This window comes from Staurois parvus, unplaced genomic scaffold, assembly GCF_062004578.1.
Source record: "Staurois parvus isolate SC_StPar_1 unplaced genomic scaffold, SC_StPar_1.0 ptg000299l, whole genome shotgun sequence".
NCBI lineage: Eukaryota > Metazoa > Chordata > Amphibia > Anura > Ranidae > Staurois > Staurois parvus.
In genome coordinates, this window is record NW_028318095.1 from 18,918,907 (window position 1) to 19,029,107 (window position 110,201).

General features: G+C 42.1%; 1 long non-coding RNA gene across 1 annotated transcript; it reads right to left on the reverse strand.

Annotated features, from left to right (window-relative positions):
• Positions 1–20,307: 20,307 nt before the first annotated feature.
• LOC149457945 (uncharacterized) lies at positions 20,308–102,276 on the reverse strand. Its single transcript, XR_016313545.1, has 2 exons — positions 102,205–102,276; positions 20,308–20,662 (listed from the first exon to the last, which is right to left on the reverse strand). It is a non-coding gene; the product is annotated as an uncharacterized LOC149457945 (long non-coding RNA).
• Between the last annotated feature and the right edge of the window lie 7,925 nt (positions 102,277–110,201).

Sequence of the window (110,201 nt, forward strand, 5' to 3'; positions counted from 1 at the left end):
AAAAAAACATGAAAAAGACTTTTGCAAATTAGTTATAGGTTGTAAATATAAACAAACAAAAAGGAGGTATATCTTTGAATGATTAATCAGCCTGTGGTCAGCTGGTTATATTTGCCAGAAAATTGGAATAAGAACCAGGCGGTCCATGTTTTATGGAATTTTTCAGACGTTTCATGAGCAATTGCTAGAGTTTCCTCGAGGTCATGAGTATTATCAACCATGCGTATCCATTCCCTAATTGTGGGTATGGCAGAAGATTTCCAATATCTGGGAATTAACGACTTGGCTGCATTCAGTAAATGCTTGGTTAATGTATGCGTATACTTGCCAATTGGATATTCTGAGATATGTAACAAACAACATTCAGGAGTCAATTTCAGCTGCGTTTCACAATGATCATCTTTTATTTATTTATGCAAAACATTTATCCCATAGGAAAAAAAAAAAAAAACAAACCTGTGTGCTGTAACTACTTACGTATCCGCTGGAGTTTGGCTTTAAATTTGTTAGTATATCTAAAACTGCTAGAACATCTAACTCTACCCTCCCACCAGACCAATAATGCTGATGTCCAAATGTGCCCCCTGTGCTCATTCATCCAGAGTGGTGGGCACTCTAATACAGGAGGTGTGTTACTGGCCTTATCACCAGGTGAAAACAGGGAAAAAGTGCCAAAAAGAAAACTAATGTACCCACCACATCTAAAGATTAGTAAACTGCAATATATTACACTTTTGCTTTTGGGTTTAATACCTCTTTAAAGAAAACCTTGCTGTCAAAAACTGCGAGCAGACAGGATCTATAGTGCAGAAGAGACATGTAATGCCTCCTTTGCAATAAAAAAAAAAAAACCTACCTTCTTGATTGCAGTCTTCTCTGGAATGTACACTGAGCTGTGCAAGCGCAGCTCAGTTTCCATCCAGAAAAGCGCCTGTATATAAATGTCCTTGTACTGCCTACACCCATCAAAGATTAATCCCTTTACCTCCCAGTTAACCAGTAGACTTTCCATAGCCCTTTCCATAACATACCGTATTTTTTCACACTCCAATAAAAATCCACTCACATAGAAAAAATCCCAACAGTAAAATCACTGATTAAATCAAACATCACTTTGCCGACCAAGCCCCTGAAGAAGTTGTGCCAATACATTGTGTAGGGAGGAACTTCAAGTGACATCACAACGCCATCAGTAGCATCTCCATGAAGAGATTATATAGACAGAAACACAGGAGAGCAGTATTTGATTTATTCCGTGATCTGGACCTGACATCCCCCCACCACCACCACCAGCTCCCTCCTCAGTGGCTGTGATTGACAGCAGTGGAAGCCACTGGCTCCTGCTGCTATGTTCCAGCCAATGAGGAGGGAGAGTCCCGGGACAGCCACTTCTCGTGTGCACGGTGGTGGATCAAGATCAAGCTCAGTTAAGTATAGGGGGGGTGGAGGTGGTGACTGCACACTAACAATTTTTTCCCCTAAGGCATAGAATGCATAAAGAACCACTTAAAGGAAATAACAGAAGCTCACTGAGGATAATGAGGACATCACTGCGCTCTCTCCAGCAACCAGCACATTTAGATTGTAAGATTTGCAGCACTGTGCAATGCACTAAGGCCTTGTTAGCTCACAATGATGCCCCTTTTTTTCTTTTTTAGTGTACTACTTTTTATACTTATTTTTTACAAATAAAAAATCAATGCAGAATGCACACGACACGTGATTCACAGAGCATTGTGGGTTTACTAATGAGAAAAAAAAAAAGCTGAAATGCCTTCAGATGCTGTCTGTTTTTCTCTGACCAAAACTTCACACAGCATATTTGAACAGGCAGACATATAGGAAAATAGAGGGGGATGAACAATTTTTATTTCTGAGTCGCTGAAGTATGCACTGGGATTTGAGACTGAGCTATTGAGCTCTGCAGACAACACACTTTTTTTTCAATAGAGAGCTAGCATAAAGGAAAATTTAAGTATAAATTATTACTTAGTCCTGAACATAATGTACTACAAAGTCATATCTGACTGCATTTGTCCAGGTCACCCAAGGTATTGTATCAGTAATACATTTTTCCTTAATAAGCTTGCAGTTAACTTATAAGATTGTACAAGTCGGTGAGATAAAATGTGTTCTGGTACTGGAAAACTTCCAATAAAGAAAGTAGAACATTTCCCCCAAGATTATCGATTCCCTTCCTTATACAGACATATTTTACTCTGCAGCCTCTACATTGTTCCAGGCATTCACCATTACTGTTCTACCTCTCTGGGTAGAGAATCAATGCTCACTGTGTTTATAATGCCAAAAAACGGGAATGCTGGCATTTTGCAGAATACAAATGAGGCAATTTCTAACCTTTTGCTGCCTTTAAAAAGTATGTCAGGGAGAGGCAAGAGACCTGCATAGAGATGGTGCTTCTGCTGTAGTATGGCTAAATCCACACAGCACATAAAACAGGTTTGTAGCTGCAAATGTGAATATAAATTCAGAAGAAATTTAAAATGATTAAAAACACGTTTAGAATAAATCATCCACAACAGTTAAAAAAAAATACTAATATTTTACAAGCCTGGTCAATTTAAACAGAGCAGAGGTCACGCACAGTAAAATATGCATGTCATACTAATCAATAGGCAGCTGAAATTATATGCAAATCTAAGCTTTCCATGTATTTAGCCTCATCACGTTGGCTTCCAAACCACCACATTTAAGGACCAAGACAGATGTTCAAAAGGTAGGAGAAGACAGTTGTACTTTCATACAAAAAAAAAAAAATCTAAATTTGCATACAACTTCAGCTGTCTGTATCTCTGGAGCTAATAATAGCTTTAACATTTTTTTACTGATGGTAAATCTCTTATATAATTTTTCATGTTTAGTCAGAATTGACCAATTTTAGTAGTTGGTTTATTTTATTTAAATACATCCTTAGCTCAATTACTGTCATTTAAGGCAACGCAAACCTTCCTAAATGCATCTTGTGTTTTTCACCGGCATAGGATGTGCATTGATCAGGTCATTTCATGGTGCCATTTGTTTGCCTGTGCGCACAGCCTAAAGCAGAGTAAATTTATTTATTATAGGTACTTATATAGTGCCGTCAATTTACGCAGTGCTTTACATATATATTGTCCATTCATATCAGTCCCTAACCCTCAAGGGGCGTACAATCTACGGGTAAATCAAATTCCTTTGTCAGCAATTTCTGTTTGTGTAAAAATATTAATATAGATTAATGTATGACTTATGTGTGTAGTGTGAGAACAGACACGTCCTGTGAAGAAACTATATATGGAACAATCCCTGGGACTCATGAAGCACTGGTCCAGATTGGACAATGGCACCTGGGACCCTTAAAAACCTGAAACGTTATTTATAAAGTACCAGACAGCGTTCAAAAAACTACCAGCGTGGTGTTTTACTTCCAGAAAGTGGTTAAAATAAAAATAAAAAAATGAATTAACCACTTTCCCTCCAGAGGATTCCCCCCCCCCCCAACCAGGCCTTTTTTTTGCGATACCGTGCTGCGTTACCGAGCTTTCTTTTGGTGGTATTTGATCACCTCTGCAGATTTTACTTTTTGTGCTATACACAAAAAAAACCTGACAATTTAAAAAAAAAAAAAAAAACCAATATTTTTGACCTTTTGCTATAAAACCTATCCAAAATAAATAAATAAATAAAATTTCATCATAAAATTTGGCCAAAATGTATTCTGCTACATGTCTTTGCTAAAAAAAAAAAAAAAAAAAATCCCAATATATGTAAAATTGGTTTACGCGAAAGTTATAGCGTCTACAAATGGCGGTATATATACTGGAATTTTTATTTTTTTTATACTAGTAATGGCGGCGATCAGCAGTTTATAACAGGACTGCGGCAGGCATTCTGACACTGGGTGGGAACTGAATAACTGCCACTGACATCTCCAGTGACACTAATACAGTGATCAATGCTAATAAAAAACACTGACACTGTACTAATGACATTGGGTAGGAAGGGGGTTAACTTTTGGGTGATCAAAGGGTTAACTGTGTGCTGTGTGTTTTACTGTGTGTGCTGTTTTACTAGGAAGGCATGCTGCTTTGTATTTCTCTGCTGTGAAGAGAAATACACAGCAGCATGTCCTTGCTGGCAGAAGAGGTACCTGTGTTGTTTACACACAAGTCTCTTCCCTGTCAACTTTGCATGGCGATCACTGGGTGCCAGCAGGGAATCTCTGGCCGGGACCCAGTGACTGACATGCCTGGCCACCAATGGCGGCGAGGGTAAGAGCGGTGTGCGCCCCCTACCCAGAAATTCACATCACGTATACATACACGTGATTTTGCGTAGCCCTGTAGCAGTACTATAGGGCAGCAGGCAATTAATTGGCCTTAGAGCAGCTTTTCTCTAATAAAGGCTGCCAGAGGTTCCTTGAGCAATTTCAACCTCTAATGTGTAACCAATGACAAATGATCTTTTTTAGCAATCCATATGGGGACATTCTCAATGAACAATGTCGAAGAGTTCTCTACAGAGCATACCACTCTAAGAAGTGAGTTACTGGCCAGATCAGCAGGTAAATGATACAGTAAAGAACCATAAGAGAAAAGAAAACTAATAATGCAAGGGTAGGAAAGGAAGATTTATACTAAAATGAGAAGAATCAACACGTCAAGTCATGTCCCTTGTGCTGATATTTAGGTTTTAATTTTTCGCTTAGGCATTAAGCAGCTCTAAAGTCTGCCTAAAGCAGACTTTGTCAACCAGGCTTCTGAGGATTCCTCCAGAGGGTGGTTGGGGTTCTTGAGCAATGAGCAGTTTGTTTCTCAGATAAGAGGTGGTATCAAAAAGTTTTGAGACTAGTTTTTTTACATGCCAACAGATGGCATCACAAGGCTGCACATACAGTCACAGGGAGCACCGACTTTCATAAGTCAGTGTGCCAAAAGAAAGGACATTGTCCTGTGTACGTTAGCAGCTGTGCAACTGGTGCTATTCTGACCACGTGTGTTACCACGTCTGCTATTTCATTATGGACAGTAAGTCAGAACAAAGAGCAAACATGACTTTCTACATGAAACTGGGCAAATCATTGGATCTCTGCAATGTTGTCAAAACGCCGACCCTTGAGCTGGATCTTCCTCTTCGGGAAGAAAGCATTTTTGGGGGTTGAGCTCGTTGAAGGTTTTCCTGATGTCTTGTCATCTACCAGTGATGTTCTTCCGCTCTTGCAGTGCGCCTCTCCAAACACATCGAACGACTCGTTGAGGCATCGCCATAAACTTTCCGAATCATGTCAAAAGGCTCTGTGGCAAATTTGTCCAGTTTCATACAGAACTGCATGTATGCAATGTATTCATTTGCTGTCTATCATGAAATAGACGTGGTAACGCACCTGGTAAGAATAGCACCAGTTGTACAGCTCTTGATATACACAGGACGATGTCTTTTGCCACACTGACTTATAAAGGTCAGTGCTTCCCGTGACTGTGCGTGCAGCCTTGTGATGCCATCTGCTGGCATGTTACAAAACCAGTCTCAAAATGTTTTGATACCACCCCGTACATAACCTTTGACAGCAATGATCTTGGCAGGTATGTGCAAGAAGAGCATTCTTCCCACTGACCACAAATTAAGGGCTCATTCACACACTGTGGTCTGTACAGCTTGAATGAGCAGTTTGTTTATGTAGCTGGAGTCCCCTGGAGGGGAATACATGCAGCCTATGTTACTCTATGAGAATGCAGCATTTATATGGACACAGCTACATGTCCTAATCTGAAAGTTGCACAGGGATGGGTATGCGGTCAGGGCCACTCACCCACCCCTGCATACCTGTTAGATTAAGATATGGAGCCGAGTCTGTACAATGGATACAGTAATATAAGCGGCCTGCATGCAGCTCCAGCTACATAAATCTCATCCACACTGTATGGGCAACAGTATTTATTATTTATTTCAGGTACTTATATAGTGCTGTCAATTTACGCAGCGCTTTACAAATATATATTGTACATTCACATCAGTCCCTAACCCTCAAGGGGCATACAATCTAGAGCCCCTAACTCACATTCATACATACACATACTAGGGCCAATTTAGACAGGAGCCAATTAACCTACCAGCATGTATTTGGAGTGTGGGAGAAAACCGGAGAACATGGAGGAAACCCACGCAGGCACAGGGAGAACATGCAAGCTCCAGGCAGGTGGTGCCGTGGTTGGGATTTGAACCGACGACCCTAGTACTGCCAGGCGGAAGTGCTAACCATTTAGCCACTGTGCTGCCGAAGTAGAAGACCATACGGTATGTGGAGGGGCTGTATTTATGTTCCTGGGAGGCTCAGGTGTTCCGTACAGCCATGGCCAGCAGCCTTACCCGTGCGACTAAGCCCCTAAGAAGCATCCTTCCCACTCACCACCAGACTAATTTATTTATTTCAGGTACTTATATAGCGCCATCCATTTACGCAGCGCTTTACATATATATTGTACATTCACATCAGTCCCTAACCTTCAAGGGGTGTACAATCTAAGGTCCCTAACTCACATTCATACATACACATACTAGGGGCAATTTAGACTGGATCCAATTAACCATCCAGCATGTCTTTTGGAGTATGGGAGGAAACCGGAGTACTCGGAGGAAACCCACACAGGCACAGGGAGAACATGCAAACTCCAGGCAGGTGGTGCCGTGGTTGGAATTTGAACCAGCAACTGTAGTTTGGCCCTGTTCCACAGGCATATGTAATTTTAAAGCGTGGCATGTTTGGCATCTATTTAGAAAGCTCAACATCATCTTTTATTGTTTACCAAACAATTGGGTTTTATATCGTGTTTTTTGTGCATTAAAATTCATTAAAGTGCGATTGAAAACTGATGCGCAAACAGCACGTGACATAAAAATGTGCAACACCCACCATTTTATTCTCTAGGGCCTCTGCGTAACAAATATATATATATAATGTTTGTGGGTGCTAAGTAGTTTTCAAGCCCAAAAAATTGCTAACTTTTACATGTAGGAGAGAAGTGTAATAGATGTCCCGGACTGGAAGTGACTGAACACAAATTTTTGGATTCTGTGTTACAGATCCGAATGCAACCCATGCTTACGCACCAGTGTGAAAAGAATGCAAGCAGCGTGTGATATAAAAATGTGCAACACCCACCATTTTATTCTCTAGGGCCTCTGCATAAAAAAAATAATAATAAAAAAAATATATATATAATGTTTAGGGGTTCTAAGTAGCTTTCTAGCATAAAAAAATCATAATTCTTACATGTAGGAGTGAAGCATAATAGTTGTCCCGGACTTGAAGTGATTAAATGCAAATTTTTGGATTCAGTTTCACAGATCTGAATGCAGTTAATGGTTACACACCAGTGTGAAAAGAATGTACTGTTAGTTGGAGATCTCATAATTCTGGACAGGAGACCTGAAAAGTAATTTCAAGGGTTCCTCCATCTTAAAAAGGTTGATATACACAATCCATGTATATCCAATTAGAAAGATCCTTGTACTATGTAGCGGTGTGATAACTGAAAGGAGATTGTAGAATCAAATTGTAAGGTGTGTGGCTAGCGCAATTCTACGTATATAATAAGACAAGCTAGAGCATGGCTGGGGAGGCCCAATGTCCAGGGTAATTAGAGGGCCCTCGAGCATTGCTAAACCTTTATTAAAGCTACCAGCCACTTCACATTTGAATTCCTGCCATGTCGAGATCTTTTTCTAATCTTTGCGGTTGAGGAGGCACCAAAGCATACGCTCATAAACCTGCACACGAGTAAATTAACTTACAGTATTCGGTCTGGGAACAATCACAAGACAATTTATTCTCTGCAGTACTTTAATCATTCTTATGTGCTAGGGCTGTAAAATCCTACTTTAATCTTAATAAAACAGCATTAAGCAGCAGAAGATATTGCCATGGATTTCCTGCATTTTGAAGAATATGAAGCTTAGATCAATAGTTCAAGCAGGAAAAGATAATGGCTGTTAAGGTTTATTATGTGCTAAAGAGTTGAGTACAGCACTGATACATCATGTCCTGATTGTTTTAGAAATGAGATACTGTTTGTTAATCTATTTGGCTGTTCATCCTTTGTTTATGTCACAGATTTGAGGAATGATAAAAGCAGCAATGTGCAGGTAAGGTGGGCATACAGGGTCTCAAGTATCAAAGGCGTTTTAAAAAAAAAAAAAAAAAAAAAAAAGCGCCTGTTATCTACAGCATCCAATCAGACTAGTTGTTTTCCCAAAACTTATTAGAAAATTAAAGGCAGGATATGAAGGGCTTGTATGGGCACCACAGTTCCATTTCCATTCTAAGCCCAGAGTATCTCACAGCTGATTGTACACAAGTGATATCTGAATTAAAGAAGAATTTCAGGTATTTTATTTATTTCAGGTACTTGTATAGCGCCGTCAATTTACACAGCTCTTTACATATACACTGTACATTCACATCACTCCCTGCCCTCAAGGGGCATACAATCCAAGGTCCTGAACTCACATTCATACATACACATACTAGGGCTAATATAGACAGGAGCCAATTAACCTACCAGCATGTCTTTGGAGTGGGAGGAAACCGGAGTACCCAGAGGAAACCCACACAGGCACAGGGAGAACATGCAAACTTCAGGCAGGTGGAGCCATTGTTGGGATTCGAACCAACGGCCCTAGTACTGCCAGGCAGAAGTGCGAACCATTTACCCACTGTGCTGGTATGGATATTTTTAAACGGTTACATTGGTCCAGCATGGACCAGTGCAGCTATTCATATACCATATCTGTGGAATCACTTTAGAAACTGGAAATCACTGTAGTAGGCACCTCCCTACTCCAGTGATCTCCATTAGCTCCCATGCAGATTGGCAACCCTGCTGCACTGTTTACATAGGAGGTTACCCACTCAACAGGGACACTTTCCAAAGAATGCTGTGCATTTTCTCAATGTGAAGCACTCTCTGATTGGATGGTGTAGAGCACATGATGTCACTGCCTCGCCTCTCCACCTCATCCAATCAGAATGCTTTGCATTCATTACGAAAATGCAAAGAGATCTCTTAAAGTCAAGTGGCTGACTTCCCATGTTCAGAATACAGCAGAGCAGCCACTTGGACTGGGAGCCAGAAGACCATGATAGTCACTGTGGTAATGGTGCCTACTACAGTGACTTCCAGCTTCTGGAAGGATCTCACAGATATGGTATATGCATAGCTACATTGGTCCAAGCTGGGCCAAAGTAATTATGGAAAAAAATATATATACATTCTTTAAATTACTTGCCTACCAGCCACTTTTACCCCCTAAAATTTGTATCATTTTTTTGTAGACAAATAGAGCTTTCTTTGGTGGTATTTAATTACCACTGGGGTTTTTTTTTTTGCTAAACAAACTAAAAGACCAAAAATTTTGGAAAAAAAAAAAAAAAGGTTTTTCTTAGTTCCTATTATAAAGTTCTGTAAATAAGTAATTTTACTCCTTCACTGATGGGCACTGATAGGCGGCACTGATTCAACTGATGGGCACTAAATGCCAGCACAGATGGGCACTATTGCCCGCATTGATGGGGCTACACTGATCACCAGGGCACTGATGATCAGTGTAGATGTCACCCTGCGAAATGCTGCTTACCGGCTCTCCTGACAGTGCATGAGGAGAAGACTGAAATAATAGAATATCCGGAATTTCCAATTTACCCAGTGATCAGCTGTGATTGGACACAGAGTTCTGTGAATGAGTGCCTACAAGTCCTGGCAGCCTTAGTGGCTGTGGGCTTGTAGTTTTCAATGAACTACCATGGCGTTGTGGAGAGGCCGTGGTAATTCATTGAAGCTTCCTGTCAGAATATCTGCTTGCTCCTATATCCCGTATGGACAAGCAGATATTCTGACTGGTCTGCAGGAGACCTGCATGGCATCAGCAATCTACTGATCGTTGATGCAATGCTTTAGAGGCTCCTTTAAACAAAAATAATAAATGCACATTTTTTTACCAGCAAAAAAATGTGCATTTATTATTTTTGTCCAAAAGGTGAACTTATACTTTAAGTTTATGTCCTCCCAAGCAGTGGGGCTGCCCCTATACTGCAGGGGTTAAATATTCACTGACCAAGAAAATCTGTCACGTGATTATCTGCTCTCACAAGTTACTCCACGCCAAAGGACCAGTCCCTGCAGCCTCCTCTTTCCTATGCTCTTGCGGTTGGATTCCCTCTGAAGTCATCAAGACCAATGCAGGGCCCATAGCCCTGCCCTGGATGTGAGGATGCCAAGGAACAGTCCACTGCCAGACAACTGTCAGGGGAATGGAGGACCAGGTAAATAAATGGCTTTTTCCCACTCCCTAGACCGAAAGAGGGATTTACCCCTTGCAGTGCAGGAGCAGTCCCACAGCAAGAAAAGATTTTTTTATTTTCCCTGGAGTTGGTCTTTAGGGACAGCACTGAAGCAAAGGGGTTCTATTGTATTGTATTCATTGTATGCATGAAGGTAAAAAACTTTCTGTCTATAGCAGCCCCCCCCCCCCAACACTTACCTGAGCCCTATCCAGATCCAGTGATGTCTGCGAGAGCCTCGGTTCTCTGGGGACTCTCACTCCTAATTGGCTAAGGCAGCAGCAGTAGCCAATGGCAACCACAGCCAATGAGCCAATCAGGAGAGGGAGGGGCGGGGCCGAGCCACAGCTGTGTGTGTTAATGGACATGCAGAGCCATGGCTCGGGAGCGTGCCTGCTTGGATGCCCCCATGGCAAGCTGTTTGCTATGGGAGGGGGGCCCAACAGGAGGGAGGGGCCAGGAGGGAGACCCAAGAAGAGGAGCATCCAGGCTGCTCTGTGCATAATCACTGCACAGAGCAAATAAGTATAACATGTTAGTTATTTAAAAAAAAAAACTTTAGTATCACTTTAAACAAGATTTTTCAACATAAAAGAGACTCAGGATTTGGTTATGTTTCTGCTAAGAAATAGTGCCAAGATCTGCAATTACAGATTTCAAATAGACCACCATCTGCTGGTGAAATATGGTATTGCAATACACATTCATGGCCTCTAGTAAGAATTCTGGCTAACAAGTGAACATTTGCAATGCATTTACCTTATGTTAGAAGTTTAACCTGCAGTTGTACCTGCTAGGCAAGTGTCACATAGCTACTGGTTCAGAAATTCAGCATCTTGTGCTATCTTTCCACCTCCAGTCTCTTCACTGGACAGAGAATCGGCATCATCATCTCTGCTCAGTGAGCAATGAACTAACCCATGGAGCAATGAACCTGATCTAAAACAACGAGCCAAACCTGTGTTCATCTTGACTAAGAGAGAAGTGTGCTTCAAAGGCCAAAATGACAGTAGAATGTATTTCAATCATGTAAAGTTTATTTTTATATGTATTTTTATTTTTATATGTACAGTATATTAACAACTGTTGGCCAGAGAAACCAGGAGAATTTCAATGTGGATTCAGAATATCTGCACAGGGCTTTTTTCACATTGTAGAACATTTCTAAATGTTGGCTCAACGTAATATAGGCACAAATGGTTTGGGTATAACTTCAGAATTCCTTTCCTGGTTATTCAGAACACTTTGGCATCAAAATATTTCAACTTTTGTCCTCCACAAGCCCACCCGAGTGCTTGAAAGAGGCTTTGATGGACAAGGTCCACTCTGTTACCACTACACAGAAAGGTAGATGTGATATTGCATTTCACCTATAAAGTCCCAACAGTGAATGGGATCAGTGCAGGGACCCACAGTGACCCTGCCATTGGCTTAAAGCCTCATGCACACTGGGCACTTGCCCAGTTCTTCTGGATGCCTTTCACCTGGCAGGAGAACATGCATCAAGTGCTTGGACATTCAATTAATTGGCCAGAATAATAATTTCTTCTGACCACTGAAGTGAATGAATACTCAAGCGTTAAAAATGCCACATGTTTAAGAGTGTCTGGCAGGTTTTCTACCCAAACACTCCTCTCCTGAATGTGGACTTTGGGTGTTCAGATTTCTGTCCCTAAACACCTATGCATGCATGCATGGACACATAAGCTAACACAGAGGGCCATTTAGAGGCACAAATAAATAAGTCAAAAGCCTGCAAAATGGGCACTGTTCATGAGGCCTAAAACAGATGCAAACCAGGATCTGCATAGGACAAGTTCTTATACCCAACTGTCCTGATATCCTTTTCTCTTAATTTCACACTTTTACAGAGTTAAGGTCTTATCACATCCAATACACTTCCAGGTTTTTTGAATGTATGGTCCCCTGATGCAAGCTGTGGTTGTTTTGAATGTCTGGTCCCCTAATGAAAGTTGTGGCCCTATGTCATTATAGGACACAATAGTAAATTAGAAGTGGAAGGAGCCACAGGGCATTGCAGGGGGTGCAGGTATTTAACACTTCCAAAAGTGTCCAATGTAACAGCCAAGATTGAACAGAGCCAAGATCGAAGAGAGCAAAGATCGAAGAGAGCAAAGATCGAAGAGAGCAAAGATCGAAGAGAGCAAAGATCGAAGAGAGCAAAGATCGAAGAGAGCAAAGATCGAAGAGAGCAAAGATCGAAGAGAGCAAAGATCGAAGAGAGCAAAGATCGAAGAGAGCAAAGATATTGTGGTACTGCTCATAACTGTGGGTCATTTAGACTTTTCACTGTTACCATGAAAAGGTTTTTGCTACATTCATGGCAAGCATCATAGAACTAGGTAACACTGGTTCCCAGCTCTTTATCACTGTTGGTCATAAAATGTCTAAACACATTTCAAGGTAACCTTACAGTGTAACCTTAGTCAGCACAGGCAGCGTAATATCATTATCTACAAAATTCCTAATAGAATATCTTATTAGTGTTGGCTAAAAATACCCCAAAATACCCTCTTCTTATATAAAAGATACATTGGCTTTCTGTCTTCAGACATGGCTTTTTCAAACATAAGCCATTTTAGTCAGAATTGCCATTACCTCAGCCCTGCTCTCTAGTGATTTTTAACCGTTAAGTACATAATCAGCAGAAACAGCCCAGCTACACAAGTTATACTGATGGTAGTTAAGGCCACTAAGGCAGAAAATGACTCTCATTATATGAAAAATGATAAACAGCATGTGTAATGCTCCCTCTCGACTGCAGCTTCAGCCTCTTCATACAAAGCCGCCAAGCATAAATGCTGTATCAATTTGCATATATTGTTTAGTAGTTTTGTGGCCTGTTGGACTGACTGGAAGTTTAAAGACACACTGTTTCAATGATAAACCCTTCAAATAATTGGATGTCTTTAATGATACTAGAAAAAGCATACTGTACCTGAACAGGATAGGAAAAATGGGGTATGGATCCCTGAACAGCCTGATGTAATAACATGTCCCATTAGGGTGTATCGTCCAGGGTGGAGGCTGAAACAAGGCTGCTGTCTTGTAAACAGGGGCCATGGTTGAGCTTTTTTTCACGTGATCAAAGATATAAGGAGTGTGACAAGTTGTTTGTGTCAGATATACTTTATTTTATTGCCTTCCATAAAAAGCCAACATAATCATGTGGTTTAAAGCAGCCCACTTCATCATGGTTTAAAATGCAGGTAGACCACCATCTGGATAATGAGACATGACCTCATTTCTTACCATTCAGACCATGTTCCATCCAGCATCATGGATACCACATTAACTTTTTGAGGGTTCCAATAAAATAAAAATAAGATACATCTGAGCATACTTTGTTAGGTCATAGTTCTTGCTTCATTTTACAAAATTACATTTGTAACGCTCTTAAAGAATTCAATAAAAAAGCAAAAGTTATTTACACGAGAAAAGATGTTTAAGACTAGCAAAAGTTTAAAGTACCCCCTTTATGAAGGTCAAGTTGTCTGAAATAAATATCCTGCAAAAGAAGAATGTAAATACTTACCCTTCCCATTACCCACACAGCTGAACACCACTCTCCAAAGACAAATAACTTCTGAATGTCTTCAAAAATGGACACTTCTGGGACTAGCGAACTGCTGGTCCCCTGAAAATCCTAGGTCATTACTGTGTCACAGGGGTTGTTAGAGATACGCAGCACCTCTCCCACCTATCATTGCCTGACTTAGTGATAAGCAGCACCTCTCCACCTATCAGTGCTTAATTTAGTGATAAGCAGCACCTCTGCCCACCTATCATTGCCTGATTTAGTGATAAGCAGCACCTCTGCCCACCTATCAGTGCCTGATTCAGTGATGAGCAGCATCTCTCCCCACCTATCAGTGCCTGATTCAGTGATAAGCAGTGGCTCTCCACACCTATCACTGCCTGATTTTGTGATGAGCTACATCTCTCCCCACCTATCATTGCCTGATTTAGTGATAGGCAGCGGCTCTCCCCACCTATCATTGCCTGATTTAGTGATAAGCAATGGCTCTCCCCACCTATCATTGCCTGATTTAGTGAAAAGCTGCATCTTCCCCGACCGATCATTGCCTGATTTAGTGATAAGCTGCATCTTCCCCCACCTATCATTGCCCGATTAAGTGATAAGCAGTGGCTCTCCCCACCTATCATTGTCCGATTTAACCATAAGCAGCATCTCCCCCACCTATCATTGCCTAGTTTAGTGATAACAACAGCATCTCCCCCACCTATCATTGACTGGTTTAGTGATAACAACAGCATCTCTTTCCACCTATCATTGACTGGTTTATTAGTAAACAGCACCTCTCCCCACCAGGGGCAGACTGACAACTCATGGGGCCCCCGGGCAATAGGGAATCATGGGGCCCCTGTGTCCTTGCCCAAACTCAAAAAAGCCTATGAACGCTACATATCCTGATATGCAAAATTAATGGAATCCTGTACACCCTGGTCAACATCTATGGTCCAAACACCAATCAACTCCAATTCTACAACAAAATCAATTCCACTATTTCTGCTCAGAAACGAGGCAGACTAATTATAGGAGGAGACTTCAACATTATCGGCAACCCACTCCTGGACTCTTCCTCTAGCAAACGCTCCTCCACACAATCTTTTAACGTCTTTCTACACAAAAATGACCTCTACGACATCTGGCGATGCCATCACAGTACGGAAAAAGACTACACCTACTACTCCCCCTCTCAACTCTCCTACTCCAGAATTTACTCTTTCATCACGGACAAGTGGACTATACAACACGCCACATCCTCCGAAATTGGTACCATAACCTGGTCAGATCACGCTCCAATCTCCATCTCCTTAGATCACAACCAACACTCTTCAACACCCCGAATCTGGAGACTTAACACATTCTTATTGAAGAACCCGGACCACAAAAAACTCATATTGGACGCTCACAATATGTTTTTTTACATAAATGACTCACCTGAAACATCGATATACACATTATGGTCCACATATAAGGAATACATGAGAGGTATCCTTATACAATTAAATTCCCGAATCTCCAAAGAGAGAAACCAACAAATCGACGAAATCCTCCTCTCCATTAAAACAAAAGAAGAATTAAACAAATAATCCCCAAACTTCGCAACATCTGCCCAACTCACCGCTGACAGAGACAAACTTAGAACCCTCCTGCTCTACAAATATGACCTCAGCCTTCAGAAAACAAAAACTACATCCTACTCCCTTAGCAACAGAGCCAACTCCTTACTAATCAAAATGATTAAACGACGACTAAGAAATAAAATATCTTCAGTTTATCATCCATCCTCACGAGCCCTAACCACAAACCAGCAGGATATAGCTAATGCCTTCGCAACCTATTAACAACAACTATACAACCTTAAAGAGGACCCTAACGCCATTCAACCAACACCTACGTCCATACAACAATTCCTCCACACAATTAAACTCCCTCAGCTTTCCTCAACCCAACTTGACGACATATCAACTCCGATCACTCCCACTGAAAAAGAATCCACCATTTAAACACTTCCTCTTAACAAATCTCCAGGAAACAACGGTTATACAAATGAGTACTACAAACAATTTGCCCCTAACCTATCGCCATATCTGACCAGACTCTTTAACCACGCGGCCACCACTGGCACATTCCCCAAGGACATGCTACAATCGACAACAACCACAATACCAAAGCCTGGCAAAGATCCACAGTTTATCCAAAATTATAGACCAATTTCCCTACTTAACACAGACGTCAAACTCTATGCAAAAATTATAGCACGCAGATTCCTCCCCTATCTCCCCACTTTGATACACCCAGACCAAGTAGGATTCATACCAGGCCGCCAAGCACCTGACACTACTAGAAGACTCATATTCCATATCCATCACTTAGAACACACCAAACAACCCTCATTGCTTTTATCACTGGATGCTGAAAAAGCATTCGACCGCATACACTGGCTATTCTTGCAAATGACCTTACAGAAATTTGGCATCACAGGTTGGATGTTAACAGGCATTTTAGCACTGTACTCCCTCCCATCAGCCAGAGTATTAACGGACGGAACACTATCAGACCCCTTTGATATTACCAATGGCACCAGACAGGGCTGCCCTCTCTCTCCTGTCATATTTGCATTACTTATTGAACCCCTAGCCTCTAAACTTTGAGACAACCCACTGTTCACTGGCATACGACGCCTTAACACTGAGCACAAAATTAGCCTATTCGCAGACGACATCATACTGATGATTACCAACCCAGCCAAATCCCTCCAAACAATACGTACCCATCTTAAACAATATACAACGGTATCCTACTATAAACTAAACGAGCCTAAATCCTCAATTTTAAACCTCCACACACCATATCTCACTCAACTATCCCTTGCTAAACACTTGGGAAAAAAATAACATCCCATATTTAGGAATCAAACTCTCTGCCACAACAGACCAACTATTTACCTCAAACCACAAAAAATTACTTGAAACTATACCCCAAGAAATTGCCAACCTTCGTACCTCAAAACTATCTAAATTAGGCAGGGTGACGACATTAAAAATGCTCATCCTACCAAAAATTCTCTATATTTTCCGCACACTCCCCATACCGGTCCCCAATACTTTCTTCTCCAAACTCCAATCTATATTTACCAGATTCCTATGGAATTCCAAAAAACCTAGATGTACCACCAATCTCTTAATCAGACCACCCTCCAAAGGAGGCGCTGGACTTCCACACCTTAAATCCTACTATAATGCCACTCTCTTGGACCAAATATATTTTTGGTGGCACCCAACCAGAGAAAAGTCCTGGTCCACAATGGAAACCTTACCTTTTCTTCCACTTAAATCAAACCATCTACTCTTAACTACAATATTCTCACAAACGACCTATTACTTAAAGCATCCATGTATCCAAGCCACCTTTCAAGCTTGGAAAGATCTTTTATCCACATATTACACAGACTCCAAACAACTCCAGACCCCACTCAACATATTACATTCTATTACACCCTCCCTAGATTTAACACAGTGGGAAATACGAAACATACATCATATAGCAGACCTTTACAAAAATCACATCCTACACCCATTTCATTATCTCCAAGCCACATTTAATCCCTCTGCCGCTGAATACTTCACCTACCTACGAATCACGCACTGCATCCAAACAAACAACATACCCTATACCATAACATTCCCGGCTACGGCCTACACCTATTTCACCAGACCGCATTACCCAAGTAAAGGCATCTCTATCTTCTACAAATATTTATTGGATCTCCAATTTACTTTAAAATCTACCTCTTTATCTAATTGGGAAAAAACCCTAGCAGAAAACTTTCCAACTCACTCATGGACTACCGCATTTAAATCCACCTACAAATCCTCTCACTGCAACTCACATTGGGAATCCTACCTGAAAATACATCAGTGGTACCTAACCCCTACCAAACTAGCCATTTTCTATCCAAATCATTCCCCTTCTTGCTGGCGCCAATGCGGGGACATAGGCTCCACTCTTCACATACTATGGTCCTGCAAATCTATTAAATCCTTTTGGAATAGTATATTCCGACTAATAACCGAAGTTTCCAAAATAACGATAACCCCAAATCCGGCACTTGCACTCTTACACATTGGGATTAACAATTTCCCATGCACCTCCCGTACCATCATTGTTCACATACTTTTTGCAGCTAAACTATGTATAATCCGATTATGGAATACAACCACAGCTCCTTCCCTTCAATCTGTAATTTCAGATCTTAACTTCCAATGCGAAATGGAAAAAAGACTGGCCATCAATAACTCCACCCATCATAAGTTTAATTCCTTATGGTCTAACTGGTTACAAAACCCTAACTGCTTCGTAAAACCCTGATACCTTACAATCAATCGCTCTACTTATCCACGTCAGACTGGTACTCCTTCCCTATTCTACCACAATTTCTCCCCCCCTCCCCACTACCCTCCCCCTATTATTCTCCCCCTGTTTATTATCCCCTTACTACTCACTACTCCTCCTCCTCCTCACGGTTCAGTCCACCCCTAGCATACCTCTGATGTCTATGCCGTAACTCTATTTTCAACCCCAGCCAAGAGGTGGGGTAACATCCTAATACAGCTGTATTATATGCATACATTTATACTGAACCAAATGTTTTCTCCCTGATAAATTTTTGAAAAACTATCAATAAAAATTATTGAAAAAAAAAAAAGCCTATGAAAAAGGTACCAGCGGTATCTCATGGGGACCCCTACTGACCCCAGGCCCTCGGGCAGTGTCTGAGTTTCCAAATGGTCAGTCCGCCCCTGCTCCCCACCTATCATTGCCTGATTTAGTAGTAAACAGCACCTCTCCCCACCTATCATTGCCTAATTTAGTGATATGCAGCACCTCTCCCTAACTTTCATTGCCTGATTTAGTAGCGCCTCTATCCCACCTATCATTGCCTGGTTAAACAGCACCTCTCCCCACCTATCATTGCCTGGTTTAGTAGCACCTCTATCCCACCTATCATTGCCTGGTTTAGTAGCGCCTCTATCCCACCTATCATTGCCTGATTTAGTAGTAAACAGCACCTCTCCCCACATATCATTGCCTGGTTTAGTAGCACCTCTATCCCACCTATCATTGCCTGGTTTAGTAGAGCATCTATCCCACCTATCATTGCCTGGTTTAGTAGTAAACAGCACCTCTCCCCACCTATCATTGCCTGGTTTAGTAGCACCTCTATCCCACCTATCATTGCCTGGTTTAGTAGTAAACAGCACCTCTCCCCACCTATCATTGCCTGGTTTAGTAGCACCTCTATCCCACCTATCATTGCCTGGTTTAGTAGCACCTCTATCCCACCTATCATTGCCTGGTTTAGTAGCACCTCTATCCCACCTATCATTGCCTGGTTTAGTAGTAAACAGCACCTCTCCCCACCTGTAATTGCCCCACTTAGTGATAAGCAGCAACTCTCCCTGCCCGTTCATACACTATGTGACATAAAGCATGCTGCAAAATCCTCCTCCAGGCCGCCAGAACAAATGGAGCCAATGAATGATGTCACGGGCTATGAAAACAGTATTAAAAAAGCGGCGGAGACAGGTAGCATAAATATTTTTTTATTGATTAAAATGTGGAAAGACATCCAGAACATGGGAAGGGGAAAACTGGAGATTATTATTATTATTACATCGAATTTATATAGCGCCAAAGGGTTTGCTCAGCGCTGAACAATAGAGGGGGGGGACAATACATGAAACAGGAGATGAGCTTTAAACATTTACTGAATTCTTGAGTTAACACTATTTATTTCCAGATAATTTATTTGGGGGGGTTTTCCAACATAAAAATTGAATTTAACTGTAAGGCCTCATGCACACTTAAGCTGAAAAAGACTGCTTGTACAGGAGTTTGAGCTTTTCTTTCCTCTGCCTCTAAACTCCCCTCCATGTTAGCCTAGGTGTCCATGCACACTATAGACTTTTAGCACATGAGTGTTTTTTCATTTCAATGGCCAGGATAAATGGATATTCTTGCCAATGAAATGAATAAAAGCCCAAGCACTTCATGCACCTAAACACATTTAAGAAAAAGCGGCTTAGGAGCATTTTTGCAGCTGTTTTTCTCCTGCCTGGAGAAAAGTTTACAAGAGCCACACTGTGCATGAAGACTAAAGCCTTATATCCAACCCAAAATGTTTATCACCACCAAAAAAAATAACTCCTTTTTGTAAAAGTCTCAAATGAAAACTCCAAGTGTTTGCTGCCCTGAAGCCAGAGGCATTTTAAAGAGCGATGACGTGCAATCATTTTTGTGAAATACACAAATTGATAAAATAATATGTGAGTGGTAAAGTCATCTGATCCATTCGGTAATACCTTTTGTGATTTGAAAAGTCCATTTTCAGATATTAAGAAAAGCAAACAACACATGGTAATGAAAAGTCAGCATGCTTTATTCTTTTGTGAATTAAGCTTGTTATTTGAATGAAAAGTACCTCTTCATGTATATTACACGTCATTCTTTAATCAAGCTTTACGTACGTCGGAAAAAAAAAAAATCCTCTTTTTGCCATAAGTAGAAAGACCATTGTTCCACAGCAACAAGCCTTGGCAGCCTAGATCACGTGGTCTTTGGCTACCAATCATTTCAGCTAACAGCTTATTATGTTTATTCCACAGTGAGATAAGAGGATCAACAATGCTGCCCCGCGTATAGCTGATTACATACTATACAGAGAATAACATATAGGATTACTTACATTAAGTTGATCTCTTTCACATGTAAATCTGATGAAAAAAAAAATAAAAGGATATTAGTTTCTTGTATTTGATCATTACATCTCATTCATTTACAATATTATTATTCACACTGTCCTTTCTCTGAAAATGTAGAACCCATCACTCACAGCCATGTTGACGCTCTCATTGTTCTCCTTCTTTCCTGCTATCTATATTAAGAATAGATTTTCTACTATGACACGTTCTGAGACTTCATCCCCTCCTGCGTGTTGTCTGGGTGTCATTAGGGTGATCTGCTCCTCTGCATTATTTGCACTATGCTAATCTACACACATTCCTGTACATCTCACATATACTTGACAAACATTTTTTATAAGATCACTTGTTGACCACTTATTGTACTGCATGTATAGCAGACTTTTTGTTAAGTAGAATCCCCCATAGATGGACATTTAGAACCCTTTTTTGCTGGTTCCTTGTTCAAGGATAAATTCCTATTGACTAAACCCTGATTTGGCAGTGCAGACTGAACTGCACTCCATGACCCATTTTCAACTGACAGCGGGTTATAGTCCGCTGACTTCACTCAGCCGGTCCAGGCTAGGGAAAAACCCCGACTTTCATGTCGGGATCCACCCAGATGCCTGGACTCAGTTTTTCAGCAATGGGACGAGGACCCGAGCCAGCTGCTCCAGCCCCCTCCACAGCCCAGCAGTCCTCAGTCTTAGAGCAGGCGGGGGAGGAAAAACAAAACCTCAACTTCTCTTTTAAAAGATAAGTTCACCTTTGGAACATGTTGCATGTTCCACCTGTTTTTAGGGTGGAACATGTAACATATTCCAGCACCTGCAACTTATCCCCCCAGTGCCCCTTTCCTGTGGCAGCAGGCGGGGCATCTTCTCCCCGCACCCACTGTCACAATTCGAAAACAGTACGGACGCATGGGGCTCCGCCCTCACACCGACACATCAGTTAACTGTGAATGGAAAGACTACAAGAACCCTCAGTCACTGTAGCCGACGGCTTGTAGTTCTGCATAAACAGTAAGGATGCCAATAAGGGCTCTCGTAGTCCATTGACCTTCCGGCTCTCAAGTAATTGCCTGCTCGTACAAGGTACAGGCAGACAGCTATCTTGAGAGTGTGCTGGAGCCTGAGATTGCACCCGCGATCTACTTATTGCAGGTGCAATGCTCTGCAGTTTTCTTAGAAAAAAAATAGTAAACGCACATTTTGTTTACCTGCAAAAAAATATTAATTTATTTTTTTTTTTCAAAAGGTGAGCTTAGCCTTTAATTTTCAAGCGGAATTTCAGGTATGGATACTTTACACAGTTGAATTGGTACAGCTTGGACCAATGTAACTACATATATACCATACAAAGCATTCACCAATTGGACAAGGTGGAGAGGCAGGGCAGTATGTGACCTGGTCCAATCAGAGAACACTTTGCATTCAGTCAAAAAAAAAAAAAAAGCAAAGCATTTGCAGAGACTGAGCCAGCTGTCAATCAGGCAGCTAGGTGGATGCCAACATTATTGTCAGGATCCTTGCAAAGTCTGGAGCAGCTCTGTGAAGTCAGCTAACAACAGGCTTTAGCCTTCTGATGGCTAATTCGGAGCTACAAGAGTGCAGAAATAAGTGCACTTCTGTGACCTAGAAGACAAGTATGGCCAAAAAAGCTTTGGCCATACTTCTTTTTTAACCCACAAAACTAAAGCACCACGTGAACTATGAGCTGACACTTACCTTAAAGGAGAATTATGACAGTTTGACTACATGTGACTATATGTTAGTCCATCTCCCTGTGGAAATGTTATCCTGACAAAACTGCAGGAGCTCACAGAGGACAATGTTGGAACCAGCGAACACACTTAGCCTACAACATTGCAGGCTCAGAGTCTTTCCAAAGACTATAGAGGATAATGACATAGGCACGGACAGCACCACATTGAATTCTAACACACTGGATTCTACAACACGATCACATAAGCATTTTGGTGAACTTGTCATTAACAGATGTCTTAAGCAGTGCTTTACCACAATGTCTTTACTGTGGCAAACATTGTAGGAAACCCACCTTTCCTTTACAGCTTGGTCAGGCAATGGCCTGGAACAAGCATGTCTCCAATGAAGTGTTGTGACACCTGATTTGCACATGATGATTGTGGGCCAATGGTTCACTAATTAGTAAAGCCAGGATTAAGATTACAGCTCTGGAATATATAGCATCAAACACAAGTCAGCAATTGCAGCCCAACTTTTTTTGAAGTTAGTAGTGTGAAGAAACTGGTGACTTTAAATCCAATATACAGTTCTGGAAAAGATTTTCAAAAATGTGATCCTTCCTCTGGTCCATGAACAGAAAAATCTGTTTGACAGCTGGAATTTTTGTTGTTTTCCCACAGAAAAATGCAAACGTTGTGAGTACATACTATATTATAATGGTAGCTTTTTTCAGCGGTTACCATTTATGAAATTTATTATTGCCCAAAAGATTTCATAACCACTGATTTACTGTACATCTACGAGTAACCTAAGGTCTATGTCACATTAGTGATCAGAATTGTTACGACTCAATTTATGCAAGCCATAGACGGGTCGTTTATTGGCCGAATTTTCGTCCGAACAAAAAAAAAAAATCAGCCGATATTTACACCGTTAGTGGGGCAATGTCGTCGGCAGAATTTTCGCGGTTCTTCTCGTTTCTTTTTATCGGTCATGCTGGAAAATCTACAAGAAACGGCCGTTTTTCATAAGCATCGGTGGCAGTAACGACCGATTTTTCGTTTATCGGCCGACAATAATGCCTGCATTACTGTCTGCTTTGGCATCCCTCCATCTACTGCTGCCTAAATCAGGTGGGATAAGTGAAAGTGGGCGCTAGCCAAATGTACCACAATAGTGCCCTCTTTCACCTATCTCACGTATATTGAAAGTATATTTTACACTTAAAGGGGCAGCTGCCTTTACTCAGATTTATTTGATTTCACAAAAATATTTTTTGAGTATTTTTAGAATTTTTTTTATTTTATTTTTATTAGAGAATTTCCACTTTTCATTAAATCACTAAGGCGTCACCTGTTGCTACTCCCTCATCAGCTTCTGCAGCATCAGCCATCAAAGTAGTGGCTTTCATTAGGAATAGTTGCAGATGTACTTCTGAAATTTGGCAACACCTCACTAGTAACATGTGGCTCTATGAGATAGGGGGAACACTAAATACAACCATGCATAGGCTGGAGCTGATAGGAGATGGTTATGTCTTCAGAATGATTAAAGCAGGGTGGAACCTGGAGAGGCAATTTACAGTTGAACTACACAAGTACAAGTTAACCTTTTTCTAAACCAGCACTGAACCAATCCTCCCAACCTTCCTAAACAAATTCTATATTTTTCATTGCTCTCTGACAAAATAATTATTTTCAGCAATGCCAGCTCCAGCACACCTAGTCCACATGAAACTCAACAAGGTCATACGCTAAAACAGGAAATCTTTGGTGTATGGCCCCCATTTAAGACTTAAAGCACTAAAGCCGGCATAGATAGTGCAATTTTCTTTCCTGCAACGGCGCACGGGAGGGAATCCATCCCTGCTGGGAGAGTACAGTGATTACTGCTAGTGGCTATAGCTGCTGGTAATAATCACATGAAAAATCCGACAGGCTGCTTCTACCCAAGTCGTACAATAATCAAATCGGGTACAATTAGCCTGCCCATAGATGGCTTGAATCTCAGCGGTCTCTGCTGAAACAGCCAAGATTCAAACTATCTACGGCCAGCTTAACTGTGCAGACACAGAAAAAGCTAAGAATAAATTCATTGCAAAGAAGGTAAACACTGGAACCAGACAGCCTCTGTGGCATGGCGGTAAGCTATTAGCTAGGGCTGAGGGGGTTTGCATAGTATAGACGAAGGAGGTCTGGGAAGGGTGGGTTAGCGTTAGTTTAGATAAAGGTCAACCTACAGTATTCCTTAAAAGGATCCTAAAGCTGGCCATAGATTACTTTTTTTTTTGTGATCAGCCAGCGGGTTGACAGACCAATTACATTTAAGCAGGAGCAGCTACACATCTACCAAAATTTGGTCAATCACTGTTGAACCAGCTGAACTTTGATCCATGTACGGCCAGCTTAAAATGTTAACCTCCCTAGCAGTCTGATTATGTCCATATTTCTGTGCTCAAAGCTGTACATTTTTTTGCATGGAAATAGGTAGTTTTTTTATTGTAGGCCTGTAATTTTTAGGAATAACTCACTGAAATCTGTTCAAACAAGAGTCTAGTAAACATCCCGGGTAGGATAAAATTTGAAACATGAAATCAGAAATTATATTATAATAATCATAAAAATATTAATATAATAATAATACATGTAATTCAATAATATAATAAAACCAAAAACATTGAAGTTTGAAATATAGCGCCAAGTTCGCCCATCACTGAGCTTAGTCGCAAAATCGTTTTCAGTGTCTGATGACGAATTTCCCCACAAATCATTATCACTCAATTCTGCAAGTGGTTCTGATTTACTATCGCTGTTCTCTAGCTGGTCTAAAACCGATTTTGACCTAAAGGGCCGCTTTTTCGACACCATGGACATATCTCAGTTTCAAGGCGGAAAGAACAGTAAACATACAGGCAGTTATAGTGAAAAGATCAAAACCCAAAGAGATTACCCAAAAAATTAAAAATATCAAATGTATATAAAAGAACAAAAATAAATAAAGTCCCAATATGCAAAGTGTCCAAATAATGTGTCCAAACAAAGATCAATTTCTTGATAGGAAGACGCTTCCTACTCCACTGAAGAAGATGCAAATCAATCACAGGTGCTTTTCAAATACCTCAAAAAACAAAATCTCAACATAGTATATTACCTTTTAAATCAGAGAACTAAAGTGCCACACGTGTATCATGCAAAAAAAACACTCCAGTGTCATAGCACTCACGTGAGAGAGAAAAAAAAAAATATATATTTCGTTTTAAATCAGAGAACTTTAGTTCTCTGATTTAAAAGGTAATATACTATGTTGAGATTTTGTTTTAAGTCAATGAATGAATGGGTTTAAGTCAATGAATATATATTTTATTAGTACTTCAGGGGAAGGATATTGATATGACTTTAAGGGATTTTTGAGGATTTTATATATATATATATGTGTGCTGATTTATACTTATTCTAAACATACAGGCAGGGCACAGGACAAAGCACTCGGGACAAAATGTATGTGAAATGGTTTGATACAGTTTGATACTATGTGATTTTAGTGTATTTAGTGAATGTAATTTTTTAAAATTTTTAAATTTCCCACCGGTTCCATCCCTCGTACGTCCCGATGCTCGCAGGGACCGGAAGATGGATGCCAGCATCAGCCGGAGATGGCCGAGGACGCTGCAGGGGGGACATCGCAGGACCGCAGGACAAGATAAGTGCAAGAGGGAATCCCAGAGCAACGCTGCAGGGTAATCCCGAGTGCTAAAATCATTTGTATTATTTTCTTACCATGCATTAAAGGGTTAGCGCATCTTTTCAGAAAAAAATGAAAAGCTGAAATTACACCATACATAATTACCTTCCTCCAGTCCACTCTATACTTTCCATACCGTGGGCGATGCGTTGTCAGTGCCCCCCACCCCCCAGAGAAAGTGCAGTGGTCCAAGGACTTGAAATCCCCACTCTTCTTCTTCTGTCAGCAGTGCTCCCAGGACAAATCAGAGCAAATCTGACTGGTCAGCATCAGCATAGAGCATCACTCTGATCTGTCCTGGAGACGTTGCAGAGAGAAGAAAGAAGTGGGGATTTTAAATCCCTGTACTGATGCATCGGCTTTGTAGGCCCTGGCAGCTCATCACCTACGGAGCGAAGTACAGCAGGGACTGAGGGGGTGGGGAGAGTGCAGGCTTTTAGTACACCTTTTAATCTTTTCTGAAAATATGAACTTACACTTTAAGTCACTGACCCAGAACAAGAATGCAGTTAGTGAATCATTGGTATACCTGATATGCACATACTTGTTTTATGTCAGTGACTTATCAGGTAGCAAACAACAAATCAGGATAGAAATCCTTGCACACCTACCTTCAAACACAAGTCAGCAATGGCAGCTTCCATGCTTACCATCCAACAGGTTAAATATTTTATAAGTGGAGTCACATCTACAATCACCCTTTTTATTTTAATTAGCCCCCTTTCTCTTATTAGGAGATATACTATATTACCAAAAGTGCTGTTACTGTTGTCAGTTGCCTAAATTGTACACTATTCACATGCGATGGTATGTGTTTGTTAACATTATGTGGACTTGCACTATATTGCCAAAAGTATTGGGACACCCCTCCATATCATTGGATTCAGGTGTTCCAATCACCTCCATGGCCACAGGTGTATAAAATCAAGCACCTAGGCATGCAGACTAAACTACTTCTACAAACATTTGTGAAAAAATCGGTCGCTCACAGGCGCTCAGTGAATTCAGGCGTGGTACCGTGATAGGTTGCCACCTGTGCAATAATTCCATCCGTGAAATTTCCTTGCTCCTAAATATTCCATGGTCAACGGTTAGTGGTATTATAACAAAGTGGAAGCAATTGGGAACTTCAGCAGCTCAGCCACCAAGTGGTAGGTCATGCAAAATGACAGAGCGGGGTCAGTGCATGTTGAAGCGCACAATGCACAGAAGTTGCCAATTGTCAAGAGTCAATAGCTAAAGACCTCCAAACTTCTTGTGGCCTTCAGATTAGCACAACAGCGCAATGCAGAGAGCCGGATGCAGTGGTGTAAAGCATGCTAACCAGTGGACTCTAGAGCATGGGAAAAGTGTTCTCTGGAGTGACAAATCACTCTTCTCTGTCTGGCAATTTGATGGACAAGTCTGGGTTTGGTGGTTGCCAGGAGAACGGTACTTGCCTGACTGAATTGTGCCAAGTGTACAGTTTGGTGGAGGGGGGATTATGATGTGGGGTTGTCTTTCAGGGGTTGGGCTTGGCCCCTTAGTTCCAGTGAAGGGAACTCTTAAGGCATCAGTATACCAAGACATTTTGGACAATTTCATGCTCTCAACTTTGTGGGAACAGTTTGGGGATGGCCCCTTCCTGTTCCAACATGACTGCACACCAGTGCACAAAGCATGGTCCATAAAGACATGGATGAGCGAGTTTGGGGTGGAGGAACTTGACTGGCCTGCACAAAGTCTGGACCATAACACGATAGAACACCTTTGGGATGAATTAGAGCTGAGACTGCAAGCCAGGTCTTCTCATCTGACATCAGTGCCTCGCCTCACAAATGTGCTTCTGGAAGAATGGTTGAACCTTCCCATAGACACACTCCTAAACTGTGTGGACAGCCTTCCCAGAAGAGTTGAAGCTGTTATAGCTGCAAAGGGTAGGCCAACTCAATATTGAATCCTATGGACTAAGACTGGGATGCCATTAAAGTTCATGTGCGTGTAAAGGCAGGCATCCCAATACTTTGGTAATATAGTGTATCTTGTGGATCTAAATATAGGGAGGTAATGCTTTAGAACAGTGGTCTCCAAACTGCATCCCTTTGCTTGCCTTTACCCATCCCTTGGTACAGTGTTTCTTCTATTGACATAAGGCACTCTTCCTCCCATTGATATGAGGCGCTATTCCTCCCACTGATAACCAACACTGAGGCACTATTTCTTCCACTGACACCAATGGTGCACTATTTATTTCACAGACACCAACACTAGGGCATAATTTCTCCCATGGATATAAACAATTAGGCACTATCCCCCCACTGACACACCAATGATGAGGCACTATTCTTCCAACTGATATTAATGACGGGGCACTATGCCTCCCAAGAATACCAATGATGGAGCACTAGTTTTCCACTTACTAACCACAGGTGACATGCAATTTTTTTTACCCCTACTAACCACCAAATCTGAGACATTGGCCACTCTCAGACACTGGGGCATTTTCTACTCCCACCTGCCAAAGTTCAGTCTCCCTAAAGTCTGAAGGACAGTAAACTGGCCCTTTGTCTAGAGAATTTGGAGACCCCTGCTTTCAAAGGACATTAATAGGTAATAGGCATCTGCTGAACACCCACTGACCTGCTTTGTTGAAGAAAGCGGAAAAGCTTTAATGAGAAATATATGCATTATATGCCGAACATCAAATCCAGGAAATATACTGTAACATGCCTAATGCATAATGTTATAGAGATTGTTAACAGGCCGCTGTGTAAGCTAACCATCTATTAGCTGATATTTATTCCAAGTTGACCTGCTGTCAATTTTTTGACTGCTGCTTTAGCTCTCAAAGAGCAGACCTGTACATGACATCCAGAGGATTAAACTGATTGAAATGCAATTTGCCTAGCAACTCTTCATTAGGCAGGGTTTAAAAACAGGCCAGCAATCCAGTCCACTTCCTTATCTGTTTGCTGAAAATATAACAGACTCCACCGTGTCCTTTACCCAAGGCTAACCATAGAAATTAGCAAGCGCTCTGAAGAAATAGGCCAATTTAAATGCTCATTTGTCCAATAAAACAACCATTTGGATTAAAGAATCACAACTTTCAGACAACTGTCGATTAACGAACAGTTCAACAAATAAATAACTGTTTTCATCTAAAAGGAATTAATTTGTCAAATTCGATCAAATTGATGTTCTGTTGTGTCCAATGACTCTTTTTAAACAAACACGTTGTCTAAGTCCCAGTTCACAAATATGTGGTGTGGGAAACGCAGCAATCCCTGCGCACCTCCTGCATTGCAGATGCACTGTTTGCGATCCGCTGCGGGTGTCAATACAAAGTTAATGACACCCCAAATACATCACAATTGCTGTGAGGTTTGCCCATACCGGATCGCATGGTAGAAAACGACCATGCAGTGCGGTTTCAGTTTGGCTCTAAAAAAGGCGTCTGCACTTCTCTGGAGCAATGCGATTTGAGTTCATTCAAAATTGATGGGATAAAATCGCACAGTACAGAATCGCATGTGAATTGCACATGAATGCAGTGTGGTTTCTGTGCAATTCACAAGCAAGCTACAGTGTGAACCCAGACTAAAACAATCAAATCTGATCAGTTATTTATTGTTTATATATGCCCACCCCTGGAAAAAAACTCATGAACCTCAGATCTGGATGTTTTCCATTGGACAAATGACTGGGAACTAAACCCATCAATTTAACTGTGTCCCAAAACAGTTACAGTACATTCAAGGCATGTTGTGAATGATAACTATCACAGCTTCTTGTCTTCTCAACAAAACTGTGACGCTATCAAATGGCTGGTACCGTAACTGATCTTATGTGCAGCACCATTGCAACCGCAGACTGAAAAAAAAAAGCTAAGATGGCACCTTCCTTGGCTGTAAAAGGATAGTTGGGTTTAGTTCCATTTTATGATAATCAAATTTCCAAACATGAAGAATTGCTTCTATATTTTATGACACCATTGCATATAGATCTTGCAAAAAATGCTTTCTTGTTGATAGGCTCATTGTTCACAAGTCTGTTGACCACGGTTTTATATCTATGGTCAGTCTTACAAATGCTTACAAATACAAAAGAATATTTGGGCAATTCAGCTATTGAATAATTGTAGGCCTTTCCTATCTGAGTCTGGCTGGATAAATCTATTTTTACAGCCAATCACGTTTGTTTGCTCCTTAAATAATCTGGTGTCTTTCCATCTTCTTCCCTACTTCATAGGGTAGAACATAAAGGTTTGTCTGAAGTCAATGTGCATGTTTGTACAACGATCCTTTACTAAAGACACAGTTCAGCAGTCAGCTCATCCTTATACAACTGGCCATCACGAAAGTGCACCTCAGACTTTTGAGCATTTTTTGAAAAGCTCATTCCATAAACACTAATAATTTTCCCTGCTGTACAAATCATAGGTTCATTGATATGCAAGTGACAATGACAGATGATATCAAACAATTCTTCCAAGTACAGGAAATTCATATTGCATACTGTGGATCAAATATTCCAAGATGGAAGAACATGTGAAAAGACCAGTCATTCTATTACAAATAAGGGGTAAATCAACTAATATAGAAGGGTTTCCCCCGCCCCTTACACAAACCTGCATAGGAGGATGACTTATGGAATATTTGGCCAGATGGGAATTCCTTATTAGTGCTGTCTTGTGACAGAACACTACTTTACGCTTGTATGCAGGGCTGTAGTTGGACATCAGATGCCTATACCTTTCAGTATTTTAATTTTTTTATAATTTTCACACACACAAAGTGTGCTAAAAAGCAGCCAATTTTATCTTTTAAATATAGATTATCTATACAATTGCAGAGATGTTCTTGCTAAACAAAGTAATTATAGTGCAAAGATTAGTAAAATACCAAAGAAACTATTGAACATTAAAGTGTCACTAAACCCACATCAAAAAAACTATCTATAAATGCTGTATTTTATGCTGTGCATACTCCGTCACCGTGGGATTCATTTTCTGTATTTTGTAAAAAAAAAAAAAAAAAAAACAAACAAACCTGGTTGATCCTGCTGTTGTCCATCTCTTATTTCCGTCCATGTCCCCAATTCAGCTAGGGATTCTGCAGAGCAGTGTTGGCAGCTCTGCACATGCTTAGTTTTCAGTGAGTTTCTATGCTGAGCATTTCCTCCCTATCACAATTGAGCAGTCCATGTGACTAGAGTCACACCTGTGGGCGTATATACTGTGGTAAAGGATAGCCTACTCCCTCCCTCCTCCTTCATGCCCACTAACCAGCTAAACACAATAGGGATGGGATATTACATCTTGGTTCATGGAGGCTTCACCTCTCTCTTATTTTAAGACACAGGCTGGAGGAGCATAACACAGCCTGTGACTGGCAGCAATCCGCTCACACCATGGTATTGTCAAAAAATAATAAAGATTTGATTTCAAATATATATTTGTATGACAATTTAAAACAATGTATTGCTATTAATTATTTTTATTCTGCATTCCAAAGGCTGTTTTGTTTTTCATTTTGAACATGTGATCAGCAGCAGAGGACTAGAAGCTCCTCCTGCCACTTCTTCCCTGCAGACAGGCTGAGAAAGAGCTGTGTCATGTGACAGCTGTATATCAATTAGGAAAGAGGCACTTAGATTTATTTTATTTTAATTAAAATATTCACAGTGCCATCATCCATATACAGAAATAGAAGGGACAATGTAAATTAAAGTGTGTTTAGTATCACCTTAAAAAAACATAAAATTGAAAAAATGTCTACTTGTAACTCAAAGTCCACATGAGGATCCCATTCTTCACTGAGAAATCAAATAAATCAGTGCATTCTCCACCAGTGTAATAAACCATCACCAAAATGAATTTATAGAGGCTTATCAGAGTTCCATGACCTCATAAATGAAAATGAAGGTCATAACTCGTATGGATAGAAGCTCCCTAGCACAGTGTAGGGCACACAACTTGATATTAGATCAGATGCAAACCACCCAAAGATGTCAGATTGTTCTCACATTAAGGGTAAAGAGGACCCCCCAGTTACTAGGACTTCTTCTGATGCCAAAACTCCCTCACACGCACCACTCAAAAAAAAGGGCATAAAAAGAGACCATGCATCACATAGTGTGAACCAGATAGCACAATTTTAACAAAAAATAGAAACTGCGCTTACAAAGAAAAAAGGCAGATACAGTGCTGTGTAATTACATCAACATGAAGGACACATCCAGATCTCAATGACGTCATGTGCGTGGCCCTGTCATGACCGATTACCTAACTAAACAGTTTCATGCTGCTTGTGCTACGGAAAATATTATGACTCCTTTTAGCTGCATAGTTCTATCTGTAGCTGCTTCTGAATTTACTTATAAATATGCAGAGGTGACCAGATAAAGAGAAAAATAGGGTTAAGATACACTTTTACTACTTCTAAAGGGATGCCAACACTGCAACTTTACTCATCAAAACACAGTGATTATAATGAACCATACCCCCCCAACTATGAATCGGTCTAGAAAGGACCAGAAACAAACAGCTATTTCTGAAGAACAGAAAACTGTACAAATTTGCAACAAGCCTTGCATGGATCACTCAGAGGGGATTTATATTTTCCCAACAAATGTGGAGTTACACGTAAAATTAGGAAGCCTGTTGGTGAATTGAAGAGCCAGGAAAAAAATACTTTTGTTGACAATTGAAAAAGCTTCTGAAGATTAGGCACCTGTGCTATGGCCCCTGGAATTTGTCTAGCCCAAATCTAGTAATCGGATGATGTAATGACATTCATTATCCTAACTTTTATTATTGGGAGTGGATTGATGATTATGTATTTCTCAATAGCATTCATTAGCATTATCTGACTCAATGGAGCATCAAGAGCTAAATTTTTGTAGACACTTGTCTTGCTCTTCTGCATTTTTCCTTGTAAATGATTACTATAAAACCAGTGCTGAACTACAACTGTCTTTGCCAGGTGATTGGAAGATGCTACAGTAGGGAAAATAATTATTTGATCTCCTTCAGATTTTGTAAGTTTGCCCACTTACAAATAAATGAAGGGTCTACAATTTTTATCATAGGTGTATTTGAAATGATAGAGATAGAATATCAACCAAAAATCCAGAAAAGAGCACATGATACAAATGTCATAAATGGAGTTGCAGTTCAGTGAGTAAAAAAAGTATTTGATCCCCAAGTAAAACATGACTTAGTACTTGGTGGAGAGACCCTTGTTGGTAAGCACAGAGGTAAGATGTTTCTTGTAGTGGGTTACCAGGTTTGCAGACATCTCAGGAGGGATTTTGGTCCACTCTTCTTTACAGATCTTCCTTAAATTCTTAAGGTTTGTTGGCTGTTGCTTGGCAACTCAAAGTTTCAGCTCCCACCATAAATATTCTACAGGATTAAGGTGTGGAGACTGGCTAGGCCACTCCATGACCTTAATGTGCTTCTTCTTAAGCCACTCCTTTGTTGCTTTGGCGGTATGTTTTAGGTCATTGTCATGCTGGAAGACCCATCCACGACCCATCTTCAGTGTTCTGGCTGAGGGAAGAAGGTTCTCATTCAAGATTTTACAATACATGACCCCGTCTATTGGCCCCTCAATGTGGCAAAGTCAGCCTGTACCTTTAGCAGAGAAACAGCCCCAAAGCATAATGTTTGCACCTCCGTGCTTGACTGTAGGGATGGTATTCTTAGGGTCATAGTCAGAATTTTTCTTCCTCCAAACATGGAGAGTCGAGTTAATGCCACAGAGCTCAATTTTTGTCTCATCTGACCACAGGACTTTCTCCCAATCCTTCTCTGAATCATTTAGATGTTCATTGGCAAACATCAGAGGGGCCTGTACATGTGCCTTCTTGAGGGGGACCTTGTAGGTGCTGCAGGATTTCAATCCATGGTGGCGTAACTGTGTTACCAATGGTTTGTTTGGTGACTGTGGTACCAACTGCCTTGAGATCATTCACAAGCTCCTCCTGTGTAGCTCTGGGCTGATCCCTCACTTTTCTCATGATTGTCCTTACCCCATGAGGAGAAATCTTGCATGGAGCTCCAGACCGAGGGCGATTGAAGGTTAATATGTATTTCTTCCATCTGCAAATAATCACTCCAACAGTTGTCTCCTTCTCACCAAGCTCCTTGCTGATGGTCTTGTAGCCCATTCCAGCCTTGTGCAGGTCTACAATCTTGTCCCTAATGTCCTTTGACAGCTCTATTGGTCTTGCCCATGGTGGTGAGGTTTGAATGGAAGAAAGATTCTGTGAACAGGTCTCTTTTATACACATAACGAGTTATTGTTAGGAGCACCTTCTTAAATTGACAGGACTAATCTGTGTACCACATAAGCACATTGCCAGTCTGTGTTGGTAGGGAATCAAATACTTATTTTACCTACTGAACTAAAACTCTGTTTATAACATTTGTATCGTGTTTTTTCTTGATTTTTGGTTGATATTCGGTCTCTATCATTTAAAATACACCTATGATAACAATTACAGACCTTTCATGTCTTTGTAAGTGGGCAAATTTACTAAATCTTTTAACTTAACAAGTTGCTTACATTTTTTTCAATTATCTAAATGGAGTTAAAGTTTAAAATTGCTCTGTTGCATTTAAAAAAATGCCCTACAAAGAAGACTGCTTACACTTACCTGTCCCACGAAACACTTCTGGAATTGGTCTGATGGCTGTGCCCCATACCACTCACAGAGATTCCATCCCCTGACCCCCTGTATCACTGCAGCACACAATTGTGTCACACATCTAGTTAAAGAGATCTAGTTGCACCATGCAGTGGGAAAAGCAGGCATCAGTCACAGTGGGGTTTATTTACTAAAGCTGGAGAGTGCAAAATCAGACTCACTTCTGCATAAAAACCAATCGGCTTCTAACCTCAGCTTATTCAATGAAGCTTTGACCATAAAACCTGGAAGCGGATTGGTTTCTATACAGAGGGGAGACTTATTTTGCACTCTCCAGCTTTAGTAAATAAACCCCAGTGTGTCAAATATAAAAATTCTGCTGTCCGTTTTCCTCTGCAAGAGAGTCAAGATTCTAGGAACAGCAAGGCGTCAAGCAGGTGTCAACTGTCTTGGAAGATGCATCAGTTCACCAAAGTAATGCTTTGGTATTAGGCAAACACTAACAAACTACATTTATTAGTGGCTTTTTGTCTTGGGAATTCTAGTGACGAGACCTTTCCTCATGCTCATCACTGGATTTTTCTTTTATTTCATAACACTGAACACGTTAGGGGCTATGAACAAAAACAAAATTCAAATTTCAGTGAAGATTTACAGTGCCTGTGTGAATGATTGACATATTAGCAGAGGTGCCATGAATCTTCACCATAATTCACCTAATACTTTTATCTCCTAGGATCATCGGCACCATCGAGTAGCAATAATGCAGCTGCTGTTGGCCAAATCTCAATCTCGGTCACAGGAGAAGAGAAATAAGAGTGCTAAGTGGCCCTACTAATTCACTAACTAGCCATACCCAGAATTTTGCTCAAAATGTTTGCTAAATTGTCCCCATTAACCATCAGAAAATTGACCATAGGTATTGAAAGAATGTCTTACATCTTAACATTGATGTAAAGATTTTTTTCATTTTTTATCTGAACAAACAAGATTCTAACTTAGCCCTGGTTCACACAGATGCGATGCAAAATTTGCGTTTTCTGTGCGAATTCCGCACCGCATCAGAATCACACCCGTTCATGCGTACCACTGCCGGTGTGTAAGTTAACACCCCGAAAGCAGTCCGCAAAACGTGGTGCGATGTACAGAATCGGATCACATAGGTGTGACTAGTGAATACTCATGCGATCTGATTCTAGTGCGGACCCAAAAAAGGGTATTGCACCTTTTTGGTGCGGGTGCAGTGCGATTAGAGCCATACAAAATGTATGGCTCCAATCGCACCGCACACAAATCGCATGCGTTTTGCACAGGAATGCAGTGCGGTTCCTATGCGAATCACATGCGATATACCACACCGCATATATGTGAACCCAGGCCAACTGTGAATGTGGTTTCATTCAGGAATAAATGTACTTCATTGTGCACGTGCTAAGTAAAGATTGATCCAGAAGTAGGACTTTCATTGTCATGCATGAATGTTCATTCCTTTCTTGTATGCGTATATGGTATGTAGTAAGGTCACAGGCATAAACATAGCATCATTTTCATTCATCCCAAAATAAAAAGTTAAAATTCAAACTACTGGTAGTCAAATACAATTTTTAGGCAAATAACTATTTCTTCAGAATTTCCATATGAATGTTTTAATGAAATTCTACCTGTGTATGGCTACTGTAAACTGAAAAAATGCAGTACAAGGAACAAATCGGACGATTATCTGAGCGTTAGTATAGTGCTTTTGACAACCAATTCTGACTGTTTGAAGAAAAAAAAAAAAGTGCAACGTGTACAGAGATCATATAAAAATATAATTGAATACAGAAAAAATGTGCATGATCAGAAGCAAGAACGACCCAGAAGAAGGTGGAAACGAACATAGAAATAGTAGACAAGAAAGAACGTTTGCCTTTGTCGTTCGAGAATTTTCATTCAAGTGAATACCATTGTCAGGAACATCTTGATACGCACCTTCATGGAAAATCGGATGATCGTTCATCCGATTGTCTCATAGCATTTACCCCACTTTAGAATCTTTTGTTTTGATATTAATGGTCATAAGAACATTTTCCAGATCCCACAAGAGAAAGAAGGTGGCAGTGACATTCAACCAATGCAGACATATCAGTTTAGGCTGAACTGACCATTAAAGTGGTTGTAAAGCCTCGCATATACCCAGTAAAAAGACTGGCCTCAGTGATATACAGAGATGAAAAAAATTATCCTATCCTGTCTGAAACCGTTTTCCCCTAAATCTAAAGTGCAGAATTTACACAGGATCTCAGCTCTAAAAAGCAGGGGGCGGGGAACTGAAGTTAAATTGGTGAGGAGAGCTCTAAGAGCTGATTGGACGGGAGGGGAGGGGAGGGAAGGGGAGGGAAGGGACACCCCCCCCCCTTCACACAGCACATAGGAACAAAGCTGAGGCTGTCAATCACAGACTGTGCCCTCCCATCACCATTTTTCTCTTGGTGTCAGGAAAACTTGTCAGAAGTGACTCGTACTGATAGCAGAGGAACGAGGCAGCGGACAGAAATGACACTTAGTACTCTGGAATAAGTCAAGCGCACAAAATAGAGGGATATTATTTGTTCATATTTCATGTCTGAGGTTTACAACCACTTCAAATCCTTTTTCCAACCATGCTATATAACACGGTAAAAACAAAAAGCTACCAGCATTATGAATTTTCTATTGTAAAGTAACAAGCAGCATATATTCATCTTATAAGAACTCAAGGCAGGTAACTCTAGAAAAGAGTGGAGTGCAGCACCAGCATATTGATTAAACTGTCATAATTAGCCCCCAGTTCCACTGACCTCCGAGACATACAGTACATTGACTTACCATGCAGCCTTAAGATTCATTTTAATGTTTTCCAAAAGGTCTCCAAATAATTGACATTCAGCCTGTCTGCATGAGGCGCTAAGCATTAGTCATGCTGTTTGCTAATCACCAGAAGATAAACTTGTTCCGCACATCTAGTTAGAGATGCCCAGTTGCAGCAACTTTTAGAAATTATAGCAATCCAATTAGCATGCATGCACCAGCTGGCTGGGAGATGCCAATTTTAGATCTTTATGTTTAAAGGCTAATTAGATTTTTTTGCCTCTTTTATAAAACTGTGGTGCTGACCCTGTTTCGAAAGCTGGAAATTCTGAATATAGAATACATTTTATGTACATTAAGGCTTCATTCACATGGCCGTAAAAATACGTATATGCAAGAGGTTTTTTAAATTATGGATCAATATAGGAGCGTAAACATGAGTTGCTTTCATATTCGTAACAAAGAATCCAAAAATCTGCAAGAACATGAGCTTTACATAGTTATACATATAAAACGCATGTATATGAGTTTATAAGCATGTCTTTACACGTTTTTACGCATTTAAACGCATCTGTGTACAAGTATTTTACTGATCATTACACGGGAACTTTCCTCCTAGAAACACATGCAAAAACATCAGTAACATTTTTGCAGTTGTGTGAATGAAGCCTAAAAGCAGTAATGAAGACCAAAAATCTACCATGCTAATCTGATGACTTGTTCATAGTATTTAAACCAGTGGTGACAAATGTTTCCATAGTATCAAGTAGCAGAATTGTCAGGTCTTCAATATAAACTGCATAAGAACTTCTTTCATCTTCACCCAGAAACCCAGAATATTTTTTGCCTTGGCCCACCAGACCATAAGCAGGGATCAGGCTATAGCTGGCCATGCACAGAGCAAATTTCATCTGATTCCAGATAAATCGGCCAAAACATGAGCCATGGGAGGCCCTGTATGGCATTACTGCAAACTGAAGGAGCCAAGAGGAAAACTGTTGGTCAAACAGTGACTGCATCCAATCAACAGCAGCTATTATTTGGGTATTGACAACTGCAGGTAAGGCCGTTGTAACACAGTCAGCAAGGGACATTCTTCCATCCAGGCCATTTGGAATGGATGGAGAGATCAAAGAATCTAAGAAAAATTGAAGGAGCCAAAAAGCAGCCTAATCCAATAGATGTAGTCACTACGGTTTGAGTATTTTGACAGCCGACCTGAGTCCCATAAACCTTTTTGCCCCCTCCCTCACCCCCCAAGAAAGAGTTGGCTTTCTCCAAATGTACTGGAGTTATGTTCTTCAATAGCGCTTACCAAATTTTTTTTTTTTATTTTGCTTTAGACAGAGTGAGAAAGGCCTAAAGCACAGTGCCAGGCAAACCGCTAAATACACAGTTTAAACCCAATTACAGGGGCATTCCTAGCACACTCTGGCTGGAATGACGGATTCCCATTCGCATGCTTGGGGAGATGACATCCTTCACCGGAAGAAAATGGCAACGGTTGGCGAGGGATGTCAAGATGCACCTTGCACTGCAAAACATCTGACTGGCTCCTTCTGCTCCAAGTCTGAGCTTTGATTTGCAGAAACTGCAAGAGTACTTGTCCTAAGTACGTGAAAAAATTCAAGTAGTTAGGACAAGTTCACAGTGCTGAGCTGTGGTTTGGCTGCAGTGTGATTGCATCCGCATTTTATAGGCAGCTCCTATTGACGCCTATTAGACTGCATTTTTTGAAAGTTCATCAAGGATGCAGCATGCAGGACTTTGATGAGTTTTCATGAACACGCACAGATTAATCAACCTGTGGCCCAATCACAGTGCAATGATGTGCAACTGCTTGCATTTAAAAATACATTTAGGTTGCAATGAAAAATACATTTACAAAAATACAACCTTTCGTACATCCAGTGAAGTGACTGGCCTCAGATAATCCACAGTTAAAAAAAAAAGTACTCCTACGTAAGTTGTACCTGGTTTACCTACAGTCTGAATTTACACTCTACAGAGCTCAGTGAGGAGATCTCTGAGAGCTGATTGGAGGGAAGAGACACACCCCTCTTCAAACAGCACACAGAAACAGAGCTGAGGCTCTCAATCCCAGACTGTGTGCTAGAAACCGCTCCTCTGTAACCTTTTTCCTCTTGGTGTCAGAAATGATTAATGCTGTTAGCAGTGGAACAAAGCAGCAAACAGAAATTTAGACAAGTACAAGTGACAGTGTAAAAAAAAGAATAAATAATTTTAAAAATGTAAAGCGCTCCAATCCCTCCATGCTTAAGCACAGAAGTGAATGCATACATAGGTCATGCACGTATATGTAAATGGTGTTCGCACCACACAAGTGAGGTATCGCTGCGAACGTTATAGCGAGAGCAATAGTTCTAGCACTGCACTAGACCTCCACTCTAACTCTAACCTGTAAAAATGTTTAAATCTTTACCTATGGAGATTTTTAAGCATCACAGTTCAGTTTCTCTCCATTCCACAAGAGTGCACAATTTTAAAGGGTGACATGTTGGGTATCTATTTACTTGGCATAGCATCATCTTTCATATTTTACAAAGCAATTGGGTTATATATTGTACTTTGTTTTTTTAATTCATTAAAGTAGATTTGTTAAAAAAAAATTGCATTTGAAAAACCGCTGTGCAATATAAAATATAGAGAGAGAGAGAGAGGGAGGAAGAAGAGGAGAGAGAGAATGTTTGGGAGTTCTAAGTAATTTTCTAGCAAAAAATACGGATTTAAAATGTAAACAAAAAGTGTGAGAAAAGGTCTGGTCTAACAAGATTCAGATAAGGTAAAGCATGGTTGGCACCAAATATCTGTTGCATTTATTGTTGTTTTTTGAATAATAGGATCATTAATAAACCAAAAAGCAGACTAAGCTGGGGTCTGAACCATGCTTACTTTACAAACGCCTTTTGCATAAGCCATTTCAATGCTACTGATACAAAAATGTTCTAATTATCTCCAGGAATAATCTTAAACAGGTTTTCATGTGAATTAAAAAAAAGTGAAAATTCAATCACATCAGAGCTTGCTGTACTAACAGTGAGGGCGACTACAGATGGCAGTCCTAACAGGCCTGTTCATTTTAAATTGTGACTCAAACCACCAATAAGATCACTAAAAAAGTAATTTGCCAAATGCGGAAGGATTTGCAGAGGGACTGGGAGTGAGCAATACATTTAGAGAAAGCATCCTTTGCTGTGTCAAGCTGAACTTCGCTCTACCCATCAACAGAAAAACCGAATTTACAAAAACATCATGCGGACTAGATGTTCATCTCTGCATATTCAGTACTAATTCTAATTCCATCCATCTCTTGACTCTCTCTTAGTTCTCAACCCTTTCATCACTGGGAGTATTTCTGCTTTCATGGCTGGAGTCATTTAAAGGAAACCCGTCATGGCAAATACAGAGGTGAGCAGCTAATTATGCTATCTGCGTGGCTGTCACTAGCTTCCATTCACCCTAAGCCACTAAAGGCTGGACATACATTACACAATTTCCTTTCACTCAACCATGGGTTGAAGAAAAGAAAAAAAAATTGCTCAACTCCCCCATCAACACAGTTAGTGTTGATGGCAAAATCCCTCCCATTACGGGCACTGTATTCTGATAGTGGGAGGTTTCCCGCTGTCAGAATATAATTATCACTACGGCTGGCTATAGCCAGTGGCAATGATCTTACAGAAAAAAAAAAAAAACAAACAGGCTGTTTGCACTGAAGTGGATCAATATATCAACTTCAGTAACACCAGCCTGCCCATAGATGGACAGAAATTCATCTGGTTCCAGCTGAACCAACCAAATTTCCACCCATCTATGGCCAGCTTCAGCCTAGCCATTCACATTTCTCCTGCTTGGCCCATGGCTCCTTCAACAAAATGCAAATGAAAAATCGATGTTTGTTGACCCTGGTGGTCCTGATAGGGCCACCCATGGCTCAAATTACAGACAACTCAGCAGGAGTTATCCAAAATTCAAGCCGTGTATGACAGGCTTAAAGGATTAGCTCACATTAAAAGAAAAAAAAAATACTCCATGCGGTCCACACACACCATTCCATGATTCTAAACTAACGCAATTTAAAAACATGCATTTATGCTCCTCCCATAGCTGTAGGCCATTTGCAAACAGAATGAAGCCTGCCCCAAACACTCGTTTTCCTAGCTCTGCCCTATCCTGTTCTCTAAGACAGACCAGCTGTTAAGCAGGGCATGCTCAAGTTTTTTCTCTTTTGTTCAACCAAAAATAAAAAAAAAAAAAGTCAGATGCCCACATCAACACAAACTATGTGTGATGCAGGGCTCTCCCCTGCAATGCTACTGTATTCCAATAGGAGCCCCCGCCAGAATACACTGATCAGCGCTTGCAGTCAATTATCAAATCGATAAGATCGAATGTTGGTTTTCCAACAGAACCATTGTTGAACAGACAGCAGTACACATGAACTGAAGGTTGTGGCTGGGTCTTCCAACATGACAACGACCCGAAGCACACAGCCAGGATAACCAAGGAGTGGCTCCGTAAGAAGCATATCAAGGTTCTGGAGTGGCCTAGCCAGTCTCCAGACCTAAATCCAATAGAACATCTTTGGAGGGAGCTGAAACTCCGTGTTGCTCAGCGACAGCCCCGAAACCTGACAGATCTAAAGATCTGTGTGGAGGAGTGGGCCAAAATCCCTGTTGCAGTGTGTGCAAACCTGGTCAAGAACTACAGGAAACGTTTGACCTCTGTAATTGCAAACAAAGGCTTCTGTACCAAATATTAACACTGATTTTCTCAGGTGTTCAAATACTTATGTTCAGCAGTGCAAGACTAATAAATTCTTTAAAAATCATACAATGTGATGTCCTGAATTTTTTTTTAAATTCTGTCTCTCAGAGTGGGAATGCACCTACAATGTGAATTTCAGACCCCTCTATGATTTCTAAGTGGGAGAACTTGCAAAATCGCAGGGTGTTCAAATACTTCTGTTCCTCACTGTATCTGAGAGGCAGAAATTGTTTATTGCCCTTGGAACCCCTAGCTGCCTCTGGAGAAACCCTAGGATTCTATGGAACCCTAGTTGAGAAACCCTGATCTAGACAGTTTACATTCGTTCCCTTTTCCAACTCTGAAGGCTGATGGGTTACATCAAAAAATAGCTAAGCTATTTTACTTAATTTTTAATGCAGGCCTCATTTGTTAGGTTTCTTTCCTAATACATGTTCTAAATCAGCAGTATTCTTTGCCATTATAATAGTTGCTGTATTGTCGGTGTAGGGCACAGAGCTTTGTAAATGGCTGCGGGGAGTAAAGCAATTTAAAGGCAATGTCTGCTATTTAATGCAGTGTGAACTACAGCCTTAAGTGTATTCTTTGGTGGTTTAGTTACACAAGCCAAAAATCAATAATGTACGAAGGGCCTGGTGTCCTTCAATCCTTTGTCAAACATGGCGGCCCCTGTGTATGCTTGTCTGAGGGTTTCATTCCGAGATCTCGGCTAAGACTTTGTTTGCTCCATTGTAGCACTGACAGTGATTGTTCCAATATCAATCTGACCTTTTAACTGTACAGTTGACAGTCCTTTGAAATCCATTGTGCCCTTTAAGAAAATAGCATGGTGCCTTAAAGTGAAAGTAGAACGTATTTTAGCAAATATACAATACATGCTCAGTTATTATTGCAAAGTTTGCCTTAAAATAACTTTTGAAAGGCCCTTTCACTATATTGTAATCCATAGACAAAATTACAGATTCTCCATCCAGAAGCTGTGCGTATGGTGCATGGCGCAATCAGAATGCCATGGAATTACAGAAGCTTATCTGCACAGTGTCAATGTTTTCTGCCCTCTATTGCAGCCTCTCTCAACCTTTTTAACACGGAGGACCTCTTGAAATTACTTTCAGGTCTCAGGGAACCACTGACAAAAATTACTATAGCTACAGTTCACGGTACATTAGTGTGGTGGTCAAAGGGAAGAATGCTCCTGACGTTTTCAGTCTTTTGGAAGAATGCTCCTTACGTTGGTAGTCTTTGGGAAGCATGCTCCTTTCGTTGGTAGTTTTGTGAAGAATGCTCCTTACGTTGGTAGTCTTTGGGAAGAATGCTCCTTACGTTGGTAGTCTTTGGGAAGAATGCTCCTAACGTTAGTAGTCTTTGGGAAGCATGCTCCTTTCGTTGGTAGTTTTGTGAAGAATGCTCCTTACGTTGGTAGTCTTTGGGAAGAATGCTCCTTACGTTGGTAGTCTTTGGGAAGAATGCTCCTTACGTTGCTAGTCTTTGGGAAGAATGCTCCTTACGTTGCTAGTCTTTGGGAAGAATCTTCCCCTTACACATAGCTAAAAAGATCTCAGGTGGCATTGGTGATAAACCTGGGAGGCAGAAATTGCACAATGTTCAAGGAACCCCTAATGACCTCTGGTGGAACCCTGGTTGATAAAGGCTGCTCTAGTGCATACTATAAGAATTAACTTTTGCAGATGCCCTAGGGATCTAGGCCCTCAGCTAGGTAGTAATCATGCCCATGCTGGAAAGAAGATCACCGCCCTAGGCTTGCAAGCATCAGTAAAGAACCAGGGGAACAATCAATCATAACCCTCTCCCCAAAAACTGAAAAAACAGCATTAAATGCTGTTGACAAATACTTCTTCCATCAACGCAAACTGCAAAGTATAGCCCAAAGCAACTAGCAAGCAATGATACTTTACTGATCTACCTTTGGAAAAAGGGGATCTGGATGGAGACGGCCTTTCTGACCATTACTTATCAAAGTGGGAGAACTTGGTACCCAGACAAAAAAATTGCCACATGACTGGTTCATGGTGACACTTTATTCATACCATCTGGGGCCATTACGGCATACAACAACGTGGCCCCCACCAGGCTATAAGTCTTCATGCACACTGGGCATTTTTACAGCTGCTATTTTGGACATCAAGTGTTCTACAGCCAATAAACTCCAGAGCATGTTATCCTATGTGTCCATGCACACATGGGCTTTTATCAGCATTTTGTGGCAGGGGTGTTTTCAGGCTGTTAAAAAAAAAAAAACAAGAACTAGTGCGTTTGAAGAGGACTTTTTCAGCTATAAAAATGCTCTAACGCTGTAGGCATTTATGAGCATTTTTGAGCTTTTGTGGCAGTATAGTTTTGCTAAAAACCACTAAAATGCATATTCTGCAAAACGCTAATGCAAAAATGCTAAAAAAGCGTGAAAAAACTTGTGTTTTTAAACACAGTATGCTACAGCTAACGCTACTGGCATGTTTCTACTGTCCAGTGTGCATGAGGCATAAAAAAAGAGCAAAAGAGGGAAATTAAGGAAGGATAGAAACACTCACTCTGTTACAATGTAAATGCCCTGTTGCTGGCAACATTTAAAAAATAGTTTCTACAAAGAACTTCCTGTAATTGAATGGATTTAATAACTTCCCTTAGATTTGGTACCCCCCTCACTTCCCAATAATGCTGATGGACGGATTGGCAAAATAACAAATGGAGAATATGAAATATGAATGATGTAAAAGGCAACGTGGACCTGCAAATATGTACACATGCACAATTTTTAACTTGCAATTTAAAGCAGTATTAAATGCTACAAGTTTTGTACATTTCTGAACTCTAATCATACATGGAAACATCCCCCAGTAAATTATTTATATATTAAAACAAAACCTCATTTCTTAACCTCCCTAGCGGTATGATTATTTCAGATTTTTGGTGCTGAAAGCTTTACCATTTTTTTTTAATGGAAATATGTAGTTTTTTTATTGTAGGCCTGTAATTTAGGAATAACTCACTGAAATCTGTCCGAACAATAGTCTAGTAAACATTCCGGATTAGATAAAACTTGAAACACGAAATCATACATTATAATTTAATAAATAATCAAAAAAATAACACTAATAAATTTAATTCAATAATATAATCAAACCAAAAACACTGAAATTTGAAATATAGCGCCAAGTTCACACATCACTGAGCAAAGTCGCAAAATCGTTTTCAGTGTCTGATGATGAATTTCCCCACGAATCATTATCACTCAATTCTGCAAGTGGTTCTGATTTACTATCGCTGTTCTCTAGCTGGTCTAAAACCGATTTTGAAGTTTCAAAATCGAAGTTTCCAGGCAGAAAGAACAGTCAAAATGCAGGCAGGGCACAGGACAAAGCACTAGGGACAGAATGTATGTGAAATGCTTTGAAACAGCAATGTTTTACTATGTAATAATAGCTTTAAAAAAAAAAGTAATTTTTTTTAATTTTCAAATTTGCCACCTGTTCCGGCGCCCGTACGTCCCGACGTCACAGGGACTGGAACACGGAAGCCGGCATCGGCCGGAGGAGATGGCCGGGGATGCTGCAGAGGACACATCGCGGGAGCGAAGGACAAAGTAAGCGCTGCAGGGAATCCCTGAGCAACGCTGCATGGTAAGCCCGAGTGTAGCTCGGGGTTACTGCTTTTGGTACTGAAACTTTACTCCGAGCTACACTCAGGAATACTGCCAGGGAGGTTAAAGGATAAATTCACCTTTTTGACAAAAATAATAAATGCACATTTTTTTGCAGGTAAAAAAATGTGCATTTATTATCTTTGTGTGCAGGAGCCTGGAAAGCATTGCACCAGTGATCAGTAGATCGCTGATGCCAATGCAGGTCTCCTGCAGACCTGTCAGAATATCTGCTTTCCATAAGAGATGTATGAGCAAGCAAGTATTCTGACAGGAATCTTCAATGGACTACCACGGCGCTCCACAGCACCATGGTAGTTCATTGAAAACTACAAGCCGGCAGCCACTAAGGCTGCTGGGAATTGTAGGCACTCATTCACAAAATTCTGTGAATGAATGACGAGGCCGTGTGTATGGAGCCCCGCACGACCACGCCGCTTTCAAATCTGACAGATAGTACATGGAAACTTCTCCCCGTACTATCCGTCAGAGAGAGGGGGGCAGCGGGTGTGGCTGCAGCTAAGGGAACACGTTACACGTTCCACCCGAAAAATGGGTGGAACATCTAACATGTTCCCAAAGAGGAACTTATCCTTTAAAGTGTAACTGAAGTAAAAAAAATTACAGATATGCATCTAGTTTCAATTCTGAATTGTTTTATAGGGTTTTTCAAAATTTTGTGTATATTGAGCACCCATATCCACCTTAACGTTGTTGCAGAGAACCCCATCTACATCAATTTCCCGTGTCTCCACTTCATTCTGCTCTAACTGCTGTCCATCAACTGGCTAGGAGGAGCGACTTCAAGGGTGGATATCATCATTGTTCACTACTTCTAAAGGGATACAGACATTGCAGTTTTCCTCGTCAGAACACTGGGACTTCACCAGGTAGGTAAAATGAACCAGACCTTTCTATTCAGGAACAGTCTAGAAAGGACACGTTGAAACAAATTCATTCAGAACTGGGAGGAATCTGCATTAACATGTGTTATATCCTTGCAACGCACATTGATAAAATGGAGGGGATTTTTTTTCTCAACAAAAGTGAAGTTACACTTTAAAGGGATTCTAACCTTAAAGTGTTACTAAACCCAGGACCCTGCATTCACTATATCTGGTCTCCCACAGTACACAGACAATAGAAATGCAATTATTTTAGTAAATATAAACTGCTAAATCCCTTTTCTCATCAGCAGTTAGAGCAGTCTTGTGACTTCCATCAGTGTACAGCAGAGCACTGGTTAAAGCTTGTAGGAGGAGTTTTTATTCTGCTCTAGGAGGATGCAGGACTCCTGACCTCTGTCTGGACACTGTTAATTGGCCCTGTGCTGATCACATGCACTCTCCAAAGGAAAAAAAAAACTTTCTAGCAATACACACCAAACTGAGAATGAGTGCCGCCACACAATATGTCTTATTAGGAGATAAGAGGGAGACACTGGAAGAAGAAGAGGATCACAAAAGTCAGGATCAAACAGCATTTTTACACAATGCAGAGGATTAACCCCTTAGGTTCCATAGTGAGTATAACAAGCATGCTTTGCTGCATATACAGAATGGTTTTAATATTGTGGTTTTAATAACACTTTAACCACCAATTACACAAAGAGGTTGGGAATGGGCTCCACCCACGTCAGTCATTCACAGAGTTCTGTGAATGAACTACATCTACCATCTCCCTGTCTGATGGTCTGTAATTCTTAATGAACTGCGCTGGCACTGGTGAGCATCCTTGTAGAGCATAAATTCTTCGTAGACTGCAGTAACAGCCTGCCCATACGAGCAGACAGCTACACTGACAGTCTGCAGGAGCCTGAGATTACACCAGCGATCTGCTTATCACAGGTGCAATGCTTTACAGGGTCCTGAGAAAAAAAAAAAATAGTAAAACGCATATTTTTTTTACTTGGAAAAAATATGCCTTTATTTACCGTATTTTCCGGCGTATAAGACGACCCCCTCCTTTTCCTGTTAAAATATAGGGTTTGAGCTATACTCGCCGTATAAGACTATCCCTCTTCCAACGCACACCAAATAAAAATGAAAAAACATCAGATTTCATTTCAATATGGTATGCTATTTCAGTATGGTATTCCAATGATGGGGTGCTATTCCTCCCACTGACACCAATGATGAGGCACTACTCCTCTCACTGACACCAATGATGGGGCACTATTTCATCCACTGACACCAATGATGGGGCACTATTCCATCCACTGATACCAATGATGGGACCCTATTCCTCCCACTGACACCAATGATGGTGCCCCATCATTAGTGTCAGTGTGTGAGGAATAGTGCCCCATCATTAGTCAGTGTGAGGAATAGTGCCCCATCATTAGTCAGTGTGAGGAATAGTGCCCCATCATTAGTCAGTGGGAGGAATAGTGCCCCATCATTAGTCAGTGGGAAGAATCGTGCCCCATCATTAGTGTCAGTGGGAGGAATAGTGTCCCATCATTGGTGTCAGTGGGAGGAATAGTGCTCCATCATTGGTGTCAGTGGGAGGAATAGTGGCCCATCATTGGTATCAGTGGGAGGAATAGCACCCCATCATTGGTATCAGTGGGAGGAATAGCACCCCATCATTGGTGTCAGTGGGAGGAATAGCACCCCATCATTGGTGTCAGTGGGAGGAATAGCACCCCATCATTGGTATCAGTGGCAGGAATTGCGCCCCATCATTGGTGTCAGTGGGAGGAATTGCGCCCCATCATTGGTGTCAGTGGGGAGAATAGTGCCCCATCATTGGTGTCAGTGGGGAGAATAGTGCCCCATCATTGGTGTCAGTGGGGAGGAGGAACAGTGCCTCATCGTTGGTATCAGTGGGGAGGAGGAACAGTGCCTCATCGTTGGTGTCAGTGTGGAGGAAGAATAGTGCCCCATCGTTAGTGTCAGTGGGGGAGAGGAGCGGCTGCTCCTTCTTCCAGTGCGGCCGCTCGATTTTCGCGGGGCCGCTCGGCTCCGCCTCCTCGCCGGTGATTGGTCGCCTGTGTGCCTTTCCAGTGCTGGCGCCCAATCACCGGTGAGGAGGCGGAGCCGAGCGGCCGTGTGACCATCGAGCGGCCGAACTGAAAGAAGGAACAGCCGCGCTTCCTAGACCGGATCGTCGTGGGACCGGAGCCAGGTAAGGTACAGCAGCCCCTCTGCCCACCCCTGTACTTGGTGTCCGTTGGAGGAGGAGGGGGGGCGGCGCCACGCCGCCCCTCGAAAAAGTGCCGCCCTGACCCGGCTCGCACCGGCGTATAAGACGACCCCCAACTTTTCAGAAGATTTTCAGGGGTTGAAAAGTCGTCTTATACGCCGGAAAATACAGTATTTTTTATTTATTTTTAAAGGTGAACTTATCCTTAAACCACATGGTAACTGTGCTATAGCCGAATGACGACTATAGCGTGGTTATCCAGTTCTGGGAGGGAATCATATGACATCCTCCCAGAACATGCCTCCTGCACGCCCCCAGCGATCTCCGTGATCGCTGTGTCCTAAGGACATAGCTGATCATGTGATGAGGTAAAAGTCCAATCACAGTGGCCTTTTACCACATGATCAGCTGTGTCCAATGACACAGCAGATCACGGAGTAAATACAGTTGTCGGTTATTGGCAGTACTTTTCTCACACTGCCACAGTGCGATGAAAGTACTGCTGCTAACCGGAAGCTGTCACAGAGCAGATCGGCACTGATGATCAGTGCCCAGCAGTGCCACCCAGCAGTTGCGCCCATCAGTGCCGCCAGTCAGTGCCATCAGTGTCACCCGTCAGTGCTACCCATTAGTGCCGCCTATCAGTGACCATCATTGCTGCATATCAGTGCAGCATCAGTGCCTCCTCGTCAATGCCCACCACTGCCACCTCATCAGTGCAGCCTATCCATGACACCTTGTCAGTGCCCATCAGAGCTGTCTATCAGTGCAGCCTCATCAGTTTCTAATAGAAACAAAGAAAAACCTTTTTTTTTTTTTGCATTTTTGTTTATAGTGCAAAAAATAAAAAACCAAGTGGTGTTTAAATACCACCAAAAGAAAGCTCTATGCGTGTGAAAAAAATGATAAAAATTTCATGTGTACAATGCTGCATGACTGCACAATTTTCATTCAAAGTGCAACAGCGCTGAAAGTTGAACATTGGCCTGGGTAGGAAGGGGGTATGAGTGCCCAGTAGGCAAGTGGTTAAGGCATCATCCTCAGTAAAAAGGGTTCCCTGGTGCCACTCTTTTATGCTTTTTTCATCAGAACAGACCATATCTGGCTACAATAGCCTGTATATGTCATGTTTTTAAAGCCTTCTGTGGCCATACAATACACAGGAAGCATCAACTGCAGGGGGCCTGTAAAATAACAAATAAAATAGCTCACACTTAACTAAACAGAAACTGTGAATACCAGGTCAGACATCACAGCCTGCCATAACACGGGAAATGTCAGCTGCTTTTCACAAGGTTTTAGCACCCCCACCAGAACCCACACACACCTACACTGATGTCCTGCACCCATGTGCTTACACGTCACTATTTTTACACATTTAAACGCATGCACGTCCACGTGGTCCATGTATTTTAGTATAGGTTGACATTTTTAGCTAGATGCCAGGTGAGTAAATGAACTGGAAACAAGATCTAAAGTCTACCACCTGCCATCGCCAGCACAAGAGGGGCTCTTTCTCCTCTTGGTGGATATCTCACCTGTGTTAACAATGGAACAACAGACCAACATCATACAGGGGTGGTGCTCAGTACACAGTCTAATGGCTCTGCGTGCAGCCTAGCATGTCCTGGACTGGGCCACCTGCTGGGTCCCTGTGGAGTTTGTAGATTGGTCACATTGTGCCAAGCAGCCAGAAGTAAAGTGGACAGTACTGTCAGATGCAGTACAGGTAAAGTCCTGCCTTCGTTGGGAACAGGAGTGTGATGCAGGAGCAAGTGATCAGTTAAATGACACCAATGACTCCTGCAACCTTCACTTCAGTGTGCATTACCATACATTGCAAAAAATGCAGCAAAACCAAAAAATGGTTATGCATGGAGATGCTATACAACCAATTCATTGTGAACGGGCTCCCAGACTTGATGAAATGCACCTCAACACACAAAAACGCATTGCTATTGTGTTGCCCTCTGGAAGTGTCAGTGGGAGCACTTAAAAGTGGAGTTCCACCCAAAAAGGGAAGTTCCGCTTTAAAGATTGGTCCCCCGCTCCCCATTAAGGATTGGCACCTTTAGGGGGCAGGGGGGGGATGGGTACCCGAATTTGACAGGTACCCACTCCTACTTCCACTGCGATCGCCTAGGCCTCCTACCCTCCCTCCACGAAGTCTTGTGGGACACATGAAAGGTCCCAGAAGACGACGGGGCTATTCAGAAAGTGCAGAGCTACTTGCGCATGCACAGTTTGGGCACCCGGCTGTGAAGCCGCAAGCTGTCACACCCGGGTACCCACACTGAAGATGCTGGCCTACTGGAATACAGGACGGTCGGTGAAACTGGCTGCGGCGGGGGCAACGCAGGATCGTGGGACAGGTGAGTGGCCATTTTTTAAAAGTCAGCAGCTACAGTTTTTGTAGCTGCTGACATTCATTTTTTTACAGAGTGAGTGGAACACCGTTTTAAGGCCCTCCATTTTCAAGATGACCACCGCTGGCGTGCACAGTTCAAATATATACAGGATAACTATACAGAAAGTCAGCATCACCGTGTAATTGCTCTTAAGATCATCTTTTTTTTTTTTACAATCCAATAAAGGCTACATAGTCCCAAAACAGTTTTGACGTGTTTCAGAATTCTGAGCTGCCAATCTCATGGTCCAGGGTCTTGTGCATGATAACTCCCTACAGACTATACTGCAGTTGAGCCATACTGTCTTGTTTAACACCCATCCCAACATGTGACTGGACAAGTAAGAAATTAAATTTTGGGGGGAATTCCATACATCAATATGTGCTAACAGCCTTAAAAAGGCACCATTTGAAATTGCTGGCTATTAAAAAAACAAAAAAGATCTGATAGCTGCAGACTGAAATAGAAAACTAATTTTAAGCACGAGGCCTTACACCTCAGAAATGTTTATTTAGCACATAACCTGCACTGACAAGCTAAATAATTGGAAGTGTCAGAAGTGTTTAAAACCGTCGAATGTGATATACAAGTGTTTATTTTAATGTCAATGCAGATGCTCTCTAAAAACCACCCATGTATACAGTTTTATAGCAATACATATGGGGGGGGGGTTATTTACTAAAACTGCATGATGTAAAATCTGATGCAGCTCTGCATAGAAACCAATCAGCTTCCAGGTCCTATTGTCAAAGCTTAATTGAACAAGCTGAAGTTAGAAGCTGATTGGCTCCCATGGATAGCTGCACCAGTCTGAGTGCTCCAGTTTTAGTAAATCTCTCCTATGGTGTTTTTTGGATTTCAATGTGTTTTTGCTCAGGCAGTCTGAACATACATCAGAGCCTGTACTCTCTGTACAGGAAAATGTGTTCACATTCCATCAAATATTCCAAAAATATGAGGATTATTACTTTTTTCAGGGTAGTGGGTGAAGCTATGCAAATCATTCCTTGCGCCCCACCATCCAGATGCACATCCAGGGCATTAAAGGATAAGTTCACCTTTTGTAACATGTTATGTGAGATGGGGAAACAGCTCTCATTGTTTGAACACTGTTTGTGTGGAAGTAAATTAATGTTTTGACTGACATTCTGCGGTTTAGCCACAATATGTCACTGTTTTTCTAACACAGCCTCAGACTGCATAGATATTTGTATATTCATGAAGAGGTGGGGTTTTGCACACAGAGTTGGAGAGAACAGGAAGGAGAGGGAGAAGCCATGTTTTGGAGCATGGTGAATAAGGGGCCGTGTGAGCTGAGAATCTGATGACATCCAGGTGTGAAAGCGTCCCTCAGTAACCAGAGATTGCTGCCAGGAATGCTAATGAGATTGCTGCCAGGAAGCTGATGAGATTGCTGCCAGGAAGGCTGATGAGAGCAGAGGAACTAAGCAACATATACGGTACGACCGCATGCTTGTTGGAGAGACATTTGTTCTGTTCAGAGTCACCAGAGGATGCAAAGCAGACCTGGGTCGGTAAGATCGTGCACGCACCTCATTTCAGTGTTGGCGCCTTGCGACTGAGTCCAGGCCTAAAGTTAGTTAGGGTCTCTGTTTGTGTCAGGCCATAAGTGTTGTTACTTATTATTGGAAGGACTCCACAACTTAAAGTGACAATTCACATTGGAGAGCTGATAAAATCCTACAAACTCAAGCCAGACTGGCGGTTTGCTCAGAAGGAATACTCAGGCACGTACTACAGAACCAGTTATGGGAGGGGGAATACTGTAGATTTGTGTAAGATTGTAAGCTGTTGTGCTGCACCGCAGGCTAGCCCATACCATACACCCATACACTGATTCCTGCTCTTTTAGGGTAATAACAAGTAAGGTGTGGCAGCTTATTTGTGCCCACCAGTAGGTAAATTACTACACTTTCTACCTTCATCCACCAGAAGGCGCCGTGCTGTGCAGCACAAGGGTCTTAGCCTTTGGGCTGGGTGTATGTAAATTTATTGTATGTTCTCAGCATTTGTGGTTGTGCTCATTTGCCACATCTAAGTAAAATTCTGCTGTGACAAAAGCTGGTGTTGGGGTTGTTTTCCTCGTTCATGACTTCACTGTATCCTGGGGAGCCCACCCTGGTGCACAGCTTACAGTTACACCCATATTCAGGGTGCAACATGTTATGAACAAACCGCCCCCACTCCTCCCTGCTCTATGTTGTGACACCTAGAGGGGGGATCTCCTCCTCCCTGCTAGCGGTCACAATTTGCTCCACGCACACAGCCATGTCATTCATTTACGTTGTTCAGCGAATGAACTACAAGTCCCGAAAGACTTTGCGGTTGTCCGCTTGTAGTTCTCAATGGACTATCACAGCACTTTGGAGCACCGTAGTAGTTCATTGATTCTTCCTGACAGTATATTTGCTTGTTTGTACATCCCATACAGGCAAGCAAATATACTGACAGGTCTGCAGGAGCCCTGCATGGCACCAGTGATCTGCTGATCGCTGGTGCAATGCTTTTACAGGCTGCAAAAACAAAAATAATAAATGCACATTTTTTTACCTACAAAAAAATGTGCATGTATTATTTTTTATAAAAAGGCAAACTTATCCTTTAAGCATTGATTTGGATAACTGCCCACTATCCTGAAAAGAGGAACAATCTTGTTTTGGGATATGTGATTTAATGAGAGACGTCTTCTGGAATATGGACTATGCACTGATTCAACTGGAAGGCTTCTTGATTGCTTTTGTCCCTTCCCACCATTACCTAAATGGTTATACCGTTTCTGCAAAGAAGAAGAAAGAAAAAAAGAGTGATCAGTAAAAATGCTTCCGAAGAGTCTTTTCTAAAGCATTTTTTTATCTGTCACAAGCATGAATTAAATTGGTCTGTACGGTTTTCCTCCCTCCTCCCTAGATGTTGAAAAAGTTCTAACTATATCTATCTGTATGCCAAGTGCCAGAAGCACTGCATGTAACCCCTTGGCAGGGCTGGGGTGGTTCTTTTATTATTACTTGATTTCTTTAATCTGTGACACGCACTGAATGTTCCAGCCTGGGCAGCGGCTGATTGATGCGTAAAAGGTGTAAATGGCTTCTGTGTTAAAGCTCTCAGTGGGAAGTTGTCTGTGCCTGGGGACTAGTGGCCATGAGTCAGCTAGCATATTGATGATGTGATTTTTATCTCTGGGGTTTTTCACACAGTTAAGCTCGGACTTCTGAGGACTAATGGCTGAGGGAGTCGAGCGATAAAATTAATTAGCTCTGATATTGAATATTCAGCCGTGGACGGCTAGTCTGTCTGCAATATGTTTTGTCAGCTCTATTTTCACGATGCTTGCTACAGCAAAGCCTCGGCTTGACAAAGGGAAGGGCATTTTCTATAGCCCAATAAAAAAAAAAAAAAAAGTATAAGTTTTAAATGAGTAGTAGAATTGTATGGGGGAGGGGCGCTAATTTCTTTTCATTTTTTTTGTTTCTCTCGCTTTTTTTTAACATAACTTTTATTGCTATCACATAGGGGACCACTAGCCCCCAATATGAAAGCATATAGGTGACCGGTTCTCTTTATGAGATATTCAGGATCCTGGATGTCTTCCTTGTACTGCTGCTGCAGCTGATGGAACACAGATCGTGTTCAGTCAGCTGCTTCCCTGGGCACTGATCCCAATGACTGACAGCTTCAGACCAGGAATTTACGTCATACACATCACTTCCTGGTCTGTACACAGAAGGCAGGCTCAGCGGATGGATGTCTGCCGCCCTTCAAGTGACAGCCGCCAGGATTGCACTGGGCCTGCAGGTGGAACAGCGGAGCCTGATAAACATTGCACATCGCGGAGATTTCTGGAGCTCTGACTCTGGACCTTCTGGTCTCAGCCCCTTTATGTTTATGGTCGCATGCAGCTGGTGTGCCTGCCCCTGCTGTCCTCTCCTCTGGCTAAATCACAGAGCACTTTGCATTAGGTGAACTCATTCACAAAATACATATAAAGGCTTCTGTCAATGGGCAGCAGAGAGGAGGGGCGAGCAGAGCTGCTGTGCATGATATCTGTTATCTGACTGCAGTGAATAAAATAGAGCTGGAATTTAGTTAAAGAGCTTTTCGCACTGCTGCAGTGCTTGCTGGAACACACTGGTTTTAGTTGTTCCCTACTCTGTAAATGACTGCTGTGTGTTCATTTCTACAGTTTCTTAATCAGAGCAAAGTAGGAATATATGACTATAATGAGGCTGTAAGTGTGCTATACACCAGTGGTTATAGCTAGACAGTTAGCCTAGGGGGCATACAGGAAAGAATTGCATTATCCTGAAATAAGGAATAAACAGCTTGGGGTTTTTTTCAGGATCTGTGTTGAACATGACGACACCTAAACAACTTCTGTTTCAGAAGCCATACAAAGGCATGCTTGCAGCGCTCTGACCAAATCCTTTCAGCCTGCCTCACTATAGTCAACTTATATTAATAACAACCTGGAATAAAGTACTCTAGCTAAAAGTTATAAGAAATGCATTTAAAATCTCTCTCTATAATATATATATATATATATCCTAAACATCCAGCCAGAGCTACAATGGAATGGTTTAGATCAAAGCATATTCATGTGTTAGAATGGCCCAGTCAAAGTCCAGACCTAAATCCAGTTGAGAATCTGTGGCAAGACTTGAAAATTGCTGTTCACAGACGCTCTCCATCCAATCTGACAGAGCTTGAACTATTTTGCAAAGAAGCATGGGCAAAAACGTCACTCTCTAGATGTGTAAAGCTGGTAGAGACATAACCAAAAAGACTTGCAGCTGTAATTGCAGCGAAAGGTGGTTCTACAAAGTATTGACTCCGGGGTGCTGAATACAAATGCACACCACACTTTTCACATATTTATATGTAAAAAATGTTGTAAACCATTTATCATTTTCCTTCCACTTCACAATTATGTGCCACTTTGTGTTGGTCTATCACATAAAATCCCAATAAAATACATTTACAGTTCTGGTAGTAACATGACCAAATGTAAAAAATTTCAAAGGGTTTCAATACTTTTTCGTGTGTATGTGTGTGTGTGTACACACATACATACAAGGGGTCTTTAGAAGGTTTCCACTTTTTTTTTTTTTAACTTTATACATTAAGGATTTCAAAAACAGTGTGACAACTCTTACACTAAGGTCAGCTGGCTTGCCAGACAGACTAGTCACATACCACTCTCAGACACAACCAATTACTATTCCTCGCGCCTTCACCGTTTCCAACAAAAATATAAAGGTGCAGAGACTTCTTGAAAAACCATTGTATATATATCGCCAATTAAAAAATAATATAGAATTTACAACTGTTACACAAGCCATATTTGAACGTTATTAAAAATATTACCTTTCCTTTTCAATCTGCAATGATGTCATTTTCTGTAATTCAATGCAATATGTCAACCTGGAGGCGTTCTGTATACTGTTGGTATAGAGAACTTTCCCAGAAATGTCATGTCCTGCTTGTGTGATTGGCTAACTGATTTTCCCAGAAGTTTGCACTAAGACACAAGAAAAATTTTAGGCGTCTTCTGCAATAGGATTTTTTTTGGCGACATACTCCCTAAGGGATAATCACTTCTAAAGGGATGCAGACACTGCATCTTTCCTCATTAGAACTTTGCAAGTGCAACACAGACTCCAATTCAGGGATCAGCCTTCCAACAGTGTGGCACAAATAGCTTTTTCCTAAGAACAGAAACAGGTAGGAATCTGCTTCAAAGTTTGCTAAAATCTTTGCAACGTACACGGACAACCCAAAGTGGATTTTTTTTCTTTACTCTTTAAGTAGTCATGCCCTCAAGAAGTTTCACTACACTGAAGTGAACACTGTGCACCGTAGTTTTAGAATTCAGAGCGCTGCATGTGATGAGTGGATTTTCTCATCGGCATCAAGTCACTCTTCAAAACAATTATTATCTGGCAATAAATACGAAGCGAAGCCCTTGGCTGCTTTGTGTTATGTGCCAGCAACGAAGACAAGAAAATATAAAGGAAAACTGAAGAGCAGCAGGCCTTGTTTTTCTTAGTATTCTGTATAAGCAGAATCACATGAAAGTAAATATTCAGAGGAAATTCACAGCAAGGCACCACCCTGATTGAGATATCAATGTTCTTATAGTTAAAAAAAACATCCTGTTATGTATACATGAGATAACAATAGAAACAATGTGATATTAGCAGCAAGTGCTTTGTGGAATCAACTAGGGAAGAGGAGAAGATACCTACTATTAAAGGGGAAGTGTATATACCTCTACTGACAATTAAAAGTCATCTCTGACAATACTGACCACTGTTTAGTGACGTGTTACTTTCTCATACAACTACCTGACTTTATAGCTATCATTTTCAGATTTCACTTGCAGCAATACCTGCTGGTGAAATATGGTATTGCAGTGCAACCATAAAGTACAGTGGCCATCTATGAAATCGTTTATTTGTGATGCATGCGCTGGGAAGGAAAAGGGGGGGGGGGTTGATATTGTTTTAGGCTTGCTTGACACTTGAGCAGGTGGATTGGAGAATTGCAGCTGTTCCCACACCTGCAATCACCCGCAGCCAAATGCAGAGCTTTGCGGGGCTGCCATCCATTCTCAATAGCACCCCCACTTATCTTAACCCGCAATGCGTTTTCGGAAACCACAGGGAAATCTAAAGGTGCAAAAGCACCATGTGATTTGCCTGAGGCTACATTTTTTAAAATGGCGCAGGCAACCTCTTTTAGTGAGGAACGGCAACCAATTCAAATGAATAGTATGCCATGCATGCACAAACGTGGGCCGCAACCCTACTCAAGCGTGAACCTACCCTAACAAACAGGCTGTTAGAAGTCACGGTGCTGACTAATCAGAAGCAGTCTAGCCTGTACTGTCATCCCTGCAGTTTTCTCTCTTTTCCTTGTAGTGGGCTAGATGGCTTTTGATTGGTCAGCACCATCATGGTGCTATCCAATCAGAAGCCATCTAGCCTGTACTGTCATCCCAGCAAGGAGAGGAGGAAAAGCTGCGGGCATTTAAAATCCCCAGACCTGTGAAGTGGCTTTCCGTGGTGTGACAGTATGGAATCGGTGCAGGAAGGTTTCCCGCACCACTCCAGTGCGAACTCGGGCTATGACAAACCTGGTGTCACGTGGGAGCGGTGGGGAAGCCACATGAAATTTGAACAGGAATCGCACCACATTCCTGTTCAAATCGCATGCTATTCTTTGCAGTGGCCATTCATTTTGTATTGATATTCGATACTGGCAAGTACTTGACTTAAAATATCGGTACTTGTACTTGCCGATAAAAAAAAAAAAAAAAAAAGGTAGATCCCTAGTAAAACCTCTACCGAGTTATTCAATCCTTATTAAAATGGGCTTTTCACATTCCATAGAGGCCAAATAGACTTGGAAGGTGAAACAATCAGCACCACTGCAGCTCTCATTCTTACCCAAAATGTACCATTATGTGACCTTACAGCTAAACTGCCCAGAAATACCATCATTCAACTGCATCATATTAAATCCAGGATGCTAAGACAAACATAGCTAAACAATGCATATCTAAGCCAAAAAGTAATATACTGCAGCTTTCCAGTTCTTAGATGAGATGGCTGCATTAGTTTTCTCTTCTTCCCTTTATTTTAATCTAATAATCCCACAAATTAAAATTTTCCTTTCCTAGGGTGGCTGCACTCACTCCACTGTACTTATGAGTAAAGCCATAGTCGCCCCCGAGGCTGGAGTTAAGTCTGCCTTTGTTCATCTCTATTACATAGTCCTTAGAGCACTATCAAACCCTAAGGCCTCACGCACACTGGGCATTTGCCCAGCTCTTCCAAATGCCTTTTCCTCTGGCAGGAGAAAAGCAGCGTAAAAAACACACCCAAAGTTAAATTATTCTGGCTACTGAAATGAATGAATGCTCAAGCGTAACATGCCAAAAGAACATTGCATTTCTGGAAAGATCAACATGTATTTTTCGTACTGGATGAAAATGTTCTTAACCTGAAAAATGAAAACTAATGCAGCCACCACATCCAAGGACCAGTAAACTGCAATATATTACAGTGCTATATCTTGGGTTTAGTTACACCTTAACTCTTACCCCCCTCCCAAGTATGACAAATATTAAGATCCCCAGGAGTCATTAATAGAATCTGGATTTTAAGACGAGTCATAGTCAATTCAGCCCAATGCAGTGGATGTCTCCAGATGTGATTTGCAGCAAAAACACTGAAAATAATTTATCAAAAATGTAGCAGCCAGAATATTGAGCACCTATGAGTGGTAACCAATCAGCTTCTTTAATTTTCAAACAATAACTGAACAGGATGAAGAGACAAGCTGATTGGTTGCCATACATAGCTGCTTCATTTTGAGAATTCTCCCCCACAGTATTGAAGCTAAAGGAATGGGCATCACTTGCCGTTCCAGTGCAAGGTAAGGTTATAAAAGTGCATAAAGTGGAGCTTCACTCTCTCAATCAACATTGCTGATTTTTAAACACATTCCCAGCGCCCTATAGTAGAAATACTGCTACAGGGCGGCAGGGCTGAGCAAAATCGCTTATATATATGTGATCTGCATTTCCGGGTAGGGGGCGAGAGCGAGCTGCCCTACCCACCCTGCCATTGGTGGCTACAGATGTCAATCACTGGGTCCTGCCTGGAGATTCCCCGCTGGCACCCGGCGATCGCCGTATGGAACTGACAGGGGAGAGACCTGTGTGTAAACAACACAGATCCCTCTCCATACAGCATGTCTCCCAACACACAGTTAACCCTTTGATCGCCCCAGATGTTAACCCCTTCCTGTCCAGTGCCATTAGTACAATGTCAGTGCTTTTTATTAGCACTGATCACTGTATTGGTGTCACTGGGGATGTCAGTGACACCAAGTCAGTTTCCCCAATATCAGAATGCCCGCCGCAGTCGTGCTATAAGTCGCTGATCGCCACCATTACTAGTATAAAAAAAAAATTCCAGTATATATACCACCATTTGTAGACACTATAACTTTCACATAAACCAATTTATCTACACGTATTGGGATTTTTTTCTTAGCAAAGACATGTAGCAGAATACATTTTGGACTAAATGTATGACAAAATTCGATTTTTAACATTTTTTTACTGGATATGTTTTATAGAAAAAAAGCCAAAAATATTGGGGTTTTTTTTGTTTATAGCGCAAAAAATAAAACCACAAAGGTGATCAAATACCACTGAAAGAAAGCTCTGTTCGTGGAAAAAAAAAGACGTAAATTTAATTTGGGTGCAGCGTTGCATGACCACGCAATTGTCAGTTAAAGTAACGCAGTGTAGTATCGCAAAAAAGTAGCCTGGTCAGGAAAGGGGGGTAAATACTCCAGGGGGCAAGTGATTAATCCTTATGCTGCTGTTAGTAAACAGATATGAAAACATATTATATTTACTTGCTTTAACTTTTTTTTTTACATTTCTTCAGTTACTTCCTGGTTTCCATGCTTAGGCAAATGATGTCATAAATCTCAGGAGTCTTTAGAAGGGGAGGAGTTTTCTCAGCTAAGCACACCCTCCTGCCTGAAGTAAGGGTAGATGGCTTTCAGATTCCAGGAAGTAAATTCATCTGCCCCTATTTAAGATGGCCACAGCCAGAAATGCTAGGGGGTGTTTTTCAGAGTGATTTCCCAGCAAAACAAAGCACAGAGACATGGATGGATGGGGGAAGTTTGCTTTGAATATTAAAAATTAATTAAATAGTATTTTTGATTTGTGCTGCTTAAATGCTGTGTAGTTCCAATTTATTATTATTATTATACAGGACTTATATAGCACCAACAGTTTGCTCAGCACTTTACATTATGGAGGGAGACAGTACAGTAACAATACAGTTCAATACAAGAGGGATTAGAGGGCCCTGCTCCTTGGAGCTTACAATCTAGGAGGGAGGGGATAGTGGTACAACAGGTAATTAGCTGTGGGGGATGGAGTGGATTCCAGTAGTTAGCATGGGTCGGGGTAGGCTTCCCGGAAGAGATGGGTTTTCAGAGTACGCTTAAAAGTGAGCAGGGTAGGCGATAGCCTGATAGCTTGAGGTAGGGAGTTCCAGAAGATGGGAGAAGCCCATGAGAAATCCTGGAGACAAGCATGGGAGGAGGGGACAAGGGAGCTAGAGAGTAGGAGGTCTTGCGAAGAGCGGAGAGTACAGTTTGGGTGGTATTTAGAGACAAAATCGGTGATGTAGTTAGGGGCAGTGTTATGAACGGCTTTGTACGTCAGTGTTAGTGTTTTGAATTTTACCCGTTGGGCAATGGGAAGTCAGTGGAGGGACTGGCAGAGAGGGGTGGCAGATACAGAGCAGTTAGTAAGGTGAATGAGTCTGGCAGCAGCATTCATGATGGACTGGAGTGGGGATAGCCTGCGATGAGGTAGGCCAGTGAGGAGGGAGTTACAGTAGTTAAGGCGTGATATAATAAGGGAGTGGATAAGTTGCTTAGTGGTTTCCGAGGTAAGGAAAACCACTAAGTGGAACTTTAGGAAAACAGCTAAAACAAAACACACAAAATACACATTAATGGCTCTTTCATACTAGTGGTTCGGGGGCTGTAAAACTACACGGCTGAGCCACACTTTACTGTCCTTGTGACTGTTACCCCCTTTTAGCTGCAAAGGCACATGCTGTGGCACCAATTCTACCCCATCACTTTTGGCAGCCACTACTGTCCATGGACTCATTCAAGTGACTGGGGTCACGTTGCATCCTGCTAATGTGGAGTTCAAGGAGTTTAAGCAAGCAGTGGGGAAGCAAGATAATGTGTATGGGAAGCAAGATGGTAGCCACCAGTGCCATTTGGCTTTCAGGGGGAAAAAAACATGTTTTTTTAAAAAACTAATTTTTGCACCTTGGTGGTTTCTTTAAACATTGGCAAAAGAAACAGTTACTGTAAAAAAGAACTTGAATCCAAACTAAGAGCAGAGCTCTTTACAGCTCCAGTATCCACTAACCATTTCTATCAGTTTCTGAAGTCAAGAGGGGTGCTGATCTCCTGATTCAGAACCCAGAATCATTCCCTTTGTGCACATCCTCACATTAAAATGTTTACGCGGCAGTGACAGCCATGCTGTGTCTCACTTTCCACCATGGGAAAATGTCACCAGCACACCGAGGATCACCAATATGGGTCCAAAAGTTTTAATGAATGATCACATAGTTACAGCAAGGCAACGTTTCGGAGTATCACAGGACCCCTTCATCAAGCATGTGGACCACATGGTCACATGCCTGATGAAGGGGTCCTGCGAGACTCTGAAACATTGCCTTGTAACTATGTGATCGTTCATTAAAACCTTTGGACCCATATTGGTGATCCTCGGTGTGCTGGTGACATTTTCCCTTGCTGATTCTGTTCGGTTCCAGCCGACGGTCGCTGCAGCACCCACTTCTACACACAGCCATTTTTAACGCAGGAACGTGTGCGTTTGCATTGTACACTTTCACTCACCACCATATCTCAACCAACACATGATGTTCAGGAAGGAATTCTCATGTTCATTTATGTTTTTTGTTCCTGATCCAGACCTGCTAAGGAGTGGCAAGACACAACTTCATTTTTTATTTATTTTAACCGACTCCACATTTGTGCGACAGTAAGAGGCTTGGTTTAATGCAAACAATGTTGTTTTGCATTTGGATTATGCCATTTATTAGATGCAAACAGTGCTTACCAGCATTCGCCTTTGATTGCCATACATTGAGACAAACTGCAACACAAGCACACAGCTAATGAGGCAGTTGTGCATGGGGAGGGGACTTCGAAAGATGGTGTTGGAGAAGACAGAAAAAAGACCAAGTGCTCAGAACAGATGCATTATAATGATTTTCCCCCATAGAGGAGGGATGCAGGGGTTTTGTTGCCGAATCTACAATTATGCTTCTCAAGAAGATGGGAGTAAGGGGTCACTCCTTCCCAATCACGTCCTTATCAAATGCAGCAAAAAAAAAAAAGGAACATTTGGAATTGTATTAAAAAGGAAAGTCAACAATATGGTTGCAAGATGACAGAGGAGGATATAGAACTGAGGGGGGGCATACTTGGGACACCAGGTAACTCATTTGAGCCCCATAGTTGGCAAATTACTACACCAATCTGAAAAAAAGAGTGCTGACTTAACCATAAGGATTGAAACATCAAATCCTTTTAGCTCTACTGACCAAATACCAATCGCTGAGACATTAGCCTTAAAGGGTTAGACAAGTGATCTCCAAACTGTGGCCCTTTGCTTGCCTTTCTCCAGTTCTTGGGACACTATTTCTCACTCTGACATCAACAATGTGTTATTGTCCCTTACACTGACAGCAATGATGGAGCATAAAAATTCTCTCTGACATCATCTAACAAGATGAGGCACCATTCCTCCTGCTGAAATCAATGATGGGGCACCATTCCTCCTGCTGAAACCAATGATGGGGCACCATTCCTCCTGCTGAAATCAATGATAGGGCACCATTCCTCCCGCTGAAACCAATGATGGGGCACCATTCCTCCCGTTGAAACCAATGATGGGGCACTACTCCTCCCGCTAAAACCAATGATGCGGCACTACTCCTCCCGCTGAAACCAAGGATGCGGCACTATTCCTCCCGCTGAAACCAATGATGGGCCACTACTTCTTCCGCTGAAACCAATGATGGGCCACTACTTCTTCCGCTGAAACCAATCATGGGCCACTACTCCTCCTGTTGAACCAATGATGGGCCACCATTCCTCCCACGGACACCAATGATGGGGCATTATCCCTCCCACGGACACTAACAATGGGGCATTATCCCTCCCACGGACACCAACGATGGGGCATTATCCCTCCCACGGACACCAACGATGGGGCATTATCCCTCCCACGGACACCAACGATGGGGCATTATCCCTCCCACGGACACCAACGATGGGGCATTATCCCTCCCACGGACACCAACGATGGGGCATTATCCCTCCCACGGACACCAACGATGGGGCATTATCCCTCCCACCGACACCAACGATGGGGCATTATCCCTCCCACCGACACCAACGATGGGGCATTATCCCTCCCACCGACACCAACGATGGGGCATTATCCCTCCCACCGACACCAACGATGGGGCATTATCCCTCCCACCGACACCAACGATGGGGCATTATCCCTCCCACCGACACCAACGATGGGGCATTATCCCTCCCACCGACACCAACGATGGGGCATTAGCCTTCCCACCGACACCAACGATGGGGCATTAGCCCTCCCAACGACACCAACGATGGGGCATTAGCCCTCCCACCGACACCAACGATGGGGCATTATCCCTCCCATCGACACCAATGATGGGACATTATCCCTCCCATTGACACAAACGATGGGGCACTATACCTCCCACTGGCACCAAAGATGGGGGCACTATTTCTTCCACTAATACCAATGACTGGGAACTATTTCATGTAACCACATGGGTGCCATGTAATTTTTACTCCCACTAACTACCAAGCCTGAGGCAATATCCACTCCCACTGTCCACAGTCCAGAACCCCAAAAGCCTGAAGAACAGTAAACTGGACCTTTGTTTAGAAAGTATAGAGACCCCTGGGTTAGACAATTGTTTCCAACATTCTGTTTGGCCATATTTCCCTTTTAACCTCAATACTGCTGCATACTATGCTTGACCTGCACCATTTGCCTCTGCACCGACAGCATTTAAGTCTCACGTCATAATCATACTGTACCAGATGTACAGTTGGACAAAATTTAAAACCCTTTGACAGGTCAAATGGTTGATGTGTTGATTTGGGCTTTAGGTCCATCTTTTGTGGTGGGTCTGTGTCCATTTAGGGAGCACACAACTCACATTAGGCACCTTCCCTGTAAGTATGCAGAAAGAGTGAATTTCTGTTTATGGAACATTGGGACACAGAGGATTAGTTTTGATTGGCTTGCCTGTGTGCTCTCCTACAATGAGTGGACACATTGTGTAGGTTGGACCACAACTCTGCCACATATACCCTTGGAACATCAGCATTAGGCGGCAGTGGGACCCACAATAGTTGGCTCATCACCACACCAATCCCAAAATCGAGAGTGTGAACTTCAAACATGGAAACATCAAGTCCTTTTAGCTCTACTGACCAAATCCCAATGGCTCAGACATCGCCCTGATGGGTTAGACAATTATGGCCAACATTCTGTTTATGTCAGCTGAAAATAAGTTGCCAGACATGTCCAGTTGATGGATGGGCATGTCTGGTATAAAGAACAATTCTCCAAGGGCTTGCTAGTTTCTGATTGAATGTTCAACAAACATAATGTATGGATACTTTTATACACTGCAAGATTTTTATCTCCAGTACGTTTTGCCTGATGCCAGACTGAATCAATTGCAGACAGTGGAAGAAAAATGCTAGCAGCGGGCTAACAACACCTTTGTCACTACGCATTGTAAGCTAAAAAGACAAATACTGCAAGTTAAGCATACAGTAATATAATGCAGAAGACAGAAGTGCTGCCTAGGTAACAAAAGGAAATGTACAAATGAATTATAGCCTGGTAAGACAAAAGCCTCCGTGAATTTACTTGCAGTTTTGCACACACCAGCCTTGAAAACCATGACTAAGCTTACCGCTTCGGGGAAAAGGAAGTGACTAGTTGAGAGGGGAGATGAAAAAGAACTATTAATTTAGTAATACAGATTTCTTTCTTGTCCACATATTCTGAAAGGAAACCTGATAACAGCAATTTAAAACACTTAAAGCAGAACTCCAGGCAGATATGAAAAAATACGAATGTTTAAAGTGGTTCTAAAGACAAAATGGGTTTTACCCTAATGCATTCCCTGAATTAAGGTAAAAAACTTTTTATGGCTTTCTGTCCTCCCACTTCTCTGGGTGAAGGGCAACAGAGGGCAGAAAAGATCCAGCCGCTGTGCACGGCTGCATCTCTTCTCCCCTCTTTTCCTCTTCGCAGGGACTCAGGCAGCAGCAGGAGCCATTGGCTTCTGCTGCTGTCAATCAAATGCACTGAGGAGGAAGCAGGGGGCAGGGCGAAGCCCCACTGTATCTATAGAGTGAGGCTCCATAGACACACACAGTTGGGAAGCAAGCATGCACTGTGTGCCACCATAGCAAGCGGTTTGCTATGGGGGCACGCTAAGTAGAGGAGGAGCCAAGATCGCCGGCAGGAGATCCATGAAAATCTGGTTAGTGGCCACCCTGTGCAACACCACTGCACAGAGCAGGTGAGGGTAACATTTTTTATTACTTTAATTTTTAAAAATTATCTTTAGTAACGCTTTAATCCAGCTGAGGTGTTTATTTTAACAAAAAAAAAAAAGATATTTTTATATGGCAGTAGCATAAATACTGACTTACAATTGTAGCTGGAGGGTGGTACAAACAGGCAGGTGACGCATTTTTACCTTCCCTTCTTTCTTAAAGCGGTATTAAATTCAAAAGCAAACACTTATTATATTGCAGTTTACCAATTCTTAGATGTGATGGTGGCAATAATTTTCTTAATTAGGCTCTTTTTCACTTGGTGGTCTGGCTAATAAGTCTGCTGTTTTTCAACAGAACAAGCTGTCATGCAGATGTAGCAGTTAGTTAGAGGTTGGGACAAACCCTTTAACACTGACAGGGTTGATTACAATGGTCAGCTGTTATTATTTTATATGTAAATCCTTCATCCCAAAATACAACTGTTGCTGTAACTTCTTAGAAAATGTTAGCTGGAGTTTGGCTTCAATGTGTCAGTGTATTTAAATCTGCTAGTACATCTAACACCTCCCTGCAGACTGACAGTGCAGCTGTCCAAAGCTCACTCTGCTGCTCCATCATCCATGAACACTGTAATACAGGAGGTATGTTACTGGCCAGATCACCACAAAAAAAGCCTAAAAAAGAAAACTAATGCAGCCACCACATTGAAGGATTAGTAAGCTACAATACATTACATTTTTGGTTTTGGGTTAATATTACCTAATATCGACAGGGAAGTACATATGCTGCAGCCACAATGCTTTGCATCATAGCCACAGCAAAAGCTATACCTCCTGCTGGGTTCCATGGGCAGTACTGCCACCAAAATGGTCCTATTTAAGTGAACGAGGCCACACTGAACTTTTGTGTAATGCATGCAGTTGTAGTGCAGTGGTATAGTATTTATAGGATTAAAACTGGTGGTGAGGAGGCAATATATTACCTCCTCACCTTGTGTCAAAGACCTCTTAAAAGCAATCTACCACAAATCGTTTTTCAGACATGCACCAATGTTAACAGAAAAGACCAATGGTCTACGCTCGAGAGCAAAGCACTGGCAAGAGTCAATCCACGATCTTCGGCTACTCCAATATTTGAACTGGCTTTGCTGCCCCCTACAGGCTGGGGAAACCCAAAGGAAATACTGAATAACAAAGAACAGAGGGCGCACCAACCTAGCGCGTTACCTTTGCGATTCCGTTATTAAAGCGGAACTTCACTCTCTAGATCATCATGGACTGTTTACGTTTCTTCAGTTGCTTCCTGGCTTCCATGCCTAGGCAAATTATTTAATATATCCCAGGAGCCTTCAGGAGGAAGGGATCTCAGCTCAGCCTATGCCTGAGCTAAGGGCAGATGCATTCCAGGAAGTAAAGGCTACATGAATCATCTGCCCTTATTCAAGATGGCCACTGCTAGAAATGCCAGGGGATGTTTTTCAAAATGATTTCTCAGCACAATAAAGCATGGAGATATACATGGATGGGTGAATTTGCTTTGAATATTAAAAATGAACTAAATAGCATTTTTGGATTGTGGTGCTCAGATGAGTGGAGTTCCACTTTAATGTAAAAAAATCAGATGTAAACTCACAAATCATATGAGCATTAAGCCACATCAAAGTCCACAGTGTACTTGTATCAGCCTGGTCACCTAGACAAGTCTCAAGCACGAGAAGAACTTCCAAAAAGGCTGATGCATTTCAAGGGGGATCCCCTCTTCCTCCAATTTTTGGATGTTGCATAACTGGTCTTTATATGATTGAATCAAGTCACATGATGTCCTAGCTGGGCTCCTCCCATCTACGGGTGGGTATAAAACCAATCATGGTTTATATGTGAGATAACAATCTTATCACATGTATATAAATACACCTATCCATCACTCAAAATGTATGATTGACCAAAAAAAAAAAACCACCACCTTTACATATACAGATAATCCCATAAAAACATATAAAAAGTATATATATATATATATATATATATATATATATATATATATATATATATTAATTATAACAATTCGGATCTGGACTGTTGGGGTATTGCAAGACTGGATCATCACACATACATGCACAGGAAACAAAAAAGATGCAAAACCCGCAAACGCGGTTCCTACTTTTGGAAGGTGTCCAAAGTCTACAGCGTTCGTGTGGAGCATATACACCAGCTGAAAACAGATGAGCCACACTTCCGGTTGAGTTAAGACATTTACTTCCTTGAATTCTGAGACACATGTTCACTATGCCCTATGAGTAGACACTGCTGTGTCACACATTTCACAGAGCCTGCCTTCTGAGGGGCTGAGAGAAATATCAGGAGGCGGAGTCAGTACAGGAATCACTGCTTGCGGACAGCAAGGTACCATCAGGTATGTAGTCCTTAGAAATGGAAAGTACGGAAAAGCTGCAAATCATGCAAACAACCAGGAAGTTGTGGAAAGAGATGACCAGCAGACAGGCAGAAGCTTGAGGCCTAGACAAGCCTTGACCATATAGGTATATTATTCAAATGAATTTATTGAAATTAGTTTATTTGCCCTTTTCATTAGAAGTTACATACCCCTACTACCTACAACTTTTAGATAATGTCCATGGTTGTGTCTGTATCCCATAGATTTGGGGATATTTAACAGTGAAGTAATATACACTATATTGCAAAAAATATTGGGACACCCTTCAAAATCATTGGATTCAGGTGTTCCAATCACCTCTATGGCCACAGGTGTAAAAAAACAAGCCCCTAGGCATGCAGACTGCTTCTACAAACAATTTGTGAAAGAATGGGTTGCTCTCAGGAACTCAAGTATGAGTAACGTGATAGGTTTCCACCTGTGCAATAAGTCCATCTGTGAAATTTCCTTCCTACTAAATTTCCCACTGGCAACTGTTGGTGGTATTATAACAAAATGGAAGCAACTGTGAACAACAGCAACTCTGCCACGAAGTGGTAGGCCACAAATGACAGAGCGGAGTCAGCGCTTGCTGAAGCGCTTAGTCCGCAGTAGTCACCAACGGGATCAACAGCTAAAGACCTCCAAACTTCGTATGGCCTTCAGATTAGCACCAGCAACAGTGTGTAGAGAGCTTCACGGAATGGGTTTCCATGGCCGAGCAGCTGCATCCAAGCCTTACATCACCAAGTGCAATGCAAAGCGTCGGATGCAGTGCTGTAAAGCACGCCGCCACTGGACTCTACAGCAGTGGAGATGTGTTCGCTGGAGTGATGAACCATGCTTCTCTGTCTGGCAATCTGATGGACGTGTCTGGGTTTGGCTGTTGCCAGGAGAAGGGTACTTGCCTGACTGTATTGTGCCAAGTGTAAAGTTTGGTGGAGGGGGGGATTATGGTGTGGGGTTGTTTTTCAGGCATTGGGCTTGGCCCCTTAGTTCCAGTGAATAGAACTCTTAAGGTGTCAGCATACCAAGACATTTTGGACAATTTCATGCTCCCAACCTTGAAGAAACAGTTTGGGGATGGCCCCTTCCTGTTCCAACATGACTGCACACCAGTACATAAAGCAAGGTCCATAAAGAGATGGATGAGTGAGTTTGAGGTGGAGGAACTTGACTGGCCTGCACAGAATCCTGACCTCAAACCGATAGAACACCTTTGGGGTGAATTAGAACATACACTCGAGCCAGGCCTTCTCGTCCAACATCAGTGCCTGACCTCACAAATACGCTTCTGGAAGAATGGTCAAACATTCCCATAGACACACTCCTAAACCTTGTGGACAGCCTTCCAAGAAGAGTTGAAGCTGTTATAGTTGCAAGGGACGGGCCAACTCAATGTTGGACCCTTCGGACTATGACTGGGATGCCATTAAAGTTCATGTGCGTGTAAAGGCAGGCGTCCCAATACTTTTGGCAATATTGTGTATGTAGATTGCCCATTTTTAGGGACAATGTGCACATACCCTAAGAGTGCAAGCACATGAGACTCTGTAACATTAGGGCTCGTTCACACCACAGTGCAGAAACGTCAGTTTTTCTGCATGCGTTCTGCTAGGGCGCAATGGAATCAGCTGTTTTCTATGTGCCCTGTTCACAACGCAGCACTGGTATCATGTGCAGATGTTTTCTACGCAGGAATCTGCAACATGTATAAGGCTAGGTCCACATTTATGCAGTGCGGTACATCGCATGTGATTCGCATAGAAACCGCACCACATTCCTGTGCAAATCACATGCGAATTGTGTGCAGGGTGATTTGAGCCAAACATTATGTATGGCTCAAATCGCACCACATCTGCACCAAAAAGGTGCAGGACCCTTTTTTGAGTCCGCACTAGAATCGGATTGCATGGGTATTCACACATATGCAATCCAATGCTGCACATCGCACCACATTTTGCAGACCAATGGGTAGTTGTTAACTTAACATACATACCCACAGTGGTTCGCATGAACGGAGTGCGATTCTGATGCGATGTGAAATTCGCACAGAAAACACTGTAAATTCCGGACCGCATCAGTGTGAATCTAGGCTAAAACTCACTGCAGTGTGCACGAAAACTGATGTAAACTAGTGTCTCTCCAAGTGAAATCTGTGCGCCGGTTTCCATCAGTTTTTCTGCAAGTATGGTATGAACAAGGCCTTAAAGTATAATTACAGGCCAAACTTTTGTTTAGTTTTAGATAGATTGAAGAGGGATTAGAATGCTTGTCAGTTTTAATTGCAGTCTGTGCCCTCATTAATCAGAATCACCCCATCCAAAACAAAAATCAGTTTGGCCTTTAGCTGTACTTTAAACTGGCCACCGCCACATACGGTAGATACTGCATATTACAGCAGAAGGCCCTGTGTTTTTCTCTGTTTGTCACACCTCTGCAGAGCTCTACATTTTCCTTTTCCGTGTTCCTCCTACCCATTAGGCTAGACAACAACACTACGCATTCATCAGTCACCACCATTGCCTATGACGGTGTACATACAGAATCAGGTCTATCATCAGGTCATCAGATTGCAAGCTGCTTCAGCACAGGGAATAACACAGGCTGAATATTCTGTAAGGCAATGTGGAAATTATTGACATTATGAAAAATTTATATAATTAAAATATGCTCATAGATGACATCAACCAGATTCTATCATGAGTAAAATATGAAACAAAACTGGAAATACTTGTACATCAAACATAATAAAGATTAAATACACAAAACAGAATTAATGACCAGGACAGCGTATTCCAGTATTGCAGCTGGTCTTTACCCACCCTTTGTCTTTATCACCCCTAGCTTGGTGTCCTTGTTCTTAGCCTTGTTTACTTCCTTTATAACACAAAGCTAGCTGATCCTACTTTGCACACTATATAATCTAACCACATTCCAGTCTTTAGTTATCATGCGAGTCCAAATGAGTTCAAAGGACCGCAGTAAAGATGTTAACGTGACAAAGTTCTTAAAGAGACACTGTCAATACAACCAAGCTGTTTAATGTAAAGTGGATAGAAAGGCATTTTTTTTGTTAAATATTATACTTACCTGGTATTGCACAGAGCGGGCCTATCCTCCTTTTGTGGGGTCCCCCATCAGCGCGCTGCACTCTTCATCCTCTTCTCTGAGCGCCCCGAGAGTAAGCTGTGTGCTGTGGCAGCATTCATGCATGTGCGCTCTTCAAGCAAGGCTGTGTGCATCCATAGACACACAAAGTGTGGCTCGGCCCCTCCCCCCGAATCCTCCTCATAGGATTTCATTGACAGCAGCATGCGCCAAGTTCTAAGTGAAGTGCATCAACTGCAGGAGTTGGTTCATCCAGCACCCGACACTTAATTACAAGACCAACACTGAAAGTAATACGGGCACAGCTCTTCTATGCTTTTGTACTCCTTGAGTTATATGAGACTGTACATACATACGTATACATAACCAGGAAATTAAAAAAAGAAAATTACTCAATATGCTTGGTTGGTGAATTGATTGACCCACCATACACAGTAAGCAGATGAGTGCTTACAGACTTTGAGCCTGGGTTTACACGGATACGGTGCGGAATTCGCACCGTTTCTGTGCAAATTCCGCACCGCATCGCAATCGCACCCCGTTCATGCGAATAACTGTGGGTGTGTATGTTAAGTTAACAACATCCCGAAATCGGTTCACAAAACGTGGTGCGATGTGCAGAATAGGTGTGAATACCCAAGCGTTCCGATTCTAGTTCAGACCAAAAATAAGGGTCCTGAACCTTTTTGGTGTGGGTGCGTTGCGATTGGAGCCATACAAAATGTATTCCTTCAATCGCACCGCACAGAATTTGCGTGTGATTTGCATAGGAATGCGGTGCAGTTCTTGTGCGTATCACATGCGATATGCCGCACCGCACAAGTGTGAACCCGAGCTGAAAGAGCGCCTTTTCTTCCAAACATTACCAGGTATTTAAATTCCAAGACAGAAGGGAGAATTCCGGAGCTGCGTTTTATCACCCTCTTTACATTTTACTGCATTTACCCCAAACCAACTCCCTACATATCACAATTTCACAGTCCGCAGGACATAAAAATGACTTGTTATTGTTGCCATACACACAGGATATAAGTATATTATCTGCAGGAAAATTCTACTTGACGAGTTATATGTCTGAGCAGGGAGAAGCGTGATAGCGGGATGGAGGAGCATACAGCCAATAATAATAAGACATCGGGGAGCAGAAACAGTATGATTGATCACCAGCCTTCATAATGACTGCAGATCTCTGGCTCATAATTCTGCAACAGCTATGTCTAATTATGTTACTTAATACAATGTCTCTCAATTACAAAGTTCCCTATAATTATGTGTCAAAAAGAGTTGCGTGGCTATGGCAGTGATAAAACCCTGCTGGCACAGGACTCCTCCACTGCAAACACCAGACAGGGGGCGAGCAGAATGCTAAAATTCCCCCAAAAAATCCAATACGGTGTAATAGAAATGTCAGTGGTAATGCAAAAGTAATAAACCAGCTTTTTTTAACAAAAACAAAAAACAAAAAAATACCTTGGTCAACCACACATTGGAAATATTTTAGCACTCCCACTACTGAATAAAGATAAGAGAATCAATTTGTAGTTCACCGTGAATTGGGCTAATCTGATAATATGCAGGCAAGCTGTGATTCGTCTGAATATCTGTGTGGAGCAGAGCATGAATCATTAATCCCGACAAGCAGATTAACGATTTCCGCAATCCGTCACAGATCGCAGAAATTGGCAAACAGATAACTAGACAAATCAGCAAGTTGCAATTCACCTGAAAAGTATCACGGCCAATAAGCAGCTGCAAATCAGACCGATTAGTTCTACTTCTGAAGATAATGGGGATGGTAATTGTCCCCCACAGCCACTTGCGTTTTGTAAAATGAATGCCAATTGGGAGGTTCTGCATTTCCTCCAAACACATGATATACAATAGCGCAGCTTTTAGTGAAGTTTAAATAGTTCATTGGGACCAAGCCGATGCAAATGAATCATTACCTTCACTAATAGATGTGCCTGCTGTGTGCATTGTATAAGCTGTATGTATATACAGTGATGTGTTCCAGCAGTGGGATTGGATCTCCTTGTCCAACTCCCTGAACAAGATCAAGTCAGGCTGAGTGTTACTCATCCATTCACAGGGAGCTTTACATCCTATAAAGGATTACACAGCTTACTCTGAATGGCTGAGTCGGAGATCATGTTGTCATCCGCCCACCTCTCGACTCAGCCAATCAAAGGAAGCTGTGTAATCCTTTAGATGATGCAAAGGTCCCTGGGAATGGCTGAGCAGCACTCAGTCCTACTCGCTTTTACTCTGGGAGTGTGACAGGCAGTTCCCATCATCCCAGAACAAGTGTATACTATAGTACAAACACATGGCCAGCACCCCAACCTATAGTTAAAGGACTGCAGATAATACTGGGGTGCCCGGGATGTGGCCTTTGCCGCTTATGCATATATTTGCAAATTCGTGCAAACTAAACCATTTTTTTGTACGTGAACGGTTAGACAGGGTCTGTTTGTTGCAAGCTGGCTGGTAAGTGGGCTGGAGATCAGCTTTAAAGTGTTACTAAACCCACAACAGTAAAATCAGTCTGTATATGCAATAAAGCATGCTTGTTATACTCACTGTGGAACCTAAGGGGTTAATCCTCTGCATTGTGCAAAAAGGATGTTTGATGCTGACTTCTCTGATCCTTTCCTTCTTCCACAGTCCCCAATCCATATGCTGATAGAACAGAGCCTTGGGGGACAGCTGCACATGCTCAGTTTGGAGTATATTGTTAGAGAGGTTTTTTTTTTTCTTGAGAGTGTACATGTGATCAACACAGGGCCAATCAGTGCTGTCCAGACAGGGCTCAGGGTTCATGTAGCCTCATAGGACAGTCAGAGGAAAATGAAAACTCCTCCTACAAGATTAACCAGTGCTCGGCCGGACACTGATAGAAGACTGCTATATACTGCTGATGAGAAAAGGTGTTTAGCAGTTTATATTTACTAAAATAATTGCATTTTCATGTGTACTGTGGAAGACCACATAAAGTAAATGAAGGGTCCTGGGTTTAGTAACACTTTAAAGGAAAATCAATCCCACCCAACAACCCATCGTCTTATTGCACTGTATTAGTAGATGAATTCAAAGAATATATAAACCCATGTAATATGGTGCAGCTTACCAGTCCTTAGATGTGATGGTTGCAATTGTTTGTTTTCAGGCTTTTCTTCTTTTATTTTCATCTGGCAGTCCTGCCAGCAAAACACTTACTTTAGAGCGAAAGCACTGCCTCATAGTATGGTATCCACAAAGGAGCAGCATTGTCACCCTGGAAAAGAAGTGTGCTAGGACTACAGAAAACCTCCCCTTCTCCATTACATAGGGGTGAGATGTTCTTTGGTTCACGGAGGCAAACTAGGCAGAGCCACCAACATTGCCGAGCATACAGAACGTACAAGTTCAACAAATTTTGTCAGGTTCATCAGAGATAGCAAAATACTGATGCCCAAAAGGAAGCAAATAAGGGAAGTTCTGTGTTGGGGTTTCCATAGACTTCATAGAATAGTACATTTTTTAAAAATTGACCAAGCATCTTACAGAAGACATAACAGGGTTATAACTTTGGAAGGTTTGATACACTAGAAAGATTTACTACACCAGCGACCAGATCTCGACCACTACTCTAGAGATGTAGGAGCTGCCTATTTTCTTTGCACCCCAAGCATTGTGCAGAGAACTGTGGAAGGGAGCCAGCACTAGAAGAATGGGAATGAGGATACTGAGGAACATCACACTACAAAATGATATATTAAGGGCCTCTTGTGATTGTATATGGTGACATACATTTCAAATAAAACATGAATTATACTTCTTGTCCCCAGAATACTGACAGTAATTTAAGTTAAATTACAGTTGTGTCAAATCTCCACCCACTCGGCCGCATAATTCATTCACAGTTTCCTGTGAATTAATGCCTACAAGTACCGTGAGCCATTGCGGCTGACCGCTTGTAGTTTTCAATGAACTGCAAGGGTCCTGGTGAGCACTCTTGTAGTCCATTGATTTTTCCTGCCATTCAGTAATTGCCTGGCTATACTAGATACGGGCAGACAGTGCAGGAGCCTGACACTGCACACACAATCACGGGTGCAATGTTTTACATACAGACTGGTTAAAAAAATAATAAATGCTGATTTTTTTTTGTACCTGAAAAAAGATGTCTTTTTTTTTCCTTTTTTGTAAAACGTGAACTTATCTTTTATGTAGTTTTAGGACCATGAGCCTTTTCCAAACTTTATCTAAATTCAGCACACCATTTCTCTAAGAACGTACTGTTTTTACAATGCAGAGACCTGTTCAGAAGCAGCGGGAGACTCTGCAAAAACTCATCGTAAACTTGCATTGTATTTGCACACTGCAGGCACCCCAAGTATTGGGTCCTCAAGGGACCCACACAGCCCTATTTTACCTCCCAGCAGTTGGTGCTAAATCCCTTCCCACTGTGGCTATAGTTTACAAACATTAACATGACAGGTTTGCTTTTAGATGCATTGTGAAGCAGTGGCGTTTCTGCCTACTGAATGAATGCAACAATGCTTGTTGTGAGGTAACACTGTGCAGGCATCACCACAACTGCCAAGTGCAGCAGCCTCCTCTCAACTGAAATTTCTCTGACATTCAATCCTAAAGAAACACACAAAGACTTTGATGATCACAGCTGGTGGGGACACGTGAAAACAAATTGTATAAGAAATAATGCGTAACAAAATCTCCCCTAACACAGCAAGGCCTCAAATACACAGGAGATAAAGTGGACCTATACGTAAATTGAAGAATTGCTAGCAAGTTAGTGAGGTCACTACTGCACTTCTCCTTGTTTTCATAGGCTGGACGCAAGAGCTGATGTAAAATCTTGTCTATACACTGTACACATTACGTTTTTGCCAATATACATAACATACATGCAGAAAAAAAGTACCCCATTTGCCTGGACATAGGAGGCTCCTGCACCTTAGCATCCTTGGTTTCTAAGACACAGGCAGCTCCTGTCCTCGGTTGCTAAGATGCACACAGCTCCTGGCATCTAGTATTCTTGGCATTCAGGCCCAACTGCGTACATTTATGCTAAATGCTGGACAAATGTAGACATTAGCACAAACATTTACATGCATTCAATGGTAAATATGATCCACACGCAGTGGACACAGATTTTTCCATTTTTTTAATGCAGCTGTGTGCATGGGCCTATAACACTGCCTATAGCTGCATTTAAATCCATAAGAAAAGTATGCATTACAGATCAGAACACAGCTTATTATTTTTACCTTTTTTTTACCCATGTGCATGAGCGCCAAAATTCTGTGAGAAGAAGCTGTACCTGAGGACCTGCAGTGCAAGATCTCCCTGCTCCTACTTAAGGCAAGGTTCACATCTATGCGGGTGGTGCCGCTGCAGATCCGCACAAAATTACGTGCAGCCGCACAGAGGAACACGGACCCGAGGGTGGGTGCCACTAATTCTAATTGCATGCCGCCCGCACTGGTAGTTTCAACCATTCTGGGGACTTCGGTTCCCATGCGGGCTGCGTTTTCCGAAGAAGTGCAGGGACTTCTTGCCTGCGTGTCCCGGAGCACGGGAGTCCATTTAAATGAATGGGCTCTCGTGCCCACACAAAATGCGGCCCGCAAGGCCACAGATATGTGAACCAGGGGTGAAGGATTAGGTAAGTCTCACACAAGGGGCATTTTCATGAGTCCTTCATCTGTAAGTCCTCTTCATCAATTTATCACCCCCTCTTAAAAATCACTCAAACACCTTTACTTTATATTATTTTCAGTCATGTCCCAACCAATCTCTTACCTCTTTTTCCTGTCCAAGCAGTGGGCGTGCTATAAAGAGGCCTCTATACCACCTCTCCTATGGAATATTTCTTGGACAACACCTGTATAATGGAAGATTCAGCAAAATGAGGTTGTCACCACTAGGTCTAATAGGGAAACGTGAATGCGACTAGCAGTAAACCCTGATGTAGAATAGCAGGGCTGCTGGCCAAGACAGGAAATTAGAACAGCTGGAATGGCAAGATCAACAGATAAAAACTTGAAAAATTAGAGGGCATTACCATGGAACTATGGCCAAAATAAAAAAAATACGTATGATATAGTCTCTCGCTAACATTAATACAGCATTCTTTGTTTTTCCCTCCTGTCACTCCTATTTAACCTGTTGATCTTGCCACTAAGTCCATCATTGTTCAACTCCCTTTAACAGCAATTCTCACACTATCCTGTTGAAAGTTGAAGTTACAGAGCTCAGACAAACCACTTAAAAATAGCAAGAGTGCCTACAATGGTCAGTTCAAGGATATAACCATAGGGTGGTACTAAGGAAATTTGTGGTAGCAGCTTGTGCCACATCCTAAGTCACATGTATGAAATGAAGCTGAAGAATATGGACTTTATAAAGGCACGTATACTCCAAAACACAATATTAAAAAACTCCTTAATCTTTAGTCCTCATGCACACTGGACGTTATTACAGCTGCTGTTTTTGGCTTTTGACGTTCTACAGTTTTCTACAGCTAGTAAACCCCCCAGCATGTTATCCTATGTGTTTATACACACAGAATGTAATCAATGTTTTTTGGCTGGAAAAACACTCTAACGTTGAAAAAAGTGGCAAAACGCAAAAAAACCCGCTAAAAACCGCAAACGCGTGAAAATGCCGCTAAACACTAATGCAAAAATGCCAAAAAAAGCTGAAAAACTCACAATCTCATGATCATTGACACTCCACAAGGTAAAATCTTGCATGGTGCACCAGATCTAGGGAGACTGACAGTTGTATTGTCGTCCCTTTTGATGCGGTGCAGTTGTCCTGTCCCCTTAACAGTAAAACACCCTCAAAGCAGAATGTTTCCACCACCATGTTTGACAGTTGGGATGTTGTTCTTGGGGTCATAGGCAGCATTCCTCCTCCTCCAAACACGGCAAGTTGAGTTGATGCCAAAAAGCTCGATTTCGGTCTCATCTGACCACAACACTTTCAACCAGTCCTCCTCTGCATCATTCAGATGTTCAGTGGCAAACTTCAGATGGGCCTGGACATGTGCTTTCTTGAGCAGAGGGACCTTGCGTGCACTGCAGGATTTCAATCCTTGTCGGCGTAGTGTGTTACCAATTGTTTTCTTGGTGACTGTGGTCCCAGCTGCCTGGAGATCATTGACAAGATCCTCACGTGTAGTTCTGGGATGATTCCTCACTTTTCTCATGATCATTGACACTCCACGAGGTGAGATCTTGCATGGTGCACCAGATCTAGGGAGACTGACAGTTGTTTTGTGTTTCTTCCATTTGCAAATGATTGCACCAACTGTTGTCACATTATCACCAAGCTGTTTGGCGATAGTTGGGTAGCCCAGTCCAGCCTTATGTAGGTCTACAATCTTGTCCCTGACATTCTTGGACAACTCGTTGGTCTTTTGCCATGGTGGAGAGTTTGGAATCTGATTGTTTGATTGCTCCTGTGGACAGGCGTCTTTTATACAGGTAACAAAATGAGATTAGCAGCACTCCCTTTAAGAGACTGCTTCTAATCTCAGCTTGTTACCTGTATGAAAGACACCTGGTAGCCAGAAATCCTGCTGAATGATAGAGGATCAAATACTTACTTTCCTCACGAACATGCAAATCAGTGCATAATTTGTTAGACATGCATTTCTTTTGAATTTTGTGCTGCTATTCTGTCTCTCAGTGTTACAATACACCTACCATTCGATTTTTAGACTGATAATTTATTTGTGAGTGGGCAAACATTAAAATCAGCAGGGGATCAAATACTTATTTCCTTCAGTGTATTTTGAGGGGACAGCAAATTTACACTGTTATACAAGCTGTACACTCACTACTTTACATTGTAAAAAAGTGTCATTTCTTCAGTGTTGTCACATGAAAAGATATAATAAAATATTTACAAAAACATGAGGGGTGTACTCACTTCACTTCTGGGAGATACTGTGTGTATATATATATATATATATATATATATATATATATATATATATATATATATATATATATATATATATAATTTCCATTTTAAATTGAATGTGTTGTTTTACAAAATGAGGGTTTACATATACTTTAATGGCTTATTCAACATATAAACAATAGTCTGCAATCAGTGGCAGCAGTTCTGATGGCTACACATTGCTGATATTTACAGGTCAGCCCTGAGCAGTGATGGCAATAGAGTCAATCTATACCATACACATGTAAATATTATACAAATGTTTATGCACAACGTTTGATGTAAGATTTTGCTGCCAACAAGATCCTGTGCAATTTTCAAATAATGATGTGATTGAACCTTAAATCAAATGACCGGGTGCAGCGTACTGAAACACAGAATAAGGTGAGGCCAATGCATTAAAGTAGTTGGAAAGGCTCAAGGTTTTTTACCTTCATGCATTCTATGCATGAAGGTAAAAAAACCTTCTGTGTGCAGCAGTGCCCCCAGCCCCCTTAATAATTACCTGAGCCTCATCGCGATGCAGCGATGTGAACAACAGCCTCAGCTTTCCCTTGTCTCTGCCTCCTCATTGGCTGAGACAGCAAGCGGGAGCCATTGGCTCCCACTGCTGTCAATCACAGCCAGCCAATGAGGAGAAAGAGGGAGTGGGGACAAGGCGTGGCTGTGTGTGTGTGTGTATGGACACAAAGAGCAGCAGGTGCCCCCATAGCAAGCTGCTTGCTGTGGAGGCACCAGACAGGAGGGAGGGGACAGGAGAGCCTGTGGGGGACCCAAGAAGTGGAGGATCCAGGTTGATCTGTGCAAAACCACTGCACACAGCAGGTACGTATAGACATGTTTGTTATTTTACAAAAAAAAAAACAATTAACCTTTAGAATCGCTTTAAAATGCGGAAGAGTCAGAAATAAAGGAAGCGGCGTGCCCTTGAAGTTAGTCTTTGTAGAAACCGTCACCTTATGATGCCTACTGTTGTCCCAGCACAGACTGACTCTTCTGAACAGAATGGCGGCTTCCTCTGTGTGAAGACAACAGGTACACTTCCGAGAAACCATTAGGTGAAGTGATTAGCATAGGAAAAATGACTTGCTTTCCTCAGCACCAATGCAGTCTGCCGAGGACAGTTCCCGTAGAATGAGAGGTTTCTCTAAGATTAATGCAGGTGTTAGGCATAGCAGGTTTCCTCTTATAAATTCCTTCAGTTCAAATTCTCAGCTCTCCCACCAGCTTCTAACTGTTCCACACATAAGCTTTTAAATAGAGATTGTGATTATTTATTGACTTCTCCAGAGCTAGCAATAAAACTTCACAACATGCGGCTGTCTGAAATTTCTCTCATTTTCAGTGAAAGGTGCGCGCTTTGTTTTACACTGCGGAGACGGCTCCTTTCAAGCTAATGAAAGTATGCAGTATTCAGTAAACAGTCTCAATATCTCCGGGCTAAACCAGGCAGGTTTAATCAATATACTGATTCTCATTTAACAATCCTAACTCGGCTATATATGTAATTGTGCTGCATATTTTTAGACCACATTTACCAGGAATTAAAGATACATTCCAATAAAACATGAAGGTTTAGCAATCAATCTGACCCAGGAGGCACATCCTTTGTGCCGACAGGCTCTAAATTTCATTTACGTGACTATCCGTTTGTCAAATTCATATACAGTCAGGTCCATAAATATTGGGACATCAACACAATTCTAACATTTTTGGCTCTATACACCACCACAATGGATTTTAAATGAAACGAACAAGATGTGCTTTAACTGCAGACTGTCAGCTTTAATTTGAGGGTATTTACATCCAAATCAGGTGAACGGTGTAGAAATTACAACAGTTTGCATATGTGCCTCCCACTTGTTAAGGGACCCAAACTAATGGGACAGAATAATAATCATAAATCAAACTTTCACTTTCTAATACTTGGTTGCAAATTCTTTGCAGTCAATTACAGCCTGAAGTCTGGAACGTATAGACATCACCAGACGCTGGGTTTCATCCCTGGTGATGCTCTGCCAGGCCTCTACTGCAACTGCCTTCAGTTCCTGCTTGTTCTTGGGGCATTTTCCCTTCAGTTTTGTCTTCAGCAAGTGAAATGCATGCTCAATCGGATTCAGGTCATCCGTCCATAGGATGTTGTTCCAGAACTGTGAAGGCTTTTTTAGATGTTGTTTGGCAAACTCTAATCTGGCCTTCCTGTTTTTGAGGCTCACCAATGGTTTACATCTTGTGGTGAACCCTCTGTATTCACTCTGGTGAAGTCTTCTCTTGATTGTTGACTTTGACACACATACACCTACCTCCTGGAGAGTGTTCTTGATCTGGCCAACTGTTGTGAAGGGTGTTTTCTTCACCAGGGAAATAAATCTTCAGTCATCCACCACAGTTGTTATCCGTGGTCTTCTGGGTCTTTTGGTGTTGCTGAGCTCACTGATGCGTTCCTTCTTTTTAAGAATGTTCCAAACAGTTGTTTTGGCCACGCCTAATGTTTTTGCTATCTCTCTGATGGGTTTTGTTTTTTCAGCCTAATGATGGCTTGCTTCACTGATAGTGACAGCTCTTTGGATCTCATCTTGAGAGTTGCCAGCCAACAGATTCCAAATGCAACTAGCACACTTGAAACGAACTCTGGACCTTTTATCTGCTCATTGTAATTGGGATAATGAGGGAATAACATACACCTGGCCAGGGAACAGCTGAGAAGCCAATTGTCCCATTACTTTTGGTCCCTTAACAAGTGGGAGGCACATATACAAACTGTTGTAATTCCTACACCGTTCACCTGATTTGGATGTAAATACCCTCAAATTAAAGCTGACAGTCTGCAGTTAAAGCAAATCTTGTTCGTTTCATTTCAAATCCATTGTGGTGGTGTATAGAGCCAAAAATGTTAGAATTGTGTCGATGTCCCAATATTTATGGACCTGACTGTAGTTGCCAGTTCATTTGCATCCTAAACAGCCTAAGCCTTAGAAAAACATGCAGGCCATTTGCAGCACAGTCCATGCTACAAACCCATTGTGGTAAGCTTCTTCTTCCCTGCACAGAAGGATTGTGCAAGGCATGTTAGAGTTATAATAGTATCCTGTTTGGTGCCGTTACAATTATTTTGTAGCCCCTAATCCCAGTCTCAACTCAGGTCTGTGTGGCCTTATCAAGACCTGAAAAAAAATATATATATGTTTAGACCACGCATCTAAATTATACATTACAAATATGCATAACCTCTATACAATCTCAAAAATGCATAACATGCTTTGCCATTGGTTATAATTCCACATTTGTGAATCAAACATTGCATATGTACACAATCGCTACACAATCTCAAAAATTCACAACATGGTTTGCCATTAAAGTCTCATTTTGCCATTAAAGTCCCATCTTTAGTTGCCATTAAAGTCCCATCTCCCAACCCGTGTTCCAACTTGATTACAGTGCTTCACTTATTCATAGTGCTCAGAGTGCCCCACTTGGACTAAAACTCACCCTCTGTAGATGACCATCTATTTCTAGAATGGTCTACAGCACTTGTGAGGCATTTCCCAATGAAGCTGATTAATGTCTCCAGGTCCCAAAGTCTCAGAGTAGATGTATCACAAAAAAGAACAGGAAGGAGAATCCCATAGGCACTTCCTAAAGATGATCTGTGATCGAAATGTGTCGAGGTTTAATGACGCATGTCCGCTGACATCACTTCCGGCGTATGGAACGCATGCCGCTCTGAGGAGCGTTTGGTCTAGCAGCTTCCATTTACACAAAATAAGGCTGAGTACACCAGGTGCAGGCTAGAGGCACTTTATTGGTGAGTGTGTTTTTTTATACTAAAATACATTAGGGTTTTACAGTATGGGATTCCCCTTCCTATTCTTTTTTGTGATACATCTACTCCAAGACTGTGGGACCTGGAGACAATCAACTTCATTGGGAAATGCACAACAAGCGCCATAGACCACTCTAGAAATAGATGACCATCTACAGAAGATGAGTTTTAGTCCATGTGGGGCACTCTGAGCACTTATGTATGGAGCACTCTGAATAAGTTGAATAAGTAAAGCACTGTAATCAAGTTGGAACACGGGCACCTTTCACAATTTGGGACTTCAATTAATGGCAAATCATGTTGTGAATTTTTGAGATTGTGTAGCGATTATGCACATATACAATGTTTGATTCACAAATGTGGGATTATAACCAATGGCAAAACATGTTGTGAATTTTTGAGATTGTATAGAGGTTATGCACGTATGTAATGTGTAATTTAGATGCTCATATATATATTTTTTCACATTTTGGTGGTATTGTACACTCTTAAGACTGCTGCAATTATGTTAGTTTTGTTTGATTTGTAGCAAACATATTGTATATTAATATATTGGACACATATCCATAAGCGCATGAGCACCATTTGTTATTAACTTATCAGGACCTAGCCAAGAATATTTTTGGAAGCAGGACTGGTTTTTCTTTCTTTCAAGTCTGTGACTGAACAGTGAATGAAGAAGCAGCACAATCAGGAACTCATCTCTTTGTCACTCTGTTCTCTCCTCCTATCAACATGGACCATGATCACTGCAGCACAGCTGACTGGTTCCTTGTGCTGATTCTCCCTGATTCCAAGTCAAATTCAGGGAAATAACTGCTTTTTTTGGTCATGTATTATCTATAATTTGCAATAATAGAAATTTGTCTATATCTGCCTAGAGTTCAGTTTTCATAAATATTACATTTTTAAAAAAAGCTGGTATCTTACTTTTCTGATGTTTGTGGGCATTGTCAGTGTCTTTGGCTGCTGGTTCCAGTTCAGTTGCTTCCCCATATATTCAGAGCACATGGCTCAAGATTTCTGCTGACTTCTCCAGTTGGCCACATTGGAAAAAGAAGAATTTTCTTGGGCCACATATAAAATACACTAACAATAAGGATAGCTGATGAGTAGAAAACGCTGGGCTGTTCACAAGCTAATGACCACTGATAGAGACAATATGAAATGAATAAGGAGTGATTGTGAAAAGTGGGATATTTTTCTTTGGAAGGATGAAAGTTATAAAAGTCCAGTAAAGAGACACTGTCAAATTTTTTTTTTCGGCCGCATGTGTTTGTTAAGTCTAAATGCATTTTTATAAAAAAAAATTCTAAAGTTTTGAGTAAATTTGATTTTGTGCTGGGCTACATTCATAGAAGTTATGGGCAGCAGATTGGACACCCCTGTGTACATTGTAAAGTGCACATGTACAGTGTACATCCCGTCACATCAGTGATCCTCAGATGAAAAATTCTTCAGTGACCCGGAGAAAGGGGTTGGGAGATGGCGGCAATGGATGGAGTGGCAAGTAGAGCCCTAGCAAGTCACTACTGAAGGAAGACACACTGAGAGGTAAGTGATCCATAACGTAGAAGAATGTTGTGCTATGGTGAGAGCTCATTTAGATTTTGTTTCCTTTTAAAATACAACCAAATATAATTAGAAAAATATGAGCATACAATGTATTAGAATACAAAGCAAATTGCTGCAGCAAGTGGCATTTAAAAAAAAATAATTTTTTTTTACTGATTTAGCTGCTGTATATTCCAGTCTGGTTGCTGCGGGTTACTGCACTTTGGACATCAGCAATGCATTCGATACTCCCTTATTAACTACTGTGACGGACGGCCAGGCATCCCGACTGGGTGAACTACTTCCTCAACGCTGGGACACAGGACCAATGTATTAGGGCATTGCACACAAAAAATAGATGATAGTAACTTAGATGCAACTGGAGCTGTTTATTGAACAGAAGTACAGGTTTTTATACACTTCAGAAATAGGGACAGACCCCACATGAACAATAAAAACAAACACTACACATTGGGATAAACATCCCACACTGATAAGGTCACATGGTCAAGTTGACACAAGACTAATCCCTATCATGTAGGAACCTCCAATAGGACTAGCCAACAGACAGAAACAATAGGTGACTCAATTTACAATGGGACCGACACAACAGTAAACACATCACACCTTGATAAACAGATTACTGAAAGAGACTTCAGCATCAGATTTTGTAAGCTGATATTAACATCTGCTTATAGTGTCTGAGTCTAGGAGGATACCCCAAATATGTATCCTGGTCCTCCAGTTCTCTGTGTGTTTTGGGGAGACATGGACTTGAATGTAAAACTACTCCAAAGGTTTCCCCAGGCACACACCTCCCAAAGAATAGAGCTCTCTCAAAAGCCAGAGTCCATAGTCAGTAGGCAAGAGGCTAGCCTGCAGTCTCCTCCAAAAGCCCCTGTCCTGGTGGGGTCTATCACAACCACCACTGTACTGCTATATGGCAGAAAAAAAAAAACAAATGCCAGGCAGGTGCTTTGACGAGGGCTGTCAAACTATTACCACACTAAAAACTGGAAATCTTACCTGCATTCTTAAATCCATACAAAAAAAGGAAAGAAAAATAGCAAGGCGTGTTTCAAGCTGGTATTCAAGTGAATAAACAATGTGACAGCATATTACGTGTATACACAAATAGCACTTACCAGCTCAGATCCAAATTTCTGTTTTTGCAGAATGTACAATAGCAAATTCACAAGAGATCACATTTAGCTGCAGCCACAGACCATCTTCAGAAAGACAGGTGGTCCTTATATGAATAGAAAGTGCAATGTATGTAAATGTATTATACAATGGAGACTACAAGAGCCACCCAAGAGTCTCAGAATGTCATAGCTAGTGAATGGTGTGAGATGGAAGTCTAATAACGCCTTCTAGAATGTAATTTTCAAAGGTAAAGGAGATTGATGTTTATTCATACACTGGACTGCAGCATGAGACAGCATAAAGACTGCAATAATATGCAACAAGGGCATTGATCCGGCACCAAGCTCAGATCCTCGACACAGGCATCTGTCTAATTCCCGTTAATTAGCACAAGGCTCTTGATTTATTATGCCCTTCATTGGTTGTGTGGCACATGACACTGAAGATGGAATGCTTCCTTCTGTTACAGATCCCTACCCCTAAAGTGTGGCACTGGCACTCTAGCTGGATGAAAGTTTTTTTTTTTTTCCTGCAGACTCCTCCAATGGTAATTGCTCTGGAGTTAAGGTGTTACTAAACCCAGGAGCCTGCATTCACTATATCTGGTCTCCCAGAGTGCACAAAACATGGAAATGCAATTATTTTAGTAAATATAAACTGCTAAATATCTTTTCTTATCATCATTATATAGCAGTCTTGTGATTTCTATCAGTGTCCAGCTGAGCACTGGTTAATCTTGTAGGAGTTTATTTCTGCTTTGACTGTCCTATGAGGCTGCATGACCCCTAACCCTTTGTCTGGACAGTGCGGATTGGCTCTGTGCTGATCACATGCACCCTCCCAAAAGAAACAAAAAAACAAAACTCTGTAGCCATACACACTCAACTGAGCATGTGCAGAGTGACTCCTAGAGCTGTGTACTATCAGCAGATGGTTTGGGGACAATGGAGGAAGGGGAGGATCAGAGAAGTGAGAATTAAACAGCCTTTTACACAATACGGAGGATTAACCCCTTCACAGAGTATAACATGCATACTTTACAGCATATATAGACTGATTTTACTGTTGTGGGTTTAGGAACACTTGAATTCACACATTGATCTTTCCTATGCCCTTTAATGGGTTTACATTAAAATAAAAAAACAAAAACAAAAAAACCTCAATTTAAAAAATGTATTGAAAGTTAAATGTAGGACTTATTTTTCTATTTTTATGGGTGCTACACAAGAATTCAATTAGTAGCAGTGGGTTCTGAGGCCTGCATAGGTAATATGTCCAGGTCTTTCAAGTCAGAGGTCTGCTGAGGTCTCATAACCAAACGCTAAATCTGCCTCTAGGACTGCAAAGCTGCATGCTGGACCGGTAACTTGAGTGGGCAGAAATCAATATATAATCACAGCAGCCAGTACGCCAAACAATTACCAGATCTGCAGGGGGCTTCTTAGGAGTAGGACACAGCCACTAACCTCATTAGAAGTTATAAATACATATTAAAAAGGGAACTTTTCTTTTTTTAATTAATAAGCAGTCCAGATTAGTGAATGTGGGACACTCATAATCAAAGCTAAACTCGTTGAACTGAATGATCAATCCCAGCATAGATCAGACTTCTGTACCATGTTGTTCTGTTGTCTGCAGAGCCCCTGAATTCTAGGTTTAGTTGTGGCTTTGTGTCATGTGACACTCTGCATATCCTGCTGTTAGACTCTGTCTCTTCCCCAGCCACTTCCTGCAACAGCTAGAGCCTAAAACACACCCCTCTGTAGTCTTCCAGACTCTGTAAATGATGTCACTTCCTTCACAGCTCTGATGGTGAGTGGGATTGAATACATTCTAATTAGAATTCAGTGCCACCCAGTCCCACCTACCGGAGGAGTCCAAACCTAGAGAGTCCCACCTACCGGAAGAGTCCAAACCTAGAGAGTCCCACCTACCGGAAGAGTCCAAACCTAGAGAGTCCCACCTACCAGAAGAGTCCAAACCTAGAGAGTCCCACCTACTGGAAGAGTCCAAACCTAGAGAGTCCCACCTACCGGAAGAGTCCAAACCTAGAGAGTATGTCCAACCTATCGGAAGAGTCCAAACCTAGAGAGTCCAACCTACCGGAAGAGTCCAAACCTAGAGAGAGTCCCACCTACCGGAAGAGTCCAAACCTAGAGAGTCCCACCTACCGGAAGAGTCCAAACTTAGAGAGTCCCACCTACCGGAAGAGTCCAAACTTAGAGAGTCCCACCTACCGGAAGAGTCCAAACCTAGAGAGAGTCCCACCTACCGGAAGAGTCCAAACCTAGAGAGAGTCCCACCTACCAGAAGAGTCCAAACCTAGAGAGAGTCCCACCTACCGGAAGAGTCCAAACCTAGAGAGTCCCACCTACCGGAAGAGTCCAAACCTAGAGAGTCCCACCTACCGGAAGAGTCCAAACCTAGAGAGTCCCACCTACCGGAAGAGTCCAAACTTAGAGAGTCCCACCTACCGGAAGAGTCCAAACCTAGAGAGAGTCCCACCTACCGGAAGAGTCCAAACCTAGAGAGAGTCCCACCTACCAGAAGAGTCCAAACCTAGAGAGAGTCCCACCTACCGGAAGAGTCCAAACCTAGAGAGTCCCACCTACCGGAAAAGTCCAAACCTAGAGAGTCCAACCTACCGGAAAAGTCCAAACCTAGAGAGTCCAACCTACCAGAAAAGTCCAAACCTAGAGAGTCCAACCTACCAGAAAAGTCCAAACCTAGAGAGTCCAACCTACCAGAAAAGTCCAAACCTAGAGAGTCCAACCTACCAGAAGAGTCCAAACCTAGAGAGTCCCACCTCACAGATCACAGCATTATACAAAAAGGAAACCCCTTCATACACACATATACAAAGATAGCTGTGCTGATTTTGGAAGGGACTGAATAGATAGCCCTGGTTCACACTAGTGTATCATAGTCACGTGACTTCCAATGCGACGATCATTCATATGCAACTTTGATGGATTTGTGCGTTTCTTTTTTTAACCCTAACCTCTCTTCCCTGGTCATTCTTGCTGCCTAAAAATTTCCTCCCCAGCACATTCTATTCACACCTCACCGTAGCGTAAATGCATGTTCCTGCTTGCGGTTTCTTGTACTTTCAAGTGTAAACATGCACTTGAATGGGCTGCCCTACATGCAACAAATGCCCCAAAGTAGCATTAAGGCATGCACAGTAAATGATTGCTTTTTCTTCCGGGTCACCCTGCATTTGGAAACGCGCTCATGTGAATAAACGGTAATCCAAGTACGACATGCATTGCCACGCGTTTCTGAAATGCTCAGTGAAGCACCTGTTTTCTGTGCAGGCTTCCACTTGTTCGGAAATGCGCAGATGTTAATGCAGCCTAAATGATAGTGCAAGCAAGATGGACACTGCAACGCATTATTAAAAGGCATGACAAATAATGCGTATTCTTGAGGTTGCTGTGCATTTAGAAATGCGCCAATGCAAATTGTAATGCACATGCACTGAGCATTGCCATGCATTTTATAAACGCACTGCAAAGCATACAGTTTCTTGCAGCTTGCTGTGCATTCGAAAATGCGCAGATGCAAATGGTAAGGCAAGCATGACGCACATTGCCGTGCACTTTTGAAAAGCATGGCATGGTATGGTATGCCATGCATTCAGAAACGCCCTGACGGAAATGACATAACGCAAGCATGATGTGAGTTTCCACGTGTTTTCAAAATCACACAGCAAAGCACATTTTTCTTGTCCAGGTTGCCGCACATTCAGAAATGCACAGAAGCAAACGAATTATAATGCAAGTGCACTGTACGTTGCCGTACCTTTTCTTGTGGGTTGCAGTGTGTTCAGAAACATGCAGATGTGAGCGAATGATAACGCAAGCGTGTTGCAACACGTTTTTGAAACACACAGTAAAGCGCATGTTTTTTGCGCAGGTTGCTGTGTGTTTGGAAATGCACAGATGCAAACGAATAGTAACGCAAGCACGATGCATGTTGCCACGCAAACATTTTTTGCATCCCAAACTGAGTTTAAAAGTACTTGTGTTTAAGTGATTTGTGCAGACTATCTAATCTAATCAGCAGCGGGACCTCACAGAATTCTATTTTCTCTAGGTGCAGCTGAACTGAATGCTTCTTAATGCTGCAGAGTGAGAATTATACCAGTTAAAATCATTACATGCATTTATATGCTTTTAGAAACGTCCTCTAAATGCATGTATGCCATTGTCAGCGCGAATGAGACCTGGCACCGATCCATTTATCTTTCTTTCGGACGTGGAGATTAGCTCGGTGTCATCACATGACGCTTAAACAGCAAAGTAACATCCTGACTTGTAAAAAAAAAAAAAAAAAAAAGACACATTCTGCTGAGCTTCCAATAGGAAAACCGCATGATATAATTTCTTCATCCCAGCTGGAGATCAATGCTAGACAGAGGATTTATTCCCCACAGAACAACTAATCAAACAAATCTTTTTGCTAACAATTCAGTGTTATAATTTAAAGCCTCAGTCCTCATGCACACTGGACGCATTTACAGCGGCTGTTTTTGGCGTTTGACGTTTTTTTTTTACAACTAGTAAACCCCCCCAGCATGTTATCCTATATGTCCATGCACACAGACTGTAATCAACGTTTTTTAGCTGGAAAAAAATCCAGGACTACAGTAGTGGGTTTCTAGAGGAGTTTTTTTGGTGTAAAAATGCTCTATTGCTGAAAAACACAGAAAAATGCTGCAAAAAGCCACAAACTGGCGTTTTTGGACTTTTTTGACCAAATAAATAATTTTTTTGTTAAAAAAAACGCAAAAAAAGGGCAAAAAAACGTAAAACTTGGGAAAATGCTGCTAAACTCTTATGCAAAAACGCTAAAAAAAGCTGAAAAAGTAACGTTTGTAACAGGACTTTACACAGCTAACGTTACCAGCATTCTCAAAATGTCCCACGTACATGAGGGCTCACTCCAGCCCACACATCTTCTTTGTTTTAGTTTTGGATCGAGTCGGGAAGAGTTACAAAATTTGGTCAGGAGTTCATTTCTGTCTGTGACTTCCTTAGGTAGATTTTATTCTCACCTCCTGTCCTTCTGAAATCAGTACGAGAAATGTGAAGGGGGGTAGGGGCGTCCATGGGACAGAAAGACACACCAGCAACAAAAACATTGTTAGGAGGCCCAACTCATTTTTACATTCCTATTTTGGTCTAGGTCACTGTTGGAGAGATTTCCCATCAATTCCAGAATGGGGCGCAGATGACATTAAAAACCCAACAGAGATTATAACCCTTTTAGACTTTATCCAAAACTAAATAAAATGATTCATTTTGGATACAGTGAAAGAGGAAAATCTTAATTTGTACAGCATGTTCAATCTATAGTTGGATTCTAAACATTGCAATAATCACAATATTAAAATATATAAATGTATACTTCAGAAAGAAGTCTAAGAAACCAAGGAAAGCAATGCAAATAAATTATAAGTCAATCAACACAAAACATATCTAGCAGTGTACAATGTCTTGCTATGGACTACAAAACATCAATAATCCATCACAGCCTTTCATTAAACATTAGCAGCACGCTCCACACGCCATTAGTGGAGATACTGGGAGGAGTTCCTGATATGGAAAGATGAGATGGGAAACAGCAGATCCAATAAGTAGCCTTGAGTAATATACATGACAAACTCTATACATAGCCTTGAGGATAATCAATAACAGACCCCATACGTAGCCTTGAGTATATCCATGGCAGACCCCATACGTAGCCTTGAGTATATCCATGGCAGACCCCATAAAGTAGCCTTGAGCATAATCCTTGGCAGCCCCATATACTGTAGGTATCCTTGAGTGCCATCTACAGTAGACCCCACAAGTAGCCTTGAGTACTATCCATGGCAAACCCCCATACACAACCTTAAGTATTATCCATGGCAGACTCCTTACGTAGCCTTGAGTATTATCCATGGCAGACCCATATACGTAGCCTTGAGTATTATCCATGGCAGACCCATATACGTAGCCTTGAGTATTATCCATGGCAGACCCCTATATAGCCTTGAGTATTATCCACGGCAGACCCCTATACGTAGCCTTGAGTACTATCCATGGCAAACCCCCATACACAACCTTAAGTATTATCCACGGCAGACTCTTTACGTAGCCTTGAGTATTATCCATGGCAGACCCCTATACGTAGCCTTGAGTGTTATCCATGGCAGACCCCTTATGTAGCCTTGAGTACTATCCATGGCAAACCCCCATACACAACCTTAAGTATTATCCATGGCAGACTCCTTACGTAGCCTTGAGTATTATCCATGGCAGACCCCTATATGTAGCCTTGAGTACTATCCATGGCAAACCCCCATACACAACCTTAAGTATTATCCACGGCAGACTCCTTACGTAGCCTTGTGTTATCCATGGCAGACCCCTTATGTAGCCTTGAGTACTATCCATGGCAAACCCCCATACACAACCTTAATTATCCATGGCAGACTCCTTACGTAGCCTTGAGTATTATCCATGGCAGACCTCTATACATAGCCTTGAGTACTATCCATGGCAAACCCCCATACACAACCTTAAGTATTATCCATGGCAGACTCCTTACGTAGCCTTGAGTATTATCCATGGCAGACCCCTATACGTAGCCTTGAGTATTATCCATGGCAATCCCCTTACGTAGCCTTGAGTATTATAGATGGCAGTCCCATTATGTAGCTGTGAGTATTATCCATGGCAGACCCCTATACGTAGCCTTGAGTATTATCCATGGCAGACCCCTAATGTAGCCTTGAGTATTATCCATGGCAGACCCCTTATGTAGCCTTGAGTACTATCCATGGCAAACCCCCATACACAACCTTAAGTATTATCCATGGCAGACTCCTTACGTAGCCTTGAGTATTATCCATGGCAGACCCCTATATGTAGCCTTGAGTACTATCCATGGCAAACCCCCATACACAACCTTAAGTATTATCCACGGCAGACTCCTTACGTAGCCTTGTGTTATCCATGGCAGACCCCTTATGTAGCCTTGAGTACTATCCATGGCAAACCCCCATACACAACCTTAATTATCCATGGCAGACTCCTTACGTAGCCTTGAGTATTATCCATGGCAGACCTCTATACATAGCCTTGAGTACTATCCATGGCAAACCCCCATACACAACCTTAAGTATTATCCATGGCAGACTCCTTACGTAGCCTTGAGTATTATCCATGGCAGACCCCTATACGTAGCCTTGAGTATTATCCATGGCAATCCCCTTACGTAGCCTTGAGTATTATAGATGGCAGTCCCATTATGTAGCTGTGAGTATTATCCATGGCAGACCCCTATACGTAGCCTTGAGTATTATCCATGGCAGACCCCTAATGTAGCCTTGAGTATTATCCATGGCAGACCCCTATACGTAGCCTTGAGTATTATCCATGGCAGACCCCTAACGTAGCCTTGAGTATTATCCATGGCAGACCCATAACGTAGCCTTGAGTATTATCCATGGCAGACCCATAACGTAGCCTTGAGTATTATCCATGGCAGACCCCTAACATGGCCTTGAGCATTATCCATGGCAGACCCCTAACATGGCCTTGAGTATTATCCATGGCAGACCCCATAGTTAGCCTTAAAGTGGAACTTAACTGTGTCTGAGCACCACAAACTGAAAAAGGTTATTTAAATTTATTTTTAATATTTAAAGCAAACTCACCCATCCAATCACTTTGAAAAACACCCCCACTCCCTTGCATTTCTAGCAGCAGCCATTTGAGTAAGGGCAGATGATTCATGCAACACTTGCTTCCTGGAATCCATCTGTCCTTAGCTAAGGCATGCAGGCAGAAGGATGTGCTTAGCTGAGAAAACCCTTCCTTTAAATGAAAGAAAAATAACGTCCGTGAAAACTTCTGGGATGTAGGGCATCTTTTTGACCTAGGCCAGAAACCAGAGAGCAACTGAACAAATTTAAAAAAAAAAAAAAGTTTAAAACACAAGCAAATACAATATACCGTCCAATATATTTACTAAAGCTAGCAGTAAAAGAATTAAAAATAGTTAATGATGATTCAGAGAGTTTAAGTATTATACATGGAAGTCTCCATAGTCTTGAGCACTATACAAGGCAGACTCCATAAGTCGCACTGAGTATTAAAGTGTTACTGAACCCATGAACCTGCATTTACTGCATCCAGTCTCCCACAGTACACAGAAATGCAATTAATTTAGTAAATATAAACCACTAAATACCTTTTCAGCAATATATAGCAGTCTTGTGACTTCTATCAGTCTCTGGCCAAGAACTGGTTAATCTGGTGAGAGTTTTCTTTCTCCGCTGACTATCCTATGAAGCTGCATGACCCCTGACCCTGTCTGGGGTCTGACTGGCCCTGTAATGATTATATGCACCATCCCCAACCCCCCCCCCCAAAAAAAAACCCTCCAGCAATACACACCAGTGTGAGCATGTGCAGACTTGTCACTGCTGCTCTGTACTATTGCAAATGGATTGGGGACAGCAGAAGGGGATCAGGGCTTTGCTGCATATACAGACTGATTTTACTGTTATGGGTTTATTAAGACTTTAAGCACCGCAGGTCACATAAGTAGCCTTGAGTATCATCCACATCAAACATAAATGTAATATTATTCATTATTGCATTGTTACATGTTCTCAAAGGCTGAAAAAAAACAGACTGTAAAAGAACATTCTGTGTGTTTGTACAAGTAGGTGGCCTAATCACATCTCATATGGCAGCATGATTTCAGATCCAGTAAAACAACAAACCTAACCTGCTAATCTACAATATAGGCAAGATAAATTAGGCAAAAATAATAGTCGGTAATTTACAATATCTAGCGTTCAATGTTATTCAGTACAGTGCCGTCAGTAACATGTAAAGGATGTTCTATCTGGCCAGCATGCGTTATTGCACTTTTACATGGTTCCCAGCAAATACCATTGAGATCTATCAAATCACTACATTAATGGGTATAAGTCAAAAACATTTTTGGCTTAGAAGAAAAACAAAAGTATAAAAAAAAAACAGTAGGTATGCCCAACAAGGGCCAAAAGGAATCAGATCCACATAGCTGGGGTGCAAGAAAAAAAAAAACAACAGACTATATTTTCACATGCACCAAATGATAAATAGCAAAATAACAATGCAATAAGCTTTCCTAAGTTGCACTACATAGTCACACTCAGCCCAGGTTCACACTGATGCGATGCGGAACTCACAGCGTTTTCTGTGAGAATTTTGCACCGCATCAGAATCGCACCCAGTTCATGCAAACCTCTGCGGGTGTGTATGTTAACAACACCCCAAAAGCGGTCTGCAAAACACGGTGCGATGTGCAGAATCGAATCGCTTAGGTGTGAATACCCATGCAATCAGATTCTAGTGCGGTCCCAAAAAAGGGTCCTGCACGTTTTTGGTGAGGGTGCGGTGCGATTAGAGCCACAAACAATGTATGGCTCCAATCGCACCGCCCACAAATTGTATGTGATTTGCACAGGAATGCGGTGCGGTTCCTGTGTGAATCACATTCGATATACCGCACCGCATATATGAGAACCCATGCTGAAAGACGGATCAAAATCTGATCACAGCAGTGTGAGCCTAGCCTGAACAACCACACACTGTAGTGACAACACCAGCTGAGAATCCTATTCCACTGACACGATGTTTGTAAATTCTTCTTAAAGAGGTAGTAAAGCCAGGTTTTTACAAAACTGCTGACAGACGGGACATTGATGACAGAAGAGACCCTGTCAGTCTCTTTTGTCAAAAAGGCTTCCTTCTGTCAACCATCATGTACATTGAGCCGCGCATGCGCAGGTCAGTGCCAATTTACGGCCCATGATCTGTGTTGCAGTGATGTGACTCCTGCACACATGCATGGGAATGACATAATCGCGGTCCAGCCATTAAAGCAGCTGAAGACAGAGAACCCAGAAAGAAGATGGGGCGAAGACGAAAGCACTCAGGGCCCACCAGACTGATGAAACCGCAGCACTGGAGGGCTTCTATGACAGGTACGTCTACCATTATATGCGGTGCATACTAGCACATTACAGCATATACCTACAGGGGCATCCTAAAAGAAAAAAACTATACTGGACTTTTTTACTGCCTAAAAGAGAAAGAAACTGTACCGGACTTTACTACCGCCTAAAAGAGAAAATAACTATACTGGACTTTACTACCGCCTAAAAGAGAAAATAACTATACTGGACTTTACTACCGCCTAAAAGAGAAAATAACTATACTGGACTTTACTACCGCCTAAAAGAGAAAGAAACTATACTGGACTTTACTACCACCTAAAAGAGAAAGAAACTATACCGGACTTTACTACCGCCTAAAAGAGAAAAAAAAACTATACCGGACTTTACTACTGCCTAAAAGAGAAAAAACTATACTGGACTTTATTACCGCCTAAAAGAGAAAAAACTATACTGGACTTTACTACCGCCTAAAAGAGAAAAAAACTATACTGGACTTTACTACTGCGTAAAAGAGAAGAAACTATACTGGACTTTACTATCGTCTAAAAGAGAAGAAACTATACCGGACTTTACTACGGCCTAAAAGAGAAGAAACTATACCGGACTTTACTACTGCGTAAAAGAGAAAAAACTATACTGGACTTTACTACGGCCTAAAAGAGAAAAAAACTATACTGGACTTTACTACTGCGTAAAAGAGAAGAAACTATACCGGACTTTACTACGGCCTAAAAGAGAAAGAAACTATACTGGACTTTACTACGGCCTAAAAGAGAAAGAAACTATACCGGCCTTTACTACCGCCTAAAAGAGAAAAAAAAACTATACCGGACTTTACTACCACCTAAAAGAGAAAAAACTATACTGGACTTTACTACCGCCTAAAAGAGAAAAAAACTATACTGGACTTTACTACGGCCTAAAAGAGAAGAAACTATACCGGACTTTACTACGGCCTAAAAGAGAAAGAAACTATACTGGACTTTACTACCACCTAAAAGAGAAAAAAACTATACTGGACTTTACTACGGCCTAAAAGAGAAAAAACTATACTGGACTTTACTACTGCTTTATTACAGCGGGTATACGCACCAAGCATGCCCTAATGTCTGATCACGCCATCATTAGACAGTTCAAATCAGGACATCCACTTGGCACCCTACACAGTAATAGAGGCCAACTCATAAAATCCAATGAAATGATGGCATATTAGCAACCAGATCCCTTGTCCGTTATGAATGAAAGATGGATCCTGGCACAAAGATTTGGACCAGTTATAGCACACCCTTACACCTGCTCCTATAAAGCACACTCTGACCCCATCTCCCATAATAGGGTACTGTATATACAAACTGCAGAGTCCCCCCCCCCTCCCTGTGACAGCAGGCAGAGATTCCTCTCCCCCATAGCCACTGCCACATTTTAAACCTGGCAGAGCTCTGCACAGCAGCCTCATTCATTCACAGAGATCTGTGGATAAATAAACTACAAGTCGCATCTGTCACCACGGCAGACGGACTTGTCATTCTTGATGGAATAAGAGTGCGCTGATAAGCTGATAGTCCATTCACACTCCCTCCAGCCTTCAAACTGAAAGACCATACAAAGGTATGGGCAGAAATCTATAGGGGGAGTGTGCAGGGGCCTGACACTGCATCGGTCATTCGCTGGTCACGGGTGCAATACTTTGCAGGTTTAGATGCATTTTGTATGCGTTTTCAGTGCATTCCAGTCCTATTTATTTTTTTCCTCTTTGTTTATTTTGACACTTAAAAAAAAAAATCTTAGGACAATGGTTTATGTGCATTCACATGACGCATTCCAGCTGAAACAAAATACAGCTTGCTTGACTTCTTTTAGAAAGCACTGGAAATGAACACACTGCAGCCATTGGAACACGTGGCAATTGCTGTACATGCATTCCAGATTATTGTTCCGCATCTATTTAGTATGAAAAATGCCAATACACTGGACATGGTCTGGGTGAGAGACTGAGGAGGCCAGTCTCTCACTGACCGGGGAGGCCACCGAGGTGACCGTCACAATGGATACACTGGACATGGTCCGGGTGAGAGACTGGGGAGGCCACCGAGGTGACCGTCACAATGGATAAACTGGACATGGTCTGGGTGAGAGATTAGGGAGGCCACAGAGGTGACCGTCACAATGGATACACTGGACGTGGTCCGGGTGAGAGACTGGGGAGGCCACCGAGGTGACCGTCACAATGGATAAACTGGACATGGTCTGGGTGAGAGATTGGGGAGGCCACAGAGGTGACCGTCACAATGGATACACTGGACATGGTCCGGGTGAGAGACTGGGGAGGCCACCGAGGTGACCGTCACAATGGATACACTGGACATGGTCTGGGTGAGAGACTGAGGAGGCCAGTCTCTCACTAAGTGGGGAGGCCAGTCTCTCACTGACTGGGGAGGCCACCGAGGTGACCGTCACAATGGATACACTGGACATGGTCTGGGTGAGAGACTGAGGAGGCCAGTCTCTCACTAAGTGGGGAGGCCACCGAGGTGACCGTCACAATGGATACACTGGACATGGTCTGGGTGAGAGACTGAGGAGGCCAGTCTCTCACTAAGTGGGGAGGCCAGTCTCTCACTGACTGGGGAGGCCACCAAGGTGACCGTCACTATGGATACACTGGACATGGTCTGGGTGAGAGATTGGGGAGGCCACCGAGGTGACCGTCACAATGGATACACTGGACATGGCCTGGGTGAGAGATTGGGGAGGCCACCAAGGTGACCGTCACAATGGATACACTGGACATGGTCTGGGTGAGAGACTGAGGAGGCCAGTCTCTCACTAAGTGGGGAGGCCAGTCTCTCACTGACTGGGGAGGCCACCAAGGTGACCGTCACTTTGGATACACTGGACATGGTCTGGGTGAGAGATTGGGGAGGCCACTGAGGTGACCGTCACAATGGATACACTGGACATGGTCTGGGTGAGAGATTGGGGAGGTGACCATCACAATGGATACACTGGACATGGTCTGGGTGAAAGATTGGGGAGGCCACCGAGGTGACCGTCACAATGGATACACTGGACATGGTCCGGGTGAGAGACTGGGGAGGCCACCGAGGTGACCGTCACAATGGATACACTGGACATGGTCTGGGTGAGAGATTGGGGAGGCCACCGAGGTGACCGCACAATGGATACACTGGACATGGTCTGGGTGGCACCTGCAATAGCTAAGATAGATAGCTTCTACCACACTCCATTCTTGCAGCAGCTCCATCTTGGGATCCTGGATGTCTCCTCCCAGCTGCAGATGCACCAATCACTATAATGCATGAGATCACCCGCACACTGGGAGTTGCCAATTATCGTGTGCTCTGTCCACCTCTCTACTTTGGTGCACTTAGATTGGCGCCCCCTTGCTGTCTGTAGCCAGAGACCAGGCAGCTTCAGGACAGGAAGCTATCTTAGCTATTGCAGGTGCCATCCAGACAACATCCAATGTATCCAATGTGAGTTTCCTTTGTGTCCTCTCCAGCTGGGACTCCTTTTAAGAACCATGATAAGCACAATGTATCTTACTTTGTGAGTTGTCTTCCTGTATTAAATGTTTGCACACCCACTACACTTAGTCTGCGCACTTTGCTCTTTTTGTCTGCTGGCCACTTAGGATTTCTATAGCGCCAACAGTTTGCGCAGCGCTTTACAACATGAGGGCAGACAGTACAATACAATTACAATACAATTGTGGCGGGGATGAGCTGATGGAGAAAGTGATAATACAGTTGTTCTCTGAAGAGAGGGATTTGAGGTAGAAATAAGGTACTGTTGCTCTGAAGAGAAGGGCTTTCAGGGATTATCTATAAATTGGCAGAGTAAGAGACAGTTGGACAGATTGGGGTAGGAAGCGCCATAGGAAAAGAGAGGCTTGGGAAAAGTCCTAGAGGCAAGCACGGGAGGTGTGACAAGGAATCTTGAGAGCAGCAGGTCTTCAGAGGAATGAAGAGAATGATTTGATTGGTATTTTGAGACTAGGTTAGTGATGTAGCTGGGGGCCGAGTTGTTAATATGAATTTAAAGTGTTAATAAACCTGCAACAATAGAATCAGTCTGTATATGCAGTAAAGCATGCTTGTTATACTCACTGTAGTACCTAAGGGGTTGCATTTTACTATTGCATTATATGAAAAGGCTGTTTGATCAGGTCTTCTCTGATCCTCCCCTTCTACTGTCTCCAATCCATCTGCTGATAGAACAGAGGCAAGCTGCACATGCTCAGTTTGGTGTGTATTGCTAGAGGTTTTTTTTTCTTGGAAGAGTGAATGTGATCAGCACTGTCCAGATAGAGGGTCAGGGGTCATGCAGCCTCATAGGATAGTCAGAGGAAAATGAAAACTCCTCCTACAAGTTTTAACCAGTGCTCAGCTGGACAATGATATAAGTCACAAGACTGCTCTAACTGCTGATGAGAAAAGGTGTTTAGCAGTTTATATTTACTAAAAATAATTGCACTTCCATGTTGAGTGTACTGTGGAAGACCAGATATAGTGAATGCACGGTCCTCGGTTTAGTAACACTTTAATTCATTGGGTGAAAGCCAGCAGCAGGATTGGCAGATACGCTTTAAAATGCATCTGGTGTGAACCCGCCTTTATGCCTTCCTAATCCTCGCATAAAAAATTCCATATTATATTTTATTATTACAAAGATACATCTCTCTGGGGAGGTTCTGTTCCATATAATGCACTTCCACTGATGACTATGGATCAGGACAATGGAGCGACGCGGGGACAACATCTGTCCTGTACACAGGAGGTGATCACCGATAATCCGCAACTAGAAGCAGATGTAGGCATACACCATGCAGGAGCAGTGCAGGCACATGATCGCCTTCTATACAGCACTGATCTGTTCTAGGAAGGTCATCAGCAGAGTGATCTGTACATCCTATAGGGAAGAGCTGCATCATCAGTACAAAGGAGGCGATGATGATGATAGAAGGACCGTCCTGTGAGTGTGACATGGGAGGGATGAGCCTCCATGGAGGGGAATGCAGCACCTGGCACACATGTACACAGAGGACGATCTCTACAAAGGAACGCTGGCACAATGCAGATCCAGGGGATGGAGGTGACAGGTGTACAGGGGAGGGGATCACACACCATCCCTCTGCAGATCTCATCAATCATAGGAGGAGGAGGGAGGCTGCCCCAGAGCACAGGCTGTCAGGTCCCTCTCCCGGCTCCTCGCCGTGCATACAAGGGATCGCTGTGATTGTGGATGACATAAAGGTGCCAGTATGGATCATTGTACACACTGCCCGCCCGGGCTCTGTCCTCTACACCCCGCCCTGCCCCCATCACACACAGCTCAGCTGTCACCAACTTACCCGGGATTCCTCCGCCGTGCAACCATGGACAGGCTGATCCCCGACTAACACACTGCAGGGCCGGGCTCATCACACAACGGAAGTGACGTCGGCAGCTGAGACACTTCCACTGCCCGTGGGCGCCATTGTGGAAGAGGGCAGTAATGGAAGGGAGCTGTGTGCTGCTCAGTGCATGAATGAAATACCAGTGTGAAATAAAACTTGTATGAATATTTCTCACTGTATTCAATGTGCAGTCCTCTTTTAGGGGGGTTATGGCTAATGGCCCCCCCAAACTGGATATTGCCCTAAACCTGTAGGTAAAGGAGAGAAGCGGAACCTTTGCTAAGCGGAAGAATAGGTGTGATAATAAAGTTGGCATTGCCTCCACCCAGGACAGGGGCTCTGTCAACAGAATGGATTCCCATCCAGAGAAATGAAATTGAAATTGTAAGAAATGAAATAAAAGAAATGAAATTGTAAGTCACCAGCTACAAATACTGTAGCTGGTGACTTTGAATAAAAGGTCACTTACCTGTCCAGGGGTCCGGTGCCGTCTTCACACAGGTTCTTCACCAGTGTTTGGGTCCGACATATTTACTGTAGGCTGTGGTCTGTGATTTCTTGAGGCTTCACAGCCGGCTGCCAACTGCGCTGCGATTTTGTGAATGGTTCCGCAGCATTCTGGGACCTGCGACATGTCCCAGAAGGTTGCGGGAGGGGAGGAAGAAATTGCTGTGGACACTGGCAAGTGCCAAAAACAGAAAAGGAGGGGAGGAGGAGAGCAAAAAGCAAAACTTCCCCTTTAGGGTGAAGTTTCACTTTAACCAGTAATCTAATCAAAGTATTTGGAAACAGAGGAACTACTGCAACCAGCATATCACATTAACCATATGTATTATTTTATTTATTTATTTCAGGTCCTTATATAGCGCCATCAATTTACGCAGCGTTTTACATATATATTGCACATTCACATCAATCCCTAACCCTCAAGGAGTGTACAATCTAAGCTCCCTAATTTACATTCATACATACACATACTAAGGACAATTTCGACAGGATCCAATTAACCTACCAGCATGTCTTTGGAGTATATATAGGCACACACCAGTATGGAGAAAAGACTAATAATAGTACATACATCCAATGTACAAACAGGTATTATTAGAAAGAGCCCAACAAAAGTCCTGGTGAATTTGTGTACACATACGTATATATAGTTATTTATAGCTGTACCTCCAGATGAATGTTGCAGCAAGGTTCATTTGCAGGGATGATGGAGGATGAACATGATGTTGTGCTCATCTTTGTGTCGGAGACCTCAAAACAAGATCAGCAGTGATGGGGAGATCCTCCAACTGTTGTCCAACCAGCCTGGAATGAAGCTTCTCACACATAGAAACTGTAGTGTGGCACTAGAACTCAGAGTCACCTACCTAATGTGTGTCTTATTCAATAGCAGTTTCTAATCTGTCATGCAACCAGACCTCTATCAAGTGGCTGTCGGATACCTAACCTGGCTCTAGCCTAGGCTGGTTATTGAGCTCTAAGCTAAAACTAGTTATAGAATCCCAGAACAGGTTCAGAACAGGACACAGTTAACTAAAATATAGGAAATGTATATAAACTCTATTGCAATAAACAGGCTCACTTACTAACATATAGCAAGGTGACCACTAGACACGCACACTGTACCACAGATTTAGCTATCTAGCATTGTGCATGTGAGATAACAAGGGAACAGATATACTTCTGTCACCAGTCTTTAGATATTATGTATACCCAGAAGCTATAAACAACAATATTAAACTATTAAACATAGAAGCACTTGCCTAATAACCCCAGCTTCTGACTTGGGTTCAGCATTAGCTTTTCCATGGACAGAACATATGATCTCATGTCCAATCTACAGCATCTCTCTCTTCATTTCCTTCCTCTAGGGTTTCGAACCCAGCTATATGGGAAGGAAATACCTGTCTATAACCAACCAACTCTGTGGTAATTAACAAACAGCTATGTACAAATACAGACAGTAGAAGTCAGCAGATTCATACAAGTGCTTATGTTTTAGGCCCCTTTCACATGAGTGGACCGATGTGGTCCACCTGTCCAATTTTCAAGCAGACCCAATCGGACACGTAATTGCTCTCTATAGAGCAGTGGGTGTAAACGGACATGTGTCCATTTACACCCGCCTGTATCTGATCCAATCCTGTCCACTAAAAACAGACGAATGGGTATCTGTTTCCCCATCCGTCTGGCGGATCGGATGACAGTTGGATAGAAATGGACAGGCAGTCCGTTTCCATCTGGCAGACCATAGAAGACAGCGGGCTGTGTCCATGTTTGCACTGCACAAGACATGGACCTATCATCCACTTGCTCAGCGGGGATCAGCAGGCAGATCCCCCACTGGGCAAGTGGATCCGCTGACAGGTTCGCCCTGTGTGAAAGGGTAAGGCCCCTAAGGCGGGCTTGTTCACACTGAAGGTTAAGTTCACCTGATTACTAAAATACAACAGAAAATTTAATACTTAAAGGAGAAGTACTGCCAAAGTTCTTTTAGGCATACTTTTGTACAGTTAGTTCTGCACTCCTGTGACCCATACAAGCTAAAGCTAAAGCCCACTGAGCTGATCCAGACTCTGGAGGGATCCTGCCAGATGTCTGACCGACAGATGGCTTAGTCTCTCAACATGCTGCTGAGAGCCTGAGCCAGCCATTCCCACCCCCTCCACAGCCCAGCACTCCAGAGAGAGCGCTAGAGGGGCAGAGCAGAGAGCCGGTGACTGTCAATCTGCTCGATGAAAACTGAGAGCTGAGTGATCAGTGATTTTTGAACATTCAAGTTCTCTGTCTTAGAGGTGATGGGGGACAGATGCTGCATTGGACAAATGCTGCATCCACCTAGCTGAGTATGATTGTTTTTTGTTTTGTTTTTTAATCCCGTACTTCTCTTTTAACCTTTGGAAATTTTCTTTTCCTTTGTGCCTATCCATGGCAGCATATTCCATGTGCATGCTGCCATGGAGGCAACAGGAAATCCAAAAATTTAATAGTTACCTTCCATGCTTTTCCTTCGCTGGTGCCTGTTCATGGGGGCAGTCCATAGTTACTTTGTACCCGTTCCTGGAATGAGCTTTCAAAAGTACCAGGTGCTGCAGCGACCACCAGCTGGATACTGTAGCATGCATGACACAATGTGATTATTCACCAGCACACCATGGATCTTCAGCTAAATCTGAAGATCACAAACAAATAAGTGTAGCATTTCGGAGTTGTGCAGGGCCCCTTCATCAGGCAAGTCATCACATGCCTGACAATGGCACCCTGCGTGGCTCTGAAATGTTGTACTTCTTTGTTTGTGATGTGATCTTTCTTCAATAAAAAAAGTTTGGATTTAGTTGAAGATCCATGGTGTGCTGGTGAATATTTACATTGTGTCCATGGGGGCATACACATGGAATATGTTGTCATGGAGGTACCAGGAAACTCTGCTGTCTCGGGACCCCAGTGACCCTGTCTAATTTTCAAAGAGTGTGCTTAGTTTTAATGTTTTACCAGTAGGCCATGACTGACTTTCCCAAAGCCTGACAAAAACATTCCCACTGAAATGAATGCACAGCATAAAATGCACATGTGCTAATGCAGGCAACATGTCAACTGGCCCTTAATGTTCAATTTCTTAGGAAAGCAGCCACAGCCTTGAGTGGAAAAGCCTGTCCTCTGCCATCACGATGCAGAGAAGATGCCTTGGTCTCTGTGGGGAAGCAGTGGCCACTCTGCAGAGGTTTGACACACTTCCAGTGAGTCAAATCTATTGCTCTGCAGTCAGCAAAACTCATGCTGATTGGAGAGTACTTCCCACTTCCTGTTGTGTCTACAGGACAGGAAATTAAAGAAAATTATTCCAGTGGTGTAGGGATGGAAAAACAAATTTTAACATACTGATGGGGGTTTAACCATTCTCTGCTCTAAAATCCCCCCCCCAAAAAAAAGTTTTGACTTCATATATACTGTAACTATGACAAACAAATGTATTGGTAGATGCTCTGGAGTTGCACAGAATAACTGATAGAGCTGTTTCTAGCTTACCTGTCAATTTATCAATAATCAATTGCAAGTCAGAATTCACATTGGAAGTCACGAATATCAGTTCAAGATTATACAACCCCCTTTTCTCACAATCGTTCATGCACTGGTCATGTAAAAGGATGAGTGACCCTAATGAGCATAATACATACAAACTTAAAGCAGAACTCTGGGCAAAAACTTCTTTACATGTCCTTGTTGCTGATTTCCTACCTTCACTGAATATGTCATCCATCTTCTGGTTCACTTAGTAGTTGCTCTGAAATAGCCTATTCATTTTCAAATCAAACTGTTAATTCTCTTTGGTTTCCTGTTTGTAAGACCGGAGACTGCTATGCCTCCCCTTCCCTCAGCCACTGCCCTTGGCACATCCCTCCTGTAGTTCTTTCTTCAGGAAGCAGGGATGTAATTCATCCCCACTTGCAGTGGTGGGTGGACAGCAACTCTCAGACACATTCAACATGTACAGGCTTTAGTGTACCCGCCCACATTCAATGCAATTTCCATAGATTTATGGGAACTGTAGTTTCCTTTTACTGCAGAGAGAAGGGAGAGGATATGATGTAATCCCTGCTGTTACACCTATTCCTTGGCAGGCACAGCAGATGCTGTTATCTTTTGAATTACAGAGATGACTTCCTAAAAATTCAGTTAGGCTTTTCTCTTCAACGGTAAGGAATTTCACAACTGTATTACCTGTTTAGTGTTTTTTTGTAGAGTGGTGTACTAACGGGTGATTTTTTTGCCTATCCCTATCTTCTTTATAGCAAAAAAATATATAATACAGTAGCCTATTTCAGCCAATCAGATGTTAACATTTTGAAGAGCAGATTAAAAACTGTAAGACACCATGCTGCTGTAGTCTACACCTCTGTAAACTATAGTGCATCTTTTTACATGAATACTCTATGAACGCATTCTATGTCAAAACAACAATAACAAATTAGAATGATATAAAAGAGATCAAGCTTCATCTTTACTCAGAATATTGTATAAAAAAAAAAGAAAAAAAAAGCTGTATAAACTAGTATGATGCTAAGTATGCTAGCCTATAATAATAAAGACTATTGCCCTCTGCTGGCAGAACATCACAACAGGTCCAAAAGAAGTACCTGTTACATCAGTAGTGTGTATACTAATAGATTTATGCAAATCTACATTTGAATACAGGCTTTAGGATCTGTTTTCGTAGTTATGAAATGCTAGCTGCCTGCCTGGCTGTTATTATTTAGCTGTTTGCCCAGCGTTCAGCTTTAAAGCCCAGCTCTTAGTCAAAAATGTAAATAGTGCATTGTGCAACAGTTACCTTACGCCTCATTTTTGGCTGCAAACACCACTTCTTAAAGAAAAACTATGGAATTTTTTTATTTTTTCAAAATCATACTTACCTAGGTAGAGGCAGCATCGTTCCGATGCTGCATCTGTCCCCTGCCGCCTCTAAGGCTGAGAACTGAGTGATCAAACACTGCTGATCACTCAGTTCTCTCCCTTTGCTCTGAGCAGAGAGCCGGGACTCTCAGTCTCCGGCTTTCTGCTCTGTCCCCGTAGTGCTCACACAATTGTATACAATGGATTGCATGAAAGGAAGCCATCCATTGTTTACAATTGTCTTGTGACCTGCTGTGATTGGGTACAGCAGATCACATGGTATTGGCAATGGGCAGTACTGGCAACGGGTACACAGATCTGTCATCGGCTGTGTTCGAGGTACACAGCTGGTGACAGATCTCTCCACAGAGTGGCCCCACGGGCATGCACGAGGTGTGATCCTGGAAGGACGTCATATGATACCCACCCAGATCGACGAGAGTCCCACTCGACCGTCATTCTGCTATTGGCTGGGCGGCACAGGTTAAAGGGCACCAAGTGCTCCTTAAAAAAAGCTTTGTAACTGATCCATTAAGAGACAGAAGCCACTCCGGAGGGAGTAGAGAAAATAGGACGTTTGTCCTCAGAGGTGCTGTTTCAAGTCAAGTTGGGCATTCCATATACCCCTAGACCCTATCCAAGTTGTTTACCCCAAATAAAACAACAAAAACAAGGCCATGAACTGGTTACTGGCTCTGAATGGAAGTTGGAAAATGTGTTGCCTGGCTGTTCAGCTATAGAGGGACCTAAAAACTCAGCGGCTCCTTAGGGAGTAGCGTTACACTACTCTCAGCCACATTCTAAGTCTAATCTACTGTATCTAGCCATGTAATGAAAAAAATCACTATACTTACCTGTTCTGCAGCCGCTCTGGTCCCACGCTGAGCTGTCAGCGGCGTCTTCAGTGTATAGAAGTGTGTAGGAGAGACAGCCGACAATGGGAGCCCCAGAGTAACTCTATGGGTGACGTCACTTTCCAGGCATTTCCCAGCTGTTGTCGGCTTTCTCCGCTGGAGCCCGGATTGAAGCAGCTGCAGAACAGGTAGGTATAGCACTTTTTTCATTACAGGGCTAGATAGATTAGGCTTAGAATGTGGCTGAGAGAAAGTTTAGAGTTAGTTAGGTTTTGCCTTTACTTCCACTTTAACTTTGGCCAAAACTGCATAGTTTGTTTTTATCTACAGGCTCCCCTTACCTGCATAGGCAGTTTTGGTATAGGTGAACTTACCATTTAACACGCCTTGGAAGAATGTACTCCTAAGTATGCTACATAAATCCCTTTACCCTCCCATCCTAGAAGTACACTAGTCACTTTATCGCAAACCCTCTTTCAGCAAGCATGCGGACATCCATCATGCTATAACCACTTTTCTATACGATTAGTACCTGTCTCATCTATCATACAGCCTAATGTTGATCCCTTTGGCTGGTGTGCTGGTGTTAAAATTGCAATGCAGCTTGAAAAAAATTTGACAATCTAATCTAAACACCACAATGGACTGATGGGTCAGGAGCCAACTGTCCAGCTAATCTTTGATGGTAGACTGTACCATTTAATAAAATGCCACCCATCCCCTATGCAAAGCATAATGTGAAGCAATACTAGTCTGCAGGGGCCGACTGACCATTTGGGAACTCGGTCACTGCCCGAGGGCCCGGGGTCAGTAGGGGGCCCCATGAGATGCCCCTGGTACCTTTCATAGGCTTTTTTGGATGTGGTTTGAGTGTCATTTAGGACACAAGGGCCCCATGATCCCCTATTGCCCGGGGGCCCCATAAGTTGTCAGTCTGCCTCTGCTAGTCTGTCAACTGCCAGAGATAACTTGTCCATAGTAAGGCTATATTTTGCTTCGTGGGGACCTAAGGTAAAGTTCCCCAATGGTGCTCCCTCTGTCTGTCATCACTGACTGCCACGCCACTTATGTGGCTAATATCAACAGTTCATATAATTTTTGGTATAATACCTGTTAGGGAAGTTTCTAGAATTGTGAAAAACCTGGGCACCCTGAGAGAGAGATGGTTTGAAGCTCATAATTTGCTGTGAGCTGTACGCATGGCCACATTATGTTGGGACTGGCTTTTTATATGGATAAAATTCATAAAATGTGTCACTGCACAGCAATTGTGTAACTTGAAAACTTGTGTCCTTGAAAAATAGCAACTAACACAAACTGTGATTTGCCCACAGAAACAGCAAATAAAATCATAAACCTAAAATGGCCAGCGCTCAAAAATTAATAATAAACAAAAAAACATAATTTAGCAACATGTAAACCTTCTTAATATATACACATATGAATATATACACAAGTGAAATCATAATAAAAAAATAAGCAGTATACTGTTTATCCAAACACATAGAAAATAAGGAAACAACAGATGAAAGTTTAAAGCCAATGTGCACCGCTTGTGAGTCTAATGGTAGAGTTCAATGTTCTAACAAAAATATATATATATGTTGTGTTGTCAAAAGCTGACACTACCGCTGAAACTCTGCCCTACGCTTTTCGTCTGAACGGTTTCAGCAAGTGATCTCATCATGCTTGCCAGGGTGC